The sequence below is a fragment of the Eretmochelys imbricata genome, chromosome 24 (genome assembly GCF_965152235.1).
Source record: "Eretmochelys imbricata isolate rEreImb1 chromosome 24, rEreImb1.hap1, whole genome shotgun sequence".
Lineage (NCBI taxonomy): Eukaryota > Metazoa > Chordata > Testudines > Cheloniidae > Eretmochelys > Eretmochelys imbricata.
In genome coordinates this window covers 8,518,956-8,657,585 of record NC_135595.1, presented here as the reverse complement: position 1 = coordinate 8,657,585, position 138,630 = coordinate 8,518,956, and the positions used below count along the sequence as shown (strand labels likewise).

At 53.6% G+C, this 138,630-nt stretch overlaps 7 protein-coding genes across 9 annotated transcripts in view; 2 read left to right on the top strand and 5 right to left on the bottom strand.

Annotated features, from left to right (window-relative positions):
* The first annotated feature begins 7,389 nt into the window (after positions 1–7,389).
* Positions 7,390–15,148, top strand: RIIAD1 (regulatory subunit of type II PKA R-subunit domain containing 1). The gene is made up of 4 exons (XM_077841250.1): positions 7,390–7,473; positions 9,359–9,435; positions 12,253–12,299; positions 15,075–15,148. The coding sequence occupies exons 1-4, from the start codon at positions 7,390–7,392 to the stop codon at positions 15,146–15,148; spliced, it is 282 nt and encodes a 93-aa protein (XP_077697376.1).
* Positions 15,149–29,124: 13,976 nt separating this feature from the next.
* Positions 29,125–35,242, bottom strand: MRPL9 (mitochondrial ribosomal protein L9). The gene is made up of 7 exons (XM_077841426.1): positions 35,090–35,242; positions 34,639–34,798; positions 33,686–33,810; positions 32,541–32,591; positions 31,608–31,709; positions 30,804–30,887; positions 29,125–29,592 (listed from the first exon to the last, which is right to left on the bottom strand). The coding sequence occupies exons 1-7, from the start codon at positions 35,192–35,194 to the stop codon at positions 29,473–29,475; spliced, it is 747 nt and encodes a 248-aa protein (XP_077697552.1). The 5' UTR covers positions 35,195–35,242; the 3' UTR covers positions 29,125–29,472.
* Positions 35,243–43,822: 8,580 nt separating this feature from the next.
* OAZ3 (ornithine decarboxylase antizyme 3) lies at positions 43,823–47,832 on the top strand. The gene is given in 7 exon segments (XM_077841622.1): positions 43,823–43,912; positions 43,914–44,113; positions 45,206–45,266; positions 45,268–45,333; positions 45,792–45,967; positions 46,925–47,010; positions 47,699–47,832. Coding segments are annotated over 7 exon segments (813 nt in total).
* Positions 47,833–49,050: 1,218 nt separating this feature from the next.
* TDRKH (tudor and KH domain containing) lies at positions 49,051–65,679 on the bottom strand. Of its 3 annotated transcripts, none has more exons than XM_077841361.1 (15): positions 65,625–65,679; positions 61,079–61,227; positions 60,430–60,536; positions 59,869–60,052; positions 58,264–58,403; positions 57,611–57,917; positions 56,661–56,827; positions 56,279–56,451; positions 55,797–55,861; positions 55,390–55,541; positions 54,899–55,033; positions 54,014–54,074; positions 51,893–52,210; positions 50,785–50,905; positions 49,051–50,455 (listed from the first exon to the last, which is right to left on the bottom strand). In XM_077841361.1, exons 2-14 carry the CDS (start codon positions 61,200–61,202, stop codon positions 50,844–50,846), a joined length of 1,995 nt encoding a protein of 664 aa, XP_077697487.1. In that variant the 5' UTR covers positions 61,203–61,227; positions 65,625–65,679; the 3' UTR covers positions 49,051–50,455; positions 50,785–50,843. The 3 variants fall into 3 exon arrangements, with proteins under 3 accessions (XP_077697487.1, XP_077697486.1, XP_077697485.1); XM_077841360.1 differs by having other exon boundaries at positions 50,789–50,905; XM_077841359.1 differs by having other exon boundaries at positions 50,789–52,210.
* Positions 65,680–74,571: 8,892 nt separating this feature from the next.
* Positions 74,572–92,098, bottom strand: LOC144279466 (semaphorin-7A-like). The gene is made up of 14 exons (XM_077840981.1): positions 92,020–92,098; positions 89,221–89,360; positions 88,416–88,478; positions 87,561–87,659; positions 87,031–87,139; positions 86,145–86,243; positions 84,873–85,012; positions 84,345–84,520; positions 83,403–83,511; positions 80,656–80,860; positions 79,627–79,742; positions 78,876–79,048; positions 75,938–75,993; positions 74,572–74,909 (listed from the first exon to the last, which is right to left on the bottom strand). Exons 1-14 carry the CDS (start codon positions 92,096–92,098, stop codon positions 74,572–74,574), a joined length of 1,902 nt encoding a protein of 633 aa, XP_077697107.1.
* A 9,290-nt stretch (positions 92,099–101,388) lies between these two features.
* LINGO4 (leucine rich repeat and Ig domain containing 4) lies at positions 101,389–103,200 on the bottom strand. The gene has a single exon (XM_077841328.1). It carries the CDS (start codon positions 103,198–103,200, stop codon positions 101,389–101,391), a length of 1,812 nt encoding a protein of 603 aa, XP_077697454.1.
* Positions 103,201–128,292: 25,092 nt separating this feature from the next.
* RORC (RAR related orphan receptor C) overlaps positions 128,293–138,630 on the bottom strand; it is a 19,385-nt gene continuing 9,047 nt past the window's right edge. Inside the window, exons 4-10 of the mRNA XM_077841070.1 lie at positions 136,300–136,824; positions 135,623–135,744; positions 132,695–132,827; positions 131,758–131,865; positions 130,517–130,627; positions 129,338–129,447; positions 128,293–128,520 (exon numbers count right to left, since the gene is read on the bottom strand). Coding sequence (XP_077697196.1) covers positions 128,359–128,520; positions 129,338–129,447; positions 130,517–130,627; positions 131,758–131,865; positions 132,695–132,827; positions 135,623–135,744; positions 136,300–136,824 — 1,271 coding nt within the window. The 3' untranslated portion in view covers positions 128,293–128,358. The remainder of the gene's footprint in view (positions 128,521–129,337; positions 129,448–130,516; positions 130,628–131,757; positions 131,866–132,694; positions 132,828–135,622; positions 135,745–136,299; positions 136,825–138,630) is intronic.

The window sequence follows — 138,630 nt, the reverse complement described above, 5'->3', positions numbered from 1 at the left end:
CTAACATCTACGCTCCGTGAGGAGACTCCATCCCAAGTTATTCAGGCCGATGTCACCTTTCGGCTGGACCACAACAGCGCAACAGACCTGGGGATGAAGCCTTCTGCGCTTGGGGAACTCCAGCTAGTTCCAAACATGCCAGTGGGTCTCCCCAGCACCACAGCACCGCTCTCTACGCTGGTTTCCCACAGAATAGCAAACCCAGTTCAAGGTCTCGGGCCTTCTCCGCAAAGCGCTCTGTGGCTGGGGCCCAGTGTATCTCAGAGTCTGAAGCTCTGGGGCGAAGACCATGGTTGATGGTGTCCCCTGACACAGTGGAGCTCTGTACAAAAAGGGTAAAGCTCATGTTTGGGAGTGGGGACTAGAGATTAGAGCAGGGGCACTGGGAGCCAGGACTCCTGGGTTCCATCCCCTGCTCTAGGAGGGGAGTGAGACCAAGTGTGGAACCCCCCCATTCACCAGAGCCAAGCAGGGGTTGGGAAATAGCCAAGCACATTTTGTTACCAAGTTAAAAACATCCTTCTACAATTAACAAGAGAAGCATCTGCCATGTCAGAAGGTGCCTCGGTTTTGCTAGCCTACATCCCGGCTTGTAGCGCCAGAGCACTCAGTGCTACCAACTCCCACAGTCCAGCAGAAAGGGGAAATAGCATTTACCCGGCAATGCAAATAGGAAGCAAGTCTCTTGGGAGGTGAAGGGCTATCGTGCAGTTCGGTGCCCATCCAAAGCAACTGCCGCCCCCGGGAGAAGCCAGGAAAACAGCTGTTGAGCAATTAAGACAGCAATCCGTTGAAGGTTGCGGGGATGAACAGAGACCGGGCCCTGGATCTAATGCAGCCAGCACAAGATGTTGGAAAAACTTTCTTGGAAGCATGTTCTCTTTTGTGCACCTCTGCCCTCTACTGGATGGAATCAGAGCTACACAACTGTGTGTCGTAGGTCCTCTACTGTTAACAGCTCAGAGATTCTCCATTAAGTCAAAGGGCTTTTGGAGAAGGAAGATTTGAGTTCTGTCCTTGTTGTTGAGCCATGCTGTGCAGCACAGCAATAGCGGTGACGCTCCTGAATAGTCATGAATTTGTTACATTGTAATCAGAGAGCAGGGGCCTGCAGGTCTGGGGCAGTTTAGCTGGATGATAAAAACTTATGGTCTGGATCAGGTCCTCAACTTAATACCACAGCACGTAAATAGTCCCTTTTGTTCCTGGATCTTAAAGTATCATTAACCCCACTTTACAGATGGGACACTGAGACACAAACACAAGTGACTTGACTGCAGTCACATAACACATTTGTAGCAGAGATGGGAAAAGGACTCAGGAATCCTGTCACTCCGCAGGGACACAAAATCCTGCTGTAACTACTGGATCACACTCCTTCTCACTGCCAAGAATCAAATCCCCAAGTCCTCTCTCACAGTTAACTGCTCTTACCACTAGACCACTCTCCCGATCCCAGTGCCAAGAGCGGAACCCACTTCTCCTGAACTAGCCCATGCTCCTTTCTGCAGCCCAGAAGAGGACCCAGGAGTCCTGGCTCCCAGCCCTATGCTAAACCCACAACACCACAGATCCTCCCATGCCACATTCAAGATGACCCCCCGCTCTTTGTGCAACCCCCCCTCCCCTTTATAAATGCAGGCCTGTCAGCTGTTCACCCAACAGTCCCTTGCAGACAGGCTGCTGGATCTCACGGAGAACTCCACGTTTTCCCCGTGAAATGCTTGAGCCTTAACCTTTCCGTGTCCCTGATTTTGCCTGAAGTACCTTTTGTCATTCTCCCCACTCTGACATTTTGAAGAGACACGTGGTGCAGAAAGCTATTTATAAAGTGGGCTGGCTGAGCTGAGGGATCCGATTGGACCAGGAGGGCTGAGAGCCATGGAGGGACCCAGCTGTCATCTCATGGTTCAGGGACTCTTTAACCAGATTTTCTTCATTTGATATGAAAACAACCCACCCCATGCATCCCCCCCCGAATCTCTGCTGTAGACACCAGTGCAGTACCAGTACAGACTGTGCTCCTCAAACAGTTTAGGATCAACCCATTTTCACCCTGGTTACGCTTCATATAGTAACAAGGAGTTTTGTTCTGGGTTTAGAGCAGGGGCTGGGCAGGAGGACTCCTGGGGTCTAGTCCCAGCTCCAGCGGGGAGTGTGGTTTAGTGGTTAGAGCCAGGCAGTAGGAATCAGGACTCCTGCGGTCCAATTCCACCAGTAGAAGGGAGTGTGATTAAAGCAAATCTAGACTCCTGGGTTCCAGTTCCACCTGATGGCGGGAGTGTGGTTTAGTGGTTAAAGCAGCCTTGATTCTCACAAGTCTGTCTAGGGTGTGATGACATTGCATCAGGCTGTGACATCACCACAATGACACCAGCTGGGATCAGATGGATGGCAGATCCTAGTGCAGGGGACGAGCTGACCTGCTCATCTCCATGGTGCATAGACTGGGGTAGCAGGGGATAGGGCTTTCTCTCTCAGCTGACGAATCTATCTAAGGTACTTATCTGATCCCCAGTTACTGGCATATCTGAACCCCGGTCTCAGCCAGTGTTCTAACCACTGATCCATCCATCCCCTCTACCCATACACATAAGGGGCAGTAGATTAGACAGACTGCTTGGTCTCTTCATTTAGAGACATACAGATCTTTCATGACAGAACTGGGAAACCCAGGCAAGCCTCACCTGGGTTTGTCCTTCACTACAGACCCCCAAACCTGGGCCAGGTTTGCAGAGCTGAGCAAGCCTGGGGGAGAAACCAAATCAAGTTTCTTTTCTCCTGCTTTTGATCCAAGCCAAACCCTTCCGTCCCAGCTGCCCTGTGTTAACAGTCCAACCAGATCTCTCTCTTTTGCAATGGCCCTGTAGCAGGCTGAACCAAAAACCGAGCTCCACCGATACCCAGATACTCAGCAGAGAAGACACTGGGACTGGAAATCTGAATGCAAATCTTGCACCTTGATTCTACAGGTGTCAGCCTGACACTCATCTAGACTCAGTGATGTCTCGCTCTAAACATAGGGGTCTGAAGCCAAAACTCAGAGCAAGTCTCCAACCCCCCCGCATAAAACTAAACCCAAAGCAAAGTTCATCCTGTGATCTTCTGGTTGGGCTCAGCTCTGGCAGCTCTTAAGTCCCAGTGTAAACCTGTCCCTTTGTCCTAGTGGTGTCAGACCAGTCCTTACTTCCCTGACAGCCAATAAAATATTTCCTCTCCCAACAAGTCGCCCCCGGTAAATTACGAGCCCTGACATGCAGTTACATTTTAATCTATCTATATAAAAATCCCTTTATGGGGATCTTTAATACTCAGATGTGCACATTAAATCTTTAAGCAAACCAGTTGGAGCTGAACAACGGGCTTTTCAAAATCCCGTCCCAGCAGAAGGTTCTGAGCCTGAGGTAGCTCAAAGATGGGCAGAGTCAGCACAAACTGTCCCATGTCGATCAGTTTGCCAACAGGGCGGCCAGTGGCTGTAATCTCGGTTTAGTGTTAGCTGCTTTAGCTCCTTACGGACAGACGCAGACAAAGTGCCTAGCTTTAGGGCTGGGTGGACGTGGGCCAAGGAGATATCGGCGCCATTTACTCCATTGCAGAGTGAGCATCCAGCCCACCCAGAATGCCAGTGTCATCCACGCACCTTGAATGGCGTAAGAAACCCAAGTGCAACAATGGATTGGGCCCTCGCTCTCTGGGCTCCGGACCCATTTTAAACTGGTGCAACTACGTTCATCCTCCGTCACGCCACACCGGCTTTTCTTACCCTCATCTCCTCTGCCCTGGCCCCCCATTCTCTTCCCTTTTCAGCCCAGGGAGCTGATCCCCTCTGAACTAAACCCACCCACACTCAAAAGATCATGGTACGAACATGCCACCTGCCACCAGTGCACTGGTTGCTCGGCTGGTGTGTTCCACCCCCCCCACCCCGCCCCGTGCTGGCTGGTCGAGGTAGGTTGTAAATAGGGGCAGGAACTGTGTACTGCTCTGTCTGTACAGCACCTTCCACACTGGGGTCCCACGCTCATTTGGCATCACCCTAATAAATGTGATTAATAATAATACATTGGCATCAATGGAGCTACTCCTGATTTACCCCAGTGGGAGCTGAGAACCAGGGCCTATTGGTGTGCATCCACAAGACACAAGCTAGGCAAACTACCACCACCCCCCAGACATTTGTCACTGGGAACTTTACCATGACCCCACAAACTCATCACTATCAGAACCATCTGCCCTTCCTCCCCCGCATCCTCGAGAGCAGAGACAGGCCCAGCCATAGACGGAGATCGATTTCTTTTTCCTTCCTGCCAGGGCATGGGAACTCCTTGCCAAGAAAAGCAGCAGGCTTTGGGAGCAGATGCCTTCTCTTTTCCCTTAGCTCTTTGCAGCATAATCTGCAGGAAGGCAGGAATCGGTAAGTGTCGGAGGCAGAAATAGACTGCTGGTTGCCTGGTTTTTTAAATATAATCAGCAGCGCCCATGGTTCTGGAGTTCACGATGCTACACAGCTCCACAGAGGGCCCTGTGGTAAGGCTAATGCTCATTCAGTCATAGGGCAGATGCATGGCTGGCTTGTTAGGTGAAATTTACAGTAAGCCCCAAATCCTGCAACAATGTTTGAGACAGGGCCAGTTTTTATGCTTATGTGACCACATCCTTTTCAATGGAAATGATAATTGGAAGTGGAGTCTAGTGGTGAAAGCAGGGGACTGGGATTCGGGACTCCTGGGCTTGTTTCCTGACTCTGCCACTGCATGACCTTGGGCAAGTCACTTAATTGTTGCTCTTTGTATTACAGTAACACTAGAGGCCCTAATCAGGGATCAGCACCCCATTGTTCCAGGCACTGTACACACCACTGAGAAGGTGGCCTTTGCCCCACTTGTCTTTGTGTAAGACAAGAGACAGCAGATAGATAAAAATAGATGCGTGTGCACAAGCTCTCTCTGCCTCAGTTTCCCCATCTGTAGACTAAGGGTTAATTAATGTTTGCAAAGTGCTTTAAGATTCTGAAGTATAAGCTAGATGTTCCAAAAGCTATTATTATATTTAGAAGTGCTAAGTAAGAATGGTACCTTCCTTTTGTTTGTAATAGCACCATATGGCTCTTCAGGTTAAGTCTCCCAGCTTTACAACTCATCAAAATTGTCAATTCTACATCCTAACTGCAGGATCTTCATCAATGCCTGTGATGCAAGAGGCAAAAGGACCCCAAAGGTTTTCTGGAGCCTATGGAGGGACTGTCTGGGTCTCTGCATGTTAAGAAGGCAAAAATCTATGTGGAATTTACCCGGATGATTAAAGCAGGACACTCACAATGTGGTTTCTTGCAGAACTGTTTTGCTGGTTATAGCCAGTCTTTAAAGGAATCCAACCTGGTTTGCTTTAAAGCTTCAGGGATGTTCTGTGCTGGAGACGCAGCCCGGGGGAAAACAGACAAGCACGGCTTTATACCACCTTAGTGCCGAGTGTATGCCAAGCCACCATCACTGTAAACTGGAGTGTTCTCGGGGCTGCTCTAGATTTACAAAGGCCTCTTCAGAGCTGCCTAGCCTCTCCATAGGCACACCAAGGGCTACAGCTACCATACTGCCAGCCCCACATGTCCAAAAAATCACAAGTCTGGCCCCTAAAAACCACGAGATTGGCTTAAAAAAAAATCACGAGGTCTTAAATAATATATTTAGGCTCTTTTCCTTTGCGTTCTGAGCCTTTGGGGTCATGTTTGCAAGCTTTTCTCTGCACCCACCCTACTTTGGGGGGAGAAGGGAGCAGAGATTCTCATTTAATCACATGGCCCTAAGAGTTTATCTTTATCACCAAATATCGCCAGACTTGCAGTAAAATCATGAGAGCTGGCAATGCTAAACTCCTTTCTCCTCCCAATACCTACCCACACCCGATGCCCCCCACATCCTCTACGCTGAGATTTGGGGACAGTATATGGCTGCGTATCCAGCTCTTCCCTGATCCTTTGCAGTTTATTTATGACTCCTATATGCCACCAGAGCATCAGAGGAGAGCTGGAGAGTATGTCAGAACTGGCCCCTAATAAATTTCAACCTCTGTGTGTTTAAATTAACATCTAGAAGATTAAGAAGTTACACGCAGTCTGTTCTGTGTCTGCTTATTTAGATCACGTGGGAGACCAATGCTTTCCCCACCCATTCCTTTCACAAGGAATAATGAGATAGAGCAGAGCCAAATTAGACAAAATCCTTCACCTGGAGATAAGCTTGGCTTAGCCATCTCTGATTTAGGCTTAGTTTTCACTCCGCCTACCATCTGCGCTTCGAGAAACCAGACACACAGCGTTTAAAAAGGCAGCCTTATTTCATTAAAACAACTAATTCATAGCTCTCCTGCTTGCTGAGAAAAGCTTGAAAACGTGACCTGTACACTGAAAAATATAAATCAGAAAGAAAAATAAAAGTGCCCTCCCCCAAATTTTATTTTTTAAATCTTACGATTATTGGGTGCCTGGGGTTGTTCCTACTGGAAAGGTCCGAGTGAGCGCTAAATTCGGGTTTTGTAATTCAAGCCAATCTCAGAGCCAACCAAAAAATTTCCATGGTTAGAATGATTTGTTTTTAAGTTCTGATGGAAATTGATATTTGAAAAAAATAAATAAATAGATCTCGGTGCTAGTGGCCTGATTAATCCAAAAAAACCATGAACGCTCCTAAAAAAAAAAAAAAAAAACCAATGAGATTGTCTTAAAATTCATGAGATTTTAAAGAAATGAACGAGTTCTAGAGTCTGTTTATTTGAATCCTGGTTTCTGAGACTTCAGAGGGCATTTGGGTTACGTTTTTTGGTGTGTTTGTTTTTTTTACTTTTTCTCTGCAACCTTGTGGGCGAAAAATGTACTTTTTCTTTAAGCGGAAGGGGAGACTCATGGGCATTCCCATGACTCCAAGAGCTGGGGTTTTAAAAACACTACAAGACCCACACTAAATATCATGACCGTTGGCCACAGCGATATCCCCACAATGGTTTGCAGCCCAAACATTGCAGCCGGGGGCTAGCGCATGAGAACCTGAGGGCGTAACTGGCCAGAGACTGCGCATGGACAGGTGGGCTAATTTCACGGGCCAAGTGCCAGTTTCAGTCCCATGATCATTGGGGTGGGTGGCATCCGTGCTGGGTTGGGGGGTTCTCCCCTCTATCTGGGCAGGATTTTGGGGAGCGGGGGTTTGCCCGCAGTTCTGAGGTGAGGCCAGCGAATTCCTCCCCTGCTGCTGGGGAAGGGGGGGGCCCCAGCCTGCAGCCCCACCCCAGGCCTCGGGGCCGGGGGGGGAGGATTGGGATTCAGAACAAGGCTGGGCCTGCTGGAGCCTGAAGCTGTCCCCATAGCAACCCCAGCCGCTTGCCTGAGCTAACAAAATGGCTGATGTGGCTTCCGGCTTGGAGGGGCTGGATCTGGGGGCCCTGAGCCCAGAGCAGCAGGCACAGCTCATGGAGTTCAAGGTGTGTGTGTGGGGGGTGAGGGTGGGGAACTGCGGCACCCCCTTAAAGTGTGTGTGTGGAGGGGGGGGGCTGGGTCCAAGAGAAACACCTCCCCCCAGATAATGGGGCAATCCCACCCTAAAACAGGAATGGGTGGAGAAAGGTTCCCCCCTCCCCCAAAAGGAGGGCTGCTCCCCACCCAAAAACCTTTTTCAGTCTGGGAGCCATTCCTCCCCCTCCTCTTCTTCTTCCCTCCCAAAAACTTAGGGTGCAGGCCCGAGGCAGCCCCAGGACCCCTTAACTGGGGATGTTAAGGGTTAGTTCGACACCCCTATGTGTGTCCCCCCCACTAAGGGGGCAGGGTGGGGCAGTGCTGATGGTCCCGGTCACTCCCGGGGGAAGACTGGATTTTTTACCTGACCATTTTGTTTAAGCTGTTTTAGGGGCTGTCTTGATCGTATTTGGGCTATTGGCAAGACATTGGGGTCCTGGGCAAGGCATGGGGAGCGAGACACAGAGTCTGATCGAGTCCTGGTTTCACTCCTGGAATTGTCACCCAAAAGTGACACTTTTCACCCTGCTCTAAATAAGATCGGCCAGACTGGGTCCGACCAGTTGTACGTGGCCAGTGCAAGATGCTTCAAAGGGAATAAAGCGAACAGGGTAATTATCGAGCGACCCAGCCCTTGATGTCCAGTCCCAGCATCTAGGTTTCCCAAGAAACTTTTTTTTGGCCAAAAAAATGCAGATTCAGCAACACTGAAATGTGTTGTGAATTGCTGTCGGGTTTGCTGAATTGTTTTAGTCAAACACAAAAACAAAAAAACCCTTAAAAAGTGTCCAAAAATAATCAAAATGGTTTGATTATTATTTTTTAGTTCAAAACAACCCCCCCCCCCCCAAGTTTCCTTTAATTCTCTTAATAATCAAAAGTGTTTTAGAATGCTCAAAAAAATAAAATCAAAATGTTTCATTTAGACTTGAAAGAAACATTTCATTGTACTCAAAATATTTTTCTCTTTGAAATGCTAAAAGTTTTGAAAAAAAGCTCATTTTCAGTTTGACCCAAAATAAACGTTTTCTCATTTTTTTGGAGTTGCCAGCCAAGTGAAAACCCCTATTATCTGTACAGCTCTAGTTACGTTGTGCTGGAATGGTCTCAAGGATAGATCACAGATTCCTAGATTTAAAGCTATGAGCCAGAGGGCTGGCAATCCAATTTACTGATAAACAACCAGAAAATCCTGTTGAAGTGCTTTGACCCTACCCAGTCAGTGAACATTTCTCCTTGGCACATAAACTGTAGCTTCTCCGTTTTGCCATCTCCACAATCAACGTATTTAGGATTTCAAAAGATGTTTGATCAGTTTCAGTCATTCCTCCAATTTACGGAGAATATTCTCATCAAGGTGATAATTACTCATTCAGCTTCCCCAGGGCCTGATTTAGATTAAACCTTAGATCTAGAAGGATGTCAGTGAATAAAATCTAATACGTTTATTAGAGCATAGACTGCAAAATCAGGAAAGATGGGTTTTATGCCCAGTTCTGCTCCTGAGCTGCTCGAACTCCCCCTTTCTGGGCCTCTCGGTCACCCTCAGAATGTCTATCAGGATTCCTGGCTCTACCACTCATGTCTAGTGGAAGAGGGGAACCTTTCTGTGCCTCAGTTTCTCCATCAATGTAATGGGCATACATAATATTGATGTACAGGATCATCCCTCACGGTGGGAATTGTGAGGATTGCCTAGCATCTGCATAGCACTTTGGAGAGGCAGAGGGCTACGTAAATGCTATGTACCACTGCTGATTCAGCAAAGCACTGTTGGACTAATGAAACAGGGTTACTGCCAGTTCAGTGCTGCAGCCCTTAAACATACCTTTGCTGTTGTGCTTCTGCTCCCAGATTAACACTCGCATTGCCAATGAAAAGTACCTGAGGTCTCACAAAGAAGTTGAGCTGCTGCTATCAGGATTTCTGAGGTAATTTCATCTTCCCAACACCACAGACACTTGGTACAAATTGGAGTCTTGAAAATTTACCTCCAACACCAGACATGCAGCTATTAGTTCAGTTGCCTCACTGTGCCTCAGTTTCCCCTCCTCAGGAGATGGTCTTCCCCAGTCTGATTGAGTCCTCTGGCCAAGGCAAAAGTCCTCTCCTTCCAGGAGAGACAGAAAGCAGCCCTCTCCCCTGCTCACAGGCTTTCAGTTCCTTTTGCCCTCCCTGGGCTCAGGCCTCCGCTTTGGTCACAGAAGTTTTCACAGTTCCTTTTCCCTGGATGAGTCTTTCCCCTCCCAGTGCTGTAGCTCCCTCTTGCTCAGAGGAGGAACACAGTCCATATGGTCATCCTCTCCCATCCCTGGGCATAGCACCCTCAGCATAGGGCTTTCTACACCACCAAGGGGCCCACGCTCCAGGATTTAGCCCCAAGACTGCTCAAACAGTCTGCCCTCAACTCAGGATTGCCCTGCTGACCGCGTGGCATGATGTACTAGACCAGACCCAGCCCTAGCAGGCTCCCCCCTCTAGCCCATGACTCTTTTCAGCGCTTTCTCCCTTTATATGCTGTTTCCGCCTTCCCAGCAGGCCTTGCTCACTCTCAGTCACATGCTCCGTAGACTACAAGTCCCATGGTCTGGGAGGGAGTGAAGCAGAGGTGTAAGCTGGGCTTGAGCTCCCTTTAAAGGACCAGCTCACTGAATGCCAGACCCTGACGTGACCAATTAGCCAGAGATGAGATGATCCAGTGAATATCTCCCCCCACTTCCCAGCAGGGAACAGCTTGCAGTTAGCAAGTGCACTGTAACCCCTAGGCACCTATTCTGACCCCTATTCCATGCAGCTGACCCAGCAGGATTTTATCAGGGAGAATCAGAACCATATGTGGAAGCTGTTAACAGCTTTAAACTCATCCATTCCCAGCAGGAATTGGCAAGAGCTAGTGCAGGCCCCCTTCTCGGATACTGGAGGTATTTCCAGGGGTTCTACTGGCATACAAGAGGTGGAGAGTGCCGTCTGGGGGAGGAGGAAACTGATTAACCAGAAGCTAGGCCTTAGTGCGTATATGTGGAGGACAGTTTGTAAGAGGAAATATCACTGCATGGGAGAAGGAAAAGGAGGGTTGAGAATGACATTGTGAGGATGGGGGCCACCAGATGGTGCCGCTACACCTAGTCTTACAAGTTCTTTGTCTGTGCTGGTGAGCAATGTTCAGTCTCTGAAGAAAAGCTGCGTTGTTAGTTTTATAATGTTCAATGCTCTTTGGTGGAGCTCTTGCAAGCAGCTGGGGCATTTGCTTTCTGCCTTGGAACCAGGCCTTGGTACCGTGGTTGAAATTTCCTGACAGGCGGCATTGCCTGCATGCTCTTGGTGACCTTCTCTGTTCCAGGCCTGGTGTATAAAGTGTAAATAAAACAAATTGCACTAAGACTACACACACACTCTGTGTCACTGATTTCTCCTCCTCTGGAAAAGCAGCACTGCAGGACCCCACTATCTGCTACCTCTTGGCAGGGGCGTGAGCGTAGGTTAGGGTAGAACCCCCTGGTCTCACCTGGACTAAAGGGAAGGAGGGTCATTAGGGAGATAGCTTGCAAAGGCACTGAGCACTTGCGGCTCACATTGATTTCAGCTGCAGTTGAGGGTGCTCAGCTGCCCTGAAAATTGGGTCTGAAAGCTTCTACCCAGACGTTAGAGATGGAAAAATCCTGTTAGGGCCCATCTACTCCCTGTTGATGCTTGATTATTTTCTCTAGGACATTTTCTTTTCAGGATGTATCTTCTCCAGTTTAATTTCAAATATCCCAAGTGATGGGGCTTCTAATACCATGGCCTTGGCAGACTATGCCATAGCTTAATACACTTCACCTGAAGGGTTTTTGCCCCTCTTTTCTTAATTGCATCCTGTTCCTCACTTGTACCCTGTGCTCCTAAATACTTCCCTCTTGCTGCTTCGTGCATGTGTGATTCAAGATTCTTGTAGCTCCCTGGTCTTAGCAGGGAAATCCTAAGTAGCATACAGGAGTGTGGACACCCCAAGAACCAAATGGCATGGGGATGGGTATTCCTAAGTGAGGAGCGGAGAAGCTCTCCAATCATGGGCCAGGTCCTCAGCTGGTTTAAGCTGGCATAGCTCCTGACTTCACTGCAGCTATGTTGATTTACCCTCGTGTATTATGGATACTGTGTGACCGGTTGTCTTCGCATGTACCCTGCTGTAAATCAGGAGTAACTCCATCAAAGCCAACAGAATTACTCCGGCATGAGGCCAGAACTGGGCCTTTCCCTGTAGAGGTACCCAGCTGAACGGCAGGAGCGTAGGTGAATGCAGATCCCCCAGTCTATCACGCCAATATCTAATTGCTTTCAATAGGATTTCAGGTTACAAAATGCTTGGGACATTATCCCGGGATAGTATTTAACCATGATGAAATTTTTGTGGTTTTATTTCAGGTGAAATGTATGTTTTCTCCCCCATTTGTTAGTAATTATCTTATCGATTCCCAATGCAGGGCTGTGTAATTCAGTGAGGAAGATTTAATTGTGATAAATATTCCTTAGCTTTGTGCCAGTCTAAATTGTTGTGGGGTTTTATAAATATAAAATTCCCTAAAATTGAAGGCAAACATAAATTAAATGTTTTTCCTCAGTAACTAATTGGCTTATTGATTCCCAATATAAAAGTGTAATTTACCAATTCGTCTTCTGCGTGTTCAGACAGGGCTAACATAATAAGCCACCACAAGACCAATCAGTAAAACTTGGTTTAAAGTCTATTTCTCCCTGTTTTTCCCCAGAGAAGTTATGCTGAGAAGACCAGAGAATATCCCTGAGTTTGCAGCAGGTAAAACCATTATTTTAATCCTGTTAGACAAGAAAAGCAAGACTTGTTAGTATTATTATGATCTTCAGAAGTATTGAGGCAACGGTTTAGAGAAAGTGAGCCAGATTCTGTCTAGCTTACCCCAGTGTAAATCCAGAGCAACCCCACTGAAGCAAGGGTTGAATTGGAAGGGGGGAAAAAAGGAGGGTGGGACTATCTAAGCCCCACCCACAAAATAAGCTCCACCTCTGTGAGTTGCCAAAGCGAGACACGGCTCACGGTAGGTAATACGTGTATTCAAAATACAATCATTTTGCTGCTTGGTGCTCCTGGGGATCCCACAGACTCTGCTCCTTCTTGACTGGCGGGGAAAATATAAAGGGTGGCATCTCCCAAATGCCACCCACGTGGAAGAATAAGTTGGGCAAAGTAAGTCTGCGCCCTACTCCATCTCTGCTCTTATGTGAGAGGAGTGAAATTATTCACAATATTGACCATGATATCAGCATGGCTGCGAACCTGGCTTAACCTGTTGCGGATCTGAATGACATAGTTCACATCGCTCTGAGCGACTGTCCCAGACTCTCGGCTAGGGAGGCCACCTCTCCAGGTTTGAACCAGACAGTACTCTTTTGGGGTGGCTTGTCCCCCATACAGCACTGGGACCAAACTAGAAGTGATTCTGTGCGGTATTGGCCAGGGGACACCATTTTTAAGAGCGCACTGCTCCACCCCCTCTGGCGTGAATGCAAACGCACTGTGCGAGATCAGGCTGAGGGGGCAGGAACATGCCAGCGGGGGGCAGGCCAGTGCCATTTCCAGAAGTACTGGAACACCCAGTATTCTGGGACCATGTCTGCAGACTCAGGAAGACCCCACTGCAGTGGTTCCGTTAACTTCTTTGCACCATAGCAGCTCAAGGCGTAAGGTTTGGTTTGGTTTTTTAATGAAAGGTGAGATTTTGGAGAACCAGACAGTCGCTTCAGAGCAGTGCTGCCCTGGCGTATGGGCGCACATTCGCTGCTTCTGAGCCCCGTACTGCAGTCAGTGGAATTTCTCTGAATCGACACGCTGCAGGCACTGATAGCTGGAACTGGCTCTTTGGCTTTTCGTGGCTTGCCTTTCTACGGGGCGGCTTGCCGCTGGAGGGCTGGGGCGAGGCGACTGATTATGGAATGAGCCGCTCCTGGGAGAGAGCAGGGGGATTACCCTGTAAAGGGCAGCAGTGAAGAGGAGAAGCCCAGGCAAGGGCTGAGACACCGCAGAGCATGTGGAAATGCTCCTGCAAAGACCCTGAGACGGAGGGAGCTGGATAGTGAGGGGCTGCAGTGACCAGAAGGCTCCTGGGAGAGACTCTGACTGGGAGAACGGCCGAGGACCTATTGCTGGGGACTCCCCTACCTACAGGGAGAGAAGGACTGAACTGGGGTTGGGGCCTGAAGGGCCGGTATGTAAGGGGTCAATAAACAGATCCCCGTGAGAGGAATGTGTTTTCGTTACCTGTGGACTGTGAGTTATTAAGGTGCGCTGAAGAGGGGAGAAACTGGTAGCAGGGCACTGCAGAGTGACCTCTGACCTGCAGGGGGCGCTCATTCAGTGGCCACCCCACTACAGCCTTGTTATTTCTACTGCATGGGTTTCTAGTCGTCCTTCGCTGCCGAAGGTGCAGCCTGTGGCCATTGCAGATGTTTAGAATGAGCCCATTCATGGGCTCAAATGATTTACTGTTCTCCAAAAGGTCTGCCTCTGTTGCGCTGGGATGGGGATCTAGATGCCAGGGTCTGGCATATGCTGGCACCCCCGTTGAGGTTTCCCTCAAGCTGCTAACGAAGAGGCTGGTTAGAAACTGGATCTTGGGCTGGCTAGAGTCTCTAAAGGAAGGTTTAGACTCTAAGAGGAAGATTGGTGGCAAGGTGCACACCAATCTCACTCCACAACCTTAACTCTGTCCCCCCAAATCTGGCAAGAGCCCCTGGAGATGAACTGTCAGTATGACTCAGCCAGGGCTGCCCTATAATAAATTGTCATGAGCAATGAGTAAGCAAACATGCCATTTACACTGACACTTGCATTTAGGCACTGTGGCCTAGTGGCTAGGGCACTGGACTGGAGCTCACCAGACCTGTGTTCTATTCCCATCTACCGCTGGCCAGCTGGGTGACCTTGGGCAAGTCACTTCCTCTCTCTGGACCTCAGTTTCCCCATTTTACAGATGGGGATAATGATACGGCCCTCCTTTGTAAAGCACTTTGAGATCCACATCTGAAAACTGCTGGAGAAGAGCTTGGGCTGATAACGTGACGATGTACATGTGACGATGTATTTAACGTGGTGTGTCTCACAGCTCTGTGTTCTGTCATTCGTCTGCATACACCACAACTGCCTTTGTTGTGTTACGGGGACAGATTCACTGATTGATTCCAATGGGTGTTACTGTTAGGCACCTAAATTACCTTTGTGAATCTGGGCCCTTAACTCTGTATTTCCTGGCTTTCGGAGGTTCAGCTCTAGGTGCATTTGATGTTCTGGGAGGGTACAAGGCATTGGAGGTCAACCTGAAATTGTGTTAATAATATTTTGGGCAGCAAATTTACCATATAGACCCATCTATCGAGAATGGACATATATGGAATGAGATGGAGATGTGCGTTATGGGTCTATCACCATCCATCCCCAGCTGTCTATCATCTCTCCAGCCACCTATCGGGTCTATCTGTCCCCATTGCACGTAGGCACCGAATGAAACAAAAGATGCCTTAGACCAATATTTCTTTTCACCTTTCTCTGTCATTTCAGAACATTTTACGGATCCAGAGCTTCCAATGAAGACACAGAAAATACTAGCGGAAAAAGCAAACCAGTTGAATTGAGAGAGACCCGTCCCATTCTTTCCTTGCTGAAGCAGGATAGAAATTTAGGAGATTTTTTTTTTGCGGGGGGGGGGGGGGGGAATGATTCTTAGATTTATCCTCCAGATTCTCTGGAATGTGTTTATTTTTATTTTGAAGGCTTTGCAATATGGCTAATAATTCTCAGTTGTGTAGTGTCCTCTGGAGGCAAAGAGAGAGATTGCACCCATGTGTTGCTGGTGATGTTTCACGCTTTACAGCTGTATGTTCTGGTAGTATCATTAAAATAGATCTGCTGGTCAACCCTGTTCTATTCACGGACGATTTCCTTTCCCTACTCTGGCTTCTCTGCGTGGCAAAGAAAATGTACAAAGAAAGGAGGCAGATCTCATGCCAGGAGGGTTGCTGTTTATTGGGCAGATTTTTTTTTCCTAGTTGCCGTGGTCGTAGTGAAGGGAATGAGGTACCAGCTAGCTTCTCACAAGTGTCTCCATCCGTCACTCTCACACCTGCCCTTTGACCTCCACCCTTTTTCTGTCTTTGCAAGTGTATGTGGACAAGTACATTCCTTCAGGCTTGATCCTGTGAGGTCTGAGGCTCTCTCAGGGAGCAGCTGAGCACCAGAGGCAATGTTGAGAGGGTAGGACACTGGGAGTCAGGAGATCTGAGTTCTAATCCTGGCTCTGGCTCTGCCACTGCTTGGGTAAGTCACTTCCTTTCACTGTGCTTCTGTTTTCTCTCTCACCTTTTGTCTATTTAGACTGTAAGATCATCAGAGAAGCAACTATCTTTTACTCTGCCTCAGTGCAGCACCTGGCCCAACAGGGCCCTGATCTCGGTTACTCTGTGTCTGTGCAGCACCTGGCCCGATGGGGCCCTGATCTCGGTTACTCTGCGTCCATGCATAAGGTGGGCAAAGAGCTTCACATTATTTATCTTATATTCTCCAGTCTTTCTGTCAGGGAAGCTCAGTCATTCAAGGCACAGCCCCTATTACCACAGCATGTAGGACCCCATTGTGCTCGGCCCTGCACAAACCCAAAACAAAGAATCACTCGTCCTGCAAAGAGCTCATGTTCTGACCAGCTAAGGCTGAGTGAAAGGATCATCATCATCACCATTCTGCGGATGGTGGGACGGAGGCCCAGGGAGAAAAAGTGACAGGCATAAGGACACACAAGGTAGCAACCTGCCAGGAACTTGGAGGGGGGAGCACAGGTTGCAGGAGGAGAGAGTGTGGAGGAAGCACCAGGAAGTCAGTCTGTGTGCTCATGGCTGGAATGCTGGCTGCAGTTACAACAGCTCTGTAAATAGTTCTAGCAATAAACAGTGAGTTAGTCTTGCAAGCATGGAGACCCTTCATGTTATCACCCAGCCTGCAGTCCATGAAACACAAGGAGGGGAGGAACTGGGAACTGAACCCAGATCAATCAATTTGCAAACATCTAGAAGATAATAAGGTGATAAGTAACAGTCAGCATGGATTTGTCAAGAACAAATGGTGTCAAACCAACCTGATAGCTTTCTTTGACAGGGTAACAAGCCTTGTGGATAGGGGGAAAGCGGTAGACGTGGTATACCTTGACTTTAGTAAAGTTTTTGATACTGTCTCACATGACCTTCTCATACACAAATTAGGGAAATGCAACTTAGATGGAGCTACTATAAGCTGGGTGCAAAACTGGTGGGAAAACCATTCCCAGAGAGTAATTATCAATGGTTCACAGTCTGGCTGGAAGGGCATAATGAGTGGGGTCCCGCAGGGATCAGTTCTGGGTCTGGTTCTGTTCAATATCTTCATCAATGATTTAGATAATGGCATAGAGAGTACACTTATAAACTTTGTGGACAATACCAAACTGGGAGGGCTTGCAAGTGCTTTGGAGGATAAGATTAAAATTCAAAATGATCTGGAGAAATGGTCTGAAGTAAATAGGATGAAATTCAATAAGGACAAATGCAAAGTACTCCATTTAGGAAGGAACAATAAGTTGTACACATACAAAATGGGAAATGACTGCCTCGGAAGGAGTACTGCGGAAAGGGATCTGGGGGCCATAGTGGATCGCAAGCTAAATATGAGTCAACAGTGTAACACTATTGAAAAAAAGCAAAATGGGATGTATTAGCAGGACTGTTGTTAGCAAGACACAAGAAGTAATTCTTCCCCTCTACTCCACGCTTATTGGGCCTCAACTGGAGTATTGTGTCCAGTTCTGGGTACCACATTTCAGGAAGGATGTGAACAAATTGGAGCAAGTCTAGAGAAGAGCAACAAAAATGATGAAAGGTCTAGAAAACATGGCCTATGAGGGAAGATTGAAAAAATTGGGTTTGTTTAGTGTGGAGAAGAGATGACTGAGAGGGGACATGAGAACAGTTTTCAAGTATGTAAAAGGTTGTTACAAGGAGGAGAGAGAAAAATTGTTCTTCTTCACCTCTGAGGTTAGGACAAGCAGCAATGGGCTTAAATTGCAGCAAGGGAGGTTTAGGTTGGACATTAGGAAAAACTTCCTAACTGTCAGGGTGGCGAAGCACTGGAATAAATTGCCTAGGGAGGTTGTGCAATCTCCATCATTGGAGACTTTTAAGAGCAGGTTGGACAAATGCCTGTCAGGGATGGTCTAGGTAATACTTAGTCCTGCCTTGAGTGCAGGGGACTGGACTAGATGATCTCTCGAGGTCCCTTCCTGTTCTGTGATCATCTCTGTCCCAGCCCAGCACTTCCTTCCTCCAGTATGAAATATGCCCCAGGCGTGGGGCTGAAGGGTGAAGGCAAAGCACGGGAATGGGGAAGGGTAACAAATCAACTAGCCGCGTGAATCTCTGCTGACCTCTGCTGGAGCTCGGCAGGAGGCGTTTAACTCCTTAGCTGCAGTGGCCCAGGGTGGGTGAGATTTACCCCAGTGCAGGGAGCCAGTACAGGGTGTGATTGGTTTTCTCCCTTTCAGCAGAGCCAGCCTCCTGTTAAATGTCCTGGGGATAAGTCTCAGGGCTTTTACAAGCCTCCTTTTGCTTCTAGGAGATAGCATAGGGAGTAGAGCACTGGCCCACAGGAGACCTGGGTTCTATTCCACTGGCCTCAGGGTGACCTTGGGCAAGTCACTTCCCCTCCCCGTGCCTCAGTTTCCCCATCTGTAAAATGAGGTTAACGACACTGCCCTTCTTTGGAAAGAAGTGGGGGATCTGCAGATGCTCAGAGCCAGGGAGTCTTATTATTTCAAGCCACAAGTGCGTTAGCTCCAACATCATCCTGGTTTCCAGGAAGGACAAGCTGACATTTCTTCTTCATCGCAGAGCTGCTTCCTGGCACAGGCTTGTCTCCCTAAACCAGCACCCTGAGGACACCTCATGTCTCTCTGCTCCCCCTGCTGTGAAACACTATTAGTTATTTCCCAGCAGCGGCCGAGACTATCACTTGTTTCAGGGAATGATGGTTAATTTGCCGAGACTTTAAGCATTTGCTCAACAGACAGTAGCTTACCCCTTGTGGCAGAGAGCTGTTATTTATCTGTATTGTTGTAGTGAGGAGCCCCAGCCATGGACTAGGTCCCCATTGTGCTAGGAGCTGTACATACACCCTTTGCGCTGTTGCCTAGTGCTCTTCTTCTATCTCATCTAGAGTGATGCTTCTCAGCTGCTAGCCTCTGGCCGGGGATGGCAAGAGAGGCCTAAATTCGCTTTCAAATGTTTTTCTGAAAAAGGAGCAAAGCCTGCTGGTGGCAAGGCAACACCCACTGTCAGAGCGCCTCTGAGTGGTCTCATGGCAGGGAGGACAAGCCTGTCTTGCCTCAGTGCCAACCCCCTGCTGGCCAAGCAGAAACAAAGTGACCTGGTGTTTGGGGCGAAGAGCTTTTCCTTGAAGTCTGGGAATTAGGGAGTTACAGATGTCCACGGAGTTCTCTGTAAATTCACCACCCTTCATTCTCTCTCTCTCACACATCTACACTTGAATTTGGATTAAGGTAGGGTGTGAATTTAAAGCACAATAGTTATTCCAGACTAGCTATTCTGGAGTAAGTCCATGTGTAGACAAGCCTTTAGGTACTTTTATGGCCCCTGTTACCATACAACTGTGATGTATAGATCATGGGGCTGATTCTGATCTCCCGTTGATTCCACAGTGGGGTAACACCAGAGATTTCATTAGCATTACGCCTGCTGGAGGGCGCAATTCTGCCCAGCTCTCTGGCTCTGATCCAGCAAAGAACTTAAGCCACGCTTGAACTTTAAGCACAGACGTAGCCCCATTGAAGTCAGTGGAATGAGGGGGAGGAATAGCTCGGTGGTTTGAGCATTGGCCTGCTAAACCCAGGCTTGTGAGTTCAATCCTTGAGGGGGCCATTTAGGGATCTGGAGCAAAAATTGGGGATTAGTCCTACTTTGAGCAGGGGGTTGGACTAGATGACCTCCTGAGGTCTCTTCCAACCCCAATATTCTATGATTCTGTGAACGACCCACAACCTTCAAGTTAAGCATCTGGTCAAGTGCTTGTCAGATTACGCCCTTGCACTGGTGTAAGATCAGAATCAGGTCCATGTTATTTTTTTCAAATGGGTCCCTTGGGGAGGGAGGAGCTGTATCTTGGGAAACCCTTGGCCAACTGACCCCAAATTTTCACCTTTCACACTGGCCCTGCCCCCCATATAGCACACCAGGTTTCAAGGCAATCGGTCTAGTCATGAGGCTTTTGCAGCACGTAAGGGAAAAATAACCGGCCATATACAGAAACCCTGCTGCAGCCTTTACGATGGAGTTTCCAAGCAAAGCTGTCCCTTCGCCAGCCAGGACCCACCTCCCTCATTATGCTGGGAGTAACCTTGACACCACCCGGATGCCAACCTTGTGATAATTGATGGAACGTCTCCCACAAAGGAAGAGCATGCTCGTGAATATTCAGGCTGTCCTCCTCTAAAATCCCAGTGGAAGAGGGACTTAATGACTTTTTTGGCACCTCTTCCAGCTTTTCTCTTCAAGTCAGCCGCTCCCATTAGCCTCCTCGTGCGCTGTGTGTGTTCGCTCTGTTACGTGCCAGGGCTTCCTGTTCTTTTAGTACGCCAGCTGATTGTTCTGGCCCCAGAAAATGAAACCTGCTAATTGCAATGACAAGAAAAATCGTTTCGAGCTGGGAGGGATTGGGGGGGTGTTGGGAGGGGGAGAAACCTGGGCTGGAGTGATCCCATCAGAGCTCTTGGCTAGGTGGGTCGGCTCAGACAGCCGCGTTAACGCCCAAGACAAAGAACGTTACCCGCCAGGATGCGACATTAGAGGGATGAAATGGACACACGGGAAACAGCTCTTCCAATAGTGCCAACCTCTGGCGTTCAAAGATGAAGAGTCAGGCCCTCCCTAGCATGGGCACAGCTCTGCAGGTGGCATCGCCCATCTGCCAGCGTAGCTTGCTTCACTTGGGGGTGGGGTGGACTGACCTATACCGGTGAAGGACCAGCGTTGCCAGTGCTCCTAGCCCGGCAAGGTGTCCCCCAGCAACCATGGCCCAGGGCTCCAAGACTTGGTCCAGTGCTTTGGAGATGAGACGTGCTGCATATTCTGTGGACGGGAAGAGACGAGGGTTGTCAGCAAGACGAGATGCGCTTCTTTACGCCAGGCCCAGGGAGGCAGAAAGCTGAGATTAAGAACTTCTGCTGCCTTCATAGAACTGTAGAAATGTAGGGCTAGAAGGGGACCACATTTTCACCCCGTGAATGTTACCAATGACTAGTCAAGAGATTTCATAAAGGGGCCCCAAAATCATGACACCCCCCCAAATCACTACTCACTTTGGATCATCTTGACCCAAGGGCACATGGGTAAGTAATTGCTCCAGGGCAATAGAGAATCTGGCCCTCTGTAGGAATCAGAAAGAAAAGGAGTACTTGTGGCACCTTAGAGACTAACCAATTTATTTGAGCATGAGCTTTCGTGAGCTATAGCTCACTTCATCGGATGCATACCGTGGAAACTGCAGCAGACTTTATATATGCACAGAGAATATGAAACAATACCTCCTCCCACCCCACTGTCCTGCTGGTAATAGCTTATCTAAAGTGATCAACAGGTTAAGCCATTTCCAGCACAAATCCAGGTTTTCTCACCCTCCACCCCCCCACACAAATTCACTCTCCTGCTGGTGATAGCCCATCCAAAGTGACAACTCTTTACACAATGTGCATGATAATCAAGTTAGGCCATTTCCTGCACAAATCCAGGTTCTCTCACTCCCTCACCCCCCTCCAAAAACCCACCCCCATACACACACTTTTGTGTGTATGGGGGTGGGTTTTTGGAGGGGGGTGAGGGAGTGAGAGAACCTGGATTTGTGCAGGAAATGGCCTAACTGTGTGTATGGGGGTGGGTTTTTGGAGGGGGGTGAGGGAGTGAGAGAACCTGGATTTGTGCAGGAAATGGCCTAACTTGATTATCATGCACATTGTGTAAAGAGTTGTCACTTTGGATGGGCTATCACCAGCAGGAGAGTGAATTTGTGTGGGGGGGTGGAGGGTGAGAAAACCTGGATTTGTGCTGGAAATGGCTTAACCTGTTGATCACTTTAGATAAGCTATTACCAGCAGGACAGTGGGGTGGGAGGAGGTATTGTTTCATATTCTCTGTGCATATATAAAGTCTGCTGCAGTTTCCACGGTATGCATCCGATGAAGTGAGCTATAGCTCACGAAAGCTCATGCTCAAATAAATTGGTTAGTCTCTAAGGTGCCACAAGTACTCCTTTTCTTTTTGCGAATACAGACTAACGCGGCTGTTACTCTGAAACCTGTAGGAATCAGGTGTTTGGTCACTTCAGCAACATCTCTCTGTCCCTGTGCCTCACCCCCCAGCTGCTTCTACCTTCCACCAAGAGGAGCGGAGTGCAAATGAAATCGAGAAGGAAGCTTGTTCCTTGGGGAAGGCAGCAAAGGGGTAGAAGAAAGGGGGTGGGACAGAGGAGGGGCAAGAGTAGGAGTGAAGGGCAGTCAGGGAAAGGGACTCTCCCAAATATGGGGGGTTTCTGGACTTGGGCCCATCTCTCCACAGGGAGGTAATTAAACGAGGCCTGCTTGGCAGGAATTAGGGGGGTTGTCTAAGGGTGGAATCCTGGCCTATGTCCCGTACACAGAGAGCAGCAGACAAACCCAGGGTGCTGTGTGCACAGGCTGGGGATATAAAGTCCTGTGGAGCCAAGCTGTTCACTGAACAGTCAGATAACGGTTCCTGGGGATTTCAGGGCTAATACTCCCTGGACAGTGATTCATGGTTGCAGAAAGAAGCTTGAGAACCTGGCCCCTCAAGGATCAAAATCCAGATGGCAAATTGGAAGAACCCCAGTTTAAAAAAAAAGAGAGAGAAAGAGAGAGAAATCCCCATAATTTTTAAGGCAGTCTCATGATTTTGGGGGGCAGGGGGATTTGTGAATTCTTTCACCTCGCAGGTTTAACAGCACTGTATTCAGGGCTGGGACAGTTTCTCACTCTGTCTCTGTTCAGCACCCTGCATGATGGGGCCCTGAACGTGGCTGGATCCTCTACACGCTCCCACAATAGAAATAAATAATAATCATGAGTAAGAGGAGGCCTCAAAAACACTCTCCTTTGTAAACCTCTTCATTATTATTGTAGGGCTTAGCAGCCCTAGTATGGACCGGAACCGCATTTTGCTGGGTGCTGTACATTAGGTGGATTACGGTAGCATCTAGGCACCCCAGCCATGGACCAGAACCCCATGGCATTAGGTGCTGTGCGGTCTCTATTAGGCATATTACAGCAGTGTCCAGACACCCCGGTGACGGAGCAGGCCATACAAACACAGAATACACAGTCCGCGCCCACTGACCCTACAAGCTAAGCTTTGAGAGCTGTGGATGAAACGCACAACGCGCGAGACAAGATTTGATTATTAATGACTATTTACTAATGAAAAGGAGTACTTGTGGCACCTTAGAGACTAACCAATTTATTTGAGCATGAGCTCATGCTCAAATAAATTGGTTAGTCTCTAAGGTGCCACAAGTACTCCTTTTCTTTTTGCGAATACAGACTAACACGGCTGTTACTCTGAAACCTGTCATTTACTAATGATTGATGGTTAGCTCATCAGCTCCTTGCGAAATTCAGCAAATTGCCACTTCGAGGAGTTGAAAGAAGGCCAGTGGGGATGTGCATGGGGGTGCGTGTGTGTGGGGGGGTGGAAATCAAAGCAAACTCTGTTTGCTAGACTCTCTGCTATTACATTGATCAAACCCTGACATCTCCTGCCCATTAAAAGCAGCTCCCATTGCCGTCAGAAAGCATGCGGGCAGCTGCGCGGCCCGATAAAAGAAAAGCCCATTTGCTTCGGGCTGCTCAGCAGCCGGGATTCGATCGCACCCCCTGTTGGGCCATTTGTTAAGGAACGATCCAGCAAACGCAGGTCCAGGGACTCTAGTTCATGCCCTGCCACAGCTGTGTGGGGACGCGGCAGCCCCTTTGGATTTCCATTTTCAAGATATTTTCCACTTTTAAATCCCTCAGACACACCAGGGAGCTGAGAAATGACCTTGGCTGAGCAGGAGTTGGCTGCTCTGCTCCATCCCGTCCCCAGGATGATATACGCTGGCTTGGACTCACACCTGCATCCTGCTCTGGAAGACACCTGGGCAGCTGCTCTCCCTCCTGTGCTCAGTGACAAACATCAGGGAGCGGTCCTAGGAACGAGCAGGGGGCTGGAGGGGTCAGTGTCCAAGAGGGGTTGAATCTGTTTTGCTTGGAAGAGCAGTGACGGGGAGGGGGAAGCATCTATGGTGTTTGAGGGTATAGGCATCAAGCAGGGAGAGCGATTAAAGAGGGTGGAACTAGGAGGAATGGGATGGCATTAAAAAGCCACTGGCAAATCTATGGTGCTTCCCAGCCCCTGACCTCCCAACACGGCTGCCTTTTGCCATCGACCCACCTTTCCACAGCGTTCCCTCTGCTCTGCGCCACCCCGATCCTGCAAGCTGCTCCACCCGGGCCTGGACAGGGTCCCCTTGGCCTCAGCGGGGCTCAGCACAGGCACACGATCTGGGCCTAAGGTAGAAATGCCAGCCAGCCACAAAGACAACATCGTAGAGTGTTTAAAGGGGATCACAGAAAGAAAATGAATGAAGATGAAGGCAGAGTGGCCTAGTGGGGAGAGCAGTGGACTGGGACATAGAATGACCTAAGGCAGGTCTGTGCTCAGTACCTGTTTCCCCTCTCACCGCCTGTCTGTTTAGACTGGAAGTGGGCAAACTACGGCCCAAGGGCTGCATCCGGCCCTCCAGATGTTTTAATTCTTCCCTTGAGTTCATGGCAGGGAGCAGGATCCAGGGCTTGCCCCGCTCTGAGTGGCTCCTGGAAGCAGCAGCATGTCCCCCCTCTGGCTCCTATGTGTAAGCGCAGCCAGGGGGCTCCGCACACTGCCCCCACCCTAAGTGCCACCCCTGCAGCTCCCATGGCTGGAAGCAGGATCAGGCCCCAAACAGCTCTCCCAGCTGCCTCCCTTTTGGCGCAATAGACAGAGCCGTGTCTGCAAAGGCAGAGCAACCGCACCCGGCTGGGGAGAAGCAGCCGGCACCAGCCCGTCCGAGAGGCTTAAACACAAACAAGCAAGTTCAGTGCCACTGAACAGTGCTCAGAAAGCTGCGTCCCCGACTAGCCACAGTACAGGCACAGCCCAGGCAGGGGCAGGGCAAGAATTTAGGTCAGTCTCAACTAACATCATCCAGGTGAGCAGGCAGTCCAGGCTCTGGGGCCATGCAGCCCATGGCCCCTCTGCTGAGAAGTGGATTGTCAGGCAGATTGCTGTGGTGGGGACCTTGTTTGCTAGAGGAACTAGGCTGAGACCCACCAAAACTCATCTCAGAGGCCAGCGAAGGGACCGCTCCCTGTCGCTGAGGTAACACAACGTGACTGTGCAGCAGGGACAACACTGTGTCTGTGCTCTCAACACCCCCTGAAACTTTGCCTAGGATTTGACACACACAAACAAGTCACTCTCAGACACACACGTACACAACAGCGAGTGGACGAGACAGACACCCACTCAGACGACGGATTCACCCACACAGACACAACACACACTTAGAAACATGCAGAGACACAACACAGAAACCCGCCTATAGAGACACAACTCACACACATCCCGCTCTTGCATTTCCATAATCACTTTGACTTCAGCGTTGCCATCCCTGGCTAGTTTTGCATTATGACTCTTCATTTGCATGTGACTCGGTTCCATTTCGTCTCGACGCCACCAGCCCGGTTGCCGACTCATAAAAAACGTTGCATCCCAACCACATCCCCCGAGGCTGGATATTTCAAACAATTTATCCGGCCCCGTATAAAATTTAAAGAGCCCATATATCGTGCAGATTGCCGACAAAATGTAATTTCATCTTATGCAACACGCTGATCGCATCCAGCCCAATCAATTTCCTTCCCGACACAGGACCATATATAACTCATGAGTTTCAATAACATTCAGGATGGATTCTGAAGGGGAAAGTTAAAATGACTCATCTACCTATGCACCTCCCCTGATTCAGATGCACTTGTAGTGCGCCTAGTACAACAGAGTCCTGGCTTGGCTGGCCTCCAGTCACCATCGCGATAGAGATGCTCAGTAATAATGATCTCTTGGATGGATTATCCTTGGAGATCGAAGCCGCAACGTCGGGATTTACTAGCAGGATTGGCTACTGTGTAAGAAGGACTGCGATGGGCCGGTACCGGATTCATCAGCCTCTCACCTAACTCAGCCCCTAAACAAAGCTCTGATCTTTTCATTTGATCTTTGTTTACTGGCCTGGTTTTCAAAGCCTGCGGGCCATGGCCTCCCATCGCTTGCCCTGGGTGCCGGCGTGGGCAAAGTACTATGTAGTCTGAATGGTGGGGACTGACACTCGCTGGGATGGGGGATTTGGCTTTGCATGCGTCACTACAAGAAAAAGACAAAAGATTCTAGAAGCAGAACTGGGGAAGCGGCTGAATTTTCTGCTGCCTGCATGGTTTAAACCTCTCTAAGGGGCATGGATCAGTGCCGGGTGTTAGCCAGCGCTCGCCTGCTGTGGTAGTTTAGGAATGTATCTCTAAGGCATGTAGGACAGAGGGATGCCAGGGCTGGATGTCTCCATTTATACACCATTCATTGCATCCTCATTTCAGCTAACCTCTCCCGGATTTCTGCACCCACACCCCCAAGTCCTCCTCAATTCTCTCCCCAACGAGAATCCCTAATCCCTCATTAACAGATTCCCTAATTATTAGCCCCTCCCCAATTGCCAGTAGATCCTTCAAAGGATCCTTATTTGCAGTAGATCCTGAGCAGCTTCCCATGAATCCCCCCTTCTTTGCTTGCTCAGCAGTCAGCAGTAGATTCCTCACCAGGGGTGATCCCTAATCCGCAGTACTTCCTTGCCCTCTCCCACAGTAAATCGCTGGTCCCCCTCCCTCAATGGCTCTATAACCGACAATTGATCCAGTAGATCCCCAGCATGTCCTGGCTAAATTCCAACATGGGTGAGGACATTCCACCTGCACTGTCCCTGGGCTATAGTGGCCTACATTTTCACCAAGGCCTCGTGATTTTAGGGGCCCAACTTGAGAAACCTTGAAGGAGTTGGATTTTCAGAAAGGGCCAAGCGCCCGCCCTCAGAAAACAAGACCCCTTTGAGATGGCTCGAGGTGAGCAGCCCCAAAAAAGAAGCCTCCCAAATCTCATCTCACTTTTGAAAATACAAGCCAGGGGTATTTCACTTCTAGTCCTCAAAACGTGACCGTGTTGTTGTGGGCTGTGAAACTGCGGTGTACTCCCCAGAAGTGGCTGCATTTTGATGAATGGCCAAACAATTCTGTCTGTACAGCAGTTTGTTAAGTGCTTTGGGATCCTTCAGGCAAGATGCACTAGAGTGTTCTTACCTGGAGAGAGGGTGATCCTACCTGTCCTCCAGCCTCCACCCCTAGGTTATCCCTTTACATGTCCTTTTAAAAACAGTCTGCTGGGGTGAGCAGGCTGCTAGGGCAGCAGCAGAGGGAAATCTCTTCTTTCACTTTTCCACTTTGCAGGGAACTATTTAAAGGAGGATCCTGGCTTGTCTGATTGGCTGCTGGCCTGTGTTGCAAAGCATCATGGAAGTGGGTGGGTTATAATTGCCTGACAGGGGCTGGGCTGTGGCTAGGGAAGAAGCTGTAGATGGTAGTGCCAGGTACTAGATAGCTACAAAGGGAGAGGAGGATTGAAGTCAAGGGGCCTAACCCAGGCAGAGCGCGGGGCTCCTCACCCCACAGCTGGCAGAGTCTGACACCCAAAGCCGGCGAGATGCAGGGACTCAATGTTATTCCGTGTTACAGGCAGAAGTGAAACGCAGAGGGGAAGCGGGTTGCTGAAGTAGCAAAGGTGGGACAAGGACCCCAGCACGCTCCTACTGGCATGCTCTAGCAATAGGTCTTAGTGCTGCTTAAGGGTGGGTGCATGAGACTAGCATGACCTTGGTCCGCCAGGCTGAAAGCAGCTGCTGGGGCACCGCCAGAGAACAGGGGCTAGTGGCTGGTCTTTCTGCAGATTAAGCTCTCTGGGCACCCTGAGCTGCAGGACACAGCCCTCACCTCCCTGCGACAGCTGGCAGAGAAGATGGTGCACTTGGCAAATCCCAACAGGCCCCAGCCTGCACTGGGAGGTCAGAGGGGCCTTTCCCAATGCTGGGTTCCCCCTTAGCTGCAGAAGGGGCAGCACATTCTGCAGTGAGTGGCTCTTCGGGTCAGGTGTTTCATGGGGGAGACACAGGGCCTGAGCCTTGCTTGGGACACTGCATCCTCCCAGCCCCCTGGAGCATGGCTCCCAGGGAAGGGCCCAGGCTGACTGTTCATCCCAAGGACTTTGCACGTGCTGTTGGGCCTTTTAAACTTGGGCTTCACAGGATTTTGACCAGCACCCTCAGCTTTAGAACTTGCCTCTCCCCCTCAGAGGTGGACATGCATCTGACCAGCCTCTCCTGGAGGCAGAGAGCTGGGGCAGGGATGGATTTAACCCCCTCAGTAAGAGTGGGGAACCTTGAACAGGGGTGGGAGGTAGCTCTGGTGGGCTCCAGCCAGCAACGAGGGTTCAGACTAGCCCAGCGAGGGGGCTAGAGGGAACAAGGGAGGATGCCCTGGTGGGATCAGGTTGCTTTGGATGGGTTTGCAACTGGCCCCCGGAAAGAGCTCAGCCCTGGCAGAGATGGGGACACCCTGGCAGTGTCAGAGGCCGAAGATGGGGGTGTAGGCCAGTAGAGGAAGCAGTCACCACATGGAAATTCCCTCCCCCTGGCCCCTTGATCAGGGACCAAACCAGCTGGGGTCCCCAGTCAGGCTAGAGGCAGGGCATTTTAGTCTCTGCCCATGCTGCTGAGAGCAACTAGCAGAAAGGCGCGTTGGCACAGAGGACCCTGACAGGCTACACCCCAAGGAAGGGTTGGCAGGACTGAGTCCCTGCTTCTCCTGCTGCCTGCACTGTAACAGCTGCATTTAAGCCCTGCTCCGCCACCTTGAGAGCAGCTGAAAATGAGCAACATAATGGTTCTTTAGCTCTGGGGTATTAGCCCCATTCACCCATGAAGTAGCTGCAAGGGGCAGAGGGGAAGAGTGCCGGCTGTGGGTGCGTCCCTCCCCCATTCTGTTAGGATGCCTGCGTCAGGGATGGTGGTGAAAGGGAGCTGGGATCTCCAGCTCAGCTGAGAGTCTTGTTCCTGCAATAAGGTAACTTCCTGTAGGGGACTCTCCACCTTCCATTTCCTCTCCCCCCATCCAGCTGGACTGGAATCAGCACTGGGACTAGCGGGCATCAGGCTGGACATCTGGGAACAGACCATTTGGTGCTTTTCTACTGATCAGGTGAGTCACTGGTGGCCGCTTCTCTCAGTGCTCTCCCCTCCGCTCCCCATAGGGTATTTGGCCTCCAGGTGCCCCAATTCCGAGGTGTCGTCTGACCGAACTCGAGAGCATCAAGACACAGCCGATTTACGCTGCCAGTGGCTTGGACACGGGAGCCTTTTATTAGTAGCTGTGAGCTTTCTGGTGTCCTGCTTTGACTGGGAGCAACATACAGCACAGTGGGTGCTTTCCTGGTCCTGTACAGAGAGCCCCACCTGGGAGGGATGGGCGGGCGGGGTCCCTTCGTGGTTGCAGTGAGAACCTCCCCCAAACACTGACACAGAGTTTACAAGGAGTTAGCTAACTGCCCCCAGGAGAGAGAGGCCAGCTGAGGCCTGGCTGCCCTTCTCAGCTGGCAGGGTGAAGGGTCCAGACACCGCAGCAGGGGGATTCCCCCAACAGTCCAACCTTCCGAGGAGAACTCCCCAGGACAGCGCGGAGGGGCCTTTACCCCTTCAATGCTGCCTGAGCCGCTTGCTGGGCCAGCCAGTATTTGTAGCGCTTGGTCTTTGGCCTCATGAAGTTCACCACAGACATCGGCACCCTGACGGTGTCCAAGCCATTCACCTGCAACACACAAGCCCAGGACGGAGACATGGGTTAGGGCCCCAGACAATGAGCCGGCCACATGCTTCCAGGTTAACTGAATGCAAAGGGCCAGATTCTCACGCTGGCGGAAAGTGGCTGGGCCCCAGATCCCTCCACAGCTGGTTGTTTCTGTTGGTCGCTGGCTAAGGGTTTCACCGGCAGGAAACACTCACTAGGCCTGAGGTCAGAGAGCACTCAGGGCAGGTCCAGACACAAGCTTACCAATGCCTCGCGGAGAGGGAAGACATTTAGAGTTGCTTCAAATCTAGCTGCACAAGCAACCTCACCTTTAAAACCCTTCATGGGCTTGCTACAGCTGACCTGACAAACTGTGCCCGACTCCCCCATCGCCCCACACCCAGTCTTCTGTTCCTGCACGGTTGATACCAGGGCCTTCACCTCTGCTGCTCCCCTCTGAAATCTCCTGTATCCCTCCAGTTCCATTTCAAATCTCAGCCTGCAACATCAGCTCCTTTCTCCCCTGTCTCTCTCTCCCTCTCAGCGTTGGGCCATTCTGTTCCCTATTCTTTCGGGGTTACATCATGTAGAGAAGATACTGGTACGTTACAGGCCCGTAGCTTGCCGAGCTGCAATAACCAACATGGAAATGTAGCACGTATGCACACATGCATCGGGACTTCAATACAGCAGATTAAGCAGGAGGCGATGCAAATTGGTACAGCTATAAATGACACCAATTCGGCACTCGGCCTGCAAGTTTCAGAGCTGGCTCTCCTCCCCCAAGTGGGCAGGAAGGAAAAGAGGGGCTGCGTTTCCGTGGGTATCTAGTTTGTAAAGCACTCTGGAGTGGATCAGGTGGTGCAGATGTGGGATGCAGCAGTAACTTCGTGCCTGAAGATCTCAAAGGAGGCCCAGTCAGCAACAAAGCCACCCAACCCCCCCCCCCCAAGAGGCAACAAGTATGTTCCCTGTGTCACAGAGGGGGGAAACTGAGGCACAGAGCAGGGAAGTGACTTGCCCAAAGCCACCAGCGAGCAGGTGGCCAGAGCTGAGATCAGAATTTGTCCCAATTCCCATTTTCCTGGCTCTAGCCAGCAGCCCTTGTCATCTTCCAAACCCACCGTGAAGGGTGACAGGGAGGGTAGGGAACGAGGAAGTTGGAGCCGTTTGTAGCTAAGTGACCTTCAAACAAAAGCAGCTGCCCCCTTTCCAAAGAAACGTGCACTTACCGTCACTTCACACCAGTATTCACCCCATCTCGTGATGGGCTCATCGGGCAGCTTCACCGCATGCGGCGTCACAAAGACATTAAGCTGAAAGAATCAGCACCATGACTTAGCCCCAGGATGCTCATTCCAACCCAACGCCTGCAGCTGTCCCTCTATTCTCACCACAAACGGTGGCTGGTGGGTGTTCAATGCTTAAACTAGGTGGAACAAGGCGGTCTGCCCCTGTAAGGGCAGCAGGGGTCAGAGGCCAGCTAGTCCTGCATGGCCCTTTTAAGAACAGGAGTTTGGAAGTGGCTCACCAGCCCCAGCTGGGAACAGGGGGCCAGGGGCCAGACTGATGTGACTGCCTGCTGGGGAGTGTAAAGGAGCGCTCCTAGCGCAGGCAGGGAAGCCTGGAAACAGGAGGGCTGGACAGGGACAGTCTGCTGAGACAGATGCCCGAGTGTTGGTGAGCTGGGAGGCCTGGAGATGGCAGAGACCTGCAGGGAGTAGACAGGTTCCTGCAGATGCCCTCCAACTTAACACTAGGACTGGCTTGGCCTTGTAAATCCTAACCCCAGCCAAGAGCCGTCTACCGAGAACGTGGAGGCCTTGGCCTCACCCTAGATTTCTGGTCTATCCTGATTAGCCTCTTACGATAAATTCACGAGCCTCCACTCGAGCCGCTCACTAAATCCCAACCTACAGTGAGCCAGCTTTGCTGTCTGGGATTAACACTCTCAGCACCCCGGGGGCAGAGCTAAATTAGCCACCTCCCCCACCCTCAGTCCGCACGTGAGCGCCAGTCATAGCCAGACTACAAACATTTTTCAGGAAGTGGCGGGCAACGATCTCATTGTTCAGCTCCCACTTCACGTTGTTCTTCATCCCCACCTCCAGATGGCAGCTCCTCAGGAACTGGACGGTCTAGGGAAGGGCAGGAGGATGACAGATGGAGAGCATGAGTGCAAGGAATGGCCAGGTCTCAGTTGAATTTCTAGCGGACAAGTGTCTGCATCATGAAACCACTGCAGTAACAGAACCCAAGACTGCACGGCCCACGGAGAATGAACTCTCCCCCCTCCCCCCCACCACTCATGCCTGCAGGAGGGTCCCAGAAAGTCAGGATTAAGTCACACTGGCAGGACAGAGGGAGGGAAGAGGGGGAGTTTACCCAGTTGTCGCCCATGCTACAAACATTCATGAAATGAACAGCTCTTCATTGTCCGGTGTCACGAAGCCAGCACCGACTGAACTTGCTGTTTGTTTGAAGAGCTAGCCCAGGGTAAAGATGTTTCAGTGTCACTGATGCAGGACAGGTCTGGTAAACTCTCTTGCCAAGATCATGTTAAGAGCTGGGTACCACTGGTTGATTGAACCTTCATTATAACTCTGATTCAAAACTGGACTGAACCTCACTACCTCACTCTCCCTTTAGAAGGGCTAATAGTGTCAGTCGTTTAGAGACCACAGTAGGTATGGAATGGCAGTTTAGCTAAAGACAAGCGCTTTGCCCTACAGGCTCACAGTCTATGTATTTGTCCTTGCTTTTTATTGGGGAAAAAAGCTATATGAACAAATATCCCCATTTAAAAAGACACCATGCCAGTGACATCACTAATCAGATCAGGTTCCTATTAACATGCCAGGAGTTTCAGTTTTGTTGGCCGGGATTTTCTCATATTTCACTGGAATCGCACCGCTATTTCACAAACATTCGTAGGTCTCCCCACCCCTGAAAATATCCCTTCTACTCACCTTTTCTCCGCTCTGGGTTTGAAGTCTCTCCAGCTTCCCTTCATCACGCAGCTATGAGAAATAAGATTGGGGGGGAAAAGTGAGATGAACACATAGTTAACAATGTCTCGCAGTTAATCTCTGTACAGGCCAGGATTTGGGGTTAGGTTTGGAGCTCTCAATTCAAAATGCCTTAGTGTCAGCCATGTCCCCATTCTGGGTATTTTGGGATAGGATGTCTCCGGTGGGCTATAAGTGAGTCACAACTCGTTAATTCCCATTTCACGAGCCAGCAAATCCAACAATTGTCAAAAGTCCCAGTCTTCACGCCACTTTGCAACAAAGCTTTAATAGCAGGGGTCTTTTTTGGCTTTGTATGGTAGGTTTACTAGTGTATTCAGTGTTACATCACTGAAATTAGACAGCACTTGTCAAAGCAGGTGAAGAAGGGACTTTTGGCAATGCAGAATCCTTGATCATTATGTGAATTACTGTAATGCCTAGGAGCCCCGATCATGGACCAGCAGCCCATTGTACTAGGGGGATGTCTTTTTAAAAAGTTGAATTTGTTAAATGACCTGTTACTTTGCAATTTATAATGGGTCTCCTGGTCATTAGCAAGGTTATATTAACTGAAAGGCATTTTATAGGGATACTAGAAACAATTGATTTTAGCTCAATAGTCTTTACAGGATGTTCCCAAATACATCTTTAACATTGCTAGCAAGATTTCAGCAGTCTGTTTCTAACAAAACAATCAGGAATTCAAATCCCAGTAATGCGTGCGAGACACACACACACACACAATTTGCTAAAAAAGGTTAAATCTATCAACCTATTTGAAAACAAAACTACTCTCGATTTACAGTCTCCTCATTGCAAATCTCAAAAAAAAAAATCACAAAGCCCCAAGTGAGCAGCAGTTTCATTCTGAGGTTGCACTACCTAGATGTTTTGCTGAAGACACTAAACTTTCAGGGTCTGGTATATTTCCCCCAACGAAATCACAGGTTAACTGTGCGAGCCAAATCCTAGCTTTTAGGAGATTGCATGCTGCTCCTGCTGAATCCAGTAAGAATCTCAAATTGCTCATGGCAGAATTCTGCACATTAGGACAGCAAAGAGCACGATGTGGGCTGGAAAGGCAATTCCCTCCTCCAACTCACCTTCATTTCCTCCTCAAACATTTTTTTGTTCTCCGGAGAGGCATAAACTGCAAGCCCCTCAAGGAGGAGCTTGTTACGAGCCAGAGATTTCTTCACTGAGACAACATCACCCCGGCTTCCCAAGTCTGTGAATGAGAGACATTGGGCACAATATGACATCACTGGCAAACCCAGCACACAGGTAATTAGAGAGCTTTTATATAGTTACACAGCACATTCCTCACAAGAAGGATGCCAGAGCACGTCAAACATAAGAAAAGGAAAATGGCATTTCAAAAAGAGTTTGGAAAACAGGGCCTAAAAAGCAGAAATGTTTTGACAGAGGCGTGAGAGATGATTGAGCGCTGTATGGGGACTATCAGCTGCTTCACTATACCACACTTCGTATTCAGAATATATGAGCATGTGTGTGTGTGTACACTCATAACTGGAGTTAGGGTATTATGGAAAGGAAAAGCTCTATCCAAAAATAACATTTAAAAATAAAACCAAAGGACACCAAGTTGAGTAGTTGCTCTTGTGTAGTGGTTAAAGCAGAGGACTCGGAGTCAGAACTCCTGGGTCTGGGCCTGAGCCTGAGATCTGAGGGCAGGCTTTAGCACCAGTGCAATAATAGTTACTTCCATAACTCCTTTATTCCTAAACTCCAAAACCACTCTGTGTCTTAACAGGTAACACCCCACATCCAGCGATCACTCCTGTTTTGTAGTGCAGTGATCTCCCCATTTGACTGCTAGAGGCATAGAGGCAGAGCTGGGAACAGAACCCAGGAGTCCTGATTCACTTCTCTGCTCTAACCATTAGCTAACACCGAGCTCGTAACAGATTGGTGCAAATCAGGAAAGAAATACAGACTCCTATGACAGATACCCAGCACCACCTCAGCTCTTCAGTGTGGAAAGCAAATGCCCCTACTGTGCTATGTGGGGGCGGGGGCTGCACTGGGAACCTACTGTCCACAGACTGAGTGAGGATCAGCTCCAGCTCCCCCTTGGGCTGGGTCTTGGTGTCTTCTACCAGCCTGTAGATGCGGTGCCTCCTGGGGTGCAGGCGAGGCGGGCGCCCTTCTTTGCTCAGCGGGACCTTCCACCAGCGCTCCACCACCACAGTGCCCTGCGCAGAGAAACTGATCAGCCCGGGGGGGGGGGGGTAACCTCCCCCAAATACCACCCCCCCGCAGGTGGGGAAAGACCAGCCCCCGAGAGACCAGCCTGGGGCATGACCCCCCCCCCAGATCAGCCTCAGGGGTTGAACTCCCACCCCCCGAGAGAGAGAGACGGGCCCAGGGTGTGACCCCCCCTTACATCTCCCCAGATAACCCCCCCAAGAGACCAGCCCGGGGGGTGACCCCCCGAGAGAGAGACGAGCCCCGGGTGGGACCCTCCCCCCAGCCCGGCCCCTCACCCGGCTGAGCGAGAGGCCCAGCCCCCGGCTCTGCGCTCCCAGCTGCTCCCCACCGAGCCCCCGCAGCAGGAGGCCGCAGCCCCGCCCCGCTCCCAGCCTCAGCATCCTCCGCCGGGGCCGCCTGCGACCGCCCGGGGGAAGGGCCCGCGCCGCGCCGCGCCGGCACAGAGGAAGGACCCCGAGCCGGGCTGCCCGCAGCGCGCCTGACGCGCCCCCTCGCCTGTAGCGCCTCGCTTCCGCCTGACGGGCTCACCCCAGCCGCCCCTCGGGACCCCCTCCCCCACTGAACCGCCAACCCCCTGTACACCAGGAACCCCCCATCCCCTAACCCTCCCTGCACCCCTCAGGGATCCCTGTTTCCCTTCCCGTTGTACCCCCACCCCCTGTACACCAGGAACCCCCAACCTCTACTGTACCCCCACCTGCCTGCTCCCCCAGGGACCCCCATCCCCTAACCCCCCACTGTAACCCACCTGCCTGCTCCCCCAGGGACCCCCATCCCCTAACCCCCCACTGTAACCCACCTCCCTGCTCCCCCAGGGACCCCTTAACCCCCACTGTACCCCCACCTCCCTGCACCCCTCAGGGAACCCCGTCCTCCTAACCCCCCACTATTACCACACTCCCGTGCCTCCCACAGGGACCCCCATCCCTCTAATATCCCCATTCTACCCCTACTTTCCTGGCCTCGTCCCCCCATCCCCATCTTAGCCAGAGACTCCCTCCCCAAAATCCCTGCTCCCCTAAGGGAACCTCTCCCCTGCTGGTCCCCTCAGGAACCTCTTCCCCCCCTCATACTTCTCCCGGGTCTCCTTCCCACTGCTCCCCCCAACTCTCTCCCAGTGCCCTTCAAGGACCCCCAACTCATCCTCAGGGATCCCCACGCTTTCCCCCCTTTGGGACCCCACCCACTGTCCATGCTTTCTGCCCCCCAAAGCATCAGGAGGATTCAAACCATTGGAAGGGTGCCCAGTATTCTGGGATCCTAGGTCGGGGAGGGGTAATTCCCAGGAGCCCTCATGGCCATGGTCACAGAAATTCCCATGTCCCCTGTCTGTGCCCCCTCCCTCCCAATTGCTGAACTGCGGCCACTTATTCTCAAGGGTCCCCATTTCCATGTTCAAAAGGGGGGGGTCACCCCAGTTGCTAGAGGCCCCTGGACAAATATATGAGTGTAATTGTATGACGGGGTTGCTTGTGGTGGTGGGGGAGGCAGGGCTCAGCAGCCCTGGGGTTCACTTCTGGTTTATCTCTTATGTTTTTAGAGCTCATGCTTCAGGGTTTCAGATGGCCACGAGCAGGGGTCAGGAAGGGATTTGCTGCCCCCGTGTATTCTGCGGGTTGGTTGGGTTGTTTTAATCTCCTTCCTCTGCAGCATCAGGGATGGCCACAGCTGGAGATAGGCCATGCTCTGAGGGGGCACCAAGCATCTCATAGGTGCTTGACTGGTACTTCTTGCTCACACACTCAGGGCCTAACTGATCACCAGAGGTGGGGCCAGAAAGGAATTTGCCCCCCAGCTCAGATGGTGTCATAAATATAAAGGGAAGGGTAAACCCCTTTAAAATCCCTCCTGGCCAGAGGAAAACTCCTCTCACCTGTAAACGGTTAAGAAGCTAAAGGTAACCTCGCTGGCACCTGACCAAAATGACCAATGAGGAGACAAGATACTTTCAAAAGCTGGGAGGAGGGAGAAAAACAAAGGGTCTCTGTCTGTCTATATGTTGCTTTTGTCAGGGATAGACCAGGAATGTAGTCTTAGAACTTTTACAAAAAGAAAAGGAGTACTTGTGGCACCTTAGAGACTAACCAATTTATTTGAGCATAAGCTTTCGTGAGCTACAGCTCACTTAATCTAGCTAGGTATGTGTTAGATTATGATTCCTTTAAATGGCTGAGAAAAGAATTGTGCTGAATAGAATAATTGTTTCTGTCTATCTTTTTTGTAACTTAAGGTTTTGCCTAGAGGGATTCTCTGTGTTTTGAATCTAATTACCCTGTAAGGTATCTACCATCCTGATTTTACAGAGGGGATTTCTTTACTTCTATTTACTCCTATTTCTATTAAAAGTCTTCTTGTAAGAAAACTGAATGCTTTTTCATTGTTCTCAGATCCAAGGGTTTGGGTCTGTGGTCACCTATGCAAATTGGTGAGGTTTTTTTATCCAACATTTCCCAGGAAAGGGGGGGTGCAAGTGTTGGGAGGATTGTTCATTGTTCTTAAGATCCAAGGGTCTGGGCCTGTAGTCACCTAGGCAAATTGGTGAGGCTTTTTACCAAACCTTGTCCAGGAAGTGGGGTGCAAGGTTTTGGGAAGTATTTGGGGGGAAAGATGTTTCCAAACAGCTCTTCCCCAGTAACCAGTATTTGTTTGGTTGTGGTAGCAGCCAATCCAAGGACAAAGGGTGGAATATTTTGTACCTTGGGGAAGTTTTGACCTAAGCTGGTAAAGATAAGCTTAGGAGGTTTTCATGCAGGTACATCTGTACCCTAGCGTTGAGAGTTGGGGAGGAACCTTGACATGGTGGCAGAGTGGGGGGATTAACCTGAAATCATTTTGAGATCCAGTTGAGATTTTTTGAACTAGAAATACAGATTTTAAAAAGGAATTTTTTTTTCCTTTGGAAAGGAAGTCCAGAAAGCAGCTGAAACTGAAAGCAGCTTGTTTTTTCTCTGCTTTGTGGCCAAGCAGAGACAAAAGGGGATTATCTTTGTGAATTGCAGGTTTTCTTTGCCTGGAGGCAGGGTACTTAACTCCTGCAGGGAAACTCACAGTCTTCCAACCCAGAGTTTTTTTTTCCCCTAAAAGTAAACGGGGGAGGGGGGGTGTTCTACCCATTTGCCTGGAGACGAAAGTGGCAGGGGTTTGGGTTTTTTTTTAGGATTTTGATTTTTTACAAGGAGCACAAGTTTGAAAAGGAATTTTTTTTTCCTTTAGGCTGCTGGTAAGCAGGTTTCCAAGTAGTTGGAGGTTTTTTGCTTTGATTTGGGCCCAGAGCAGAGACAAGGGAATTGTCTTTTTCTGTAGGCTGACAATCACTATCAGAGAATAGGTATTCTATTACAGCACAGCAAAATTTTACAGCCAAGTCTTTCTTGTTTATTTCTAAACCTCGGGGGTAAAGTTAGTTAAAAACAGAGAGGTTAGAATGACAAAATCCACGGCTCGACAAAAGCTGGAATTAGCCAGATTTCAGGCTGAGGAAAAACAAAGGGAACATGAAAGACAAACAGAACTCATGCGGCTGAAGAAGGAGGAGAAGGAAAAAGAAAGGGAGGCAGCGAAAGAGGCAGAACAACACCAAGTGGCTGCTTACAGGAGAGCTATGGAGGCAAGGGCCAAAGAAATGGAGGCAAGGGCCAAAGAACTGGAGGAGAAGGAAAAAGAGAGGAAGCATGTGGAGGAGATGGAGAAGATAAAGGCTCAGCAGAATATACCAACAAACCCTAGGAATCCTTCTTCAGGTACCACTCCCCATCCCAGAAAGTTTCCCACCTACAAGGCAGGCGATGATACTGAGGCCTTCCTAGAAAACTTCGAAAGGGCCTGCCTTGGGTACAACATCTCTACTGACCAATACATGGTAGAGCTCAGGCTGCAGCTCAGTGGACCCTTAGCTGAGGTGGCAGCTGAAATGCCTAAAGAACACATGAACAAGTATGAACTGTTTAAATCCAAGGCGAGAGTCAGAATGGGGATAACACCCGAGCAGTCTCGTCGGAGGTTCAGAGCCCTAAGGTGGAAACCAGATGTGTCATTTACCCGACATGCCTACCACATTGTGAAACATTGGGATGCCTGGATATCAGGAGCAAGTGTTGAATCTCCAGTAATTTGCCCTTCCTAATGCAAATGGAACAATTCTTAGAGGGTGTTCCTGAGGAAATAGAAAAATACATACATCCTAGATGGGAAACCCAAAACTCTAATCGAGGCAGGAGAGATTGGAGCCAGATGGGTGGAGGTGGCCGAGAAGAAGAAAACTGGTCGCAGTGGGAGCGGAGACCAGAAGGGACAACCCCAGACCACACCCTATCACCGGGGGCCGCCCAAAGCCCCACATACCTCCCAAAGAACCCTCCAGACCCCTTATCGTCCCACCACACCGTTCTCCAGCAACCCACCTTGCCCCAGTGACCCGTCAGCTGGACGATGTTTTAAATGTAACGAGCTGGGGCATGTAAAGGCCAACTGCCCCAAGAACCCCAACAGATTACAGTTCATTGCACCGGGATCACACCAGAGGTCCACAGGCCCAGATACCTCCCAGATACCCTTGGAGCGGAGGGAAACTGTGAGTGTGGGCGGGAAGAAGGTCACCGCGTGGAGGAACACTGGAGCACAAGTGTTAGCTATCCATGCTTCCTTAGAGGACCCCAATTTAATCAACCCAGAGATCCAAGTGACGATTCAACCCTTCAAGTCCAACTCATTCAATTTGCCTACAGCCAAGTTGCCTGTTCAGTACCAGGGCTGGTCAGGAACGTGGACTTTTGCAGTCTATGATGATTATCCCATCCCCATGCTGACTTGGCCAATCATGTGAAGCGGGCCAAGAGGGAGGGAATGGTCACCCGTAGCCAGGCTAAACAAGCCGTGAGGCCTAGCTCTATTCTGGAAACTTCTATCAGGACCCAGTCAGAGGTGATGGACCCGGACCCCTGGCCAATGTCTGCAACAGCAGTAGTGGATCCAGTCCCAGAGACTCAGACGGAACCAATCCCAGAACCGGAACCAGCCGAACAACCAACACCAGACCCATTGCCAGCACTGAATCCAGTACTTGCAACCTCAACACCAGAGGGCCCCACCGAACCTGAACCGGCAGCAGCCAATAACCCTACACAAGAGGCTCAGCCGGAGCCTGAATCCCAACATAGTGCACCAGCGGAAAGCGGTTCACAGTCAACAGAAACAGCCCCATCCCCTACATCACTCCCAGAGGGACCAAGCATAGGTCCACAATCCAATGAGGAACTTATGTCTCCAGTATCAAGGGAACAGTTCCAGACCGAACAGGAAGCAGATGAAAGCCTCCAGAGAGCTTGGACGGCGGCACGGAGCAACCCACCACCTCTCAGCTCTTCTAATAGATCCAGGTTTGTTGTAGAAAGAGGACTTTTATACAAGGAAACTCTTTCTGATGGACACCAGGAAGACTGGCATCCTCAGAGACAGTTGGTAGTTCCAACTAATTACCGGGCCAAGCTCTTGAGCTTAGCCCACGATCACCCTAGTGGCCATGCTGTGGTGAACAGGACCAAAGACCGTTTGGGGGAGTCATTCCACTGGGAGGGACTGGGCAAGGATGTTTCTACCTATGTCCGGTCTTGTGAAGTATGCCAAAGAGTGGGAAAACCCCAAGACCAGGTCAGAGCCCCTCTCCAGCCACTCCCCATCGTTGAAGTTCCATTTCAGCGAGTAGCTGTGGATATTCTGGGTCCTTTTCCGAAAAAGACACCCAGAGGAAAGCAGTACATACTGACTTTCATGGATTTTGCCATCCGATGGCCGGAAGCAGTAGCTCTAAGCAACACCAGGGCTAAAAGTGTGTGCCAGGCACTAGCAGACATTTTTGCCAGGGTACGTTGGCCCTCCGACATCCTCACAGATGCAGGGACTAATTTCCTGGCAGGAACTATGGAAAACCTTTGGGAAGCTCATGGGGTAAATCACTTGGTTGCCACTCCTTACCACCATCAAACAAACGGCATGGTGGAGAAGTTTAATGGAACTTTGGGGGCCATGATACGTAAATTCGTAAATGAGCACTCCAATGATTGGGACCTAGTGTTGCAGCAGTTGCTCTTTGCCTACAGAGCTGTACCACACCCCAGTTTAGGGTTTTCCCCATTTGAACTTGTATATGGCCGTGAGGTTAAGGGGCCATTGCAGTTGGTGAAGCAGCAATGGGAGGGATTTACACCTTCTCCAGGAACTAACATTCTGGACTTTGTAACCAACCTACAAAACACCCTCTGAACCTCTTTAGCCCTTGCTAGAGAAAACTTACAGGATGCTCAAAAAGAGCAAAAAGCCTGGTATGATAAACATGCCAGAGAGCGTTCTTTCAAAGTAGGAGACCAGGTCATGGTTTTAAAGGTGCTGCAGGCCCATAAAATGGAAGCATCGTGGGAAGGGCCATTCACGGTCCAAGAGTGCCTGGGAGCTGTTAATTATCTCATAGCATTTCCCACCTCCAACCGAAAGCCTAAGGTGTACCATATTAATTCTCTAAAGCCCTTTTATTCCAGAGAATTAAAGGTTTGTCAGTTTACAGCCCAGGGAGGAGACGACGCTGAGTGGCCTGAAGGTGTCTACTACGAAGGGAAAAGTGCTGGTGGTGTGGAAGAGGTGAACCTCTCCGTGACCCTTGGGCATATGCAGCGACAGCAGATCAAGGAACTGTGCACTAGCTATGCGCCGACGTTCTCAGCCACCCCAGGACTGACTGAATGGGCATACCACTCCATTGACACAGATAATGCTCACCCAATTAAAGTCCAACCTTACCGGTGTCTCCTCAAGCTAAAACTGCTATAGAACGGGAGATCCAGGATATGTTACAGATGGGGGTAATCCGTCCCTCTGGAAGTGCACGGGCATCTCCAGTGGTTTTAGTTCCCAAACCAGATGGGGAAATACGTTTTTGCATGGACTACCATAAGCTAAATGCTGTAACTCGCCCAGACAACTATCCAATGCCACGCACAGATGAACTATTAGAGAAACTGGGATTGGCCCAGTTCATCTCTACCTTGGACTTAACCAAGGGGTACTGGCAGGTACCGCTGGATGAATCTGCCAAGGAAAGGTCAGCCTTCACCACGCATCTCGGGTTGTATGAATCTAATGTACTCCCTTTCGGGCTGCGAAATGCACCCACCACCTTCCAAAGACTTGTAGATGGTCTCCTAGCGGGATTAGGAGAATATGCAGTCGCCTACCTTGATGATGTGGTCATATTTTCGGATTCCTGGGCAGACCACCTGGAACATCTACGAAAAGTCCTTGAGCGCATAAGGGAGGCAGGACTAACTGTTAAGGCTAAGAAGTGTCAGATAGGCCTAAACAGAGTGACTAACCTTGGCACCAGCTGGGTCAAGGAACTATCAGCCCCCTACAGGCCAAAGTGAATGCTATCCAAAAGTGGCCTGTCCCAAAGTCAAAGAAACAGGTTCAATCCTTCTTAGGCTTGGCCGGTTATTACAGACGATTTGTACCGCACTACAGCCAAATCGCTGCTCCACTGACAGACCTAACCAAAAAGAAACAGCCAAATGCTGTTCAGTGGACCGAAAAGTGTCAGAAGGCCTTTAACAAGCTTAAAGCGACACTCATGTCTGACCCTGTACTAAGGGCCCCCGACTTTGACAAACCGTTCCTAGTAACCACAGATGCGTCCGAGCGTGGTATGGGAGCAGTTTTAATGCAGAAAGGACCTGATCAAGAATTCCACCCTGTAGTGTTTCTCAGCAAAAAACTGTCTGAGAGGGAAAGCAACTGGTCAGTTGGTGAAAAAGAATGTTACGCCATTGTCTACGCTCTGGAAAAGCTACGCCACTATGTTTGGGGACGGCGTTTCCACCTGCAAACCGACCATGCTGCACTGAAGTGGCTTCACACCGTCAAAGAAAATAACAAAAAACTTCTTCGGTGGAGTTTAGCTCTCCAAGATTTTGATTTCGACATCCAACACATCTCAGGAGCTTCTAACAAAGTGGCTGATGCACTCTCCCGTGAAAGTTTCCCAGAATCAACTGGTTAAAACCGTCCTTGAGATGTGGAAAATATTGTTAATCTTTATGTACTTGGTAGTATATTTAGAGATGCATGTGTCTTATTAACTCTGTTTTTCCTAGAGCTCCAGGAAGAAATCCCAGCCAGTGTTTCACCCTAGCTGAGATTTGGGGGGCTCAGTAAATATCAGTATTTGTTTGGTGGTGGTAGCGGCCAATCCAAGGACAAAGGGTGGAATATTTTGTACCTTGGGGAAGTTTTGACCTAACCTGGTAAAGATAAGATTAGGAGGTTTTCATGCAGGTCCCCACATCTGTACCCTAGTGTTCAGAGTGGGGGAGGAACCTTGACAGATGGGCAGGGACCTTGGCGGGAGGGGGGTAGGTTTTCGCCTTTCTCTGGTGTGTGGGATTATCACTTGCTGGGATGATCTGGGTATTTCTAACATCATCATTTCCCTGTCATGGCGGGGGCCTCTGGCATGGGTGGCACAGACCAGTCTAGGCTCCCGAGGGCTGTGATACTTTGGGATGTTAGGTTTAGTGTGCGGGCCCTGTGCGAGCCGGGTGGTCAGACTGGATGAGCTGGTGGTCCCGTCTGGCCTCCAACTCTCTGAGTCTTGGACTCCCCAAACCCAAGGGGATGTGCCCTGTTGGCATAGTGCTGCAGAGAGAAAAGGACCCACTCTAGGGCCTAGCAGGGTGGGGGCTACACAGGGACCCCACAGTGGGAGCCAGGATTTAGAGAGGCCCCCAACCATCATAATCTCCATCGTTTACATCAATATGGACCCTGCAGTTTGGGGGATTAAGGGACACATCTTGGATGCCAGGGACTGAGGGACCCCCTCCTCCCCCACAAACTACAGCTCCGTCCCCTTTAGAGCAGGATATTAGAAGGCTGGCTGCACAATGGCAACATCCTACACTAGAGCCCGGAAGGGGGAGGGGAATAACCTAGGTGTGTCCCTGGGGGGTGTGGCCTGGCTGGGCATGTCACAATGCTGCCCTCCCCACGGGGAAACGTCACAATGGCTGGGTCACAAAGAACCTGGCTACTTGAGCTGGGGCCCTGGGGCTCGGGGGCTCACTTTGCCGTGGGTAGGCACTGCCTGAAGAAACGTCGCTGCTCCGGGACCACGCCTATCTGTTTTCCCTTTCTTACACTGAGAGAGGGAGGAAACGGAACTACTCATACCCCCCCTGCTCCCCCTTTGCGTATTACTATTACTGCTATCGCTATCGCCTCATCTACCGGCGGAGGATGGTGCCTTTCCACGGGAGGTGAGTGGCTTTTCCCACCCCCTCAATCGAAGATTAACAGGGAACTGTCGCTTTCCTTCTATTTGTCACTGGGGTGGGAATCAAACCCTTATGTTGGTAAAAATGTCTGGAAAGGGGAGAAGTCCCTGTTTTCCGGAGCCGGGGGCCAGCCTGTAACTGGTTGATCGTTGTTTTTGGAGCTTTGAGAATGATTCATCCTTCAAAAAACCAACAAGGGGTGCCTGGGGCGTATATCTGATCTCTTAAGGCCAAGATTTTACTGCACTGTAAACTCTGTGGGGGAGGGACTGGCCTTTGTTCTGTATTTATACAGCACCTAGCACAACTGGGTCCCGGTGCGTGACCACACCACAAATCAACCATCGCGTTTTCAAAAGCAACTGGTGATTTTAGGAGCCCAACTTGAGACCCCTTAGAAAGGCCTGGTTTTCAGAGGGGAGGGTGTCTCAGCATCTTCTGAAATCAGCTGCCCCCCCCCAATGTCTCTGTATATAGTTGAAGTGGGGAGGGTGAAACACTTCCCCCTCCCCCACATACTATTCAAGTAGTCACAGATTTTACTCTTAATGAGGGTGTTTTGCATTTGTTAATAAAGCTCCTAACTGTGAGCCAGAGTTAGTTCCCAGCAGAAAGGTGATGAACAGGACAGTCTGTCCACCAGTTAAACTGGCCTTGTGGAAAAGATTGACCCCTCTGGGTGGTTTCCTGCAGGTCAAGTCAAGCTGGGAATCATTTACAGTATTTACCCTCAAAGTACCTTCTCCAGCTGCGTTGATTTGATTCCTCAGGGCATACGGCTCTCCGAGGCAACACCAATCAGTCAAATGTCCTTTAAAGCAGGCTGCATGCTTGGCGCCCTAACAATGAGGTAGCATCTGCCTTCACTGTGGCTAATTACAGAATAAAGGACTGTTCGGCCTGATAAGGGATAAGGAGCTGAGGAATTTACAATGGATTTTCCCTTGTAGGAGCAATTTGTTACAGACCTGGGATGAAACCTTGGCCGCACTGAAGTCAAAGCCAAAACTCCCCTTGACTTGCAAACGGGCCAGGATTTCATCCCTGCTGTCCTTCTCTCGCTTGTCCTTCAAGTATCACCCTGACTGAGCGTGAGAGCCTGACCGTCAGACCTCGCTACTGCCTCCAATGTTCCTGAGTCCTTGGGAGGCGGCCCGGCCAGCAGAGGGGCTAACCAGGGCGAGCTAAAAGAGTTGTACAAGGTAGGCAACCTCCCGCCGCCTGGCTGAGTCCAGGGTGCATCCAGGGGATCGTTCTGTAGCTACAGGTTGTGTCTAAGGAGATGAGGATTGGGGTGTCTACAGAGGAGGGTGATGGGCCCAGAGGAACTGGAAGGGCAGCAATCATTAACGTTTGCCCTTTGAACAAGAAACTGTTTCAGATTCTTTAGGTGGGAAATAGCGCAGGGAGGAAGCTGCCTTGCATGATGCTGGCTTCCTGCCTGTAAATCCCAGGTCTTCTCAGTTAGATCCTAGTCTAGGCTCCCCGGCGCTTAGAGCACATGGGCCTGAGCCATGGGCAGGGGTTCAGGCTGGGAGGTCCCACTCAGTAGGATCTGGGTGTAGAGCTAGATTCCCCTTGGCAGACCCCAGCGTTAACAGGTGTTGGCTCTCAGCCAGCCAGCGCGCCTGGTAACGGGGGCTTCGCTGCTTTCTTGCAGGCTGGGAACCTGACAGTGTTTGCTGGCGACCTTCTGCTCCCTGGTCTCCCTGTCCAGCTGGACTTCCATTTCCAACTAGGTCCCCACAGCTCTGCTCACTGGCACGGACTCCTAACTGACGGCAAGCTTTTCCTGGACACTCCCCGCGGCGCCCTGGATCAAAACAACCGCGAAAGGTAAGGAGCCTGGCCCAGGATGGCAGAGGGGCTTTCCCGCCTCCTTTGTCTGGAGGCCATGGGAGAAAGCAGCCCCAGCCATCACCCTCCTGTTTTGGACCCTGCCTCCCTGAGACACTTGCTATCTAGGGTAACTCCAGTTTAAATTGTAAACACACCGAAGAGCCTGAAAGCATTCGGTGCTGCAGTCCCGCAGTTTAGAGATAGACAAGCCCTTGGGCAGCGCAGGGTTAGCTCCTCTGGAGCGTGCTGCTGACTGGTCCTTTATTCCATCTGTGCGTCATTTCTTTCAAAGCGCTGGGATGTTAAGGATCCCAGGGCCTATGTCTCCTGAGCCAGGTTATAGTTATCCCTTGACTTTCTGCGGCTGGAAATCACTCCCACCCCCACACCTTGTGACATTAGGTGGCTGGCAGGAAAAAGGCAGCAGCTCCCACAGTGTGGTGTCCAAGATCATAGACAGTAACTGCTGACCCTCCATGCCCATTGTGTGCTCACTGGGGCTGCGCCTTCAAGCTGCCTAAGTCAGGGGAAGGCTGGCTGAGGGACCCGTGTAACTTTATTCAGCTCTTCTCAGCCATAACAATTGTGCCAGCTTCTAAATGAGCCCCCCCTTAAACGAATCCAACCCCTTGGTCCTCTTCAGTCTTGGAAATATCATAGAGGTTTGAAACTTCTCTGTTGTTTCTCTCTTTCCGGCGGACCAAACTGGGTTTTATACAGCTGCTGCTTGTGGTTGTGTTGTGTTTTAATTCCCAAGTGCCACCAAATCACAGTACTACAGAACTAGACCAACCAATCCTGTATCAATCAAATCCATATTGAAGGGCTAGAATTTTCACAGCCCCCCCCAACTCCCCCTGGATTTTAATGGGAGTTGAGCACCTCACTCCTTTGGAACTCCCCCCAGGGGCTATTTCTCAGCTTGTTCGAGCACAGGGGTGTGTTTCTTTCTAGCCTGACTGCGACGCTGGAATACGTGGAGGAAAAGACCGCCGTGAACCTCGTGTTTGTGAACTTCCAGCTGGCTCGCAGCGATCGCGGTAAGGGACCCTCCGGGCTGGCGGTTGGTAGGTGAACCCAGACTCAGAGATTGATCACCTTCCACGTACAGAGAAGTGCAAGTCGCTTGTGCCATGTTTTTGATACTTAATGTACAGTGAATGCGTTTCCACAGGAATCTTTTCTTTTCCTGCTAGCTTAGTGGCTTCTGTTAACGGGAGCAGAGGCTGCTCTCTGCCCAGCATACAGCTTGTCCAGTAATGGCTGTTATTTACCCTGGATGTGCAATGCACAGAGACCAGCAGTCAAAGGAAGAATATTGTTCTCCCAACTTTTCTGTATGTAAGAACAGAGGGTGCATGTCCAGTGGGAACCCACATTTTAAAACAAAGTACACAATTCTGCAGTGCTCTGTGACGATAGGAACTGCAGTATTTTGAGCCATTACTACTGTATTTGTAGGTAAGAGAAGCTATTTGACTTTGCAATTAAAAGACTAAGGCCCTGGTCTGACGTCTGTCATGCAGCCGAGGCTTTTCAATGGAAGCTGATCGCACAACTTTATGGGTTCATGGAGCACCCCACCCTTTCTGCTCTCATCCCACTGTAATGTCAGGGTCTAGTAACTCTAGAGGAACACGAACACTGGGGCTAAGGGGCATGTGATCCCAAGTGGAGATCAGAACAGCTAGTTTTAATAATTGTGACCCTGTCTCTTCTGACCCCCAGGAGACCTGTTCCGCGCATTCAGTTACTTGGGCTTTGAGGTGGTCAGACCAGACCATCCCTCGCTGCCACCCTGGGAGGACGTTATCTTCATGGTTTGCCCACTGGAGCGAGACTGCTGTCCGGAGCTGGCATGAGAGTTCCTGAAGCTGGGCATTCTTCAAAGACAGGACAGGATGGAGGGGGGATGGCTTAGCTCCCATTTAACTTGGGCCTGGAACTGGCAGGATCGGGCAGAGGCTTTGAGCTGATGTGTGTAACTGAGCGTGTCCCCACTGAACATCACTAAACAGCTGTGAAAGCACAGGTGTGGTGTCTGGTTGGGGGAAGGGCTTTGACACTCAATGCAGAATGCACTGGGGGCAGAGAGGAAAGAAAGACTCAACCTTGCAGCTTCTGACTCACACTTGAGGTCACAGGTGTTCACAAAAACTGCATAGGGTCCCAATCAACTGCCCCACTAACATGCCTCCAGCCTGACTTGGCAGGATCAGCTGCAGAGCTGAACCAAGTCCCACTGTACAATCAGTGCTGGGCCTTGTGATCTGGACTGAGGCCCCAGCTGATTTCCCAGTGTGGGAGCTCCCAGCAAGAGGAAGGAGACGTTACCCCACTACCCCTTGCCTCAGGCACCCAAAATTCACTGCCCAATCTCCATGCCCTTGTGCCACCCCCAGTTTGAAGCCCTAGCCTGGGTGACTTCTGCAGGACAGGCTGCCAGCAGATGGGTACTGGCTGTTTATAACATCGTCCCCTCAAGACTCCTGCTGCTCAGGGAGACAGGTGGCCAAGGGAAGCGAGGCCCTGTATTCAGTGCTATTTCTCAGACTGTCACACAACAGCTTTAGAAAACCTGCACCTGGCTCCATTAAAAAAATTCCAGAGACCCTGCTAGACCCCGAGTGGCAGACCCTTGGAATTTTTTAGTGGAAATGAGGCTTGTTCCAGTTCTCTCAGTCACCCTCTGACTACAGTGGTGAGGGAATGAGCCCAACAAGGCCTGTGGACTTGCTCTGGCTACAGGGGAAGGTAGTGATGGTAGAGTTAGGGTCAGCAGGCCTCTCCCCCCACTTGCCAGCCCTTCTCCCCCAGGGGCCTCAATTTGCACTTGGAGCTGGCTAACCCAGAGCTTGACCCCCATGAACAGCAAAGGCCCTGACCCACTAATTATGCATCATCAGCCCTATTCTACAGCACGGTGCAAGAGGCAGAAGGAGGAATCCAACTAACATGATGTCTCAGAGTGAGACGCAAGGTGGGCAACAGACCCCTGGCATCTTGCAGCCCAGTTCTAAGGCCTCCCTCCTCCCCACGCATCCCCCAAGGACTTGGCTGACTCACTAGAAAAACTCTCAATGGAACTTTTATTTAAGAAAGAAACCAATGGCTGAGGTACACAGCTCTCCCAAACCTTGTTTGATCGCCCCCTGTTCACCCCCCCAAATGGGGCTGGGGTGAAAACAATGCACCCAGCTGGCAGGAAATGCCCATCTTCACAACAAGGCAGCCTCTGCAGTGAGAGACTTCCAAAGCCACTTTAGATAGAGACATAAAGCTTTGGCCAATTCCCAGACAGGAACTTTGACGGAGCCAGCCAGGTACTCTCCAGTGGTCAGCAGGCTAAACACACTTTGCCCAGACTTCTCCTTTATGAAGCAAATCTTCAAAGCCCCCACTTCTGGCCTAACTCAGCTCCCGTCATCGCCAAGGGGAAGACGAGTAAGTCCATGCAGAGCGCTCCAGAAACCGCCCCCTCCAAAACTCTCTACAAATGCTACATGCTGGGGCGGTTCTGCACCAAAGCAGATTCAGCCACCAAAAAAAAAGACCAGCTCAGTCTGTGTTTATTGAAACGAAAATGCAGCTCCAACGTTGGCAGCTTAAGAGGATTCTCACGTTCAAAAAGAAGAAACCTTTTATTTTAGTAAAGCAAGTGCTGTCAAAGCTCGGGGCGTCACAACCATCCTCCGGCCCCATTTCTGCAGCAGAGAAAGCTCAGCCAGTCACGTCACCACAGCGCCGGTGTCTCCCTCCTGCAGTGGGAAGGACGGCGGAGTGGAGCCTTTGGTGCAGGCGCCTTGCTCCGAGATTTAAACCAAAACCGAAGTCAGCGAGCGCAACCCAGCCAAATGGCCTGCAGGAGAGCGAGCGGGGGCCTCCCCCCAGTCCAGGGAAGGAGGGGCTCAGCTGTCCAGAAGGAAGTGGGGCCCAGCAGGCCTGATACTGCTCTCTGTTACACCAGCAGCTATAGACAACTCAAATGCAGTCCGTGAAGTTACTCTGGATTTACACCAGGACAGCCCAGCAGCCGTCAACTGGGATAGAAGGGGACTGCAACACGGCAACCCCCGGAACACCTGTATTCCGCGGAGCGCCGCAGAACCGCATGGCCGGAACCCCGGCGTCCGACTCAACAGACGCTGGCAGTTAGCCCCAGGATCTCTAGGACCAGCACCCTCCAAATGCAATGAAAAACACCCACTCCCCATCCCAGGCCCCCGCATCCCAGAGAGCCCCCGAGAAGGGCAGTCACACGCCAGCAACATGCACTCGATGCGGTGCAGCCCCCGCCCCAAACACACATGCCCGCAGATGAGGACAAGGTTACGATGCAAACCCGTTGTTTCAGGACCCGGAGAAGGGGTGGGTCCCACAAGTCCCCAATGGCTGTGGTCTCTCCTTCCACTTTCCCCGCAGTATTTTATTCTTCCGCCCCCGCCGGGGAGTCCTCATGGTCGTGTCAATCCAGGCACCAACCTCCTAGGGACCAAAGGGAAGGCAAGAAAGCAGAGGCACTGAGTGCAACGCTCAAGAGCGCAGGGAGCTGCAGCGGCTTGCTTAAAATAGCCACCCGGAGTGGGTGTATTACAGCCTCAGACTGTAACTAGTGCCACTCCTTAACCTGCCCACGGGGGGCGCTATTGAGCAGCGCCTCCCGCTCTCAGGGCAGCCATGCTGGCAAACACAAAGCACGGCAGTGCAGACAAGGCCTCCGTGCACCGTACAAGAGGGGCCCTTCCTCTGCCCTGAAAGCAGGATCCCGGAGACAGCCGGGGGCCCAGTACCACCGCAAATAGACTGAAACTTACGCACCACCCTCCACGACGCCTCCGGCTCGCTGCTGCTCGGGGAAGGGGTGGGGAGGGGATCACAGCAAATCATCTTCGACCAGAATAACATCGTCACCACTTCCAGACACAGAGGCGGCTTCTGCACAGAAGAGGAGAGGCAGCGGGTAGAACAGGTGCAGCGTCATGGCTCCCCGGCGCCGGCCTGCCACCAAGAGCCAAGTCACCATGCAGCCAGAGTCTGTGCCCCCTTCTCTGGCGACAGGCTGCAGAGAGACAACCTGCTCTGTTCAGGAAGAGCCCTAGCCAGTGTCCAGCTGCTTCAAGGTGCAAGGAAGGACCACCTCTCCCCACTTGTGCGCCCTGGTGCACTGAGAAACGAGAGTCATGCCACAGCTGACACTAAGAGCCCCCGTGCATCCATTTCACGCCCCCTTCGCCTGCTCTGCAGAGCAGGTGATCCGTGCTGCAGCGACACCCAGTGGGCAGGTTCAGATCTCAATTACACCTGGCTTAAGCTGGAGAACCCCAGTCACCAACATGGGGCTGCTCCGGATTTACACCAGGAGAAATGAAAGCAGGCCTGAGCCCAGCGATGCAGGGGTGCCTGAAGTGGCACTGAGCACCTTCCCACGGCCCGTGCCACATTGAAAGGTAAGACGCATTGCCAAGGATTGAGGCCCTTGCCGGGAGGAGCAGATGTTGCCAGCTGGTGGAGATTACCAGTAGCTGCCACTCCAAGCCAAACAAATCCCTGCCCCCTTGCAAGCAGGGAGGGGTGGGAGAGCACATGGGACACTCCTGCATCTCAGGGCTGCCAGTGCAGCAGAAATCTGTACTCCTTGTGCTTCCGACACCCCAGACCACAGTGCGGTGCCCATGGTGCCCTCTGTACCTCTCCTCCGGGCCCTCAGCCCCCCTTCCTCCTCCTCACTGTCAGAGCAGCTGATGAGGACAGGGCTTTGGAGGGAATCACCGGCAGAGCCTGAGCCGCTGCAGAAGACCGAGGAGTTGGACCACTCTTCTGAAGTGGAGAGGTAATAGAAATAGCCCCGGGGGGAGTAGCCGCTGCTGTCCCCAGAGGTCAGGGCAGTAGGGAAGCTGGCGTTTGAGGTGCTGGAGCCTTTACTTGAGAGGGAGATGGGAGAGTCCTCTCCCGAGAAGGCGGTGGGATGCGTGGAATCAGCAGGACTAGATGTCCACTTGTCATCTGCTGCTTGGCTCCCGGTGGCTGGCAGAGACCCCCCGGCCTCCGACACCCCCTCGCTGCTATAACCCCCTGAGCCATTCTGCTTTTCACCGCCAGCTTGCAAGGCAAGAGCCTCCGAGTCCCGCAGAGGGCAGGAGGGAGCCGAGATCCGTAGGGACCAGAGCGAGGGCATGACTGTCTTCTGGGAGGGTGGTTCTGTGGGCTCGGTGTCACTTCGGAGCTGCTCAATGGAGTTATCTACCAAGCCAAAGGCACATATTACATGGGGGGCTGGGCCACGCTCTCTCCTCTGCATCTTCAGCACATGGACACAAGCTCCCTACTGCCTCCCCCCACCCCACTAGGTCTCTAACACCAGTCTCTTCTCTGTCCCATTGTGCCCCTGCTGGCACAAGAGCCTTCTCCTGTGCAGCTACTGCTGTGTGAAACAGCCTCCCCTCAATTTCTGCTCTTCACCTTTCCCCACTTATCTCCTCCTGGCCTCCTTGCTGCCCGGTCTAAGCCTAGAGGGGGTTTCTTGAACCTTTCTGCCCCAACTCTCCTCCCCATCACAGCTAGAAGTAATTTTTCTCCTTTGCCTAACGGATTATTTAACCCCTGCAGAGCGTTTGAGGGATACACGCTTTGTATCTTGTGTGGACGGAGGCTGTATATTTCCGAATGTTCATCCAAACCAGCAAGTGACCCGTGTCCCATGATGCAGAGGAAGACTAAAATCCCCCAGGGTCTCTGCCAATCTGACCTGGGGGAAAATTCCTTCATGCCCCAAATATGGCGATCAGTTAGACCCTGAGCAGGCAAGACGCACCAGACAGACACCTGGGAACAAATTCTCTGTAGTAACTCAGAGCCCTCCCCACCCAGGGTCCCATCACTGGCCACTGGAGATATTTGCTCATAGCAGTCGCGGGTAGGCCATGTGCCACTGTAGGCAATTGTCATACCATCCCCTCCATAAACTTGTCACACTCAGTCTTACGCACACAGCCACTTGCAAAAAGTCAAGTCCGACTGAAATGACATTCCCAGCCTTCTCACTAGATCCCAGAAAACAGAGCTGGAAGCCCGGTTTTGGTTCCCATCCGTTGGCAGGATTTGCCCCTACAAGTATGTTCCTTCTCTTGCGTTAGGACCAGTGGAGCTTTAAACAGCCCTCTCCATCCAGCACTTGGATTAAGGGAATTAGCACGAGTTATTAAACACTGGAAGGTTTTTGCAAAAAATCTCAATTTTAATTACCCCATTTACTTTTTGCCTTTCAGGCTGCTTCAGGGCAATTACATGTATTATGGCAGCACCTTGAGGCCACAGCCGAGATCAGGGTCCTATCAGGGCAGGTGCTGCACAGACATGAGACAGTCGCTGCCCTGAAGAGCTCACAAATGGGAGTAGACAAAGGAGGGAGAGGGAAGGGAAACTCGGGCACAGAAGTGACTTGCCCAAGGCCACAGAGCAGATCAGTGGCAGAGCCAGGAATAGAATCTAGATTCCTAGGTCTTCATCCAGTGCCTTACCCACTAGGTCACACTGCCTGCAAAGTTGAACAGCCAGTTTCTAATTCGCAAGCATCTGGCACAGAGTTCTCTTAGGGCTATGAAGTGCAGAGGAATTAGTAAATACCTCTCCCATCCACACCTAAGGAATTAAGTTTAAAAGGAACTGCGTGAATATTGTCCAATTAATGTTGAATTTTGTGAAAATCCTTGAAACAAAACGGTAAGTGCTGGGCCTGAAACAGTTGGTTCTGTTTTTCCCTAGAGTAAAGACAGATTCAATTTTTTTGCCCCATTCATGTGGCAGAAGGGGAGAATCAGGTCTCAGGCAAAGGAGAAAGCCTTAATTTCCAGTTCTTTTGCTCCCTCTGGTATCTTGGGGAGCGGGGGCACATGAAGAGCCAGAGACGTAGCTATTGATGTGATGTGGAAGGTGCCCAGACACTATGGTGACTGGCAGCAAGATACAACCCTAAGGCAGACAGATTCTGTTGGAGCAGCCGCCCCCAGGAAGGGCAGGTTGCTTCAGCCCATCACAACGGCGTACCTGAAAGGCTGACGCAGGTCTCCGACAGAAGGCTCTCGAGGGAGGTCCCTGCAGCATTCCCCTGAGCAACAGAGAGAGGTAGCGTTAATCCGATTACTGTGCCCACGGATAAACACCTCCTCGCTGTCGGGAGCCACAGCACAGAACCAACCAGGGTCCGTCGAGGGGAGAGGAAACCAGCCCCGAGGCAGAGATCTCCTACACCATGGTGCTGCCGCTCCTGCCCGTGGCAGACAGAGCCAGCTGGTGCTGAAGCTTTCACATGCATTGCTCCACCTGGAGCGAGAAGGGTTTAATTAGGATGTTGTCCTCTGCATTCGAAAAACACGGAAGCTGTTTTACAGCAACTCTTTCGGGGGGCGTCCGTCCCACTGGCCTGGGGCAAACAGACTCAGAGATGATCTAGCCTTAGAACAAGGAGCGGGACATGCGGGGTAGGCGAACAGCTGAAGGTGTGACTCCTGGCTCAGGGAGATGTACACACGCTAGCTTTGCTCAAGCTAACGTGCTCGTAACAGCGGCAGAGCTGCGGCGGGCACAGGCGGCGACTCGGACTGGCTGCCCGACTGCAATCCTGCCAAAGACTTTGGGCACGAACTCGGGCAGCCGGCCCGGGCAGCCGCAGCCATGCTGCTATCTTGATCAAAGCTAGTGCGGGCACATCAGCCGGAGCTGGAAACGACACCTCCAGCTGCAGGAGTGCCCGAGATCCCACAGCTGTCTGCATCAGGGCAGCCTGAGAGCAGAGGGCACCTAGAGCCCCTCCCCTCCGCCCAGCACACGTCACTTCCTCAGGCTCTTTTTCCTACAGGCCACAAATGGGATCATTACAGCTGCTTGCCAATGGTGGTTCCAGCCCTTCCACGGGGCTGGTGATTGACTAACCAGCATCTTCTGGAACGCCTCGGCCGTGGCCTCCTTCCCCATCTGGGGGGCGCCGTCCCCCGCAGCGTCATCCTCCTCTTGCAGACACCGCACGGCGTGACCCAGCCGGACCAGCTCCCCCCCTATATCAAGGCTCTGAAGGGAAAGAGGAAGGGGCAGAGAGTTGCAGGCTGATGACAACACAAGGGGAAGAGACTAAGGGGGTGCAGCTCGGAGAAGGGAGCAGGTGCCAGAGAGGAAGCAGCACTGGTGGTTTGGGGAACGATACAGGTTGGAGGGAGAGAGAGAGACGGACAGGAGTTTGACTGAATCCTGATCTCAATATAGGCAGAGACGAGCCCACCCGGGCTTGCCAGGCTCTGGCTGCCAGTGGCCGCACCAAGGGGAGTGGAGATGCAGAAACGTGCTGCTCTACAGACCCCTTGCCAGCAAGTGCTGTGTTTGTAAGGGGAGAACGCAGCCTGCCAGACAACCCAGCCTCTGGAGCTCACCTGTCCCTGGCTGGTGTCATACAGCTGGATGCGTGGCCAGGTACAGACCCCAGACTGGACGTAACTGGAAATCTTGGCCAGCAGGGGCTTCCACTCAGCACAACAGGTGAGGCGATCGAATTCATCCAGGGCGTCCTCTTCCCATTGCTCCCCTGTGGGGAGAGACTGCGTAGCAGAGGCTGGGGTTGACTCCCCGGGACGCAGAGAGAGAACCCCACGGAGCTAAGTGCAGGCGGGTCTGGAAATGGGAGATTTCCGCATCAACCAGCCACTTGGCAACCATTGAGAGCCGCCTCCCTCTGGGCGCTGGCCAAGCCCAGTCTTGCTATCCCACCGGCAGCCCGTCTGGTTCCCTCGCGGGGACACGTCCCAGCAGAGAGCACCTCGCCCACAGCTTCGCAACTCACCCGCGGGGGCGATCCCAGCAAGGCTGCACTCGATGGCCTGGAAGGGCAGACTCAGGAAGTCACTCCTAGTGGAAAGGGAGGGGAGGAACCATTGTGAACAGCGATATGACCCCAGCGCCCGGAGGCCCCCCCAGCTGGTGAAATAGGTCAGGTCTGCCCTGCTAAGCCGCATCTCTCTGGGTTAGTAGGGATCTGCACGTGCAAGTGCGGGATCCCTGCGGCGTCACTGCACCCACCCTCGCCCTTCACGTTCAAGGAGCTCCACACCCTGTACAGTCGTTAGCTTGGCCCTTCAACCCCCTTGAGATGGGGCTCTCCCCATTTTACAGAAACGGAGGTGCAGAGCGAACCAGGAGGCTTCCCCAGAATCCCACAGCAAATCAGCGGCAGCAATGGGACCCAGGAGTCCTGCTCCGCGCCCCCTCTTTCCCTCCGCCCTAGCCTACACTCTCCCTCTTCACCGCCCTCCCCACTGCACGTACCGCAAGGCTCGCAGCACCTCCAGCGGGGCTTCCCCGTTATCCCCGAAGTCGACGTAATACAGATCCAAGTTGCCGTTCTCCAGGGTACCCAGGACTCGGGCCCGGTACCAGGCGCCGTGATCAGCGTACGGGGCAGCCACGATGTCGCCTACTCGGACGGTCGGGAATTCAGGCTGGCGAGACAGAAGGAGGGGCAGGGAGTCACATGCGCAGGTTCTCGGGGCTAGAACAGGAAGCGATGCAGGTTCAAGCAGCAGGGGAGGAAGAGAAGGATTAACTCCTCTTCGGCTAGCGGGCGTGGGGGAGGCACACCATTCCATTCGGCTGCGGCAGGTTTACCCAGCCGTCGTGTCAGGTGGGGCATGCCACGGCAGATGCTCACCGACTGGCTGCTACTCCCATAGTACTGGGACATCTCACAGGTCAGCTTGTCGAGCTGCAGGCTGCGGGAGCCAACGATCTGGATCCAGAAGTGGCTGGGGTTCTCTGAGGCCGAGACGTAAACCTCCAGGTGTTCGTCCGCGTGGAAGCTGAAGTCAGGGCTGGGGACTGAGAGGGGCACACCGCACTGAGCAAGAGGGGAAGGGGAGGCCCAGGGTAACCCAGAGAGGGAGGCAGAGGGTACGAGCGAAGCTCTGGAAGTCCAAGCGTGGGCTGCTGATCCAGACAGAGGGACAAGGGTCTTGGGGTGGGCGGGGGGAGACATTTCACCGCATGCTAGGACCGTTGAGGAGCGACGCGCGGGTAGATCTGCAAGCACCACGCTGGTCTCCACCCCGCTCACAGGAGAGGAGTGGCACACTGCGACCCCGCTCAGAGCAGGTTTGTGGAGGACGAAGTGGGAGCAGCCAGCTAAGATACCTTCCATCCTGGCAGGACGGCAAAGGCGCCCCCCGTGAGGAAGGGTCTCGGTGCCCTAAAAGACATGGATAGAGTGGCATGTGGTCCCACTGGGCAGGGCAGCTCCTGAGAGTCAGGGCTGCGGTGCAAGGGAGAAGGCGAGCCCCAGGGACCCAAGCCTCAGGCAATCCACAGACTGACGCTGCGTGACATGCAGCCCCAACCCTTTTCTCTTTACAGCTGCTTTTCTCCAGGGGAGCAACCTATGCAGACACCTAACCCACGCTGAACAGATAGGGAAACCAAGGCACAGAGTGGGGAGGGCGCTGCTCCGAGGCCAGCGAGTCAATCGAAGAGCCAGGAAGAGAACCCAGGAGTCCTAGGTCTCAGCGGCCAGCCCATGCCCCTCAAAGGGCTAGGGCAGCAACCCCACTGGCCGTACGCCACGCATCCTCTGTTTAAGCCAGCCCTGGAGAAAACCGCTCCACTCACCCTCAAACATTGGCACTGCCTGGCTGGGCTCCATTACCGGCTCCTCTGGGGACTCGCTCTCAGCTCTGAGCTCCTGTGGTTGGTCCAAGGCTTCTGCAGCCAGCAGCCGGTTTCCATCCCCTGCCCCTTCCTGAGGGCTCACCAGCTGGCAGAGGGCCTCGCCGCTGGGGCTTGGCAGCTCCCCCTGCTGCCCAGGATCCTCTCTCCTCATGCCCAAGGGCTGCTTGCGCAGGCACCGGGCTGCCGCCGACAGGGCCAGTTTCTTTCGAAACACGTCGTCCTCCGAAAGCTTTTCCAGGATCAGTTGCTTTGGGAGATGAAGGGGGAAAAGGGTGTTTGGCTCACAGCCACCAGCCCATGTGGAAGGAGACCCTGTGACAGGGTAACCCCCACACAGGGCACTGCTCTGTGGCTAATCTTTACAATATGGGCATGCCCTGCCTCAGTTTCCCTTTCATCCACTCCAGCCTAGTTCTTCCCCTCCTTCCTAGGGATTTCTGAACAAGCCTTCCTGCAGCTTGGCAGCGTTCTCCTGCTCGAGCCCGTCCTGAGAGCTCATCGCCAGCAGCTCCCAGCTCAGCGACCTTTTCTTAAGCCAGACCGGGAGACAGCCGACCAGTCCCTCTTAAAGAGGGCAGTCACCCCAGACCCACCTTGGCAGCATTCACCTCCTTGCGGGTGCCTGAGAGGCTGATGAGCCGGGTCAGACACAGGGTGTTGTCTGTCTCCTTCTCGCAGACCACTCTGGCCCCTGAGCTGCGACAGATGGCTCGCACCGTCTCGCCGCCCCTGCCTGAGAGAGGCAACGAGAAGTAGGTTACTCACGCAGAAACAGCAGCAGAGAAACTACAGAGAACCCAGCCGAAGAAATGGCTCTGAGGGGAACGTCCACTCCCCCAGAGTAATTTTTCTTGTGGCCAGAACACAAGCGCCTCCAGAAATTTGGGTTTTGGCTGCTCCGCTCCAAGGAGATGTTTTTAGCGAAGGATGAATGGCTGCTGGCACCCAGATGCTGCAGTGATGGGCACCACCACAAGAACTTAGACAGATCCAACTGCGATTTTGGAAGATGCTGGTTGCCGCTCAGCGTATGTCTACATTGCAATCAAAGCCCCATGGGCAGCAGGTCTCAGAGCCTGGGGCCAATGACACAGGCTTGTGCCATGGGGCTAAAAACAGCCGTGCAGATGTTCAGGCTCAGGCCCCGAAACCTGACGGCTCCAGCCCAAGCCTCAATGTCTACACTGCTGTTTTTAGCTCTGTAGCATGAGCCCGAGTCAGCTGACTCAGGCTCTGAGATTCACGGCCACAGGTTTTTCATTGCAGCCTATAGGTACAGCTAGCTAGTAACAAGCGCTCCAGCACGACACATGGGGTACAGGGCCATCCTTCAGATGTGATGCAAATTCCAGGGCCTGATCTCTCGTGCTTTGTGAAAGAGGCAAGGAGCTAAGCCCCATTTTGCTGGCTAAATTCCGATTGAGGCAACCACAGCTGGGCTTCCTGTATTTCTTTGTTATCTTAGATACATATCTAGCCCCCAACACCGAACTAGCCAAGCACCACACAGTCTTTAAGGGTATTTATACTCACAGCCCTCTTGTGAGACAGGGCAGGGCTGTTATTGCCACGGTACAGGTGGGGAAACTGAGGCACAGAAATTAAATGACTGACACAAGGTCACACAGGAAGTCAGTGGTGGAGAAGGGAGTTCAACCCAGATCTGTCACAGCCCAAGCCAGTTTCCAGCTGGTCAGGTCATAGTCTCCTTCCCCTCCTGTGTCTCCATCGAACAAAAGCAGTATTCTACCCCAGAGATGTCAGTCCTGTGGTTGGCGATTCACCCTAGCTTTATAAATACAGGCTTCCAAAGTGCGCCAGGATCAAAGTGCAAAATAAAGGTGCTTAGATTTGAGACACTGCAGTTTGATAAACTGAGGCAGCATAATGAGACTTCTTGTCACCCTAAGGAGCCAATGAGTGGAGAAGGGGCATAACTATTCAATCCCAGGCTCTGGATGCAGATTTACTTTATGTCTCAATATTTCTCCCAAGCCCCTCTACCCAGGAATAGAAACAGCAAATGCTCTGGTCAACAGACTGAAGCCGTATGTAGCAGTCACCATGTTTCAGCACAGCTGCGGTCAGTGCTTCTGGAGCAGCCTTAAAAACCAGCCCCCGGGTCATTTCTGCCCAGGCCCTTTGCATTTCTTCTGGTGGCTAATGGGAGGTGGGTGGGTAAGTCTCTAGCCAGTTACCGATAATCCTGCCAACGGCTCTCTGCGGCACAAAGAACTGTTCTGACACAGGGGCGTTGTCCACCAGGATCTGGTGGATAGCAGCTTTCGCTCTGCACACCTGGACGGGGAAGCCACTGATCAGCAGCACCCGCTCCTCACCGGAGTCCTCCACATCAATGTGAGCACCCGTCTCCTTCCTCAGCTGCGGAGACACAGGACATGGAAGTCTAGCAAGGTTCTCCAGCAGAGGGGATGGTTTAGCAGACTGAGCATCAGCCTTAAAACTCAGACCTCTTGGAAATGCGATCGATTCAGCCTTTGTCCCTTGGAGCCTGTTAGCGTGGGTGGCTCTTTAAAAGCCAAGGGATGGGCATTAACATCCAGTGGCACATTTTATAGCAGTATTGTCCTCCCCTGGCATCTGTGCCCAAATCTTCCCCTCCCCAGGCTGCTGGACCAGTTGCCAACCTGGCTGCAACAGCTTATACAAAGATCTTTGGGATTCTCAGGGATGGAGTGGGGGGTCCAAATGGTAGGGCCAGGCACTGATGCCGGATTCGCTAACCGCTGTCCACTTGCCTGTTTGATACTGGCGCCCTGCCGTCCGATGATCAATTTCACAGCCTCCTGTGGGATCTTCATTTCAATTTCAATGTCATCCTCTCCTACGAAGGTCAGCCGCTCCTCTGAGCACAAGCCACAGTAAACAGGTTAAACAGGCTAACGCATCCACCCCCCAAAGCCATCTTCCCCACAGCCTGAAGATGGACAATCCCGCTAGTTCAGCAGCTCCAGGACAGAAGAGACGGGGAATCTGCAAAGCTCCAGAGTACTGAGACATTTAACCTTTCAGTGCTAAGTGTGTTTGCATTTCCTCAAGCACCAGGCAGGATCCGGGAAGGAATTAGTAGGAGGGTGAAAGGATTTTAGCTTCTTTCAGGGATGGCATTATAGAAAGCACAGAGGAAATTCAGAACAGACAGAGCTGCTCAGAAAGCAGGCCCCAGGGATCACCCCCGGATATGCTGCCAGTTCTCTCTTTCGCATGGGAGAGGCTTATTTCTGACCACCTGCCAACATTTGGCAAGGCTGGGGATGGGGTGGAGGTGGAAGGAGGCCGTATAATTAATAATTCGAGCCTAAATGCAACACACAAGCTGTTAGTCACCACACAACAACGGAGTCTCAGCCACCCGAAGGTCATCGCTACGGGGTGATGCATACATACCTCGGCTTTCTCTGTACCTGCGATACAAGATGTACAGGACAGTTGCGCTGGCAGGGATCCCGAGGGCCAGAGCAATTTTCTGAAGGGTTGTCAGGTTGGTCCAGTAACCCTGGTCTGTTGACATCTTTCCCAGACTGATGGATCACGTTCTAATTGGGAGGGGGGGGAGAAGAGCAATTCTCTTAGCCACAACAGCAGCTCCTCTTCCTGAGACCACCACAAATGGCATGACTGGCAGTCCCAATGGCACAGACTCCACTAGCCCTGGGCACTGCCAGACCAGGGCAAACCTCAAAACGCGACTGGCACATGCCAGGACTTATTCAAGCTGCTCACAGATAGCCGCAGGCTTTTAAGCCTTCTGCAGGATCGCTCTGCATCACAAATCTGATCTGTCAAGGTGTACGAGCCGTAACTGTCAGGCTGCACTCTTCCAAACCAGGGGGGAGATCAGAGAAACAGAAGCACAAGTCTTTTGCATGCAAGTAACACTGCTATTGGTGGGAGACAAAGGACAGGCCAGTGATCTGGCAGGTAACATTTAATCAGAGTCAGCTGGACCTGACACTAAGCACAGTTACCATTCTTGTGAAATAAAGGCAGCTGGCAGGCCAAGCAGATTGTGGCATCAGTTTCTCTCAACAGCACAGCTCAGCTGTTGAGCAAACCTGCACAAGGAGGAGTAGAAACTTGTGCACCTGACAATCAATCACGGGAACTACCACCAACCATGGGAACTACTACCAGGGATCAGCCACAAGGTCCAGCTAATCTGGTACCTTGGTTTCCACCACCTGCTCCTGGGAAGACGTGAGCAGGGACTTAGGCATGGGCAAAAGCATTTTGAGTGTTGGCATTTTATATTTTGTTTTTAATCAGAGCTAAACTCCTGCAATCAGACACCCCCTATTCCGCTGCCCTTAATGCCAACACACCAGATCCGCAATCACCCCCTTCCACGTCAACCCACCTGCCCCCATCCAGGCCTACATTCCACCCTCTCCAACAGCATATCTAACCCCCAGACCACTCACCTCTGTGCCATTACATCCAACCCACTAGAGCCAACCCAGCCCACTCCACCATGCCACGCACCTCAGCTCCACACCCCATGCAGCCAGTGTGCCTAAGCCAACCCCAACCCACTCATGCTAGCTTGCCCTACTTCCCCACACCAAAGCCCCACCAGGCTGCTGCTGTGCGGCCAGGCATGGCTTCCCCAAGGACACCCCATCTCCTCCATAATACAGCTCCCTAAACACCTCCACTATACTACCCCCAAGCAAGCCCCCTTGGTCTCCAGCAACCCCCCGCCCCGAGCCAGCCCCCTTGGTCCCCCGCAACCCCCCGCCCCGAGCCAGCCCCCTTGGTCCCCTGCAAGCCCCCGCCCCGAGCCAGCCCCCTTGGTCCCCGCAACCCCCCACCCTGCCGCACCCCCTTGGTCCCCGCAACTCCCCGCCTCGAGCCAGCCCCCTTGGTCCCCCGCAACCCCCCGCCCCGAGCCAGCCCCCTTGGTCCCCCCGCAAGCCCCCGGCCCGAGCCAGCCCCCTTGGTCCCTGCAACTCCCCACCCTGCCGCACCCCCTTGGTCCCCGAAACCCCCCGCCCCGAGCCAGCCCCCTTGGTCCCTGCAACCCCCCACCCTGCCGCACCCCCTTGGTCCCCGCAAGCCCCCGCCCCGAGCCAGCCCCCTTGGTCCCCCGCAAGCCCCCGCCCCGAGCCAGCCCCCTTGGTCCCCGCAACTCCCCGCCCCGAGCCAGCCCCCTTGGTCCCCGCAAACCCCCGCCCCGAGCCAGCCCCCTTGGTCCCCCCGCAAGCCCCCCGCCCCGAGCCAGCCCCCTTGGTCCCCCGCAAGCCCCCGCCCCGAGCCAGCCCCCTTGGTCCCCCGCAAGCCCCCGCCCCGAGCCAGCCCCCTTGGTCCCCCGCAAGCCCCCGCCCCGAGCCAGCCCCCTTGGTCCCCCGCAAGCCCCCGCCCCGAGCCAGCCCCCTTGGTCCCCCGCAAGCCCCCGCCCCGAGCCAGCCCCCTTGGTCCCCCGCAAGCCCCCACCCTGCCACACCCCCTTGGTCCCCCGCAAGCCCCCGCCCCGAGCCAGCCCCCTTGGTCCCCCGCAAGCCCCCGCCCCGAGCCAGCCCCCTTGGTCCCCCGCAAGCCCCCGCCCCGAGCCAGCCCCCTTGGTCCCCCGCAAGCCCCCGCCCCGAGCCAGCCCCCTTGGTCCCCGCAACTCCCCGCCTCGAGCCAGCCCCCTTGGTCCCCGCAACCCCCCGCCCCGAGCCAGCCCCCTTGGTCCCCCGCAAGCCCCCGCTCCGAGCCAGCCCCCTTGGTCCCCCGCAAGCCCCCGCCCCGAGCCAGCCCCCTTGGTCCCTGCAACCCCCCACCCTGCCACACCCCCTTGGTCCCCGCAAGCCCCCGCCCCGAGCCAGCCCCCTTGGTCCCCCGCAAGCCCCCGCCCCGAGCCAGCCCCCTTGGTCCCCCGCAAGCCCCCGCCCCGAGCCAGCCCCCTTGGTCCCCCGCAAGCCCCCGCCCCGAGCCAGCCCCCTTGGTCCCCCGCAAGCCCCCGCCCCGAGCCAGCCCCCTTGGTCCCCCGCAAGCCCCCGCCCCGAGCCAGCCCCCTTGGTCCCCCGCAAGCCCCCGCCCCGAGCCAGCCCCCTTGGTCCCCGCAAGCCCCCGCCCCGAGCCAGCCCCCTTGGTCCCCCGCAAGCCCCCGCCCCGAGCCAGCCCCCTTGGTCCCCCGCAAGCCCCCGCCCCGAGCCAGCCCCCTTGGTCCCCGCAACCCCCCACCCTGCCACACCCCCTTGGTCCCCGCAAGCCCCCGCCCCGAGCCAGCCCCCTTGGTCCCCCGCAAGCCCCCGCCCCGAGCCAGCCCCCTTGGTCCCCCGCAAGCCCCCGCCCCGAGCCAGCCCCCTTGGTCCCCCGCAAGCCCCCGCCCCGAGCCAGCCCCCTTGGTCCCCCGCAAGCCCCCACCCTGCCACACCCCCTTGGTCCCCGCAAGCCCCCGCCCCGAGCCAGCCCCCTTGGTCCCCCGCAAGCCCCCGCCCCGAGCCAGCCCCCTTGGTCCCCCGCAAGCCCCCGCCCCGAGCCAGCCCCCTTGGTCCCCCGCAAGCCCCCACCCTGCCACACCCCCTTGGTCCCCCGCAAGCCCCCGCCCCGAGCCAGCCCCCTTGGTCCCCCGCAAGCCCCCGCCCCGAGCCAGCCCCCTTGGTCCCCCGCAAGCCCCCGCCCCGAGCCAGCCCCCTTGGTCCCCCGCAAGCCCCCGCCCCGAGCCAGCCCCCTTGGTCCCCCGCAACCCCCCGCCCCGAGCCAGCCCCCTTGGTCCCCCGCAAGCCCCCGCTCCGAGCCAGCCCCCTTGGTCCCCCGCAAGCCCCCGCTCCGAGCCAGCCCCCTTGGTCCCCCGCAAGCCCCCGCCCCGAGCCAGCCCCCTTGGTCCCCCGCAAGCCCCCGCCCCGAGCCAGCCCCCTTGGTCCCTGCAACCCCCCACCCTGCCACACCCCCTTGGTCCCCGCAAGCCCCCGCCCCGAGCCAGCCCCCTTGGTCCCCCGCAAGCCCCCGCCCCGAGCCAGCCCCCTTGGTCCCCCGCAAGCCCCCGCCCCGAGCCAGCCCCCTTGGTCCCCCGCAAGCCCCCGCCCCGAGCCAGCCCCCTTGGTCCCCCGCAAGCCCCCGCCCCGAGCCAGCCCCCTTGGTCCCCCGCAAGCCCCCGCCCCGAGCCAGCCCCCTTGGTCCCCCGCAAGCCCCCGCCCCGAGCCAGCCCCCTTGGTCCCCCGCAAGCCCCCGCCCCGAGCCAGCCCCCTTGGTCCCCCGCAAGCCCCCGCCCCGAGCCAGCCCCCTTGGTCCCCCGCAAGCCCCCGCCCCGAGCCAGCCCCCTTGGTCCCCCGCAAGCCCCCGCCCCGAGCCAGCCCCCTTGGTCCCCCGCAAGCCCCCGCCCCGAGCCAGCCCCCTTGGTCCCCCGCAAGCCCCCGCCCCGAGCCAGCCCCCTTGGTCCCCCGCAAGCCCCCGCCCCGAGCCAGCCCCCTTGGTCCCCCGCAAGCCCCCGCCCCGAGCCAGCCCCCTTGGTCCCCCGCAAGCCCCCGCCCCGAGCCAGCCCCCTTGGTCCCCCGCAAGCCCCCGCCCCGAGCCAGCCCCCTTGGTCCCCCGCAAGCCCCCGCCCCGAGCCAGCCCCCTTGGTCCCTGCAACCCCCCACCCTGCCACACCCTCTTGGTCCCCGCAAGCCCCCGCCCCGAGCCAGCCCCCTTGGTCCCCCGCAAGCCCCCGCCCCGAGCCAGCCCCCTTGGTCCCCCGCAAGCCCCCGCCCCGAGCCAGCCCCCTTGGTCCCCGCAACCCCCCACCCTGCCACACCCCCTTGGTCCCCGCAAGCCCCCGCCCCGAGCCAGCCCCCTTGGTCCCCCGCAAGCCCCCGCCCCGAGCCAGCCCCCTTGGTCCCCCGCAACCCCCCGCCCCGAGCCAGCCCCCTTGGTCCCCCGCAACCGCCAGTCCCCTTGGTTCCCCGCAACCCCCCGCCCTGCCGCACCCCCTTGGTCCCCGAAACCCCCCGCCCCGAGCCAGCCCCCTCACCTGTCTCCGCCGTCGTAATCACCGGCTCCGCTCACCTCCCTCTCCCCAGCCCCGCCTGCCCGCACACGCCCGCCGCAGCCAACCCCCAATCACGGCGCCGCGCCTCCTCTCTGAACCAATCGCTGCACGGGTGGCCGGGAGAGCCACACCGCTGCTGCTCCCTCAAGGCCAATCAGCTCACACGCCTTCTAACCAATGGGAGGCTAGGCTAGCCGGGTACCCAGCCAGTAAGAGAGAGGTATTGAGCGAGCGGGTCCCGCCCCGCATCTTGAACTGAGGGCGGGGGTCACGTCTGAGTGCTCCCATGATGCACTGGGGTGGCGAGGAGGGGGCAGCAGCCCCCTGAGAGCTCCCATGATGCACTGCGGTGGCGAGGAGGGGGCAGCAGCCCTCTGAGAGCTCCCATGATGCACTGGGCTGAGGAGGGGGCAGCAGCCCTCTGAGGAGCCCCCTGATTAGGGCCCTACCAAATTCATAGCCATGAAAAGTGTCACAGACCATGAAATCTGGTCACTCCCCCTCCACCCGGTGAAATCTGGTCTTCTGGGGGCTTTTACCCTGTACAGCACAGATTGCAGGGGGGAGACCAGCGTTTCTCAAACTGGGGGTCCTGACCCAAAAGTGACTTGCAGGGAGGTTACAAGGTTGGGGGGGGGGTTGCTGTACTGCCACCCTTACCTCCGCGCTGCCTTCAGAGAGCGGCGGCTGTTAGGCGGGCGCCCAGCTCGGAAGGCAGCGCCCTGCCAGCAGCAGCGCAGAAGTAAGCGTCGCAATAGCATCCCATGCTGGAGCCCCCTGATGAGCCCCACTCCCCCTGGACCACCCCAACAAGCCCCCTGCACCCAGATCCCCACCCTACCAAGCCCCAACCAGCTGCACCTGGATCCCCGCCCCACTCCCCGAGCAACTGGACCCCCGACTGAGCTTGCCACACCCAGACCCCCGCCGAGCTCTATCCCCCGCACCCAGCACCCCCCGCTGAGCCCCAACCACCTTCACATGGACCCCCCCTGCAGAGTCCCATTACCGGTGCACCCAGAACCCCCCAACAAGCCCCTGTGCATCCAGATCCCCTCCCTGCACCCGGATCCCCCACTGAGCCACCTGCACCCAGATTGCCCCACACAGAACCCTCTCAACCCACACCTGGACCCCCTCACACTAAGCCTCTCCACACTTGGATCCTGCCTTGCTGAGGCTGCCTGCTCACACCTGGTGCACTTGGCACAGAGGGGCAGGGCCCTGGGGTGTTTCTGGGGCAGGCCTGGTCCTTGCATTGTGTTGGGTGCAGCCTCACCGCTGAGTCTGTGTCCCGGGGTGGGGAGTTGCACAGTGTCCTGTGCTCCCCAATGCCATGCTGGAGCCTCCACATTTGACAAATAAAATTTGCAGAATTTTAAAATATTATGCACAGAATTTTTTGGCACAGAATGCCCTCAGGAGTACCATGTGGACACTAAGGTCTCATTTATTCTGGAATAGAGTATCCACATGGGGAGCTGTTCCAGAATAGCTATACCAGACTAATTATTCCCTATAGCTATGCCAGTCAATTTCCCTATGTAGACAAACCCCAAATTCCCAAATCTCCATTGTATACAGTGGTGTATTAATGCCTAGGCCAATAAGGCCTAGGGTGGCAAATTTGCAGGGGTGGCAAATTTATAATAGCAGCCAGAGGCTGCTTCCCCCAGTACTGGTTTGCGCCCTCTGCCCCTGCCCCAACTCCACCCTTCCCCGCCCCCATTCCCCGCCCCCTCCCTGCCCCTCTTGGTCCCCTTCCCCAAATCCTGGCCCCGCCTCCTCTCCTGAGCAAGCCTTGTTCCCCCCCTTCTCCCCTCCTTTGTGAAGCTGTTTCATGTGCAAGCACTGGCAAGGAGCGGGGAGAAGCAGGACCCAGCAGCGCGCTCAGGGGAGGAGGCGGAGCGGAAGTGAGCTGGGGCAGGGGGGAGCTGCTGGGAGGGGGCGGCAATTATTTCTGGGCCTAGGGGTGGCAAAATCATTAATCTGCCACTGATTGCCTACAGTTCTACCTCCCTACCACTTAGAGGGAACAGTCCAGTGCTCAAGCAGCTCAATCTGTTGAGTTTAGCCAAGAGAAGGTTAAGGGGTAATTTAACCCCAGTTTATTTAAAGTACCTACAACAAACAATTGATACTGGGCTCTTCAACCTGGCAGAGAAAGGTATAACACGATCCAATAGCTGTGAAGCTAGGCTCATTCAGACCAGAAATCAGGCTCAAATTTTTAATGGCGAAGGAACCATTGGAACAACTTCCTTACAGTTGTAGCAGATTCTCCATCCTGGGCAATAGTAAATCAAATTGGATGTTTTTCTAAAAAAATTTAGTTCAAACAGAAATGAATTCAGTGAACTCCTATGGCCTGTGGGCACACTAGAGTAGTCCCTTCTGGTTTCGTAATCTATGTAATCTCTTCCATTAGAAACCAATGAGCCAGGAAAGAATCCTTTAGGACAGTGGTTTTCAAACTTTTTTTCTGGGGACCCAGTTGAAGAAAATTGTTGATGCCCGTGACCCAAGGGAGCTGGGGATGAGGGGTTTGGGGTGTGGGAGGGGCTCAGAGCTGGGGCAGAGGGTTGGGGTGCGGGGATGAGGGCTGCAGGGTGGGGCCAGGAATGAGAGGTTCAGGGTGTGGGAGGGGGCTCTGGGCTCAGGCAGAGGTGCGGGAGGGGGTCAGGGCTCTGGGCTGGGGATGCAGGCTCTGGGGTGGGGCCAGGGATGAGGGGTTTGGGTTGCAGGAGGGGGCTCCGGGTTTGGGGGGCTCAGGGCTGCCGCAGGGGATTGGGGCGTGGGCTTACCTCGGGCGGCTCCTGGTCAGCAGCACAGCGGGGGTGCAGAGGCAGGTTTCCTGCCTGTCCTGGCACCGCGGACCGTGCTGTGCCCCAGAAGCGACCAGCAGCAGGTCCGGCTCCTAGTCGGAGGCGTGCAAGCAGCTCTGTGCAGCTCTCACCTGCCAGTACCGCCCCCCAGCCAGTTCTCGCCCACAGGCACCCCCCCACTCCCAGCTACTGCTAAGGGGTGATCTCCACCTGGGCAAGACATGAGATCTCAGAGAATGAGCCTGCTACAAAGGTAACATTCCAAGTCTCTGGCCCATGTTAGGGATTTCCAAATAACCCAAGGGCATGTGGCTGAAAGCAAGATGCAGGAGAGAATAAGGATGGCAATTGACATTTCCAGGGCACCTATCACGGCAAAGCACTTTACAGATTATACGGGTCACCAGTTCATCTACCACTGAAATGCAGCCACCTCTGCTATCAAACAACGGCAGCTGTTTAACAGCACACAACATCATCCGGTGGAACTGCAGGGGCAGTTAAGGCAGGAAGAATGTAACCACCCAAGTATGAACTTAGCCAGGACATTGGGGTTACTATCCTTACTCTTGCTAACAATGCCATTGGGATGTTCAATGGCCATAGGAGGTCAAGGCATTCGTTTTAAGTCTATTATGTCCCACTACTCCATGTTGGCTGCAGTAGTTCCTCAGAGTCAAGAACACCCCATAGCGAGTCACCAAACCCAATTCCTGAAACATCTGGGTTCCCACTCCCAAGTACTAACACCCCTAACCCTACATAGTGCCAAAAGGCAGGCAGCATGGCTGAAAGCACATTACTGGGGCAGCAGCATCTTTCTCACACAGTGACGATGGGCTGCTATGCACCATAGGGCCGGGGTGGCCAACCTGTGTCTCCAGAGCCCCATGCGGCTCTTCAGAGGTTAATATGCAGCTCCTTGTCTAGGCACCGACTCCGTGGCTGGAGCTACAGGTGCCAACTTTCCAATGTGCCGGAGGGTGCTCACTGCTCAACCCCTGGCTCTGCCACAGGCCCTGCCCCCACTCCACCCCTTCCCTAAGTCGGCCATGCCCTCGCTTCCCCCTCCTCCCCAAAGAGCCTCCTGCACGCCATGAAACAGCTGATCGGGAGGTGTGGGGAGGGAGGGGGTGGCGCTGATCCGCGGGGCTGCCGGTGGGTGCTGGGAGCAGGGGTGGGGGGGAGCTGATGTGGGGCTGCTGACGTATTACTGTGGCTTTTTGGCAATGTACATTGGTAAATTCTGGCTCCTTTTCAGGCTCAAGTTGGCCACCCCTGCCATAGGGCCATATCATTAGAGAGAGAGAGAGATTCAGCCATCAGACACTTAGCGTTTGGCGAATGCACGCATTTATTCCTTTCCCCAGCACACGTTACACTTTCTTTCGACTCAGAAGAGAACGGAACATAGGTTGTTTTTTCGGAGGGGGCGCAGGGGGCGTCACCTGTTACAAAGGGGCGGAACACACAGACATTCAGAGGGCTACACAGCAAAGCGGGGTCCTGCAGGAGTGGAAGCATATGCCATGGGAGGGAGCCAGACAACATTGCTCTGTTTCTTTCAGAAAGAGAGGGCAGAGGATTGTTTACTAAGAGGCAGCTAAAGGCAGCTTCTGGTCGCTTTTTGCATTCCTCCAGCGACGGAAGTTCTAGAGTATCAAACAGGAAAGGGAAAAAAAACAAACTTGTGTTTTTCCAATATACAGCGCCCCGACTTGGTGCAAACATGGGACTGCCAGCATCGCCAGCCTCAAATATGCAAAAATCAGCTCAGGCCCCTAAAAAAATCTTGAATGCAAAAATCAGCTCAGGCCCCTAAAAAAATCTTGAGATTGTTTTTTAAAAAACAATAACTGTGGCATTTGTCTCATTTGCCTTCTGGGTTTTGAGCCTCCAGGGGTTGCGTTTTCAAGCTTTTCTGCACTAGACACCTATATTTTTTAAATGACAGCTGAGATTCTCCTGCAATCACAGGACTCCAGGAGCTGGAGTTTTAAGGAAAACACCAGATATGACAATAGTGACATTGGGACTTCCTGCGATCATGCTCCAAGAAATTCATTCAGGTTTCCTATCCGAATATTAATATAAACCTCTTCCTTAACAGGCCCCCACCCCATCTCGCTGGGAGATACTTGCGCCATGAGGCCAGTTTTACATCCACTCTTCAGAGTCATCGTGGGGTAATAAGGGAAACAGACAGCACAGAGCCAAAAAGTGGAGTGGGGCTGGGCATCAGAAACACGGACCTCCATGCATCTGAAGAAGTGGGATTTTTACCCACGAAAGCTTATGCCCAAATAAATCTGTTGCCACTGGACTCCTCATTGTTTTTATGGACCTCAGCTGTTGGTTTAATAGTCCTGGGTCATTCTTTGCCATTTTTAGGTTCTCTTCTTTCCCTCCTCCCTGATGGAGCGGCAGCCAGGACCCCAGCCCCATTTGACTTCCAAACAGTGGTGCGTGTAATAAAATATATAGATGTATTAACAGAGCTCTAGTATCAGCTCCCCTGTCACAGATGGGGAAACTGAGGCACAGAGCAGCAGCATCATGTGTCCAGGTCACACTGCCAGTCAGGGGCAGGATATGGGCGGCTGCTGCGCTAGCCACTAGACCATGCTGCCGCCTATATAACTACACCGATTAAAGCAATGGGGGCCCCTACTGCTTCAAGACAGATTTGTGTTGCCCCTCCAATAACCCTGCAGCCTTTCTGGGACCCCAGCCTCTCTGCTGAACTTAGTGTTAAATGCTACCAATCTGCTTTGTGTGCATCTAGTAAATTACCTTATTTCTAGCCATCACTTGGCCTATGAAGAGGATTGTCCAGGCAACCTGTCGCCTCCTCCTGGTGTTCAAAAATAGCCCGAGGTCCTGCTAGCAGAGAACACAGCATGGGGCAAAGCTGCCCTGCTTGCTCTTGGATTAAGAGATTAACCCTTTAGCATCCAGTCCTGACAATCTGGCACTTTTGTACTTTCCATTTAATGGCGCAGCCTAATGGCATCCCTGGCATTTGTCTGAGAGTTACTCTAAATTGCGCTACTCCCCCACGACTGAAGTCTGGCTGGACACAGCAGCAGAAATCTCTCTGCTTCCTCTCCAGGGATTGCAAAACACACACGTGCTGGCATTTCACTGGCAGCTTGGGCACTGCCTTCAGGACATGCTGGCCCAGGGCATGGGTGGGGAGAAGAGCAGAGGTAGGCTGTAGGGATGGGTAAAAAATAAAACCACGGATGAGCTATAAAAAGAAGATCTGCATACCTCTGAGTTCCCCATAATGAGACATTATTCTGCTCACACACACCGCCGGGAGCATACGGGTAGTGGTGGCCAGTCACTGTAATTTACGACCCACACATCTCCTTCTCCTACACATGCTTGTTTTCCTAGGCAGTGAAATCCTTCCCAGCCAATCTAAGGGCAGACCTAGAACAGCAGGTGAGGCTATCTGGGGACAGCCCCGACTGTAACAGAGTGGGATTCGGAGACTCCCAATACCCCATCCTATGTTCCCATCGCTTTAAAGTAAAACGCAGCCCTTCTGTTGTGCTTTTCAAACATGAATGGTGACAACCCTGTGAGGTTCAGCACTGTCATTAGCCCCATGTCACAGATGGGGAAATTGAGGCACAGTGTCGCACAGCGACTCGGTAACAGAGCTAGGATTGGAACCCAGGAGTGCCTGGGGCTGCGCCTTATGCTCAGTAGACAATACCTCTTTAATAACACCAAATAAATACGCAGAGCTGATAAATACAAGCAAAGGGAGTTACTCTAACATCCTACCTGTTTGGTTGGGTTTTTTAAACTACATGGGCCATTAGCTACATTCATACAGCTGCTGACTATAGCTAGTTTAGGGACTGGGAAATTTTTATCCTCATCTTTTTTTTTTTTTTGCAAAAACTTTCATATCTATTTTATACAAAGATAAAAAAATTATTTTGCTGAAAATCAGGAGAAGGAAGCAGCTGGATTCTGGTAGAGGTGCGGTAACCAGATGCGGACAGCTGTTTTGGCACTCAGCAGAGCCGCTAACCTGCTGAAAGGAGGGCTTTGGTTTCTGGCTCAAAATCACCAGAATTTTACACAAACCAGGGGTCATGCACTGAAATTAACAGGCAGCAGGTTTAAAACAAACATAAGGAAGTACTTCTTCACACAATGCACAATTAACCTGTGGAACTCATTGCCTGGGGATGTTGCGAAGGCCAAAAGTATAACTGGGGGTGGGTTCAAAAAAGAATGAGATAAGTTCTTGGCAGATAGGTCCATCAATGGCTATTAGCCAAGATGGTCTGGGACACAACCCCCTGTTCAGGGGGTCCCTAAACCACTGACTGTCAGAAGCTGGGACTGGATGACAGGGGATGGATCACTCAATAAATTGCCCTGTTCAATCCTTCTGAAGCATCTGGCCCTGGCCACTGTCAGAAGACAGGATACTGAGCTAGATGGACCATTGGTCTGACCCAGTATGACTATTCTTATGTTCTTTGTTTTTTTAGGTTTGCTTGCAAATTTAGCCAATGTAGTTTAACGTCCAGGACACTGGCTTGGTCAGTATCCTCTGGACACAGAAGGTGGAGAAAGGTGACATGATTAACTCTTTCCGTACCATTGCACAAGCACCTAAAGCACTGGTTTGGTAATCCTGTGGGAAATGAGCAATGGGGCAAGATTGAAAGCCAGTTTTGAATCCATCTCTCCTGGTCTCTGGGCCAGATTCTGATCTCCATTGCAGCAGTGTCAGACTGGAGTCATTCTCATGAGGCAAAGGCAAAGCTTCCCCAAGCCAATGGCTCATTGGGCTGACACAGTTAAGGCACATCACTTTCAGAGCCAACGGGACATAAGGAATTGATGTGGACCCTGACTGCCCTAACCTGATGGAGCAAGTTCCCATTTCGCAGGGGCGAGAGCATCCTAGCATGAGAGCAAGCAAGACTCATCCCACAACCTTCAGGCTGGTAGGACAGTGTCTTCACCACTCAGCTACCGCACCTCTTCATGTGAGTGCCATCCAGATTTACACAGGTATGACTGAGCTCAGCCGCTAACTTTCCCTCCCTCCCTTTTGCTTTTCGATTTGAAATCCCCTCTAGCTGGAAGCCCTTCTCCGTCTGTCCCTTTTCAGCGCAGTTGCTCAGAGTGGTGGATTTGAGCCAGTCGTGCGGAATCAAGCCTTAGGTCCCTCCCACGGCCACTGCATGGTGCCGATTGAAACCACTGCAAGGTGGTAGCTGAAGATGGTTGCTTGAAGGCGGATCCATCACAGGAAGCGCCAAGTCAGCACATTGACTCTGCATTTACCCCAGTGTAAGCTCAGAGTGTGGGTGTCTGGATGATCACTCTCCCTTCCCTTGAAAACACAGGCCAGGCTGGTAATCAGGGTAACTGTGCATAAAAGACAGGAGTGAGAACAGCCTGGATCATGACTCCGAACAGGTCAGACTTGGGGCATCAGCAGGGGAGTTTTCCCTTTAAACAACATGGATGCTAAAAGGATTTAGCTCCTAGCAGCTGGAGTTGGAAGAGACCCACTCATGCATCTTCTTTCCCCCAGCAGCACCTTGGGAGGTTTGTTCCTTAAAGAAGCATTAGAAAGCCACATCATGGGAACGAGCAAAATCCTATAGCCCAGCAGCCTTGGAACAAGCAAACCCCGAGTCTGGACCAGTGCCTATCAGACAAGCTGGATGCTAAACTGGGATCAGCATGCAGCAGGTCTTGTGCTGAACAAATTCACTAGCTCACTGAGCAGCAAAATAAATAGTCCATTTACCCTCCTGGCCTCTACTCTAACTTCTCCCGCGCCTCGGCTCTGCCAAGTTTAGTCATGCTTTACATTTTGAGAAGGAGGCTCCTGGGTAATTATCGATGGCTAGCAAAACCCCCACCACAACGGCTGTGTTTGCTGATGGGATGCCCAAATTGGAGCGTTAGGAAGAGCCCCCTGGAATTTTGTCCCTAGAGCGTCACATGTTTTGTTTGGGGTTTAAAGGGAGAATCATCAGGAGGGAGGGTTACAAGAAGAAAAAGAAAGAGAGGGCGTTGGCAGTGTAATGAGATCTTCACTTGGATGGCAAAGTCTAGAGCAAGAGGGTGGTGATGACCAGGAATAAAACACCAGCGGCCACTGTCACGGAGAGCTGTGGGATGCAGGCAGCGTTGAGCGTGAGTTTATAGGCAGTAATCTCCTCTAGGTAGCCGTCCTCCGTGGCTGTGCATTTGAACAGCCCCTGGTCCATGGGGGCGTTCTTCCCAAAGCGCAGCGTGCAGGAGTGCCCGTCCATGGCACAGGGGTACTGCTTGGTGCCGTCTTTGACCCAGGTGTAGATGGCGTGGTGGGAGCGCAGAGGGCATGGGAGGTAGATGTAGCTGGTCGAGTCCACGCTCACCTTTTTCAGAGCTTCCTGCGCTACTTGTTCTTTGAACAGAGGGATCAGGGGTTAGAGCAGAGCAATCATAAAGGGAAAGGTGGTGGGGGAGAGGAGACTGAACAGGGGAAAGAATGAGAGAGCCATAATTTGGAGGCACAAAATCCCAACCAAATGCAGCCTCAGCCTCTGAGCACACGGACACACTGGGCCTCGACAGCGAGGCTAAGAAAAGCCCGTATTGAAATGAAACAGCCGCAATCTGCTGTATGTAGAACCCCATCCAAAGCTTGCGTGTCCCAGCGCTGCACCACAGAGGTTAATGTGATGGTTGTCATTTTTTTTTGCAGAAGGGGAAGCCAATGCTCTGGCTGAAGGACTTTGCTCAGGATTCCTGGGCAGGGCTGGCAGGAGAACCCAGGAGTTCTAGTTTCCCTCTTCTGGGCAGGAGGCGGGAATTATCAGCAGCTCTCAGCACACTGGGTGCAGGCCGGGAGCTGAACTCTGCTGACAGTCTGGCTCTGAGGGTCGCAGTGGCAGCTGCTAAGAACTTTGGAAAATTCAGCCCTTATTTAGGTGCCTCTGGGTATGTCTACACTGCAGTCCCGGGCTGTGATTCCAGATGGTGTGGACATACCTGAGCCAGCTTCAATCTAGCTCTCTTGGCTGCAGGAGGACGCCATGGCTGCACGCACAAGCTGTACAAGCCCGGCCCCTGGGTACTCGCTCACAGGAGCACAGACTATCGCAGCTTCACTGCTTTGATACCCGAGCTAGCTAAATGAAAGCTAGGTCGGGTACATCCACTCAAATTGCCGTCACTCACAGTAGGAAAATCCCATTACTGGAGCGGCACGGGCAGCAGCTCCAGTGGGAGACTGAAGGCAGACGGGTCTAGCTTAGACACGGCCTCGCAGTCCTGAGAGACGCAGCTGGTTTTTTCCATGCCCACGGAGGCACCAGCGAGATTCCCTCAGGCAGATGGGCCTTTTGCCATCTGCTTTTCAGGGAGGGTTTCCTCAGCCGAGGCAGCAACACCTGTGTGCAACCAGGGGTCCACAAAGGCCGAGGCACCTACCTGCTGCACCTTCACACACGTCCTCAGCCTCTGGGTCCAGGCTCTGCAGGAAGCTGCTGCAAGGAAAGGCAGAGAGAGAGAGGAAATCATTCAGGAGGGGGGCAAGGGACACGCGACTGTTGCATCCTCATCCAGGGATTGAAAAGTGATTGTCATTTTAACAAGGGCCAATGCTTAGCCCCAGCCCCCGAGGAAGGCACAGCACCCCCTGTGCCCCCCCCATGATAACTACTGGGATTTTCACAGCAATGGGATTTTCCTACTCTGCACCAAGCTTAGCTGGCAAGGCCATTAAAGTGCCAGGGATATAGCATGCCCACTTTCACTACCAGCAGGGCTCAGTGCTGGTGCAATGGAGGGACACGGCCCCAAAACTCTAGTGCCTTAGCGAGAGCCTAACGTTACTCTTTCCTCACTGCTGAGCTGCAGCCCCTGGCGTGAGGACCCCCCCTGTTGCTCACTCTGTGGCTCCAACATCTTGCAACACAGAGGTGAGGAGCTCGCGCTACATACAAAAGCATAAGGTGAGTTGCGGGGGTCTAGTCAGACCTCCTGCTAGGATACAGGATTCTGGCTCCTACTGTGCAGCACTGCCGGGCCCTGTTCTAGTTCTCTTGCTCTAGCCTAGAGGTAGCTGCATTTCTTATTTACCCTTCACGGTGGATGACTATATAAACAGAAGTTAGTCTCCTTTCACAAAAAGGGTCTGCTTTCTCTAGCAAAATTCATTGATTTGTTGAAACACCGAAATAGCGCAGTTTGGATACACTGCTGCAGCGCAGTGCCTCATGGGAGAGATGTAGGTTGATTGTTTCATGTCCCCATTCTCCTCCATAGACTGAGCTCCCGAGCTGCACTACCATGATGCACTACGGCCAAAAACTCCCATGATGCACTGCCTCTCCAAGAGGCAGGACCAAGGTGCATCATGGGAGTTGTAGCTCAGGTGTGGACCACAGCCTAGGGAGGGGAATTGGAGCTTGAGGTGCATGAACTACAACTCCCGTGAGGCACCATGGTAGCATTTCTGAATTTTTCCATTATTTGAATTTTTGCCCAAAAAATCTAAGTTTTCCATAGGGAAAAAAATCCCATTTCCTGACCAACTCTACAGCCAAGCCATTCCCCTGCCAGGGTTGTGCAGTCGGGGACAGTCTCTAGGGCAGTGGTTCTCAACCTATTTACCCTTGTGAATTGCACATGCAGCTCCCTGTGTGTTATGTAGGCTGCATCCACACAATATAGATACTACCTTGTATGGCCCTGAGGATGTCACACGGGCCCCAGCTGTGTGCTGCTTGGGCCAAAAGCAGCAAGTGGGCGGCAGATTGAGAAACACTGCTCTAGGGTTTTGTCTAGCCTAGGTTTAGAAGTCCCAAGCAAGCATATTCAGGTTTATTTCTTTTTAGAATATCAGGATATGAAGGGACCTCACGAGGTCATCTAGTCCAACCCCCTGCTCAAAGCAGGACCAATCCCCAATTTTTGCCCCAAATCCCTAAATGGCCCCCTCAAGGATTGAACTCACAACTCTGGGTTTAGCAGGCCAATGCTCAAACCACTGAGCTATCCCTCCCCCCCCACATATATATAATAAAATACATTCATTACAGCTGGTCTGAAAATGAATATTTAAAACCAAAATTTCAAACTTTTTCACAGAACCAAATTCCACCAGTTTCGCTTCCATCAATTGAAACATTTCAGCCCGTTTTATTTTTTTTTTAATTCTCTATAAAATAAATTTCTAAACCAAAAAAGTCTTTTTTAAAATGAAAACTCAAAACTTTTCCTTCTGAAAAAGTCAGAATAGGACATCGCACCATTCCCAACATGGGTTTGTTTTCATTTTTTTTCCGAAAGAAAATGTAACTGAAATAGACACGTATTGTTTTGTCGAAACAGAAAACTTTTTCAATGCAAATTTTCCTGCCAATTCTCTATACAAAATGCCTTTCACCCACGAATCTGAGGCCTGATCTATACTGAAAAAGTATAGCGGCATAGCTTTGTTGGTCAGGGGTGTGGCAAAACCCCACATGTCCTGGTGTCAGAGCTGTGCCAACAAGAGACCCTCCCCGCCCCGCAGTGTAGATGTAGCTATGCAGGCAGAAGAATGCTGCTTTCAGCATAGCTAACGTGGTTCAGGGAGGCGGTGGAGCTATGCCAGCAGAAGAACTCCTGCTGCTGTACTCTGTGGCTAGACTAGGCTCTGCAGTGTAGACATCATCGAGTGATTTGCAAGGGTGGGAAAGAATTAACCCCATGAGACAGTTAGTCTCTTCCCCTGTGATTGCTAGCAAAGTTGAAATCAGCCTCACCTGGAGCTCCCTCAGGATAAACCAGCGGGCCTTCTCTGAGCAGGGTCCTCGATTTTGGAACTTGCTCCTCTCCTCCCTGCATGTTCCACCAGAGCCCAGATTTGTAACCCTCCCGGCTCCTGGCAAAGCTCAGCTTTAAGTTTCCCCCTTTGTCAAGGCTGTGGTTGGGGCAGGCATGAGCTCGGGTGGATCCGTTTATGGGCAGCCTTTGTCTATGTTTGGAATACAGGAGGTGCCCTAAAGTTGTGTTCCAAAAATGTGAACGTGAAGAAATTATACAGATGGACAAACCGAGGCACGGGGAAGTGATTTGGCCACGGTTATACAGCAAATCAGTGGCATAGCTGGGAATAGAACCCAGGTGTCCTAGCTGCCGTCCTCATGCTCTAACCAGTAAACATCTCTCCCTCCTACAGCTGGGAATAGAACCCAGGCATCCTGAAATCTCCCTGTGTGACAGATGCTCTAACCAATAGACCATGCTGCCTCCATATTGCTGTGTGTATGTTTACAGCTACCAGATCCTTTTCTTTCCTCCCTCTCTCCCCGACTTGACAAGACCATTGAAAGGATGGCGGATTGGGAGCAAAGTATTCCGCCTTTAAGCCCGAGCACACCTGGCAGTGTCGTTTGCCTCTCGGGATATGGTTGAGCATTTTTTGCTGTCTGGATCCCATCCGCAGTACGGGTCCTTGGCGAGGACACACTTCCAGCAGGTCTCCCTGTACTGCCCGCAGTCTGCCAGTGGCAGGCGCGTCACCTCGAACTCAGTGGCTGCATAGAGGTGCCCCTGCCAAGGAGGGGCTGGGTTAGTCAAAGGTTCAAACAAACAAGCGAGAAAGGAGGCCGCATGCTCTGGAACTTACTGGTGCGATGCAAACTGGGGCCAAGTAGAAGCGTTGGCCAAATTCCCATTGAAATCTCCATTGGCAGCAGGATTATGCCCATAATGGACTTCACAAGCAAAAGCACTTGGTGCGGGGGGAGGGGGGGAGGTCTGTCTTAGAAACAGGTGTTCTGTTCATGGCATACACACTGAGACGTTAGACAAAACCAAATACTCTTGCTGGAAGGCTGCAGTGTAACACGACCTCCCTGCTTAGAATCCAGAACCCTGACACAGAAGAACCCCAAAGCAGTGAGAGACAAAGCAGGCTGCTCCCTAAAACAGTGAGGCACAACCCACTCCACCTTACTCAAGGCTGCCTCTCTGCAGACTAATGGCTGCTAGACCCAGATCGTGGGCTCCTCTTACCGAGCCCCCTAGCCTGGAGCAGGACCAAGAAAACCCCACAGCATTTAGAGACAGCTCTAAATTAACCAATGTTAAATACAGAGCAAAGATAGAGAGGGGGGAAGGGCGCTTACTGTGCCGGCATCCAGGGCCATCCCAGAGATGGGCGCGTCTCTCTGGAAAGGGCTTAGCTCAGAGATGATGACCGTCTGCCCTCCACTCTGCAGGACTTTGTGGATCTTCCCTTTATCTGCAGCAGCCAGAGACATAGGGAGCTCAGAAGAAGGAGCCCGGCCCCCTCGAAGGCAATGGGAGCTTGGCCAGGGTTTCACCTGCAAACAGCCAGAGGCCTCCCTGCATGCCCAGGACAGGGAGAGTCCGAGCAGGGACAGGGCTAGTTGCCCTCAGTGGGCCTGCCCCCGTGCCCCAGCTCTGCCCTGGAGGGACCCACTGGAGCGGAGCGCCGTCTCCGGGGCCCAGGCAAGCCCTTGGCCTTTGCTGGGGCTGCCCAGAAAGGGGTCAACATGCTGTCTGCGGTGCTCCAAGGTTTGTGATGTGGACACCTGGGTATCCCCCCCCTTCGCCCCCCCCCCAGCTCATAACACAAAGGCCAGCGAGCAGCTGTCAGACCAGAATGGCACAAAGCCATCCCCAGCCAGCGCTGGAGTCGAACTGGCGACCTGGAGGCGAGCCGAGCCCTGAGCCAGCTGCGTCCTGGCCTACACTTCACCACACAGGGCAAGCACACAGCGCCGTCGGGTAGAAGAGACTCTCCTGGGGGAGGAAACACCAGGGCCAGTGTCTGCTCAACAACGACCAGGCCCTCTGAGGAGGCACAGACCCCACCTGACCAGAGGCTGGCATGGGGCGGATGCGGCAGGCATCTCGCCCTGGGATCTTCAGCTGCCTGACTTCTTGGGGGAGTGGGGGCTAGTGCTTAGAGCAGGCAGCTGGGAGTCAAGACTCCTGGATCCTGGCTCTGGGAGGGGTGGGGTGTCTAGTGGTTAGAGCAGGAGGGCTGGGAATTCCTGGGTGCTATTCTTGGCTCTACTGTGTGGCCTAGGCCACTTTGCGTCCCCACACTGACAAAACCTAAACACCCAGACATGGCTCCACAAAGGCTGAGTCCCAGAAGGAACATCCCCAGCTCCCTCCACACCTACCCGTCCCAAGGTAGAGGACAGTGCGAGAAGTGTTGCTGGCGTCCAGGACCCTGTCAGCCACCACCTTGGTGTAGGTGTCATTGGTCTGCAGCACATACAGGGGGCGCTGCCCGTCGGGGTAGATGACGGTCTCGATTTCGGGGTAATCTTTGATGATGCTGAGGACTGCTTTGGAGGGGGCGCTGGGGGAATTGTAGGGGACGCACTATGGAAAGAACGGAAGAGGAAGGGGGGTAACAAAGAGGGAGGCCAATTTCTGCACAGACAGACCCTGCACCCTCAGGCTGCTCCAGTGATGTCTTCGAGGAGCCACCCAACGCAGAGCTCATTTTGGGGGTTAACCAGCAGAGTGTCAAAAAGAGTTAGGCACCTAACTCCTACTAGAATCAATGGGAGTGTGACACATGGCCAGAAAGGGTTAAGCAGCTCGTCGCTAAATGACTCAGAGTCAACCTTCAGAGACATGTAGAAAAGTATGTAAATGGTGATTAGGGCCATTCTATGTTAGATAGGCTAGAACTTTGAAATAAAAACCTGTATTGTTAGAAAACTAGAGGTAATACTAATTGTATGTGTTGACTTACATCTTTTTAGATGTTAGCCATGTAAACGGACAGTTCCTGTCTATTATTATAGCTATTGATTCAGAGATCAAAAGGGAATATTAACATTTAGACAAATTTTGGGTGAAATAATGTCATTGTCTCTACGTCTCTTTAAAGTTTGTGGTAAACTGTATATGAACTGCTTAACGGATAAAATTACTTTATGTTAATCCATGTACTTGATTACTGGTGATTTTTGGGAAACAGAAGGTTACATCAAAAGCCTATTGTTCAACCAGGACTGTATGGTCAAGAGGCTGCTAGAAAACTGTATAAAAGACTCTTGGGAACTGATCCTTTAATCTCAGATCTGCTTGATACTTTATGCAGGGGAAACTTGAGTCATAAGACTGAGATCTCCAGTCCCATCTGGATCACCGTGAATATGAACATTGGACTATAACCTATGGACTAATTCTGAAAGAACTCTTTTCAACTACAAAACTCACCATCTCTACTGTGAATCTGATCTCAGAACTGGGCTCATGTCTGTATGTATACTGATCTTTTAACCATACTCTCTTTTCTTTTTAAATAAATTGTAGTTTAGTTAATAAGAGTTGGCTGTATGCGTGTGTTTGGGTAAGATCTGAAATATTCATTAACCTGGGAGGTAATGTGTCCGATCCTTTGGGATTGGTAGAACTATCTTCTATGATGAATAATGTGTTCAGCAATCCTCATCCTATTTGACCTGGGTGTCTGGCTGGAGGCCTAAGGCTGGGTTGCTTTAAGAGAACTGAGTTTTGGCTTCTGGGTAGCCAGTGAGGTGTTGTAGAAGCTGCTTTGAGGCTAGCTTGGTGGATCTAAGCACTGGAATGACCACCAGCTTTGGGGATGGTCTGCCCCATTCTTTGCAGTTTGCCCTAATTAAGTAACCGCAGTGTGGCTCCCCGGTCACAGGGAGTTAGGCACCGAAATACCTTTGAGAATCTGGACATAAATGCTGCTATGGGAGTTGAGCGAAATGTTTCGGACGACACTTTTTTCTAACCAAGAAACAATGCAGGATCAGCTCAGTTGCAACATTTCGTGAATTCGTGTTGGTTTCGGCAAATTGTTCGGGGTTGGGAAAAAACCCTACATTTTTTTTCAAAAAAGTCAAAAAATGTTTCGATTCAAACCGACTTTTTGTTTTGAAATTCCCTTTAATTTCGTTTTTAAAAAAGGAGGCAAAAGCCCCAAACTGAAATGAAACTTTGTTCGCCCCAAAATGAAAATGTTTGACTTTTTGATTTGCCCATTTTCTTTTAATTTCAATTTTGGGTTGCGCCAAATGATTCTTCCCCCGATTTTCCGGACTTGCCAGTGAACCGAACAATGTGTTATTCGCCCCACTCTTGTATCCGTGAGATTGCAACAGTCTCTGTGCTCACCTGTTTGTCCTCCCTAAACGCTTCCCTATTCATGTGCACCTGCCCCCTTAGGGCACCCACGTGGGACTCAGGGGGACCAGGTTCCATCCCTAGCTTTGCCACTGATCTGCTGGGTGACCTTGGGCCAGTCCCATCTCCTTCCCAGTCCTCCCTCCAGAGCGCTCACTGCAGCTACTAACCCTCTCCCTGCCACAGGTTCAGTTTGCTCCTAAAGATGTGACAGGACCCAGGCGTCTGGTGTTAGGGGGTCCCGTGGAGAAGGAGCTGTCAGAGAGTGGAGGAGAGACAGCAACTGGGAGGTGCTGAGGGCTGCAGGGAAGAGATGGCTGGCTTTCCTTTGGAGGGATGGGGGGCTGTGGATAGAAGGATGAGTGGACAGGAAGCTTGGCCCTGTGGAGATAATTTGTTGTTTACAAATTCCCGTGGAAAGGAGGAAGAGCTCTGGGTTACTTTTATTTGCAAGCATTTAAAGGGGTGCTCAGTGCTTGGCCTGGGCCCCTCCCGCCTAATCATGCAGGTTCCAGAAAGCAGAAGGGCAAAGTTGCGCTTTCGAAATGACTCCGCAGCCACTTGTAGGCCCCTGTGACTGACAGCGGGCCCTTTGTGGCTACTGACTGCCCCGGGCAGCTCTCTGGTAATTCCCTGCAAGCCACAGAAGCTCGGAGTCCATCCCCCAACACCTCCGTTCGCTGTCAGAAATGGGGGTCCCTTCGTTACTCCTGGGGAGCTGTTTTGGGACGCAAACCCCGCCCCATGCAGGCCTCACCGTGCCGGGTCGGTGCGCTGGCAGGACGCTGGTGTAGCCCTTGAGCTTGGAGGTTCGGAAAGTGTGGGTCACCGTGTCCATGGAGTAGGCGCACACGGCAGTCGTGCCCCTGCAGGGGGAAAATGCTCCCTTCAGGCTTTGGCAGCTGGCAAGGCAGAGCTGGTTACCACTGGCACTGGATGCTTTGTGCTAGGACCTGGGCTCTGAGGCCCACCCGACGGAAATGAATGGCAGGCGCGGCGGGCCTGTGCTGGAGTCAAACCGGGGAGCCAGCGCCGAGTTACTTTCCCTGCTTGGGGAGGGGGAGACTGGCCAGGGAGCTCGGACGCCTTGTCATTGTCTTCTGCCTCTTTGCCCAATGGATGTCCTGCCTGTCTAAGCCGCTCCGGGCTGGGCAGCTTCCTGCCCTATTCTTCACGGGCATAGTTTGGGGATGGAGCCGGGGATGAGGGGGGGATGTTGCTCCCCCAAACTGCAAGTCTGGGGCAGGCATGGAATTTCCCCCTCTACGCTTGGCCCCATTGGCCTGACTGGAGCTGCCCCTGCCCCCCAAATATATACTTCAAACCACGCCTATGCTATTCCCCTGGTCATGGGGGGAGGTTCTCCTGGCGAAGGGGCACCGTGATTCCCATCTGTCTCATGATGATTTAACTGGGAATTGGTCCTGCTTCGAGCAGGGGGTTGGACTAGATGACCTTCAGGGGTCCCTTCCAACCCTGATATTCTATGATTCTATGATTCTATGAGAGCAGCAGGCATACTCCATGGGAGAGGGACAACAGGGTGGGCGAGAGCCCCCCCTACTATGACCCTGCCTCCTCCCTGCACCCCCAGGCAACGTTCTGCCCCCTTCACCAGCCGTGGGGCAAGGAGTCTGTGTGACTTCAGCCTGCAGCGTGGCCCCAGCCCTGCCCGGCTCCGGCTGCGGCCCCTGCTCACCAGGCACTGGCGAAGATCCCGTACAGCATCCCTCGGCCTGTCTGCCCCTTGCCCAGGACCACAGCATCGCGCAGCTCGTTGAAGCGCTGGGGATGGGTGGGACCGCCGCACACCAGCCTGGCCTGGAGGAACGTGGTCCAGAAATCGACCAGGAGGCTCTTCCCACCTTCATCCACCTAAGCAGGGTGACAGAGGAAAAATCCCAGAGCTCTTCAGGCCTAGAGCACGAATGTTCCACCACAACGCCCCCTGCCCCTGCCACCAGATCCACGCGTGGCCTGAACCATGCTGGCCAGAGCGCACGGCCCCGGCCCGTTATAACAACAGCGAGAGTTGTTATAACTACGCATTGAGAACTCATGTGGCTCACAGACATGGCTCACAAAACTGGTCTTTTTAGCTCCGGCTACTTCATGCTTCCAGGGCCTGCTGCTCACACTGTGACATCACCCTCGCACCCGTATCAGGTGTAAGAATGACAGACATTTGCCTTTCACTGCCAGCTCTCGGCCCGCGGGGTCTCCGTACCTTACACACGCGGCCCAGCCGGGCTTTGACCGGCTCTTCGTCCAGCCCCGCCGTCTTGTTGACTTCGTTATAGAAGAAGTAGATTTCATCCAGGTTGGACTCCTTTTCCGGCACCAAGGCGGCGCTGACGAACTCTGCCTCTGCGGGAGGAAAGGGGGATGGGGTGGGAAAAGAGATCGAAGTGTGTAAAGAAATTTGGCTGGAGCCATGTGTGTGTCAGCACCACCACTAACTCCTTGGCCAAGTCAAGATACGGGCCTGGAGGGGGTCATGCGTGTCGCCAACCCCAGGCCCCTCAAAACAATGAGACTGGCTTTAAAATCAAGAGATTGAAAATAAAGAAAGAAAGAAATAAATGCGGGGTTCTGGTTATTCTGAGCCTTTAGGAATCACATTTTCCAGCTTTTCTCTGCAACCAGGAGAGCTAAATAATTTATATTTTAAAGCAAGCTGAGATTCTCTTGCAATGCCGGGACTAAATGAGCTGGGGCTTTAAGAAGGACTTTTAACTACTGTGAGGCTTGCAAGACTGTTGTGTGAATTGACTCTCCTGGATTGCATCTGTTTCATAGAATAATAGTCATCATCCCTAGCTCTCCCCAAAGGAGGTCAGTATCACTATCCCCATTTTGCAGATGGGAAACTGAGGCGCAGAAAGGAACTTGCCCAAGGTCACGCAGCAGCAGAACCAGGAACAGAATCTTGGTCTCCTGTTCCCCACTTCAGTGCTCTATCCCCATGGCCACATTTTGTTTTGGGAATCAGAGCTTCTACTGGCAGAGAATCTGTATCATCTCTGCAGTAAGGGGCAGTGTACCCATCCCCTGAAGTGCCAGCTTTTTCTGGATGCCATCTGCCATGCTTGCAAATGTGTCTTTCAACCTTCTTCTTATTACCTTTCCAGCCTAGATTGCTAGAGCTGAAGGGTTCTGAAATGCCAACCTGTGGAACTCCCTGCTGCAGGGGTTCAGCAAGGCAAACACTGTGGGGGCTGGACAGTTCTATGGCCAATATAACACATAGCTGTTTCAGCTGAGACTGGGGTAATGGAGTTTGATGCTAAAGGAACCAGATGATCACTCCAGCAGGATGGATTGGCAAACAACCCCTGGCACATGCAAGGTTTGACCCAGTGCGTTGCGTTGGGGTGAGATCCAGCAGCATCAGGGACTGGCCGCTACTGGTGGTGATGGATCTTTGGGGAAAGCATCGGGCCCAGCCTGGCTGCTCTGACCCGCCTTGGGGCAGGCCAATAGGAAAAGCCTCTCTTACTGGTGAGCCATTTATCTTCTGTCCTCAGCAGCTTCCTTGGGCCATAGCTCCTCTGGATGGTGCTTCTGTCCTGGGACAATGCCGAGTACAGGCTGCCCTCTGCAATATTAACCCAAGACAAAAGAGGATGGGTGTTCTCCATGGGGGGGCGGGAGCCCTAGCCCCCTCCCACCTTCTGGGGGGAAGCCCCACCAGCCTCCTGTGGAGTATGGCCATTATCCAGTATGCCAATATCCACTTTCAAGACAACAGAGGACCCTGGTCCATGGGCAATAAAGAACAAACCTTGTTCTTCATGGCCAGCTGCAGGTCACACTGGGAGACAGGAGTAGAGGCGGGACTAGAACCCACATATCCTGGCTCCCAGTTGTCTGCTCTAACCACTAGCCCACATTCCCTCCCAGAGCTGGGAACAGAACCCAGGAGTCTTGGTTCCCCATCCCCAACCAGTAGACTCCTCACTGGGAATAGAACCCAGGAGTCCAGGCTCCTCATCCCCTGCGCCAACCAGTAGAACACTTGCTGGGAATAGAACCCAGGAGTCCTGGTCCCCATCACCTCTCAGCAGAGTTCCAAAGCCCATCTAGGCTGCAGTGGGATCTCCTCCAAAGAAGGAAACTCCTTTATTGGCACCAGCCCTGCTCCCAACCTCCCCTGTCCACTGGACCTTCCCATGGGCCTGGCTCATCTTGGGATATTACAGGCTGCAGTGGGGAAGCCCACTGCATGGGTCCAATGCCACCTCCCTCTCCGGCACCGCTCCTCTGGGGCTTGGGATCCAGAGAGCAAGAGGCAGAGAACGCACCCAGGGCGAGGCCCAGGGGGACCCTAGGTGGCTCCTCGCCCCCCACTCTATCTGGGGATGGAGAGAGGTGGATCTCCTTACCCACAGCGATGGCTGCAGCCGGCTGAGACGGTGATGCCGGGGCGAGGCTCTCCCCGCTGATGGCAAGGGCTTGGCCCCGTTTGTCCTGCTGCAGTGTCGTGTCATTGGTCTGGGAGGGGAGTGGGGGTAAACCCAAGCCAACAGTTTTAATTGTTTCTATAGATCTTCTTACCCAAGAAGCTTCACAGACCTCAGCCCAGCTGGCCTCTTGCAGTCTGACATTTCTCTGATTCTATTTTCCCTGCGAGGCAGTGCCCATCTTACACACATGGAGACAGGGCAGGGGCCGCGGGAGTCCACTGCAGAGCTGGGAATGGAACCCAGGAGTGCTGGCACCCAACCCCCTACTTTAACCCACTGGACTCACACTTCCTTAAGCGATGTCTTAGGAGAATGAACCCAGATTTGACAGGTCACAGGGCAATATTATAGACCCGGGGATGGAAATGTCCCAGTTATGAGTGAGGTGACTAGTGCCCCCTATGCCCATGGGCCATTCTCTATGCATTCCCCCAGCCTGCCATGCTCACCAGGAACCAGCATTTGGGGGAACCAGCGTTGGTGCCGCAGACGATGACGGAGCTGCCGTTCAGCCTCTGGATCACCCGGATGTAGTTGTCACACTCGGCCTGTGGGAGAACCAGCCCCGAAGCACTGTGGTTAGTGCTCATTACACGTACCCGGCATTAATGGCAGGAACAGACCCAGACCTCGGCATTTCACTGAGCAGGTAGATCTGAGACGTCCTCTGTGTGTGATTATATACCCACGATAGAGCCCTGATGGGTGACAGAGCCAGGGGCACAGCTGGGATAGAACCCACGAGTTCTGAGTCCCTGGCCTCTGCTCCCACCACTAGACTCCAGTCCCATCCCAGAGCTGGAAACAGAACCCAGGAGTCCTGCCTCCCAGACTCCACGTTTGCTCTACTTAGAAGCCCCATTCCCCTCCCACAGCTGGGAACAGAATCCAGGAGTCCTGCCTCCCAGACTCCACGTTTGCTCTACTTAGAAGCCCCATTCCCCTCCCACAGCTGGGAACAGAACCCAGGAGTCCTGCCTCCCAGCCCCCCTTTGCTCTACCCACTAGACCCCCCCCCACCATGCAATGCTGTCTGTGCAGTGGGTAGCGGGACGCGCTCAGGAAATGGAGAAACTATGGCGGGGAAGGAAGCTCAAAGCAACCGCCCAGCTCCTTGGAGCCAAGCCCTGGCACGGTGAAGGGACCACCGGCCCTGCCCGGAGCAGAGGCAAGGGGTCCCTCCATGCTCAGCACTGTGGGGTCGTCTCTAAGCTCCATTAGCCATCTCTGGGGGGCTCAACATGCTGCTGGGGGTGTCAGTCGCTCACGGCTCAGGCCCATCCCTCGCCAGGGTCCCCTCTCACCTGCACCACCCCAGGCTTGCTCCTGCAGTTCTTCTCCACCTTCTCATCAGCCCGCAGGGGAACCTGGGAGGCAGACGGGGAGGAATGCTGATCAGACCCTGATCCGCCCCATGCCCCTGGCCACAGGTGGAAAGGTCCAGTGGGGTAGCCCTCAAGGGGATGGTGCTTCTGATCCGCCACAGGAGAGGTCCCACAGGCCTCTGACCCTGGCCATACCCCATCTTCCCACAGACCTCGCAGCCCCGAGCCGCCCCCATCGACTATGCAAGGGGAGTGGGGAGATGTGGCATTAACCCCGTGTTTATCGGAGCCCCTCACGCAGCACCTCTTTGTGCTCCCAGGGGGACCTGCTGCAAATGGAGACAGCCCGAGATCTCTCTGGCCGTGCGGCCTCGAGAGAGGAAAGCCCTGCTGTGGGATGGCAGGTGGCTGTCCCGTGGGTACCTGGCCAGCCGGCAGGTGGCCCCTGAGCCCGGCAAGTGACTCTCAAAGGGACTCTCCTTTCAAAGCCCAGCCTGGTCTCGGCTGGGAGCTGCCTTGCTTAGGCTGAGCTGGGGTTGGCTGATGGCCCAAGGAAAGGAAACTCGCCAGTAGGATCTGATGGAGCCTGTCCTTGCTGGGAGTCTCTTCCTGGTGCCTGAGCCAGTCTCCTCTAAAAGCTGCCAGATCTCTTCATTGGCTTGTCAGCTCTGGGGCCTCCAGCTGATCATACACCATCATTGCAGACCCGGGAGGGAGGGGATGGCAGGGGCCAGGATAAACCCAATGAGAGGGGCGAGGGACCCCCACACACCCCACCTCTTACCTGGGTCTGGTTGACCTCCGCCTCCTTAAATGTCAAGATGCGCAGCGCTCCCCTACCCCCAACGTACAGCTGCTCAGATCCGGCATCATGGAAGAGGACTGTGGACTTCTCCCCATTCTCGAAGCTTAGCACAGGAGAGTCTGGGGGGGAAAGTGAGGGGGCAGGACGAGAAAGGAGAGGATAAAGTTTGCTGAAGGCTGAAATCCAGACTCTACCCCCAGCCCGTCCTTCCCAGCTGGCTTCTTTCCTCTCTAAGGCAAATATGTTGCGATCAGCCTCCCCCCGTTTTCAGATGGGGAAACTGAGGCACACAGCAGGGCCATAGTTTGGGACCCACAGTGGGCAAGTTGCAGTGCTGGGAAGAGAGCCCAGCTGGCAGCACAGTTCGCTAGACCGCACAGCGTCTCTTGGGGTCGCCAGACTCTCCCTGAGGCAACAATTCAGGGCCCATTCTGATGCTCGGTCTCTCTTTCCGGACACTCGGTGCCAAACTGGATGGCAGCTTCTTTATAGTGTGGACACTAGAGACTGGACTGAGACCTGCCAAACCCACCCCTTGCCTATCGAAGGCTTAAAGAGACGCCGTCGGTTCCTGCTACAGTAGAAGAGGGAAAAGCTAGCTCCGGCCGGCCCAATCCACATTTTATGAACACGCCCCAGTGCACATTGTTCCTGGACCTCAGCCTGTCCATGGGTAGCATGAAAACCTCAGCCTTACGCAGGCCAAATCTGCCCCAGCAGGGCAATAGTCCAGAGCAGGGTTTCTTGAAAACTGGTCCGTGGACTGGCGCCGGTGTCTGAGATTTCCCTGACGCAGTTCAGGAAGGCAGGAAGCTTGCCCCTGGTACCACAAAGGTTGAGAAATGCTGCTCTGGAAGCAGGCACCCAGCTTATTTGGCACACAGGTAGGTCCACAGGGCTCCAGTAGGGGGCACCGGCAGACAAGCACACAGCTCTTGTGCAGCATGCCCACGGTCGCTGATCCAGGCACCTACACTCCCTGCCCTGTAACCAGGATGGCGCCAGGTCCTGTACAAGCCAATGCAGAAAGCTGGTCCCTGCCCCGCAGGGACAGCACACAGCCATGGGCTGCTCCTTGCTGCGGTCATCTTGCGGCCAGCCAAGAAGCCAGACCAGGTGCGGCTGGCTCTTGGAGCTGGTACCTGCCCCCAGCCTGGGATTCTGGCTCTCTTGGTTGTGCAGTGACCCGCCCTCTTGGCCTCCCATTGGCACAGGCTTATCATGCAGCAGGGAGCGCCATTATGTTTTCACTAGAGTAGTGACCATGGGATGGGTGTGGGCATGTAGGAGTTTCTGGTCCTGGTACTAAGGATCAGGGAGAGGGGGGCATCATGATGCACCCACCCCAGGGATGGGGAGTGGCTGTTGGCTGGGCATCAGGGTACAGAGGGTTAAGTCATCTCTGGCTTTGACAAGGAGAGCACCCTCACCAGCAGCAAAAATTCTCCTCCACCATCAGTGGGTGGGGGCTGCAGGCACTGAGAGAGAGCGAGCAGACCTGGGGGCCCAATTCTGCCCCCTGCTGAGCTCAGGGGAGCAGACCCTGCCTCTGATTCTGACAGACAGCCTCCCACCAGGCTGCCAGGTGGGGACTCTTATGGGGAGGATTTGGGGGAAACGGGGGGAAACTGATTCTTAGGTCCCATCGCTGGCAACTACCCTGCAATGACTTCCTGCTATGGGATTGCCTCTCAGGCTAGCCCAAGGGGTACAGTAATGGACGCCCCTTTACCTTTATTGCCTCCCTGGCCCATACCACTTCCATGTCACTACCAAAGCAATGGATCTTCCTTCCCTCCTAGCGCCTCTTTCAGGGCAAACGTTTTCAGCCACGCCCTGCACGAGACACCCCTTGGTGCTTTTGCTGCCAAGCAAAGACGGGCTTTGGTTTCCCACCGGAGCAAGGGGGCAGAGCTGGAACAGGCCACGGTGTGTGCAATGTGGCTTTTTCATTCTCTGTGCGTTGAGTGGCAAAGGGAAAAAAAGACACCACTCTGCTCCGGGAAACCGCAGAGCCATCAGAAAACTGCAGCGGCTGCATTACACAGATGTTGTTTTTCTGCCCCTGGCAAGCCACCAACACTTCACAATGAATGCGGGTCAAGGGGTAGGGGCTTTTTCACGAGGGAGGGTCAGACTGGATTGTGCTGAGGAATTGGTCTCCTGGTAGAGGCTATTTTGGAGAGTAAGGCATGGATCATGCTGTAGCTGGGGGCACTTATCTGCATTGCAGAGGGTGCAGAGACTTGTCTATAACATCCGTAGTCCCTCTTTCAGTAACGGAGGCACCAGCTGGCTCTTTCAACAGCTAGGAGTTAACCCTGAGCCTGTCAGTTCTGAATCAGATGGGAAGTGACTCCAAATGAAATCACTGATCAGGCTGCAGTTGTAACACCTGTCAGACCAACAGCCCAGATTGACGGTTATCTGCCACTGGCAGCCAAAAAATAAATAAAAGTTTCCTTCTTGTCATCTCTTTAATCAAATCAAACTAATGTATGGACCAGTCTTTAAGTAACATATTCCCCCAGCAAAACTCCCCTCCCCACCTCAAAAGCTGCTTTCTAAACCCACCATGCCATCCCCTCTTTGCCCCCCATTAAACACTCCCACCTTTCATTTCCTATCATCAGATGGTTAGATCCGCAGGAGGCCGATAGGAAATTAACCCCCGCGTCATACAAGCCAAGTCAAGCAAACAGCAAAAACAATATGAAATGAAACATACCGAGTGGATCAGGAATATGGCACCAACAGACGCATCAGATCTTATCTCACCTTTAAGGGTAAACTTCAGTCTTGGTATCTTTTGGGCTGAACAGAACGCTGACAGGAGGAATAAATATAGAGATCTCATATTTGTGCCTGTCCACACGCCTCTGGAGAGAATTTTCTTTCTGATGTTAACTGCTGTCACTAAGACTCTGGCAGGGCTGGCTCGGTGCTGTCTGTACAGTTCTGAGCCTTGGGCTTTCTCTGGTGGGCTCGTCTGCAGTTTCACATTTTATACCTGCCATCCTGAGCCAGGAGATGTAACGTCAGCATAACTTCCTTCAAAGGAGAGGAGACGGAGGAGAAAATAACCCCCTCTGAGCTCCACAAAATGGAGCTCCAGAAAACAGCTTCAGCAAGAAATTGCTCTTGTGGGGAAGATGGGAAAATCACAAGGTGCGGGAGCGAGCTGCAGCGATCTAGCGAAGTGGTTTTAAAGGCCACCCGTTCAGGGGTTGCTCATCGGTCAGTGGGGACGCCCTGCCCCTGGGATTTTCTAGCCCAAGCATCAGCCCTGCACTGGAAATGCAGACGCCAGGCTCCGCATTTTGTCCTGGTTTCAGCATGAAACCTCTTTTAGTGCAGAAAGGCCACGTCCCCCTACCCTTGAGCCCAATCAGTGCCCCCTCTCCCCCCAGTGTAACTGCCTAAGCAGGATCACTTGAGTCCGGAAGGTCGGTCCCCAGCATATATCGTCCGGGAGGACTCCAGGAGGGTTGCCTAGTAAATGATGCTCACTGGATCGGGGGAGCTCTGAAGCTGGCAGGAGCTGATGCTAACCCAGACAGCAGGTGAGTTGTAAAGCCGAGGAGGGACTTTAGTTCCCCTAGTTAAAAGGCCTCTGCCAAAGGAACAGGTTGCCATGGTGATGGGCCCAGTGCTAGACAGAAGGGACCTGGTTCTTGGCTACACCAGGGCCCCTTGAGGCTGCTCTGGTGGGCTATACAAGGGGCTGAAATTGTGCCCCCCTAAGACTCTTCCCTGTGCAGGGGACCTCTCTGGAGCTGAGGTTAGCCTCTGCACTTGCCTTGCGCCCAGCCCCTGCTTCCGTGGGGAGTAAAGCGTAAAATCGAGCAGCCTCAGGGCTGCTCTAATGGGCGCTGCGGCCGAGGCAGGGCCTTGCACAGCCCCAGAATACTGGGAGCAGAAAGGTGGCTTCAAGGCAAAGCCAGCCTTACCCGCACCCACCGTATGCAACACTCTGTCCCTCACATATTGGGGTTGATCGGCTGCTGCACCTAACAGACCCAAGTTGCTTAGCTCGGGCAGTGAAGGTGCCTGTGTACAGATCCAGAAATCCCAGGTTCAGTCAGGGCTGCTGGTGACCCACTCAGGGGTGTGGGGGTAACACTGGATTTGTCTCTCCCCTGAGTGCAGGAACAGAGGCAGGCCCATGGCACTAAAGCCATTTAAAATCTGGGCATACACACAGCGGAGGGGTTACAAGCACTCCTCCCGCTGTGTGACTGCTGCCTTTCCCAGGTGCCGCGCCCAGCCTCCTGCTCTGGGGCCAGAACCAAACATGGGCTCAGCTGCTGTGACTTCAAGGACTGACTACCTGGTTGGCAAGCAAAATTGGGCGGGTGTCTACGTGAGCCCAACTGGGCCCACAAACCCGACTCTAAAACCAGGCCCGCGACCTTCGCTCACTTCCCGTTTAGCTGCCCCACTGATGGCACAAGGAGGCCAAGTGCAAAACCTCCAAAATGGCCACTCAGCTTTCGACGCCTCCACTTTGGGGGGCCCCAGTTTGAGATGCTCAGGGCCTGGTTTTCAGAGATGCGGCTCCCCTGGCCATCAGCTGGTTTGGTGGGTCACCCATTGGGGGAGGGATAGCTCAGTGGTTTGAGCATTGGCCTGCTAAACCCAGGGTTGTGAGTTCAATCCTTGAGGAGGCCATTTAGGGATCTGGGGCAAAAATTGGGGATAGGTCCTGCTTTGAGCAGGGGGTTGGACTAGATGACCTCCTGAAGTCCCTTCCAACCCTGATATTCTATGATCTCTGAAGATCAGGCTCTAGATATCTCAGATTGGGCTGAAGAGGTCAGTTGTGGGAGTCAGTGGGTTGGGGACTAGAACTGCCGATATCCAAGCCTCGCCTGCCAACCTCTTCACAGAAGAGAGCGCTCACCTGTCGCTGTTCGGGGTCTCATTTTGGGCTAGACCAGCTTTGCAAACGATGCGTGGAGCTCTTTATCTTTGCACTTTCCCAAAGGATTATTCCTGCTGGGCCTTGCCCCGGACAATGGAGCATGGAGCGAAGCCATGAAGGCGTTGCATTCTGAATGCCCGAGTGAGCCCTAGCCACGCAAAACGAGGATAAGAACACACTGGGTCAGACCAATGGCCCACCTAGCCAGTATCCTGTCTTCCGACAGTGGCCAGGGGCCAGCTGCTTCAGGGGGAATGAACAGAACGGGGCAATTTTGAATGATCAATTGTTGTCCAGTCCAATTTCTGGCAGTCTGAGGCTAGGGGTTGCGTCCCCCCGACCATCTTGGCTAATGTCCATTGATGGACCTATCCTTCAGGAACTTTTCCTTTTTGAACCTAGCTATACTTTTGGCCTTCACAGCATACCCTGGCGGTGAGTTCCACAGGTTGACTGTGAAGAATTGCGTTCTGTGAAGAATACCGTACGCTTGTTTAAAAGCCATTGCCTATTAATTTCAGTGAGTGGCCCCGGTTCCTGTGGTCTGTGAAGGGATAACTAACACGTCCCTTGTCACTTTCTCCACACCGGTCATGATTTTATGGACCTCTGTCCTTTCCCCCCGTAGTCACCTCTTTTCCAAGCGGAACAGCCCCAGTCTTCTCAGTCTCCCCTCGAACGGTGGGTCTTCCATCCTCTAATCATTTTCACTGCCTTCCTCTGCCCCTTTGCAGACAGAATTTCAGCTTCTCCGACCCCCTGGCTGTGCTCCCCAACCCGGGTCGGTTCTGCTGGAAGTGACTACGGGTTCGAATGCTTTCACAGCCTGTCTTCTGCATTTTCAGTAGCATTACACTGAATAAGCTCCTCTCCCGCCCCCCGGCACTCCCCATGTCTCATGTCACTGCCTGTACCTCTCCCCTTAGCCATGGGGGGCTGAAAGTGCTTGAGTCTGTATATTAGAAAGACTTCTCCGGTGCTGACATGCAGCTGCCTCTGGGTGGAGCACAGCAGCCATTTAAAACCTGTTATTGAACTGGAGCAAAGGGGGAATTTAGGGAGACGGGTGACTGCCCCAGCACTGGGCCTGTAAAGGGTTATATCCCTCCAGCCCCCATGAGGAAAGGGTGGGCATGGTTCCTGCCAGAGTCCAGCCCTGCTGCTCATAGCATCTCCCCCCCCGATGGGGGTAACGTAATCCAGCCACAGAGAGTCGGGGGCATCCCCAACATGCCAAGGCCGAGCCCCAGGCAAGAACCAGCCCCCCTCCCTCTCTCCAAGGGTCTGGGCAGCCAAGGCTTTCAAGCAGGTTCCCCAAGCAGAAACCCCCTTCTTCCCGGGGCTCCTGTACCCCTCTCCTCCAGGACACTCCCCCTCCCCCCCCCCACCAAACTGAGCCGGGATCCTCCCTTCTAAGCCCCACCCATCTCCAGGCTGGACAAGTGCCACGGGTGGGCTGGGTCAGGGCCCACAGCGCCCAGCAAGACTCTTTCATTTCTTCCTGCCTGGCATGGGGAGCTGACCCAGCTCGGGGCCTCCCCCTGCCCTGGAGGGGGCGGGCAGCTCAGTCTGTGCTGCTGGGTGTGTTTCAGGGCTTTAGCAATTGTAAATCTACAGCCGCTCCCTGCTCTTTTTGCTGCATTATGGAGGGCAGGGCAGGGCAGGGACTCAGGCTAGGCGTCAGCACTCCTGGCTAGTGGTTAGTGCATGGGAAAGGGGCACCAGGACTCCTGGGTTCTAATCCCAGCTCAGGGAGGGGAGGGGTCTTCTTAGCGGTTGGGGGTGGGTTGGGAGCTAGGAGGGGAGGGATGTGGTTAGAACATGGGGATGAGGAGTCAGGATTCCTGGGCGCTATTCCCAGCTCTGGGAGGGGAGCTGGGTCTAGTGCTTAGAGCAGGGGGGCTGGGACAAAGGATTCCTGAGCGCTATTCCCAGCTCTGGGAGGGGAGTGGGGTCTAGTGGTTGGAGCAAGGGGGGAGAATGGGAGCTGGGACTCCTGGGTGCTATTCCCAGCCCCAGCACTGACTCACTGTGCAATCCGTAGTTAGTCCATTCCTCATCCTGCTTTGATTTCTGGGGAACCAGCGCTTGGCTCGGGAATTGTTCAGTGTTTAAACCCTGGGCAGCAGCATCTCTTCTGCTGACAGTTTGCTCCCTGCCCACTGGGCTGACTCTCCCCCCAACTCCCTCCAGTCCTGATTTCTTCTCTAAGCCCAGCCTAGGCTCCCTCCGCTATTTCTCTTTTATTCCCTGCAGCCTGGGCCGTTTGTGAACATGGGCTCCCTCGTCTGACAGGCTGCGCACCCTGCCCTTATGAGAGATCTGTGTTTTGCAGTGTCATGCCATCACACAGGTACTCTGGCATCTCTCTCTCTCTGCAAGTTCCAAATCACTGCTTGGGTCTTGGATTTAGGCTGAGGCTCAAGAAACAGCTTCCTCTTTTCATTTGCGCTGATTTGTCCTGCCTGGCTGTAACGCTGGGGACAGAAAATGACAGGGAAGACTAAAGAATAACAAACCCTAAAATCCCTCCAGCCCCTTGTCAGCCAAGATTTTTGCTAACAAGGAGGCCTCGCAGCCCCACCTGGAGGAATGAGACCCACCTACCTCCTGTTGTACAGGCAGGGAAACTGAGGCCTGCAGAGCGGTTCCAGGTCACAAATCACATGGCAGCTTTGGAAAGAGAACCCCGGCGTCCTGGCCTGGTACTGAGTAGCAAAGGTTCTAATTGATTGTCAGGAAGCCCATGGGGTGGGGGGAATGGGAGTAGAGGGAAGAAACTATCGATCCTTTGCTCGATAGCGTGAATTGTGCTTTGCTGAGATGCACGTAAAACCTTTTCCCATTGCCTGGTGCAGAGAATAACACACAGACTGTATGGCACTCTTCAATGCATTTTCAGCGAGCCAATTAAATATATCTGGGTTAAAACTGGCTTTCCGAGTCTTTGGCCTACTACGGCCCGTGGGCTGGATCTGGCCCGTCAGGGCTTTGGATCCGACCTGCGGAATTGCCAGCCCTGTTGTGCAGTGGGGCTAATACAAGTTCCCTGCCTGCCCTGGCCCCGCGCCGCTCCCGGAAGCGGTCAGCACCACGTCCCTGTGGCCCCTGAGGGAGGGGGCCTGAGCCCTCTGCTGTACTCTGCACCCCAACCCCCCGCCCTGAGCCCCCTCTCGCACTCTGCACCCCAGCCTGCCCCAGGGAAATGCTGGGAACAATGCAGGCCCTGTGGGAATCAGCCCAGTTGTTCCTGGGCTGGGTATGGCCGCTACAGCATATTGGGGGGCAGAGGTGAGAGCAGGGAGGAGGAAGGAAAGTCAGGATTCCCAGGTTCAATTCCCAGCTCTGGGAGGGGAGTTGGGCCTAGTGGTCAGAGCAGGGGGGACTGGGAGTCAGAACTCCTGGGTTCAATTCCCGGCTGTGGCAGAGGGGTAGAGATTTAAAGCAGGGCCTGGGACTCGGGCATGTCCTGTGCTCTAGCCCAGTTTGAATGACTTACAGTATAACTTGGAAGCAAATCTCTGTGCCTCAGTTTTCCCCTCGCAGGGGGAGCGTGGGGAGGGTTATCACCTCTGATGAGCCTTGAGCTCCTGAGAGACCGCCAAGAACAGTCGTCACACTCCATCTCTGAACACCCTGCCCCCAGTCCAAGGGCTTGTGGATTTGGGCCTGCTGAAGAGAGAGAATCCAGCTGGGGAGTTTCAAGCTGGAGGCTGAGGGCTGTTCGCAGACATGTCCGATGAGCCAAGCTGGCCTCCATCCCTGTTGCAGGGATCATGTCAGAGAGGGAGCTGGAGTGCTCTGGGCTGCGGCTATTCTCTGTGTTGTATGCCCCCGCAGGGAAGCAGTGTATGTTAGAGCAGCCCTGAGGCTGCTCTAACTGACCCCAGGGATCGGGCAGAGCACAGCTCCAGGATACAGGGAGCAGAAAGATGGCTTAAAGTTCACAGCTACCGTCGTGCCTCCTCTCCCCACTCCCGGCCTTTCATCCCTGTCCCTGGTGTGGGAACGGAGCAACTGAGAATCATGGTCTGAGGGCTTCTGCTGTGTGCTGGCACCCAGGCCCAGGAGTCAATTTCCCCCTTAGACAATTAGCCTCCCACCCAAGCACACAAGTGACAGAATTCTTTTAGGATGCAGTTAGGGCTAAATTCAAACCTCAGCCAAGCTGGTATAAAATGCAGGGGACAAAATCCCCCAGGGGGCCCCAGCCAGGCTCCAACTTCTCCAAGGAGGTAGCGGAAAACTGCAGTTGAGGAAAAATGACTCGGGAGATGCACGCGTTTCACAAGCTGGGCCGACGGCCAGGAGCAGCGTGATGGACCAAGCCCGTGGCTTGTAGCTGGGCTACCAGGAGGAGAAAGGGACCATGTGCATACAGCACCTAGCGCCGGGGCCAGGGGGACTACAGGGCTCCTTCAGGACCCACATTGCTAATGCAAAGCACCGGGCTAATCGTAGGCAGGAGGGATGAAACCTGGGCTGTCTGCTAAAATAGACCCCTTTAGCGCAAGTCTAGGAACTGACTCATCAACCTCGCTGTGTGACCAATGCCGCCCCTCGAGGGACCCTGAACGCCACCCCTGAGCGAGCGTGGCTCCCAGCGTCATGCCCGGTAACTTGCCACAAAAATATCGTCCATGCCCGAAATTTCTTTGCCCCCTGGGTTCCCGGAGCGGTTTCGGTTTACTGCACCAAGGAGGGAAAGCGATTTGGAAGGGACAGACGGACCATAAACATCCCCGGCTCGGATTGTGCCAGGGGGCCTGGAGATCTGCCATTGCAACGCAGGTGCTGTTTGCCCAAGGAGGGATGCTCTTGACCCGGCGGCGTAGCCCCGCAGAGAACGCGGTCATATATGGGGCTCTAGGGCAAAGCGGCCATCGTGTAGCAGAGACGCCGGTGCTTTAGCTGCTACGAGCCAATATCTTTGGAAATGATTCCAATAAAACCCAGGGCAAAGGAATGAAAGTTCAATTCCTGCATCTTCGTGTCTTCTCTGGTTCCCTAGGCTGTGAGGCCAGGTCTGGAGTTACAGGGAGGCCACCCGGCAAAGTTGGTGGGGAATATAAATTATTCCCTGGCCCATGTGTCTTGGGGAGGGTTGTCCAGTGCAGGGGTTCTCAGGACAATTTTTTTGGTGGCCTCAGAGTGTGGCCACCAACTCTTGCTGGTGGCCGCCCCACACTTTCCCCTAAAATACATAATTAGCTTTAGCAAGAACAAATAAATACGCACATATACACGGCCAACTTGTCGTAATTTATTTGGTGCTAGCTAGTAAGTCTGATGTGAAAAGTGATATTAACTAACATACAAGTATCACTTTTCATAGCAGACTTACTCAGCCCTGGAGGGGGGGTCAGGGAAGGCAGGAGCCCGAAGCCCAGCAGCTGGAGCCTGGACCCTGCCACTGCACAGCCAGAGCCGGGGCCCCCGGGCAGAGTCTGCTGCCCCGCCACCCCATTGCTGTAGCCCAAAGCTTAAGCCCCAGTGCCCCTGGGAAGGTGGGAAATTCACTGGCTGCCTTCTCCTCCAGCATTGTACCCCAGGTGTCTCCAGAGGAGGGCAGGGTCCAACCCCTGCTGGCGGCCCCAGCAATCAACACCAAGGCAGTGCATCCGGGAGCAACAGGGAGTCGGAGGGGCTGCTAGATTCCTCCTCCAAGTCACAGCCCAGGAGGCCGTGGCCGCAAGACAAGACCCTGGTGGCCGCATGCAGCCATGGTGGCCACATTTGAGAAACAGACTCTAGTGTTTAGAGCAGAGATGCACGTCAGAATTCCTGGAGGTCTAGTCTATTCCCAGCTCCACTGTGTGATCTCAAGGCAAATCATGTCCCCTCTGAGTGCCTCAGTTTCCCCAAATAGGTGTTAATACTATAGCTTGTGAGCCCTCTAGTGGCACTCACAGTGTACTACGTTCTGAGAAGCTTTCGGAAACCAGCCAGAGCCACCTGCTCTGTGTAACTAGGCCTGGCACATTCCTGTATAGTGACTGAATGTGGTTATTTAGGCCCCAGCTCTGCCTGGGTAGCTTGTTCATAGTGTTGTAGTATAAAGAGCAAAGGACACAACGCCGCCCTGTTCCGTGCCTCAGTTTCCCCATCTGTAGCATGGGGGTTGTGCTATTTACCTGCATCAACGGGTTGTCATGAGGTGTAACCCCGTAATGACTGTGATGGGCTTTGAGCTCTTTGGCTCGCGGTTGCTATAGAAGTGCGGAGTGTTATGTATTGCTCTCGACGATCTGGTTAAGCATTAGACAAGACTTTCAACCACAGTGGTTTTAATAGATTGCATTTAGCAGCACGCTTGGTTTTTGCCTGACATGAATAATTCACTGCAGATTGAGAGGTTGTAAAAGGGTCGCGGGAAGAGGGGAAAGATGAACATTTTGTCTCCCTTCTGGGAGCCCATTAAGGATCTGGGTGATTTCAGGGACAAAGATGACTCCAGGCCTGGCAAAGACACTTCCAATTATTAATCCTCCCCAGTTTACCCCCATCATTTTATAGCAGAACTGCCAAAACCCCTGATAAATTGCCCCACTCGGACAGTTATATTATTTTCTGCCATGTTGTGAGAGCTGTTCCACTCCAGGGGAAGGAGCCATGATTTTACAATGTCCCACAAGATCCTTCCTCCTTTATCTCGCTGCTTTAGGACACATTCTCTCTCCACAGCTCTGGGACATTTACGTTTTCCCCCCATGCTTCCCAGCCAACACACCTCAAACCTGACCACTTCCTGGAGTAAGGACCATGGCTCATCCAGTTATTGAGATGTGACAGCTGCCCCCTGGGAACTTCACCACGCCCCACTAACCTCATTCCCCAGAGGTCCCCACCTCTCCAGCCCCTGCCAACCTAGGCGGGGTTAGAACCAGTGACCTAGAGATGAAAGGCTTCATAGTCCAGGCCCAACTCCCCACGCCACCAAGTCCATAGTCTCTAGCTTCTGCCTTAACATGTTATCTTTACACCAAACCTGCACCAGTATCATTGCCAGGTCCCTGAGAGTCGGCCAAAAAGGTCAACTATAAACGATCTCTGCTTCATGCTGACCACAAGACTCCCCGGCCCCCCCGCGCTGCTGCACAGGTGGAGCGTGGTGCTGGCGTCGGCAGCTCACAAAGATGAACCACTTTTGTAAGTTCTCTGCATTTTTCGTTCCCAGGTTTACAAAGCTATGGGGGCCTGAGGTGAGAAAATGGCCCCCCCCATCACATGAGTTTCATGGCAAACTTGCCTCCGCCACTGCTGCGCGGCTTGTTCCAGGCCGTATGGGGATAATGAGGGACGAACTCGAAGGTGGCGTGATGCTTGACCTTCCCTTTGCTCTTGCTCCAGAAGAAGATGAAGACGAAGCAGACGGTGACCGAGCTGAGGAATGGCAGGATGCCCATGGCCAAGACTCCCACCAGCGTGCCCACGTCAATGAGGGATGTCTGGAAGGCCTCCGAGCGGTTGGAGAACAGGAAGGAGTCGTTGCCCAACGGGGCGGAGGGCTTGCTCACGAGAAGGTGCGCCAGCAAAGTGTCGTTCCCTGCTACGTTGCTGGCAACGCAGTGGTAGGTGCCGCTGTCCTGGGCTAGGGCATAGTCAACCTCCAAGGTGCCATCTGCAAAGACCCTCATCCGCCCCTTGTGGTTGGAGTCCAGGCGGATGTTATGAGGCGACACCCAGTAGACGGTTGGATGTGGATCCCCTTCGCCCTTGCAGCTCAAGGTTGCTTTTCCCCCCTCTTCCACACTCACCTGCTGAGGGGTCTTGTCTGGGATCTTAGACTTCCTGCAGGTGAAGTGACTGGGCAGGAGGACGTCGGAGAAGTCCTTGAAGACTTTCCCTTTGACCGTTGTGGGGCTCGCGCAGGCGGGCTGCTGCCCTCCGAAGTTAAGCCTGCGTCGCCTTCGGATAATCCATAGGAGCCGGCAGTCACAGGCCAGGGGGTTCCTGTCTAACCGCAGGATTTCCAGGTTCCCCACCGAGTGGAAGACCCCTTCTTCCAAGGTCCTCAGGGCGTTACCAGAGACGTTGAGCAGCCGGAAGTAGTTGAGTCCTTGGAAGGCACTGGTGGCAATGGTGGCCAGCTTGCCTCCGGAGAGGTGGAATTCCTGAAGGCGCGAAAGGTCGCTCAGCCTCTTCCCATGGATCACCGAGATGGGGTTGTGGGAGAGATCCAGGTACCGGAGATAAACCAAATGCCTGAACGCCTCGTAAGGAACGGCGCTGAGGTTGCACTTGGTGATGGACAAGGAGGTCAAGTTCAGTCCCGAGAGGCTGCGGGGCTCCAGCGTCGCCAGGAAAGGCCAGCGGTCGATCTCCAGCACGTTCAAACGGTGCAGCCTCCGGAAGGAGTAGTTGTGGAGGACACTGATGTTGAGCACCTTGAACCGGAGCTCCACCAGGTGGGGAAGCTGGGAGAGGGCGAGCTGGGGCACGCCCGTCAAGTTGCACTTCTCCAGGGTGAGCTGCTGCAGACGGAGGAGCCCGCTGAAGGCTTCCGGTGAGATGAAGACCAGGTGGTTGTCCCCGGCCTCCAGCTTCCTAAGGTTGAACAGGTCTTTGAAGGAGTGGTCCAGGAAGATGACGATCTTGTTCTCGCTGATGTCAAGGATGGTGAGGTTAGGGAGGCCGGTGAAGATTCCAGGCGGGACGATTTTCAGCTGGTTACTCTTCAGCCGCAGGGTCATCAGCTTCTGCAGGCTGTTAAAGGCTCCAGGCTCGATGTTGGAGATGATGTTCTCGCTCAGGTCCAGCTCCTTCAAGGGCTGCAGGCGGGAGAACATGCCCTGGTGCAAGGTCCTGATCCGGTTCTTGCTCAGGTCCAGGAGCTCAGACTCCGGGGGGATCCCGCCCGGCACAGTGGTCAGGCGCCGGCGGTTGCAGAAGACAGACCTATCCTGGGAGGAGCAGTGGCACCTGGAAGGGCAGCTCCAGCTGGATCCCGTCAGGAGGGCCTCCAGGGCAAGGAAGAACAGGGGATGCCAACAAGCCCAAGAGAAGGGAGAGTCTAGGAAAGGCCCAGCCACCATCTTACCTGCTTTCTGCAAAACAAGAACATCCCATAGTTAGAGAACCAAAGCAGATCTACACCTAGACAGCAGCTGGCCACGGGTGCCTTGGGAGAGCCATGCAGCAGGCCCATCTATCTAAGAGCCAGACAGCACAGCATCTTGAACCTAACACTGGTGCAGGGCTGGCTCTTTGTTTTTTCGCCATCACCATGGTGTCTGGCCAGGGCTATCTCCCAAGGACCAAATCTGGGCCCCAATTTGCCTCCTGACGTGGTAGCAGGAGAGGGTCGGCGTTTGACTCTCTCTCCCTGCAAGGATACTCCTAAACTCACAATTCCTCCACAGCACCTGATACGCTTGCAATCCGTTGACCTCAGAAACACTTAAAGGAGGAGAGTCCCCCGTGGGCCCAGGAGGAGAAAGGGACTTGTCGAAGGTCACGCAGCACATCAGTGGCAGAGCCGGGACTAGAACCCAGGTTCCTGAGTCTCTGTCCGGCCTTCTACCCGCTGGATCGCACCACGGCTGATAAAACCTTTGCCTTCTGGAGAATGTCAGCTAACCCACAGCAGAGATGGCACTATCAATGTGATTTAAATGCCTCTCCGTGCTGACATGCACACCCAAGGCTGTATTTTATCCCCCTCCCAGCCATGTTGGCAGTCCCAGTTAGCACTGCAGGTGAAGGACAATGGATCTCGCTCAGCACTGAAATTCAGTGGCCCTGGGATATGATGTATTATTTTTAAAGCAGAGGACGATGCCGGGAACTTTTCCAGCCTCGAATGATTTATTAAAATACAAGTTCCCCTCTAATGAATGCCCAAGGGGTAGAAAACCATGTTCTCTACAGCTGCCGTTTGACAAGTTTGGAAGGCTTCAGAGCATAAATTGCTGCAGCACTGATGGGGGAGGCTACGATTTAGTCCCAGAGGTCCCAGAAGTCATAGAATCCATGACTTCCAGAGACCTCCGTGACTTCATCCCGTGGCAGTCAGGAGCTGCAGGGTCCCCACTGCCCGTGGTGGCAGGGAGCTGCGGGGTACCCCACTGCCCCAGGTCAGGGGGGGCCATCGGAGCTCCGAGCCACAGCAGGCGGCGGGGGTACCCCGCAGTTCCCAGCTTCTGCGGGTGGGGGGACCCTGCAGCTCCGAGTCAGGGCCCCCGCAGCTGCCCAGCCACCCTGGGGACCCCGCAGCTCCTCATGTTGTCATGCATATTTTTAGAGAAAGTCACAGACAGGTCACGGGCGTCCGTGAAATTTTCTTTATTGACCGTGACCTGTCCATGACTTTACTAAAAATATCCGTGACAAAATCTTAGCCTTACTGATGGGTTTTATCTACTGTCGGTGTCGCACCAAGCATCTTGAAAGGACCCGGCATTGGCAAAGAGGCCGCCATCATCCATCCTCGTCACTTGCCGCAAGATGCCTTTCGATGGTGCGGAGCCGTATCAGTCTGATCCCAGGGAGGGAGCTGTCCCCAGGGACCGGTGATCCAGCTTCTTTCATTTTTGGCCAAAGCTACATGGGATCTTGTCAGGCAAGTGAGTGACCTGAGACTGAATCCCAGCTGGGAGGGCCGGGGAACTGGGCTGGAACGTCTGCCCAAGCTGGAAGTTACCCCTGCTGCTGCCGTGGAGACGCCCCCAGGGACTAGAGCCGTTGCTAGCCTGTGCCTGGATCTGGCGGGAATGAAAAACCAGGCACTTGCTTTTCCCAGACAGGCGGGGAAATCCCTGCCCCTCGCTCGGACGTGGCCCTCGACCAGGGGCACTGCAGCTCCTGGAGGAATGCAGAAATAGCCTCCCTCGGACCCGTGCCCCATCTAGTGTCTGCCACAGGGCAGTGCAACAAGCCCTGTAGTGCCGGGATAACTGCCCCTGCCCCTTCCCCAACAAAGGGTTGGCATAAGCCCTGAGCAAGCACTGAGAGGGATGCTCTGTCCCAGCGCACACACCCCATTCCCATGGCAGGGGGTTTGGCTGCTGGGCGCGGCAAAGGGTCTCCTCCAGCGGGTAGCTGGCTTTCTCCCAGCCCTTCACAGCAGGGTTAGGTGCCACCAGGCAGCTGTGCAAGAGCGCAGACTTGAACCCAGGTCTCTCCCATGCCAGCCCAGTGCGTCAGACACACGCCCCTGCCACGTTGCATGCGATTTCCCAGAGATGGGCAGCTTTTGTCATTTAATTCCAGCCCGCCTTTCCAGCCACCATCCGGTGTGCTCCGGGAAGACACACTTACCTTTAATCATGACCCTGGCGGGGTGTCTGTGCGCACGGCCAGTTCAGATCGCAGCAAAGAGATTCCGGTTTGACTCCTCTGTTTCTCCAGGGCTCCCGCTGGCCACGCTGTCCTTCTTGCAGGTCATGGCCCACTGGGGAGAGAGAATCAAAATGGTCGGTGACTCGTCACCCCACTGATGGAGACGCCCGTCAGTAAGAACTATCTGCAAGGGAACTGGCTGGTTCTGTAGGACGGGGGCAAAGATACGCTCAGGCCACTGTGAGTGTTTGTCACTTGCGCCCCGGGAGGCTGAGCCCCTGGAAACAAAGCGGGCAGGGATCTGATGCTGCAGCCTTAAAAACCCCAGGCTTTAAGGGCTGCTACCATAGCCGCAAGCAGGAGGGTGCATTGCAGAAACACAGCTACTACAGAGGCAGCATGGTCCAGTGGTTAGAGCCCAAGCCTAGGCCTGTGGAGACATGGGTTCATCTCCCTGCTCTGCCACCGACTGCCTGTGTGACCTTGCACAAATCACTTAGCCTCCGTGCCCCCCTCTGTACATGGGGATAACTTACGACCTAGCTCTTCCTCCCCTAGATCGCCAAGTGTGTTACAAAGGAGGTCAGTATCATTATCCCCATTGTACCGATGGGGAAACCGAGGCACAGAGAGGTTAAGGGACTTGCCCACAGTCCCCCAGTGGCAGAGCTGAGACTCAAACGCAGGTCTCCTGAGTCCCAGTCCAGTGCTCTATCCCCTGAAACACCCTGTCTTCCCCTGTGATCAGAGAACCCAACTGAAATCTAGACCCCATTGTGCCAGGCGCTGCATTGCCACAGGGAGGGACAGTCCCTGCCCCTGGCACTTGCTATCCGAACAGACAAGACAGGCCAAGAGTGAAGGAAATGGGGGGACTGTAAGAAAACAAAAAGTTGAGGTCCAGAGAGACTAAATGACTTGTCCAAGGTCACACCTGGGATCTGTAGTGGAGCTGGGAAGGGAACTCAAATCTCTTGGCTGGTCGCTCGGTGGGTTAGACACAAGACCCTGATTTCGCTCTAATGCCAGGTCATGGTGCCTAGTGCCCATTCTCTGCCCCGTGGTATATTCGCCAGCTGTATCTACCACTGGCCCCCAGGGGATGATTGCCTCCCTAACCCATATCTTCATCTTCCTGGCTATTCAGCTTAAATTTACCTCTCCCTAACTTCATCCCGTTACTCTTCCTCCCCCTGGGCCATCCCAAGCAACTGCCTCCCCCTCTGCCGATACTTCCTAGCCACTTTGCCCTCTGCTAGCACCTTCCACAAAGCACGTTAGAAGTGTACCTAGACCTGCTGACAAGCAGCCTCTTCTGGGGTGAGGTATGGCAGCCTATAACAGCATGCAGCAACAGCCTGACAGGCAGGAGAAGGAGAACGTCTATAGCTGTGGTCCCCAAACTTTTCAGGGTCACGCCCCGCCCCTTACCTCTATCCAGCCTCCCCTCACCCCCGGAAGCCAGGGCTGGGAGCAGGGCCCCAGCTCTGGGAGGAGGGGAATGCAGACAGGGGCAAGGGGGCCGAGGCTGGGGCCTCAACTGGGGGTGAGACTGGGAGCGGGAGCAGGGCCAGGGCCGAGAACGGAGCAGCAGCTGGGCCACAGTCGGGGGTGGATATGGGCATGGGCTGGGAGCCGCGGCTTGTGAGCAGGGCCGGAGAAGAGCTGGGAGCAGAGCAGGGCTGGGTGGTGCTCCCTCCCCACCTCCCATGGGGCTGGGGCTGGCCTGGATCCTGCCATGCCCCCCCCCACGAACATTCCTCCGCTCCGTGCCCCCCTAGGGGCGCGCGCCCCACATTTGGGAACCTCTGCTTTCTAGGCAGGGCACTATTATTCAGGCTGGAAGCTAGATTTTAGCGCTCCTTGTCTAACAGTGGCCAGGGCAATGCGGAGACGGTTGTTATGTGCCCACGCTTGTACAAGCCCTGAGAGATGGTCGCATCTCCAACCCAGAGGCCTGGCTGGCTTCCTCCTAGCCTGCCGGCTGGCAATTCTCTGTTTGCAAAGGCCGGGACGCTGTGGCTCTCAAGTCAGGCCAAGGAAAGCAATCTCCTTTGAGTGCCCCTGTGGCATCTTGCCAGCACTTGCATTAAAACGCAGCCATCAAAGCAAGGGATGATTGAAAAGGGGGAGAACATTCATCATAGAGGTGGGGGGGAGGCTTGGAAGGGGTGGGAGGACAAGAATTCATTGGAATGGGAGCTGTTGCCTTTCCCTACTCGACTAGGATGTCTGGCACGCATGGCGCTTCCTAATGTTGTCTTTCTTTACCGGCTAGAGGACAGAGACAGATCCTGACCTCCGTGACGCTGGTGTAAACTCAGCGTCACTCCAGCAGGGCTACTCCGGGTAGATCCTGGCACAGCAGAGGAGCAGGACTGGGCTGTAGGTATAATTGAAAGGTGTCAGTTTTGTCCCCTGTTTTCAGAGAGGAACAAGGACTGCAAATCCCCTGTACAGCTCGGCTGGAGTTTAGTATCTCTCCACAAGATGTTCTCAGAGAGCAGAGGTGGCCTCCTTTTAAAAAACACTATGTTCAATTCTCTTAGATTCCCAAGGCTCAATAATCTTCTACCAATCCAATTTCCATGTACAGAATCCCCTTTGCAATGGGATCCGAGTTCCACTCAATGCTGGTGAAGTCTTCCAGCCATGGAGCAATGACAATGCCCTCGAACTGCAGCTGCTGGAAGAGAAAGGGCATCTCTCCTGATGTCGTGGCCAAATGCTCGCCCATTCTGTCTGCTGAGAACGCTGGCGGGGGCTTTATTCCGATCTAGTCTCAGTCTCTTTCCAATCCTCACTTGTTGCGGTGTCAAGTTGAGTTTAGATTGTACAGACGGTAGGAACGGGACAGTGTCTCTCCTTGCTTTTAGGATAAAGAAATATATATGACAAATAAAATATGTTGCATTGTTGTGTGCTGCCGTGTTCCACCCCAGAACAGACTGCATTTTGGTGCCAGGCAAAGTGCATTTTTATTCTTGGACAAAACTTCCGGAGACTTGAATGGTAGAATTGCCTAAGTAAGGACTGCAGGATTTGGTCATCGTTTGCAAAGCTCTTTTGGATCCTTCAGGGCGAAAGAAACCCTGGGGAATTATTATCCCTTACGGCAGCTAACTGCAGTGGCGCAGAGGAAACGGGTGATGGAGCAACAGGAGGGGGTGAAGGCTAAGTGAGAGAGATCCTGCATCTTTTCTTAGCAATTAACTCCCAAGGTACGACAAACCCACCCAACCCTGGGGGAATGACGCTTAAGCTACACCTGGCCTACACAGCGCATGCCCACGTAGCTTCCCAGTGTATAAATGCAGTGTGCACCGACAGAGGGAGCTTTTCTGCCGGCATAGGAACACTACCTCCCCGAACGACATTAACTAGGCCACCCGAAGCCGTTTTCTGTGGGTGTAGTTGTGTCTACACCGGCACAGGGTGTCACCATAGCAGGCGACTATTTCACATCCCTGCCCGACACACCTATGCTGCTGTAAGTCTAAGTGTAGACCAGAACGGACGGGATTTTCCAGTCGAAACCCCCCCAAGAGAAGCCGTCAATTTCTCGCCTACTTGTTTTGCCACACGGAAGGCCAGTGCTGACGGGTTGAGAACAACTGCTGCAAACACGATCTGGCCCCGGGATCATTTTGTGCTGGCAACACAGGTTTAATTAGTATTTTTTTAAAAGGCCTTTTTCAGTAAAAACGCAGCCCGAGCGTCCAAGCTCAGAGCTGCCAACTCCTAAGTAGCCCCAGGAGGCAGATGGATGGTGATTAGATTCAGAGATCTGAGCAGAGGGAGCTTTAATCAGGCTAATGCAGGTGTGTTGGCCAAAGAGAAAAGGGGGTGAGGAGCGGACGGGGGCAGAGACTGCAGTGCAAAGGAAGAAATGAGAACTTGGTACTGGCTTAGACCCAGCGGCCTGACTCTGCCCGGGGGATTCCGCGACGGGCCCGACTCTGCCCGGGGGATTCCGCGACGGGCCCGACTCTGCCCGGGGGATTCCGCGACGGGCCCGACTCTGCCCGGGGGATTCCGCGACGGGCCCGACTCTGCCCGGGGGATTCCGCGACGGGCCCGACTCTGCCCTCCATGAGGCTTTGCACCCATGTCGCTGAGCTGCCTCTTGGGTTGGGAACAGAGAGAATTTGCCCAGCAGTGGGTTTAAGCCGCACTGCCAGTATCGACGCCGGGCTGACGTTCACCTGCCAGGCGGAGCCCAGTCGCTGCTGGTGTTTAAAACCATAAATGAAGGACAGAGAGCTGCTCGCTCTCCATTGACTCAGCGGGCGAGAGCCTGGCTGGTGAGGGGACCCTGCTTCCTTGGCAGCGAGGATGCGGGTTAAACCCCTCGAGGGCTGACAGCCCACCTGTGCCTCCCCACAATTGCCCTCCGTGTGCTTAGACGCAAGGACAAGTTCTCCCCCAATTGGCCAGGGAAGAATCACAGGGCAGCTCCACTCAGAGCAGCACAAAGCACCATGGGACGCGCCCCCAGAAGTCCCCAGGGGAACGCAGCACCGGTGAGGACACAGTAACCTGGGCAGGGCTTTGCCGTGCGGCTGCTCACGCCTGGGCTGGGCTAACCCAGGTGCTCAGACCCAGGGTAACACCGCAGGGATCTATGGTGAACCTCTGTTTGCCTTACCCAGGCAAGGAGCTTTCTTCAAGGGGAGGATGGAATTCTTCTCTGTGACGAAGGCCCTGCAATGCTGTGGTCCTATTTGCGGGTTTCGGCATGTCCGGAGTGATGCTCCACCTTGGATTTCATCTTGAGTAACGAGAGCTCTGCAAAGACCTCCTGCGCTCTGAATCAATCCAGGCAACCTTTAGCTTTCACGGATCTTATCCAGCGCTCAGGAACGGCTGGCACGCACCCATTCACCCTCCCACCACCGCTCTGAGCCCACAGCCTTGTTCTCCAGAGTCTCCACTTTCATTTTTTAAGAGTTCAGGCACGACTGGGAAGAAACGCTTTGTTCGCTTTTTTGGAGGTTCACCGATGGTCTGCGGGGAACTTGGGACAATCCCTCGGCGAGGTCTGAATTGCCCCGGTCACCTCGGGGAGAAGCAAACTGTGATGCCCAGTGATGAGAATTTAAACATCAGCCCAGTCAGCCCTTCCATTCCTGGCGTGAGAGCAGGGCGAGGGACATAGATCGGGACCATCTAGCGTGCGCGGCATCTCGTTTGGTGCCCCAAGTGGGTAAGGTGCAGGAGGGGCCACCACTTATTTCCCCCCCCCAGCATGGGAGGAGCTGAGCCCAAGGAGACACTGTCAAGCCCCACCAAGCATGAGCCAAGCCCAGCCTGGTCGGTGGCAACACAAGCATATTTTGAATATTTGCATAGACTCTGTTATGAGTGGGGTCTCATTTTGGTGACTTGTGTGGGTGGAGCTTATTTAGTGGGTGGAGCCTGGAAAGAGTACCGCCCCCACCCACCTGATTTTACATAGCAGCTCCAGTCATCTAATACAACTCCTGATCGTCGCCTAGTAGAAAGATACCCCTTCCCTATCAAATAACTACTCCCTGTCTGATCTAGGCTGAGCAGATGTCCCGATGTTATCAAAACTGTCCCGATTATTAGGGGCTTTGCCTTATATAGGACCCTATTACCCCCTCCCCCACTTTATTCCCTCCCCCCAGTCCTGATCTTTCCAACTTGCTATCTGATGACCCTAGTCTGATCCCATGCACACTGAGCTTTGCCTGGGGGCAGCCATTCCTTAGAAGTTCTGGGGATTTATGAATATGGCCCCAACCCATAATTCTCTGAATAACCCCGTTAACCCCTTGATGAGCACTATACTACAATACCAGAGAAGCTGATAGATGGACATGTTGGGGTGTCAGGGAGTCCCCGGGTGATGCTCTGGAAGTGCACCACATGAAGCCAGTCAGGACTATGGGGAAGTCTCCTTTCTGTGAGCAGACTGTCTTCAGGACACACAGCTCACACAACTTCCACCTTCCTGGGTCTGACCTCGGAGCATTCAGCATCCTCTGCCCCTCTGTGCACTTCCCACAGTGAGTCTGCCCAGGCGGGCTCCTGGGGAAGCCAGAGGGTCCTGCCCCCCAGCTCCGCAGTCAGATGTGACTCTCAGCCAGCCAGTAAAACAGAAGGTTTATTAGACGACAGGAACATGGTCTAAAACAGAGCTTGTAGGTGCAGAGAACAGGACCCCTCAGCCAGGTCCATTTTGGGGGGCAGTGAGCCAGACAACCACGTCTGCCCTTCACTCCATGTCCCAGCCAGCCCCAAACTGAAACTCCCTCCAGCCCCTCCTCCTCTGGGCTTTGTCCCTTTCCCGGGCCAGGAGGTCACCTGATTCCTTTAGCTCTCACCTGGCAGGGGGAAGGGCCCAGGCCATCAGTTGCCAGGAAACAGGGTATTGGGCATTCTCTGTGTCCAGACCCCTGCACACACCTGCCCTCTAGGGCTCTGCAAGGATCATAGACCCTTATCCCACCACCTAAATACTTAAGAACTGCATAGGGGAAACGGAGGCACCCCCACAATATTCAGAGGAAACATTAAGAACAGTCCCGCTTCATCACATGGGGTCCCACTGAAAACCCCACTATTGCCACCCGCAGTGTTCAGAAAGCATGAATCAGGCCCTTAAACAAAATCAAAAGAAAAGGAGTACTTGTGGCACCTTAGAGACTAACCAATTCATCTGAGCATAAGCTTTCGTGATCTACAGCTCACTTCATCGGATGCATACTGTGGAAAGAGTGGCTTAAAAAGCACGAGTTGTTTTTGTTTTTTTTAATAAATGTCGAATGCTTTTGATTTGCGGTCTGCTTCGTGGGCCTTTTGGGGGCAGGTGTTCAAGCTTTTCTCCCTAGTCAGGGGGCTGGAAACTTGCTTTTCAAAAAAGTTTAAATAAAAGCTCCCAAAAAGCACAGCTCCAGGAACTGGGGCTATCAAACCTCAGAACATTGTGCAACTCATGGCATGTGCCACGTACACCCCCCCCTTGTGGCCAGATGAGGTACTGCACGTTATTCCTGCCATCTGGGTCATCAATACGTAAAGGATCCAGGCAAGGGGAAGCCAAAACAAACTAACAAAATAAGAGCAGGAGGACTTGTGGCACCTTAGAGACTAACCAATTTATTTGAGCACAAGCTTTCGTGAGCGACAGCTCACTTCATCGGATGCATGCGCCCCCAGACTCTCCCACTCCTCACTCAATCACCTCGTTAACATCCAAGGGTCTGATCTTACAGCTGGGGATCCTCAGACCCTCACAGATCCCCCTGCACAGTGGGTCTCATTCACCCCGTTTTGCATGCATCCGATGAAGTGAGCTGTCGCTCACGAAAGCTTGTGCTCAAATAAATTGGTTAGTCTCTAAGGTGCCACAAGTACTCCTTTTCTTTTTGCGAATACAGACTAACGCGGCTGCTACTCTGAAACCTAACAAAATAAGTACGTCCTCTTTAGGATCTCGGGGCAGGGCCTTAGCTCAGGATTCTGGTGCAGAGCTCCCAAGCTTAAAGTCCACAAAGTCTCTGTGTCTGGTCTGAGCCAGAGGCCAGCCACTGAAGTCAGCGCGGGTTCCACAGCCCTCTCTCTTGTTCAGCTGCTTGTTCATATAGCCCAGTCCAGCCTGTTTTGGCTCCAAGCCACAGCCTGTATCTTAAAAGGGCAGATCATAGAATCATAGAATATCAGGGTTGGAAGGGACCTCAGGAGGTCATCTAGTCCAACCCCCTGCTCAAAGCAGGACCAATCCCCAATTTTTGCCCCAGATCCCTAAATGGCCCCCTCAAGGATTGAACTTGAACTCTGGGGGGAGGGATAGCTCAGTGGTTTGAGCTTTGGCCTACTAAACCCAGGGTTGTGAGATCAATGCTTGAGGGGGCCATTTAGGGATCTGGGGCAAAAACGGGGATTGGTCCTGCTTTGAGCAAGGGCTTGGACTAGATGACCTCTAGAGGTCCCTTCCAACCCTGATATTCTATGAACTCACAACCCTGGGTTTAGCAGGCCAATGCTCAAACCACTGAGCTATCCCTCCCCCCTTCACATGGGGGTGTTTTCTGGAGGAGCCAGAAGGTACGGCCTACCCCAGTTAACTAGTTTTTTGTCACTAGGGGTATTTGAATGGGAAAATAAGCAAGAAGCTGGGGAAGGGTCAGTCCTGCTCAGGTATCAGTTCAGGGTGATTCCCATCAAGTCAGTGGCGTTCCTACAGCTTTACTCCCTCTCCACCGACAGTCCCACGCAACACATTCACTCAGAAACAGGAGTGACTGTTTAATGATGGAATTAGTCAATTAATTAGATACGCTCAAATTAATTAGAATTAATAACGGAACGAGGCTAGAGTCAGGATCTGAACTCTGTATCCCAGACTCTCCCACTCCTCACTCAATCACCTCGTTAACATCCAAGGGTCTGATCTTACAGCTGGGGATCCTCAGACCCTCACAGATCCCCCTGCACAGTGGGTCTCATTCACCCCGTTTTGCAGACAGGGCACATTTCAACCCATTAAGAACAACTCACCATTGTTTGAAGAGCAAAGCTGGGGAAAAGAACCCAGGAACCCTACAACCTTGCCTCCCTCATGAAAATACCATAAGATACATTATGTCATTGGAAGACCGCTCAACAGCTCGCCTGTTTCTATATCACTTATAATTAGCACCTCTCGGACAGTCACTAAGTTGCCAATAGTGACTTCACAAGTTCTGGAAGGTTATTAATGTTCTTTCATTTCCCAGAACTTCGGCCACCCCTCAAATACCTGCCTCCGCCTCACACAAGAGGATCTGACGCACTGCGTCCATGCCAGCAGCTCCCCTGGGCTGTTCGATCCTCCTGCCACAACACAACTGTTGTCTGAATGGTCGGTCCGGCCGTGGGGTTGGAAAGCCGCCCCCTGCCGGCTGGCCTTTCGAATCTGGCCAATCGGCCACTCAGGGGTGGCCGGTGCGATGTGAATGAGGCTCACTGGAGTATCCAAGTGCCTCGCCGTCTTTGCTGTATTTATCCTCATGCACCCCTGTGAGGTCGGGCGGTGCTGTTATCCCCATTGTACAGATGGGGAAACTGAGGCACAGAGCACAGACGGGCCAGATACACAAAGGGATTTAGGCATCACCGACACGCTCCTCACTGTGGCTTAACGCCATATGTGCCTCTAGACTGACTGGTGCGCCCCCTCGTGGCTGGGCTTAGCATAGCAGCGCTGTCCTCTCGAGCACCCCCTGGCAATGGCTGCTCCAGCGCTGCAGAGGTCCCATCTGGTGACTCGGCCCGCCGGCCAGGTCATGGTTTGGTGCCACCCCTTTTGGGGGACCAGGAAGCCCAAGAGAAAGATGCAACAACCTGAGGTCTGCTCCTCGGTCTCATGGGCCTCACAGCCCTTCCCTCTGCGTTTTCCGCCGTCCTTATCCCCTGCTCACAGGCCTCACGCCACCTTCCCCAGTGGCTGGTGGGGGAAGCCCAGCCCAGGCTCTATACTGGGTTCCAGACCAGGGACCCTATAACCGGCAGCTGATGTCTGCCCCGTCAGACCCCCTGGTCCTGCCTCCCTGCCGTAGCCTGTCAGCTGGCCTCTCCCACAGCCTCTCTAGGTTCACCCTTCTCTCCGGGCCAGAACTCACAGGGCTCCCCCCGGGAACCCCCGAAGTACAAACTTAACCCAGCTACTGCCCTCCTGGGGCTTGACCTTCCACCTGACCCTCAATCAAACCCACTGGAAGCCCAGATCCTGGAGAGCCCGGCCAGCTCCCCGGCCAGCCTCTGCGCCCTCCAAGGCCGAGAGAGGGATTGTGGAATTCCTTCCCTGCAGCACCTCCTGGTCCCTGCTGCTTCTCCCTCGCTCAGCCCCTTCCCCAGCCTCCTGGTGCAACCAGGGAGCAGAATCGGCCTCTCAGGCCCCCATTAACCCGTTCATTGCTAGAGCGAGGGTCCCCTCTCCCCAAGATTTCTTCAGTCAGGCCTGGGCCAAGCCGAGTCCTGACCCCGCCCCTCAACTAACGAACTGCTCAGCCCCCGGGGTGATTTTCAAACAAGGCGATTCCCCACCTGTCTGCCCTGCGGGGCGCGATCCAGTCGGCGAGCGCTGGGCACCCCTCGGCCGAACACAAACCACTGGGGGGGGGGGGCGATCAGACAATGACACGTGTCTCTCCCCCCAAGCTGGTGGAGGACCTCAGCTTCAAATCTCTGCTCCGTCTGATTTGGAGCAGGGGCTTGGACCCAGCGTCTCCTACATGCTAAAGGTGTACCCCTAACCATGGGGCTGTTGCGTATTCTCACAGCTCCTCTGCCCCCCATACCTCTGCTTTGCACTGCTTCCTAGCTTATGCAGTTCCCCAGTGCCTGGAGATGCCTTTCCTCGGCGCCTAACTCTCCCCATGCAATGCACGGAGACGGAAGTCCCCTGTGTGAATCTGGCCCGAAGTGACTTGCTCAAGGTCACCCCGGAAGCCTGTAGCAGAGCTAGGAATTGTACCTGGTTCTCCGAAGACCTTAGCTAGCGCCCTAACCACTAATCCATCCTTTTCATCTCCGGGGGGGGGGGGTGTCCCAGATCCCAGCAGAAGGAGCCAGCTGGGAAATGACCCCCTGGAATTGGCGACCTGCAGTTTATGACAGTGCACAAGAGGGACGCATTTCTCCCAGAAATCCAGGGACAGCACAGAGCCACCAAGGATTATTGACCGAGACAGGATTGCACATTAGCGACTGCTTTAAATAGCCAACCTTGGCACGACGCTGCATTTACATCATGAAGTTTGATCGGTGCTAATTATAGCCCAAGCGAAGCGAGTTTGCTGCTTTTTATGATGCCGCTCTCCATATGACAGTTCCTGGCTTTGCCTTGAAACCGGCTAACACCTTGTTATTTGCACTCAGCCCTCAACAAGCTGCGGCAGCGCCCGGAGAAACTGGCTGAACTCCTTTAAAGGGCCCCGTGGCCAAAGACTTGTAGCGTTCCCACAGATCTCCACCCCGTTGAAGATTTCCGGACACTAGTTACCCTCCAGCTGCCCAGATTTTGGTCTCTCTGTGTCCCAATGCTGGGACAAGGGGATGCCTAATGAAATGAAAAGAAGGAAAGATCTTTTCACCCAATGTGCGACAAGCCTGTGGAACTCACTGCCACAGGAAGTGGCTGAAGCCAAGAACTTAGCAAGATACACAGAGGGACTGGACATTTATATGGATAACTAGAAGATCCAGGGTTAGTGTAGTTATTGCTAACAATCCCTTTGGCAGAGATATTACCCCTTGTGCTTCAGAGCTTAAGCCAATCTCTAAGGCACGGCTGATAGCAGCTGGTGCTGGCCAGTGTCAGAGACAGGGCACTGAACTCGATGGCCCTACCCATCCTTACTCACACCTTACTCCATGAATAGTCTGGTTCAAATCAATTGGATGAGGCTTTAGGAGATAATTGGGTTTATTTAACACATCAGAACCAAATATCTTAACTCAATGCACCCTCCTTTCCTTCTGCACAGCTGAATTTGTGGCTGATCAACATGTAAATGCCGGTTATTTTTAAAACCCGCCGAGCCAGCCCCTCAGCTGAGGTACACTGGCAAGTCAGACTACTAGGTGAGTGGAGCCGTGCTGGTTTGCAAAGATTGAGGGTCTATCCCAATGTGGTAGGTTTATCATCCTCTGGATTAACACTAAAGACTTATATATTCTTCCAGCCGGCAATGACATTTAGCTCAGAAATGTGCATTAGAAATTAGGATATTCACACACGGTCTTAGCCGTGTGCCCTTACAAAAAAGAAAAAGATTGATTAACAAGAGGCTAAAGAAAAATCACCCGGCTTCTCATCCGGAACGGCATTTGACTAAAAGCAGTAGTACATGGAAGTGTTTGTGAAGTCTCTGTGCTATATTGTAGCAGGCAAAACGACCCATTATTTGCAGAGTTGCTGCTAAGCATTTTAACTCAGGTCGAACTTGATAACATCCTTGCCCTGGATATTAAAAACGTATTGAAAAAGTGATCAGACTGCAAAGCGCCAGACAAAAACATCGACCAAGCCTCCCGGGAGAATTTAGCCAGCATGCAGTTTGGCGACTTGCAACTGGAACCAGCGTCTGCTCTCTGTTTTAAGGTAAGCCCTTTTGTGTTGGAAAAGCTGGACCGGAAAGGGCAGAATTGAAGAATCGGGCTGCACGAGTGAAATGAACCAGCTGCATTGAAGGAACAAGATTGCATCGCTTTTCCTCATGGCAAGCTGCCCCATTTCAGGATCTCAATTTCTACAAAATATTGACTCGGCCGGCATCTCTCTCCTAAGCCAATGGAGTTCCACTCACTGATCTTTTTCAGAAGGGACGGCTGTGATCCCTGAGTCTGACATGCCGGTGACAGGTGGGTCCCAGGTCATGGAACAAGCTGCGTTCTGTGTTTTCTAACCCTCTCCATAATTTTCAGTGATGCTGTGACTGATACCAGTCTTTTTGGCTCTGCAAGGGATCTTGCAATGCAACCATCCCTCCTTCCCCCGACCCCTCCGTGCCTCCACCTAGGAGCCAGAGAGACATGCCGGTTGCTTCTGGGAGCTGTGTGGTGCCGGGTAGGGAGCTTGCCATCTCCACGCCAACCGGACTTTTAACAGTCCGGTCAGCGCTACTGACCGGAGCTGCCAGCGTCCCTTTTCGACTGGGCATTCCGGTCAAAAAACGGACACCTAGCAACCCTACTTAGTAGTCCCTTTACCAAGTCTTCCCTGAGATCTGTGGTACTCAGCATCTCGCAGGATCGGGCCATCAGCTCCAAGGACCAAGCTCCCCAAAGTCTGGGCTTTTCCAGAGAGAAGGACACCCCCGAACCCACCCCCACGCCCTGCCACCACAGGCTTCGCAGCGACATGCTGCTGCCCCCATTCCCAAGGCAAAACCCGACCAGGAGGCGAAAGAACCGTTTTGCAAATCAGTTGCCTTCCTCCCATTGCTAGCAGGGTCAGCTCGGGGCAGCTCAGAACGCAGCGCCTTCAAGCCTCTGTCCATCACAAACCGGTAGCAGAGGGCACCCGGCAGCCTCTTACCTGAAGCATCTGGTGCCTGCAGGAGCGAGGATGCTTCTGGGTTGCATGATGACAGTCGTCAGCGTGTGTCTTATCCCTGCTTTGCTCTGCTGCTGCCTTTCAACCACGTGGCTCTCACTTTTCCCAGGCAATGTGCCACGCCAGGCGAGCTCGCTTGTCTCATGGCTGCTGCCTGCAGGGAAGATTTCTTCATACAGAAGCTCACTCAGACAGAGATCAGCCCCCACCCCTTCCCCTATATCAATGGAAAGGGTGCCAAAAAACGGAAGGAGGGACAGGGAGGGAGGCTGCAACGGGCCTGCTGCTCTGGGGCTTGCCTGCAGCATGCACAGGGCAGAGAACCCGCCACCCTCATTGACTTCTGTAGGTAAGGTCATCAAGGGTTCACTGGGTTACGCAGAGTATTATGGGTGGGAGGCATGCTCCACACACACCCGCTTAGTTCCTGTTTGGTTAGTTGCATAAGGATTCCCCCTATTCCCCCCCACAACTCTCTGTTGTGATGCAGTTAAATAAAGCAGCAAGTTCCCAGCCTGCAGTCCTGGGAGTAGACTTTCCCCCCGTCCCCTTTTTTTTGCCCTTATTGGTTGGGTTGCCAACTTTCTAATCGCACAAAACCGAACACCCTTGCCCAGCCCCCTGTCCTGCCTCTTCCTTGAGCCCCCACCCCTGCTCACTCCATTCCCCCCTCCCTTGGTTGTTCACTCTCCCCCACCCTCATTTACTCACTCATTTTCAGGGGGCTGGGGCAGAGTGCAGGGGGGGAGGTGAGGGCTCCGGCTGGGGGTGCTGGCTATGGAGTGGGGCTGGGGAGGAGGGGTTTGGGCTGCAGGAGGGGGCTCCGGGCTGGGGCCAAGGGGTTCGGAGTGTGGGAGGGGATTCTGAGCTGGGGCAGGGGTGCAGGAAGGAGTGTAGGGTCCGGGAGGGGACTTAGGGCTGGAGCAGGAGGTTGGGGTACAGGGTGCGGGCTCTGGGAGGGAGTTTGGATATGGGAGGGAGCTCGGATATGGGAGGGAGCTCATGGCTGGGGCAGGGGGTTGGGGTGTGGGAGGGGGTGCAGATTTCAGGCAGCTCCCAGAAGCAGCGATGTGTCCCTTCGACTCACGGAAGCATGACCAGGCAGCTCTGCGCACACTGCCTCCGTCCACAGGCACTACCCCTACAGCTCCCATTGGCCAATCGGAGATGCAGAGCCAGCGCTCAGGGTGGGGGCAGCATGCGTGGAGCCCCCTGGCTGTGTCTCCACCTAGGAGCCAGAGAGACATGCCGGTTGCTTCTGGGAGCCGTGTGGTGCCAGATAGGGAGCCTGCCATCTTCGCGCCAACCGGACTTTTAACAGTCCAGTCAGCGGTACTGACCGGAGGTGCCAGCGTCCCTTTTCGACTGGGCAATCCGGTCGAAAAACGGACACCTAGCAACCCTACTTAGTAGTCCCTTTACCCAGTCCTCCCTGAGATCTGTGGTACTCAGCATCTCGCAGGATCGGGCCTCAGTGAGCCAGCAATTCTTTTTTAAACCCTAAGACGGCTGCTTGTCAGCCAGGGGGATTCCCTTGTAGCAAAAGAAAACGTGACTGTCACCTTTTCCTTGTTCCCACTGCAGCTCTGTTGTTGCTGGCCTGCCATGAAATATCAGCAGTGCCAGGGCTGAGCCCCGACACCTCTGGGCTTGGCAGTTCGTAGCCCCGGCACCTCTGGGTTTGCTGCATCCGTTCTGAATGTAAAAAAAATTGCGTGGGGCCCGGCACCTCTTTCATAGCAAATTAAGCACTGAATCTCAGCGCAGCTAAAGCCTATGAACACTGCACTGACTCATGTTGCAGTTGCCAGGGTACGAAGAGAGGGATTGGAAGGGTCAACATCTACCAGATTGGGTGTCGGTGCCCCATAGAAAGGGTGACGTTAAAAATACGTGACTAACGCAATCATGATTCTGTAGGGCCTTTCAGCCTAGAGGGCTTTCTGCCCAAGAATCACTTCCACGGGAATGCAGCCACCTCGGGGGTGGAACGCAGCCGCTAACAGCACACAGCAACGCTGTGCCAAAGTTCAGGACAGAGCAAGACAAGTGCCTTGGTGTGTATAGCAGCTTCATGCTAGGGACTGAAGCTCTGAATGAGAAGGGATCCCAACTGTAAACCTTTAAAACATTATAATCAAAAATACCCTCTAGGCTGTTCTCGCTCCAAAGTGGCAAATAATGTTTTCTATTTGACTTCTTGGGCGCAGAGAGGGAAAAGATGGTTAAACCAGGGGAGTAGGGCGCAGAAAACCTGGCTTCAGCCCTTTGCTCTGCCATCGACTCACCGGATGGTGCTGGGGAAGTCGCTGCATCTCGGCGTGCCGCAATTCCCCATCTGTAAAATGGGGATAATGTATGTTTCTTCCACCGCTGAGCGCAAGCTTTGGAAACAGTCTCCTATGGTATATGTATGTACCGCACCTAGCACAACAGCACCCTGATCTCGGTGGAGGCTAAGTGATGCCATAAGCTACTTCGATACCTTGTGCTAGGCACAGTATAAGAACCCGAGGAGAATAGTAATAAAAATATAGGACTAAAATGGTGCTTTTCTCCCCATAAGACACTTCGGAACGGTTGTTTTCCTCCTTAATCTTTGATATCTCTGGGATGTATTTTCCTTGTAGAATATATCCCAGCCCTTTAGTCCTTAACGAGCACAAGGACCTTGGACAGAGCTGAAGATGCTCCGTGCAGAGCTCACAAAACTGGTTTGAACCCCCTGGGCTACAATGTTTCCTACCACGAAGTCAGCAGCGTACTAAAGTGCAGAGCTGAGCGTGTAGCTGGAGTGCTGGACGTGGGGTCTAAGGCTGCCACAATGACGCTGCTGTGGCCGGCGCCACCAGGTGGCGCTGGGATGCATGGTCTTCCAAGTTCATTGTTCTTGGCGCGCAAGCAAGGTTTTAGTCTTGGGATTTGAATTTTCCAAAGGGCAGGTGTTTAAATTCTCAACCAGGATGGTGCATTAAGTTAGCTTTTGTTACTACTCCACTGCATTCACCTATGTTGCATACATACACACGGGGGGAGTTGGTAGCGCACCCTATATTTACGTTGTCTAACGTTTTCCATTATAATGACTTCTTGCTATGTTTTCTTTGAGAGGCTTGTACACCTCCATTGTTTGCAATACACCTTTGCTACTCAGCAGGGTGAATGCCCTCAGGCAGCCTGGCAAAATAACTGAACATTCTCATGCTGCACTGAGAACTCCTCGGGGGTGCAGCATGCCCTTCTCTGGGGGCACCACGTGGGGCAGGAAGCAGGCCAGACTCCCCAGTAAATATTTTCCCCACATCTAGCATGTGATCCCAGCTTTCCCAAGCATGAGGCGAATGCTCTAACCACTGGACTATCCTTCCTCATCAGAAAAGCAAGGCCTCCTGCCACCCCAGCACACTGTGGCTTGATTTAAGGAAGATTTGGGAGGAAAGATGCCCCCTTCCTCAGTAAGATACCAACAATTTGAACTGGCCAAACCTTGCTTGGCTGGTGGGATCTGGCAATATCACAGCCCTAGGCAGTGCTGTGAGGAACCCACACTGCAGGGGCAGAGCCCCAAGCCTGGCAGGACAAAGACAGACCCACCATTGCTCGGTGACACTGCATTAGCTCTTAGCTCCTCCACTGGACTCCAGTGAGGGACTCTCCCGCCTATGCCATCTGCCTCCCCACCCAGGGGCTGCCCACAGATCACTGGCTGCCTCTCGCCCTGGTGGGGTTCCCTGCCCTGGGCCTGTTTGACCCCCCTATGGTGGCAAACCAGGAGGATCTGTGGCGAGGAATTTATGGGATTGCAGGTCGGGTCAGGGGGAAGCCTGTAGCCATCCCCATGATGGAACAGCCTGACACAAGGGGGGGCCCTCCTGTAGCAGAGACTCTGGTTTTTGCAACGTGACTAGACAGTTCCCTAGAGTGCAGCCAGGACACTGGGACCAGCCTGACAGATGGGTCTGATGGCCCAGTGCTCCGCAGCCCCAGCCCTTCCGAGGCGTGTGCAGATTGTAACTCGCCTCTCTATTTTTTGTTAGCTCCTCGGTGTTTGGGCGTCGTCTGTGCGTGCTGTGCTTGGCGCAGCGGGGCCCCAATCCGGGCCACCACGTGCTACAGCACCACAAATGTCACACAAAAGCCCATGCCCTTTTGCCCCGGTCACTGAGTCCCCTCGCCGCGGGACAGCCCCTGCAGATGGCTGCTGAGGCTCTGTGCTGGTTTCCCAACCAGGGGCACAATCCTCAGGCCATTTCTTTGGGAGTCACCAACTAAAAAGTCCCCAGAAATGTCTGAACACAAATGAGACCCTTCTGCCCTCTCTGGGGCTGTTGTCTTCGAGAGTCAGCCTGCAGCTCCCTTTGCTGGGGCTGGTAGGGAAACCCAGCTCCCCCCTCACAGCAGGGCTCTGTGGCCCTGCCCTGAACAGCTAGCTCCACTCCGCCCCTTTACCAGGGCTGCGGTTTTACCTGGGCTATTTCCCACCTTGTTGCCCCTCTGGGTCTCCCAGTCTCTCCCATTTAGTCAGGGTCTGTCCTGTCGCAGGCCCCCTTATCCCTGCTCTCAGCTTCCTTTCCTACCCTAGCTCACCATCCAGCTCTGTCCCCAGCTGCCCTGCATCAGGGCTTTAGCCTGGCTCTTTATGGGCAATTCCCTGATTTCACTCAGATGCGGCTCGTTCTGTGATGAGGATGGCTTAGCTCCAGCCATCCCAGCCTAAGGGGCAAACCACCGCGTTACCCTCCACCCCACCGCTCTATTTCTGTCCAGCTGTCCCCCCTTGTCATTAACCCTGACTGGGAGCTCTCTGGGGCAGGGACTGTCCCCTTTTTATTACTGTATATGGCACCTAGTGCAAACAGGCGCCGAGCCCGCCTGGGGAGCCCCCACCGTCGCCAGCCCCAAGCGTTTGGAAAATCAGGGGCGCGGCTTAATAATCCTGAGAATTTTAAAAGTAATCACTGGGGGAGGCTGTTCCTGAGCCTTCCAAACCTTCCTCTGCACACACAAGGGCGAGCAGCTTTGTTAAAAAATGAAATCTCCGGTCATCCTATGACTCTAGAAGCTGGGGCTTTAATAAAACACTTTGATGATCAGCTGTTTGGGGCAGGGGACTAGCCGTGTCTGTATTGCACCTAGCACAGTGGGGCTCTGATCTGCGGCCGTGACTCCTAGGTCCTACCATAGTACAAGCAGATTTCATAAGAGTTTAAGGCCAGCCAGGACCATTAGCTTGGCTTCTTGTGTACCACAGGCCAATAAATGTTCCTTCAAACAGCCCTATATAAGCCCCAAAATTCTAATTAGACTAAAGCATTTTGGTCCTCAGGAGACTGAACCATTGTGCAGCACAGACAGAGACCAGGAAGGAACCTAAGTGTCATCCATGCCCAATGCGCTTGCAGTGGCAGGGAACTGGCTTGGTGAGATATATCCAGCAGGCAAACCGAGCTCCATGCCCCAGAGGACGGTGAAATTTAGTAAATAACAAAACTAGCCCTAGACTCGTGATAAAACCACAAGAGTTTGCAACCCTATGAATAACCGCAGAGCCACAAATAAGCAGTCGGGCTCCATTTCTTGGCAACCTAGTTTATTGAAAATAGCAGAGAAAACTGGACACTTTTCAATAAATTTTTCATTACAATGTGCATTCTGAATAATATATTTTTTAAACCCTTGCAAGTAAACATATAACCCTGGGCGACAAACGAACGAACAAACAAACAAAAATGCACCATAAGTTTAATTAATTTAAATGAAAACTAAAACCCTTTTTTTTTGTTTAAAGAATGATTGCTCTATTAAAAAAAATTACAACTTTCACATATTTACAAACCTGTCATGACAAAATATTTAAATATTTTAAACAATTTTACAAAATGACACTATTGCAGGTTAGATGTATTGAATTATTATTATTATTTTACACTAAAAGAATGCAACCAAAAAGCAACAGTAAACTAGACATGAATGGAAAGAGGTTAACGGATCGGTGAAGCAGATCCCCTGGGTTGCAGGGTTAAGAGTCGGCTCTGGATCAAGCTAGCAGATGTTCAGAAAGGACCTAAGGCCAGAGAGGGTCTGATTGTCTTTTATTGTGCTGAAAACAGGACTGTCCGAGTGACGCTCTTAAAGAGGCAGATGGTTTCGAGGGTCAATGAATTTAATTCCTCTGGAATCCAGACAGTGCAAGCTTCAAACGTGCTTAGGAAGTTGGGTGTTGGTTACAAATCTGGGGTGAACTGCCCTTAAAGACCCAGGTTCTGATCTCGCTTACACCAGTTTTGCATAGGGGTTTCTCCATGGCCTTCAACAGAATTGACTCCTGATTCACACCAGTGGGACAGAAGGATGTTTACCCAGTTCCCCAATGGTATTTAGGTGCCAAGCTCTCTTTGAGGTGCTGGGCCTAAGTGCCCAAGTCCCTTTTGAAAATGGGACTTAGGCTCCTACGTCCCTGAGGCCCTGGTTTTTAAAGGTATTTAGGCACCTAACTCCTGTTGGTTTCAAAGGGAGTTAGGTGCCTACACACCTTTAAAAATCAAGCCCTTGGGCACTTGTGAAAGACAAAATATTCCCTGAGTGTCCCCATGTGTGTATACCGTTGTCCCAACAGATTTTCAGGGAAGGTGGAGCCCTTTCTGCTCCCACTGACTTCCAGTGACTTCCGGAAATCAGGGCTTCTACAGCATGGCTACACCTCGGGTCCAATCCAGCAACAAAGAACCTGCCCGCCGCAACAAGGAACCGGCCAACCCACCCCTGCTTTGCTGCCGAGAGGCCGCCCAGCCATAGCAGACGGGCAGGCTCCACCCCAGCAGGTGTGCAATGACTGTGAGTGTGGTAGAGGCAGGATTCGAACCCAGGGCTCCTCAGCTGTGTGTTCTAGCCACTGCAGAAGACATCCCCTGGCAGCGGACGGGGCTGTGTCTTCTAGGTTGTATTCGCTGCGTCAGCAGCGTGCGGTGAATGCTGAAATTATCAAATGAATCCAGGGGTCGACTCAAAACCAAACCCGTGTTAGACGGTAGCACTGCAGTGGGCTGAGTCTGCACCCGGAGCTGGCTTCGCTTAGAACCAGGCCAATGGTTTTAATAAAAAAAATGGCTTTTGACCAAGATTTTGGTCAAAAAATTCTAGTGTTTTTGTCTAAAAAATCAAAATTTCCCCTTTCCCTGTTGTTGATCATTTTGAACCAGAACATCTGTGTGGGTTTGTTTTTAAGTTGGGGCCGGGGGCTGGTTTTTCTACAAAAAAATGGAGATATTTTGATCAGAAACTTCAGGAGAGGGGGGTGGGAAATGATTCCCCGCCACAGCCACAGATTTCCTACGATAAATAACTTGCACTTCGCAGGCGGCTCTAATTTGGCTATTACCGCATCGCTAGCTGTGCCGTCTCCTCCATGAATTCTGTACTTCTGACCCGTCCAAGCCCAGCACCCACCCAGCAAGACAAAAAGCCTGGAGTCCATGCACGTTTCCCATCATTAATTAGGCCTCTGTTAAACTCGCACCCTGTCTGGTGACAAACTACGTGCAACCTTCCTTTCTGTAAAGCTCTTGCTGAATAATTTTAAAAGTGTAAGTTGAGAGGAGACGGCTCATCAAGCCGATTGTTTTGGGACTGGAGACCAGCAAAGAATTCTGCTCCCCTGCCAGCTATCGCTGTGTCCTCATCCCTGGATTTTCATACAAGCAAAGTGCTTCCAGCAGGATGAAGGATTCACATGGGCAGGACAGATGCTGAGGAGGCAAATAGGACACTAAGGTAGGCAAGTTAGAGGCAGGTATGCAGGGACTAACTGAGGGTAGTACCTTGGTCTGTGCTGATGCCTCTCCCCACGGATGCCCTTTACCCCCCTAGCCACAGCTGGGCATCTGGAACTCAGACACTTTGGGCGTGTCTGCCCTGCAATCCCAGGGTGTGGAGGCGGGAGGGATAGCTCAGTGGTTTGAGCATTGGCCTGCTAAACCCAGGCTTGTGAGTTCAATCCTTGAGGGGGCCATTTAGGGGATCTGGGGCAAAGATTGGGGATCGGTCCTGCTTTGAGCAGGGCTTGGACTAGATGACCTCCTGAGGTCCCTTCCAACCCTGAGATTGTATGATTGTATGTATGATATGTGATGGCAGTGTGTGCAGACACACCTTTGATCGAGTTCACTGGGGTACCACAGCAACACAGCACTGCTTTGCCTTGGCTGCTGTGGGTGCCCGAGCTACCTCACGTATGTCCACACAAGCTGCAATCACCCCCTATCCTTGCAGCGTAGACCGGCCCTGACGTCACCGTAGCCCTCTCAGTGAAATACCTCGGCTGCTGGGCTCTCCCTTGCAGCTCCCGGAGGTCGTGTCCCATCGTCAGATGCGTGTGCAAGCGTGGTGAGCATTAGCGGGCAGGACTTGGCTGGGAGGGGCCAAACACCAAGGTCCTTCCTTGCGCTTTGCTCCACGGCGCTCGGGCGCAAGGGAAGAGCCTAGACAAGGAACGTGGGGTTTGATTCTGCAAACCCTCCGCAGTGCTTCATTTTACCAAGCAGTCCCCTCACAGCGATGTCACGCAGCGTCTATGGGGCAGTGGCCCGTGAAATCAGCAAGACCGACGGTGGCCTTGAAGTTAAGATTGTGCCTTCGTGATCTACTGGCTTGATCCAAAGCCGGCTGAGGTCCACGGACGGACTCCTGTAACGGTGGCTGTCCTTCCGAATCCCAGCTGTACAAACCCCCAGCTATTTTCAATTCGAATCGTTTTACACACACTGGGTTACAAAAGCTCTTTTAGAAAAAGGCAATTTCGAAAATCATTCCCCTTGTAAACAACCATCAGCTCCCGCTCCGTGACAGCCCCATACTTAAGAAAATTAGAATTTGTTGCTTTTCAAAAATAGCCTTAACATTAAAAAACAGCCTTTTATTATATTAACTTTATACAGTATCTCTATATATTTTATGGTGAGTAAAAGCAAATTATTGGGTTTGAAACCCTGAGAATTTCATGGGGACGGGGATTCTGCCCAGCAGGGGGCAGCAGAGTGGCAGACACAGGCACCAAACTTTCTACCAGCTGCAATGTCTGGTCAATTGCGAGACATTAATAAGAAATACAAGAGCTTGGGCGGGTGGGGGCTGGTCCCCTGGTGCTGCAGAGTGGACGTAAAGGCAAACGGTTAAAAATAGATCTCTATGTTATGTACAATTATTATTTTCAAACAGCTTGGTTAAAAATTCTCCTGCCACAAAACTGTAAGGAGACCAAAAAAAAAAAAAATTGTTTTCAATGAGGTATTTGAACTACCCGGGCCGGTCTCTAGATGCTAGTCACTGGAGTAATGGGGTGGGCAGTGTGTTTTCCTTGGCCCTGAATATGTTACAGCAAACGCTGGTGATCTCCTTGATCTCCGTCCCACTGGGGTCTCGGCTCGGGGCGTCTCCCCAATAATACTTTGCGCCTTGGTAGCACCTGCCAGCTGAGACCTCAAAGAGCGTCACACGGTTATTTAAGCATCACCCCCCGCCCCCATGGAGTGTGTGGGAGGGTGTCTCCCTCCCCGCTGCATTGTAGAGAGAGGAACGAGGCCCACAGAAGGGGGCAGTGACTTGCTCAGGTTGGTGGCAGAGGCAGGCATGGAACCCAGGAGTCCTGGCTCCCAGCTGTCTGCTCGGATCACCTGGCCGCACCCCCTCCTGCACCGCACCCCTCTGCTGTGCTGTTTGGGAGGGGATGGGAGGGAGCGGGTTCTAATGTGGTCCAACCCTCCCCACACCAACCTCCCATCCCGGGGCAGCGGGGGGCCACAGACCGGTGCGAGATGGGAGTCGGTCTCTGGGCACCGGCCTCCCGTGGGGATCATTCTGCTGCTGCTCCCTGGAGCTCGCACTCGGAGCTGAAGAGCTCTTTGTAGAGCGGGGGGAAGACAGCGTGGACGATGATGGGGTACATCTGCCGGAAGGACCGCAGCTTCTCCATGTGCTGGTAACACAGACTGCGCAGCTTCCCTTTGGGCGGCAGCTAAAGGGGAGAGAGGCACGTGGTATAAAGGCGGATCTCCAGGCATGGACCGGCTCCCGCCGCCCCAGCCCCTCTGCTGAGCCCTCGCAGACCAACCTGGCCATCCATCACCACTCCACAGCCAGCCAGGGGCCTCGGTGGGTGAAACTAGGTCAGAAGGTCTCAGCTTAATCAGGGCAGTAACTGGTCTGGCAGCGCCTGGGGCTTCTGTGAGCTCTTGCGACGCTGCTGAACACGTCTGGGGTGGGGTGGGGGGTGTGCGTGGGTGTGTGCATGTGAAAGTGTGTGTGCATGGGCATGCGTGCATGGTGCACATGTGCGTGCGAGCGTGTGAGAGTGTGTCCATGTGTGTGCACGTGCTCTGCTGCTGGTCTGCGAGCGTGATCCCATTTTAAGAACCCTCCACCTCTACTGAACATTTACATAATTACCCAGAATCCTCTACTGAGAGTCCCTAATGTCCAACCTGAGTGTATTGTCTGCTCAGTGCAGATATCTCCCCTCAGTGACCCAGCCCCCGATCCACAGTGGACACGTGTATCCAGCTACAGGTCCAGCCGCCCAAGCCTCCCTCCCTCAACATTAACGAGAGCTGTGTGGTGAAAGCACCGCGCTCTGGCTCTGAGCCTTCTCCTTCCAGCATGGGAGCGCTGGGGGCCCACTAGCCCCAGAGACGGGGCACAGTAAAGGGACCCAAAAGCAGGCCCTCAAGTCCTGGGCTTCACAACACCAGCAGCATTCGAGAGGTGGCCTATGCCGGTCGGGCATGCGGCTTGTGACAGAGGAGGCAGGTAAGGCTGTGGGACCATGCACCTACCTTGGCCAGGATGCCTTCCCGGTGGGTTTTCCGTAACATGTGTTTAAAGGCCAGTTCCAGGTTATTCTGGAGCCTCTCCACCTTGCCCTTCTCCTGCAGCCACGGCCGATCTGCACCAAGACAGGAGAAGACACTGATGAGCATTTCCCAAGCTTGACTTGGGGGGTGGGGGGCACCTCGGGGTGAAACCCAGCCGCTTGCCCACCTGTGCTGGCAGGAGAGCAGAGGACACTGGATTCAGGAAGGAAAGCGTTTGGGGGCAGGGGCTGGTTGAAAATATTCCATCGGTTTTTGATGGGAAACGGGGCGGGGTTTGATTGCAGGAATTTAGTCATTAAAATTGTGATATTTCATCGATCAATCTGACCGCTCGAAAACCAAACACTTTTTGGCCAAAACTGGAAATAATTCAATTTACGAGGGTGCCGCAATTCCTCACTGGAGCAGCGGTGTTGGTGCCTCCGCTGCCTCATTTCCTCTATGGACTGTGTTCTCCAGCTGGACTACATTTCCCACAATGCCTCCCTTCACCAAGTGAGCAGAGTGTGGTGCATCATGGGAGTTGTAGTCCAGCCAGAGACCATGGCCTATAGAGGAGAATAGGAGCATGAGGCACTTGAACTACAAATTCCAGGAGGCACCTCAGTGCTAGGGATGTAAAAGGTTAACGGGTAAGCATTAGGCTTACCGGTTAACCAACCTTAAGCATCAACTCCAGCAGCCCTGCGCCAGCATGAGAGACCCCAGCCGCGGCCGTGCTAGACTGGCGGGACACCAGCCCTGGCCATGCTGGTGGAATCCCAGCCCTGGCCACACCACGCCGTCTGGGCCGGTAGGACTCCAGGGCCGGAGTGAGCCCCAGCCCCAGCCCCCATAGTGCCAGGCCCACCAAGGCTACCTCAGTTAACGGTTAACTGGTTAAACAATATAATTTTAATTGTTTAACCGGTTAACTTTTTAAACTGATCTTTACATCCCTATTCGGTGCCATTATGAAGTGAAATATTTCCAGGGAGGGGGGTCATCAAAAAGTCAACATTTCCTAGGGAACCCGCCCCTATTTTCTGGCCAGCTCTACTTATGTGGCTGTTCGGCAATTAACATCCGGTATCCCCCCGCCCCCCACGATGGGGGCTGCAGCCCTAGGACGGAGGGGCAGCAGCAGCGGCAGACGCTCACTTGAGTTGATGAGCACCAGGGCGGTGAAGAGGGCGATCTCGTTCTCCGAGAAACGCAGCAAGCACAGGCTGTGAGCGAAGTCGAAGATGGAGTTGATCAGCTCGTTGCACCCTGGGAAACGGAGCAGAGCCGTCAGTCACCTGCGGCTTCTTCCTGGGCGGCCCCACCCCCTCTCCAGCGCCACCCAGAGGCGGGATTAGCCTTCCTTTCTAACCAGCCTCTGGCAGGGTCGACAGGCATCGCTGACTACGCATTGTCCCCACTGGGATCCAAACCTTTTGGGGAACCTCACAGGACAAACCTCCTCCACCCGCTGGGGCTGGGAGGGAAGTCCAATCTCCAGGGCTCATATAACCCTCTGCGTCTCTTCTGAGATTGGCAACAACGGGGATTTGCTGCGATGTGAACGCCTGGCCACCGGGAACTGGTCAGAGGCCACCGAAGATATTATTTAATATTCCCAGAGGCTTCAGCCCAGTCAGACCCCGTGGCGCTAGGCGCTGCCCAGACACACAGTAACTGATGCCCGCTGGCCCAAGGAACCTAAGTGGCCACTGGCTGGGCCTTAGCGCCATGAGCTAGATTTGAACCAGGGGCCTAGAAAGGAAACGGCACCACAGCTTGTTGCCAACCAGCCCCTCGGATATTGGCCAGGCAAAAATCAAAGCCACCGCTCCGGACTGAACACAGCAGAGCATCACGCTGGACGCGAGCCAATGCAGGCGTCTTCTTCAGGGCCTCAGCAGGCAGCACTGGCTGCTCTGGCTGGGAAGGACCCATCACCCTTCCCTCCTGAGATGATCCCTTTACAATGGGGAGGAGGTTTCCCAACAGCTGGGGTAATAAAGCCGGGGGGGAGGCCGGCCCATGAGCAAGAGATCGAGGGTGGCCTTGTGGCTCAGGCACTGGATGGGGACTCAGGGAATGCGGGTTCGAGTCCTGGCTCAGCTGCTGACACCCCGGGCAAGGTGTTTACAAATACGCTCAGCAACCCAGCATGGGAATAAAGGGAGGAGCTGGGCACTGCTGAGATCCTGGCTGCTTCATTCCACTACCTAAATGGGAGCTAAGTGCTGAAAACCTTGGTCTGTCTCTCTGGGCCTCAGTGACCCCATCTGTAAAAGGAGGACGACCATGTGGCTCATTAGCCTGGGAGCTCTCTGGGGCAGAGACCGTCTCTCGCCCTGTTCCTGCGCAAAGTGGGGCCTCTGTGCTTTACCGTAATACCGACAATATCATACCGAGCGATTTGAAGAGCTCTGGGCCTGCATATTTGCCCTCGAAGAAGACTGTCCTGTTCTCCGAATTAAAGGCACGGCACATTCGCACCAGAACCACTTCCATGGCTCCTGCAAAAAAGGAGTGGGGGGAGTGAAGAAGTTGCAAATATAAGCAGTAAACAGACTCACTGGAGGTCCCAACATCTCTGCCTTCATGTACGAGAGCAGGGAGGTCCAGGGAAGTAAACTAGTCCCCGGCATGGTATCTCCTGCCCATTTGGGGGGTAGAGGACAAGTGTCACAGCCTTTGAGGTTACGTCTAAACTGCCATCAAACGGGTGCCCACTGCCTGGGTGGGCATGGCTGAGCTAGCTTTACCCACGCTAGCATGGCTAAAAATAGCAGTGACACGATATGGTGGCATGGGTGTGGGCTGGCAATGCAAACACATACCCAGGGACCCCCCCACGCTGCCGCGGCTTCGCTGCTATTTAGCCCTGCTAGCTAGATTAAAGCTGGCGCAGGGATGCAGTCACCCCACCGTGCCCCTCCGACTGCAGCACAGACGTGGCCTGAGTCATGCTGTCCTGTCCAGAGCGGCTAGGAAATTCGCAGGGTACGGTCCACCCCGAGAAGTGCGATCAGAGACGGCGGGCGTGCTGGACGTGGGCCGAGCCCACGCTCCCACCCAAGGATGCTCGCGGTTTGGAGACAGGCATGGCAGCCCCAGTTGCACGACGGGGTCTTGCAGCAGGAGACGGGCTGAATGTCAAAGCATAGATCCAGGTGCAAACAGCCCCTGCAGGCTGGGGGCTGTGCCTCTGAATACAGAGCCTATGGGGTCTGCTTCTCAGGGAGGCTGTTCAAATGAGAGCTCAAGGGATGGCCTCGTTATTGACCCAGCTGTGGGAGGTGGCATCCCTGCCGGGGCCTGGCTGCAGCAGTTCCAGCCGTGTACCTGCTTTCAGAAGCACGATCTGGTCGTTTTGGCACAGCTCCATGAAGCCGCCCATCCGCTTGGCAAACTCCACCACGTACTGGATGGCTTCCGTGATGCGGCAGGCGCAGCGTTCCCACATCTCCTCCATGGACTGCAAGAGAGAAGCCCGCGGTTGCACCACGCTGTACGGCTGGCTGCCCCTCGGCCCATGGGCCGTGTCCCATGACGCTTGGTTCCTCCACACCCCATAGAGCACAGCTGCTCCTTACCCCACCCACCATACCTGGTGTGGCTGCCCCAAAACCCCATGTGCCCCATGCCACATGGCGCGGCTGCCCCATAACTGTGTGCCATGCCTGGTGCAGCCACCCTGTGTGCCCTACCTCGTGTGGAGCAACCGCCCCATAAGCCCACTAGTTGGCGAATGATCAAAAAAGTGAAATATTTCCATTTGGAAATACCACCGCTGTGCCTCATAGGAGTTGTAGTCTGGGTGCTGTGACAGGGTCAAGCCAGATGGCTACAGGAGAGTGATAGAAGGCAGATATATTAGCCCCAGGTTAAGTAGGTCCCTTAAGGTAAGGTAACAGGGAAGGTTCCAGAACAATCAGGAACTTTCTGGAAACAATTAAGGCAGACAGGCTGATGAGAACACCTGCAGCCAATCAAGAAGCTGCCAGAATCAATTAAGACAGGCAGGCTAACCAGGGCACCTGGGTTTAAAAAAGAAGCTCACTTCAGTCTGTGGTGTGTGTGCGAGGAGCTGAGAGCAAGAGGCGCAAGAAGCTGAGAGTGAGAAGGCGTACTGCTGGAAGACTGAGAAGTACAAGCATTATCAGACACCAGGAGGAAGGTCCTGTGGTGAGAATAAAGAAGGTGTTGGGAGGAGGCCATGGGGAAGTAGCCCAGGGAGTTGTAGCTGTCACGCAGCTGTTCCAGGAGCCACTGTAGACAGCTGCATTCCACAGGGCCCTGGGCTGGAACCCGGACTAGAGGGCGGGCCCAGATTCCCCCATCCCTCCATCCCCCCAACTCCTTACTTGATACCGGAGGAGTTGACCTGGCCTGTGGGTTCCACCAGAGGGGAAGGTCTCTCGCCTGTTCCCCGATCCACTAGGTGGATCAGCAGAGACTGCGGGGATTGTTCTTCTTCCTTTTCCCCATGCTGGCCAGTGATGAGGCTAACTGAGCGAACGGCAGATTTGAGCACTGAGGGCTGCCCTGAACCTCTGAGGTGAGCAAATCGGCCAATAAGCACAGGACCCACCAAGGCAGAGGAGGAACTTTGCCACAGTGCCCCACACTCCCGTTCGGCTGAAGAGGCCAGGCTCCCTGGTTAGACTACATCTCCCATGATGCACCATGGTCTCCCCTCTTGGTGAGGGGATGCAGTGCATCATGGGTGTCCCTGGCCCTGGTGGAATGTGGGGGATGAAGAGATCCCAGACCAGAGAGGAGAACAGAGGCATGAGTCACCACAGGGGCATTTCTCAACCGAAATTTTCCATTTTGGGGGCATTCGGTTTTTGATGAAAAACTGAAATTTCCCGTTAGAAGGGGGCATTTTCTGGGCAAAATTTCACTGAGCTGAAACCCCAAGTTTCTGCTCCAAACAATTTACCACAGAATATTTCAAGCAGCCTTCCCCAGTTCTTTCTGGGTTTTCATTGCCCCTTTTACTGCACTTTGCACCTGTACCCCAGGAGTCCTGCCGCGGCAGTTAACCCTTAGTCTCCTCCCCAGAGGACAGAAGCCCAGCGGTTGCTCATACATTAGCCATTTTCCTTTGCTCTCTCCACCGGGCCCAAAGCTGGAGTCTGTATTGATCCGAATGTTCCTATGCCAGGGCCATTATGAATTGCTCCGAAACAACTTGGCCTCATCTGGAAAGCTGATGAAGCATTTAGCAAACCAGACAGAGGTTCCCATTTAGTTAATGGATCTTAATTAGCTGCTGAATCAAACAAACTCATTTTCTTCCCTCTGTCCCTTCCCTTGATTTTATTGCGAAGTCCTCATCTGAACCCAACTGAGCGAGCAGTGACTCACACAAAACCCTGTGCGCTGAATGAAGTCACGATAAACAATAAAGGGGCAGCATCTGTTCTATGCAGCCGATGTTAAACCCCAAAGTGCCACAAAAGGTCAGAGACACCGCGCGCTGGGTCACTCAGTCGAGTCCCCTCTTGCAGCCAGTGCTGAGCGGACCCTGACCACAAGCTTGCTAGGGCTTCGTGCCAGCTAAGAACTCTTTGCTATATTCTCTTCCACCGTGGTGCAAGAGGAAACACCAGAATTGGAACTGGTGTCATTTAGGAAGACAATTTACAGGCAGCCACTATGGAAAAGTCCTCCAAAATTTAATAAGGTCCCATAGACCTGAACAGAGATCATCCTCTGGAGAGAATTTTTAAGCTTTTAGAATTTATATCCTTGCTAGAAAATCCTGGAGGCTGGTCTAGAATGTCTGCAGAAAAACCATCCCTCTCTTCTCTGTTTAAATCCCCCCGGGCTATTTCCAGGTGGACAGTCTGATTCTGCTCCTGGGAAAACTGATTCAGTCTGGAACAAGTTGGGCCCTAAGGGACTTGCCCAAGGGCCAGAGAGCAAATCAGAACCAGGAGCAGAACACTGGTCGTTTCTCTCGGCCAAACCACTAGAGACGCGACCTCCTGCCCAGTTGCCGGTCCAGTCTTAACTGGGCCATGTAACAGAACTTGGGCTTTGGAAGCCTTCCCGCTGCTCTGCCCACATTCCCCACTGATCCCTTAGCTAGCCGGAAGGGAGGTGTTTATCCTAGCCTCATACCCCGGTGGGCTGGCTTCCCACGTTATCTGGCTACCAGATTATCCCGTGCCGGGCATCAGTCGAGTATAGAAGTCACTGCACCACCCTTGGCAGAAGGCTCCACCAGCTCCCAGCCATGTCCCCCATCCCGCTTCTTACCTTCTTCTGGTAGCTCCTGACCTCCTCCCACGAGAACGTCTCCAGCCTCAGGAGCTGCAGGTCTTCCAGGCGCAGCTGGCAGGTCTCCCGGTAGGACTTGAGGACATTCTGGGTCAGGTGCTCTGTGGACGGCAGGCGGCGAGGCTCAGAGGGGGAGCGTGGGGAACGGTTGGGCCTGTCCCTGGGCCGCAGCCCTGATTCTCCCTTCATTTTTTTCTGTGGTTTCCTGAGTCTATCGCTCTGCACTGCCAGCTTTGGCACGCAGGCCCCTCTGTGTGTAACGATCTGCCCCCTCCCCCCCAGCCCGGCACTTAGCAGGGTTTGAACCTGCAGTGTTAAAAGCATAGGCCTCTCCTGTATCAGTGGGGGAGTAACTCCACTAGCTGGTAGCTGCAGTAGGCTGTTATCCTCTGATATGGAGCAGGATGTTCCCATGGAATGATGGGAGCTGAGTGTAAGAACCATCTTCTGAGCTGTCAGCGGGGATCGAATCCAAGACCAACAGAACAAAGAGCAGCTCAAGCTAAGAGACTAAGCTCGCGGCTGACAGCTGGATGAGACCTGTAATCCCTCTGTGGATGGTGAACCCCGCCTGCAGCCCCCAGTAATACAGCCTGAGTGGGGGTCCTAGAAGGGCGAGGCTGCCCAGCCGGGCATTCCTGCCCCAAGAGACTCACCGATCTCAGTTACTGAGGAATTGGGCGACTCCAGGATGCTGGTGAAGTTGGGACTCGTGTAGAAGTCGACAGTCTCCGCAATGTCGCTCCCAGCCTGGCCCCGCTTGCCCCCGCCGATGTCCAGCCGTGAGAGGTCTGGTGACGCCTGCATCTCCAGGGCGTAGAAGACGCTGGCCCTGCTCTCCATCTTGATCCGCTCGGGGCTGTAGTCCCTGGCGAAGGGGCCGCGCAGGTTGTCGCTCAGCCGGCTGTGGCCCTTGGCCAGTCCGTTGGGGTAGGCCAGAGCCACCGTCTCGTCCGGAGACTGGCTCAGCCGCGCCTGTCCGTTCAGGGGGGCCGTGGAGCAGGCCGAAGACTCCAGCAGGTCTGCGGGGGAGGCCAGCTTGAGTTGCCCGTTAGCCAGGCCCAGGGAGTAGGCCGGGGCCACCACCTCGCCACCTTGCTGCTGCTGCTGCTGCAGCTGCTTCTGCACCTCGGCGTGGAGGCTGTCGCGCTGCTTCTTGGACATGCGGCCAAACTTGACGGCTGGAGAACAAAGGGGCAGGGACGCGTCGAGCTGGGGCTGAGGCTGGCCCTGGTTTCGCGGCCGGAGCCGTTGTGAGGGGCCCTGGGCTCCCTCTGCTGGCCCCAGCCACTTCCCTGGAGATCTGGAGCAGCAGCCTCCATCCCCTGGGAAATCCAGGTGACATAATGGCGCAGCAGATCCCATAAGGAGCCTGCCGCGAGCTGCCAGGGATGGAAAGGGCAGAAGGAGCTGCCAAGTGACTGATGGAGCTGCCCCCCTCGACAGCGGTGGATCTGGCTCCTTGTGCCTATCAAGACCCACCAGGTTTGTCTTGGTGGTTAAGCGTGGGGCCCGGGCAGCACTTGGATGGGACGGGGAGACACCAACCGTGGTTCAGCAGGGAGGTGACTACCTAACAGAGGTGCTTTCCCCCCAACAAGTCAATAACAAACCCCCATCACTCCCCTCCAGCAGCAAAGCACGCCAAGCGGACGGGACGCAACCTGGATCACTAGCGAGCCCTGGGCATTTTCCCTGGAGCAGGGCTGCTGGCCGTATCCCAATTCGGGTCATTTACACTCTGCCCCGCAGTTCCAATCCCTTTCACTTCTCGCCCTAGGACAACACTGCTCTGCGGCTGCTTGAACAGCTCCCACAGCCCACCCCAGAGGTGGCTGCATTTCAGAGGTAGCCGATCACGGGGGGTATAAAATGCTTTGGGATCCTTGGGGATGAAAGGCCCCAGAGCGGCGATTCGCAGACTTTCTCCCCCCAGAAGCTCCCATCTTGCCAGCTGCTCCCTCCCCTCCAGCAATCTGGGAAAGGCAGGGGGCGTGACCCCCAGCCTGAGATCCCTCGCGCTAGGGAAGCGCCCAGGATCTGAATGTGGCCCTAGGGGTGGGGACGGCTATCTCAGGATCTCGGCGCACTCACTTGGGAGCGGGGACAACGGTGCGTGCTCTGCGTGTGGTCGTGTGGGTCTGTATGTGGTCGTGTGACTGAGCAGGAGCCTCATCTACCCAGCTGCAGAGAGGAACCGCGGTCGCAACGGGAGGCTGATCGCATGTGCCACGTGGTCGGGCTCTTTGGCTCTCTTGAGCGACCTACATACTCACCACTGAGAGACACCCAGCTAAAGGCTTGAGCTACTTTTTCCATCCTCTTTGGATTGGGTTGGTGGGGTGTGTGTGTGTGTTCGTTTGTGTAGTATTTTGTGACTTTCACTCTCCTCCTGGTTGCTTTAACCCCCCTCCCCCCGGCCTGGCTCAGGGCTGTGCGCTGACGGTGCTACCTAACCAGCCCTAAACCTCACTATTTGCACTTCCCTTTCGCTTCCTCTGGCCTCCACTTGTAGCTTTTTTAGCGCCTTTAATAATCCCCAGCCCGAGGACTCCTCCTTAGCCGAGGAGTCTGGTGCCGTCTCGAGAACCGAACCTTTTTATGCCCAGGGGGGCGGAAGAGAATGAAGGTTCAACCCCTCTCTGGGCTGGAAAGGAGGGTGGTTCCCCTGCTCACGCCCCAGCTCCTGTACGCCGCTCTGCTGGCGTTCAGAGGCCTTTGCAGCCTGCAGCAAGGAGCTGAGGGGGAATTCTGCAGGCTCCGGCGCTGCGCTGGGCTGCCACTGGCTGCCTTCCGCAGACCCTGCCCCCACTTCAAGCCTTGGCGTAGGGGGCATGCTGGGGGCGGGGCCAGAGCACATGCAGCTCTGGCTAAGTTGCCCTGTGCCACAAGCCACAGGTAGCTCTGCAGAGATAGTTTGGCCCACTGGTTCAATTCCCTGCTTTGCTACAGACTGTGAGCAAGCTGTGCCTCAGTTTCCCCATCTG

Bases quoted from the DNA above. Each gene is read 5' to 3' on its own strand.
- RIIAD1 (XM_077841250.1), top strand. From the start codon at position 7,390: ATGGCTGATGTGGCTTCCGGCTTGGAGGGGCTGGATCTGGGGGCCCTG. The intron at 9,436-12,252 runs GTAATTTCATCT...GTTTTTCCCCAG, and splicing joins CTGCTATCAGGATTTCTGAG to AGAAGTTATGCTGAGAAGAC. The intron at 12,300-15,074 runs GTAAAACCATTA...CTGTCATTTCAG, and splicing joins TATCCCTGAGTTTGCAGCAG to AACATTTTACGGATCCAGAG.
- MRPL9 (XM_077841426.1), bottom strand. From the start codon at position 35,194: ATGCTGAGGCTGGGAGCGGGGCGGGGCTGCGGCCTCCTGCTGCGGGGG. The intron at 32,592-33,685 runs GTGAGTTGGAGG...TATTTCTCATAG, and splicing joins TGTTTGAGGAGGAAATGAAG to CTGCGTGATGAAGGGAAGCT. The intron at 29,593-30,803 runs GTAAGTGCACGT...TGTGTGTTGCAG, and splicing joins AATACTGGTGTGAAGTGACG to GTGAATGGCTTGGACACCGT.
- TDRKH (XM_077841359.1), bottom strand. From the start codon at position 61,202: ATGTCAACAGACCAGGGTTACTGGACCAACCTGACAACCCTTCAGAAA. The intron at 56,828-57,610 runs GTGAGTGGAGCG...TGCCCCTCTCAG, and splicing joins GGCAGTGCCAATGTTTGAGG to TCCCCAGCCCTGACTTCAGC. The intron at 55,542-55,796 runs GTGAGTTGCGAA...CTCTCCCCACAG, and splicing joins TGCTGGGATCGCCCCCGCGG to GGGAGCAATGGGAAGAGGAC.
- LOC144279466 (XM_077840981.1), bottom strand. From the start codon at position 92,098: ATGAGATCTCTATATTTATTCCTCCTGTCAGCGTTCTGTTCAGCCCAA. The intron at 87,660-88,415 runs GTGAGAGGGGAC...GTTCTCCCACAG, and splicing joins GCAAGCCTGGGGTGGTGCAG to GCCGAGTGTGACAACTACAT. The intron at 75,994-78,875 runs GTGTGCTCGGGC...CTTTCCTTGCAG, and splicing joins GAGGCAAACGACACTGCCAG to CAGCTTCCTGCAGAGCCTGG.
- LINGO4 (XM_077841328.1), bottom strand. From the start codon at position 103,200: ATGGTGGCTGGGCCTTTCCTAGACTCTCCCTTCTCTTGGGCTTGTTGG.